We start from the raw sequence: 132,816 nt of genomic DNA, 5'->3' as shown, positions 1-132,816 counted from the left end.
ACTTTATAACCCATGACTGGACACTTCTTCTACGAGTTAAAAGAAAAATAGAAGTGGAAGTTAAAAATCTGTAAAGTCTATAATGATATCATAAAATAATGTATCACATTTTATTAAAAATGGTTAATAAGTTAATATGCTATTATTGCAGCAATATTTGTATCATGTTAGAAGTGTCAACATGAACTCATCATTTTTTTTCACAGATAACCTTTTATAACTCATTTCAGGTTGCATTTACTTAGCTGTCACAAGAAACAATCTGAAATACAATCTTAATGCAAGATTTCAGCCTCTAATTCTCTAATGCTATTCTTCACTAATAGGAATCAGGATTCTCAGTGGAACAACAGATTCCATGTTTAGGACAAACAAACTCAAGGTGAGCCTTGCCAGAAAAAGAGTATTTTTTTCATAAGTGTTGAAAGTTGTATTAAGTAGGATTGGATAGACCTTTCAACTTACAGAGAAGAAAACTAGTGGCCAAGAGGGAGAAATTGAAGATTAAAACAAAACAAAAATCTTGCTTTTGAGTTAGGTGTAGTTGGTAATGTCAGGACAATGCTTCCTCTGACAACTGCTAGAGAAACAGGATCAGTTGTGAAAATTGCATTTTAAAAAGCATACAAGAGCCATGGAAGTAATGAGGACTAACAGAACCTCCAGAGAACAGAGAACAGAGAACTGTTCAGAGGGAATATGACAATTGGCAGCTGTTATTTTTCCCTGTATGCATTTGCTGGTCCTGGGTGTGGCTGCAGATGTGGGCATACACCAGGCCATGAGCTCCTGCTGGGCCAAAAGCTAAATCACAGAACTTTTAGTGGTGGCAAAGGTTGCTAAAGTAACAAAATTGGAGATTTAGGGGCCTTGAATATGTGGCTTGTTTTCTGAATTCTGAATAAGTTAAGTGGCCCACAGCTCACAGTACTTAGAAACGGAGACCCATCCATCTAGGGTAAGGAAACAACAAAAGAGGCTGTATACGATGGCATTAAAGGAAGTGGTGAATTGACAGTGGGGATATACAGCTATTTTCTATTTTCTACATGTGAACACTTACTATTTACAAGTGACTAGAGTTAGTCAGAGCTTGAGAATTCAGGAATTGTGCCTAAAAAAACAAAACAAAACAAACAAAAAACGTACACTAATGAGGGACAGGAAACCATGAGGCATTTTGCTTCTCATGCGGGGCTAAGGTGACATATTGGAGTCTTTACAAACATTTCTATTCTTTACCTCAAGGCATTTGTCAAAATTTGAAGCAGTGTGCGGTTAAATACTAAAAAGTGAGCTAAAATCTTCTAACAGGCAGAATTCAATATATCCTGTAATCTTGCAGTGATGAGATGACAAAGATCCTTATTTAAAAGCACCAGAAAGAAGGCAACACCTTAGGAACAGCAGTAAGCCAGAAGCTTCCAGTCTTACCAAAATAGAACCCAGTCATAACTTATAACTAGATCTAAAGAGAGGAATTTCGTAATGATAAAGAGTTTAATTCAAAAGGAAGATATCAGAATGCTAAACCTGTTTGTTATGTGAATATTATGTTATCAATAAAGTGTCAGAAAACCATAAAGATATGAGATAGTCCCTAGTGGAGTATCCTAGGGCATAAAATATTTAAGTAGAATGAGTAGTTAGAATGAAATGTCATGTATTTCTAAGGGGATGTGCTAATGTGTTACAGTGTTTTAAATTTTGAGTCAGTTTTTGTTTTGGCAGCCAGAACAAAAACAAAAAAGTAGGTGGTGAAGATAATCTTAATCAATTTAGAAGATGATAGTAAGAAAACAATAATATAGGTGACCGTGTCTTTTATAAAATCAAATGTAAACACAATTACAAAATTAGTTTGGTTAATTAAGAAGTAAATGTTTATTGGTACTTCAGAGAAATAATAAGTTCAACTGTGGGAAGGGAAGATTAGAGAGTTTGAAAGTGTAAAACGAGTGGGAATTTCAGCTGTGGAGCTGTGGGTTGTTCTTGCTGGGAAGGCTAGTTGGAACTGAAAGCATGAACAAAGGAGCATCATAGTGTCAGTGAGAAAGCCAGAATTGGGAAGCTAAAACAATGTTTGGGAGCAAAATATGGGGGAAGGGTTGGGGTAGATGCTTGAAATACATACAAGCCTGAAATCAAGAAAGGAAATAGAGTGAAAAGCAAGAAGAGGTAGCCATGATTCTGGAGTTGAGGGGAAACAAAGAATGAAGCACATTTTTGTTACACCTTAATAAGCAGTTATTTGAGGCAAGGGTAAGGAACTATAAGCTCATGATCAAGGAGATTGGTAATTGTCGAAGCCATGGTGAAAGTTTTCTAAGGTGACTGCTCATTGAGAAAATCAGCATGCTTATATATTCAAAGAATTATTACACAGAGAATGTGAGTTGACATGGATACCTGAACACCTGAAGAGTTTTTATGGCCCCTCCTCTTAGAATGGAGCTATATGATCGCCATTCTAACTGGCATGAGATGATATCTCATTGTGGTTTTCATTTGCATTTCTCTAATGATTAGTGATGATGAGCTTTATTTCATATGTTTATTGGCTGCATAAATGTCTTCTTTTGAGAAATGTCTGTTCATATCCTCTCATTTTTGATGTTGTTGTTTGTCTTTTCTTGTAAATTTGTTTAAGTTCTTTGTAGATTCTGGATATTAGCCCTTTGTCAGATGGGTAGATTGCAAAAATTTTCTCCCATTCTGTAGGTTGCCTATTCACTCTGATGATAGTTTGTTTTGCTGTGCAGAAGCTCTTTAGTTTAATTAGATCCCATTTGTCAATTTTGGCTTTTGTTTCCATTGCTTTTGGTGTTTTGTCATGAAGTCTCTGCCCATGCCTATGTCCTGAATGGTATTCTTCTAGCGTCCGCAAACAAACACAGAGACAAAAAACCAAACACTGCATGTTCTCACTCATAAGTGGGAGTTGAACAATGATAACACATGGACACAGGGAGGGGAACATCACATAAGGGGGCCTGTTGGGGGTTGGGAGGCTAGGGGAGGGATAGCATTAGGAAAAATATCTAATGTAGATGACGGGTTGATGGGTGCAGCAAACCACCATGGCACATGTATACCTATGTAACAAACCTGCATGTTCTGCACATGTACCCCAGAACTCAAAGTATAATAATAATAAAAGAATGGAGCTATACAGAGAATGGAAGACAAATGGGCCAATTGAGTTCGTGAATGCCCAATATTTGCCAAAGTCCAGTGGGTCCAGTGATTCTCTGGGCCAATTTGGTGTATATTTACCAGTTCCTGAAAACATAATTGGGGTTGACATATTGGTGCATGTACACAGACACACACACACATATACACACATACATATATAATGGCCTGTGTCATAGTATATGTATATTTATATATAAACACACACATTAATCTAATTTTACCAAGAAAAGTAGTAAGACAAAGATAAGTTACAAAAATAAGTGACAGATCTGAGGTTTGAATTAAGTTGTCAGGCTTAGGTGTCGAGTGGTTACCTCTTATGACACTGCCTTTACTAAGAAATATAATGAAGTGCCTGCTTCGAGGTTCACCAAACTATGTAGCATGCATTGACCTTAAACCAGAAACACCCATTTCATCTTAATTCTAACATGTATTGTATAGTAAAATAAATAAATAATATCACAAAGCAAGTCATTCTGCTTTATAAAATTGCAACAATTTTTTTCGTCATTCAACATAGTCTGATTCTGGTAAGTTTATTGTGCTGCTGATTTGAGTGCTAACGGCCTCTTGAAGAAAATTGGCTTTTGCAAAATAGTAAGTTTTAAAATAGTCACATTGCAAATCCCTCCAGCAGAAAGGAGTAAAAGTGCTATTACATTTCTTTTGTAATTTTTCTTTGGATCTGTTCTTCTGGAAAAGATAAAATTAAGCCAAATAGTTTTGATTGCATTGGAGGTCACAGAAAAGATTCCTTTCCTTATGGGAAATGGTCCACAGAGACAGCACCCAATAGCATCCAATTAAATGGCTAGAAAGGTTGGACTGAGTTTGCATGGCTACCCCTGTACTTGCCACATTACACCCCTGATGAAGGGAAACAATTTTATGGCTCTTTCAACATTATGCTCAAAACTGAAATAAGTAATCACCAGTTTGCACCATCTAGTCTGTTTCTCTAAGGCGAAACATTTTAGCTGAAGCCACAAAAGGGAAAAAACCCTTTTCAAAGACTCCCACGTAACAGAAGGAATTGAAGATATCCCTTTGCTCCCTTGATTTCCTACTTAAAGTTGGAAAAAGAATTCAATTTTCTTTTTGGTTATCACTTTTCTGCAATAGATTTTGAACAATGTAAATCAATTACCTCATTCCTGTTCACATCATTCAATTTTATTCCAATAGTCCCCAACTGGTAAAGAGAAGAAGATAATGTTACCAAAGTCCTTCAGGGTTATGGGCTCATTTATTTATTTAATAAATATTAATTAACCAGTGATGATGTGTCAAGCATTACTAAACTCAGCATTAGAGATAAAAAATTGAACATAAATAGTACCAGCTCTAATAAACATCCAGGCCAGTAGGAGAGACAGAACTGTAAACAAATAAAAACACATTAAAATCATGTGTATGAGATCAGAGGCAGCACAGAGGAGGAAATGATTATTTCTCTTTGTACTTTTTCTGCCGTTTTCAAACTTGAGCAACTCCATTGATAGAAAGATAAAGCATTTCCAAAAATAAACGTTAAATATAAAATTAGTTTATTGGCAACCTCAAAAGTTTTGTACAAAGTAACTGGTAATATTATTGGCTAAATTTGAATATGAGTTGATCATTAGATTAAGTTTTTACTATTTCAGTCATTATCACAAGGCTTAGTTTCACATTTTTAGTTATGCAATAAATATGTTCCAACAAATACATTATATATTATTTTGTCATACATTTTTAAAGAATGTACTTTTTTCCACAACTTCCAGTGACTTCTCAGGATTATTGTTTAACAATTTTATTACTTCCTGAATAAAATGTTTGAAGTGTTAGAATTGTTCTATAAACTACTAAATTACCAAATGCTTAAGCAACATTTTCTGTAGATGCAATCTCCAGTTATGATGGCTAAGAGGCCATCTATAAAGTGACTTTTTAAATCACTTCTTATCCAAAACTTGAATTCACATAATTTTATTTTATTATTTTATTTTTTGAGATGGAGTTAACACACTGTTGCCAAGGTGGAGTGCAGTAGCGCAATCTCAGCTCACTGCAACCTCCGCCTCCCGGATTCAGGTGATTCTCCTGCCTCAGCCTCCCAGTAGCTGGGACTACAGGTGTGCACCACCACGCCCAGCTAATTTTTGTATTGTTTAGTAGAGATGAGGTTTCACCATGTTGACCAGCCTGGTATTGAACTCCTAACCTGAAGTGATCCACCCGCCTTGGCCTCCCAAAGTGCTGGGATTACAGGTGTAAGCCACCATGCCCAACCTGATTTCATGTAATTTTACAGCTAAGGTAGTTAAAAAATAAATAAATAAACAGAAGGAGAGGAAGTAGTAAACATCTATGTTGTCTTTACTCAATGTATTATTCCATTCTCATGTTGCTATGAAGAACTACCAGAAACTGGGTAATTTATGAAGAAAAGAAGCTTAACTGAGTCACAGTTCTGCAGGGAGCATGACTGAGAGGCCTCAGGAAACTTACAATCATGGCAGAAGGTGTAGGGGAAGCAAGCCCATCTTACCATGGCAGAGCAGGAGAGAGAGAAAGAAGGTGGAAGTGCCACACAGTTTTAAACCATCAAATCTTGTGAGAACTCACTCACTATCACAAGAACAGCAAGGGGGAAATCCACCAACATGATCCAGTCACCCCCACCAGTACCCTCCCCTGATACCTAAGGATTACAATTTGACATGAGATTTGAGTGGGGACACAGAGACACACCATAAATCTCAATATCTTGTCTTTAGGGATTACAAATTGGGAGATAGCCACACCCTTTCCTTTGAGGGAACTGCTTCTTCTTCACTACAATTTTGTATTTCAGATTCATCCTCTTTCAGTAAACCCTGACTGAACTGGCGTGGCCCATCGTAGTGCTTCTATTCTTCTGGCTATCTAAAAGCATCCTGCTTTCAACTCCATCTCTTCATGTCACACTATTTTGTATTAAATTCCTCACTGTACTTCCACTTAAATTTTCTTTTCTTTTCTCTTTGCTGGTTCTCTACTTCACACATTATAATTTAAAATAGGCAAAGAAAGACACTTTTCCTTGCTCACTTCTATATAGCTAGGCTGAAAAAATGACCTGGAAATTATTAGGTTTTTATACAATATTACTGAAGGAATGAATCAGTACAAGAATATAAATGTGATAAAGACAGTCAAATTCTTTCACCTAGAGTTTTACAAGCACAGTTCACAGGGAAATCCCCTCTCTCAGATCCTGGAGTTAGGACAATATAGTCTCAGAGACACCAGTTTCCATGCCTCTAAGGAAAAATCTGAATGAATGAAGGTGACCCACTGTAAGAAGCAGAGATGAGATGGAAAAAGACGGTGAGAGTTTTTGCCAGGTTAAAGGCCTGGTTTATACTCAGTGAGGCTCCCAGAGGGTCCCTGGTTCCTTCAGCATTTCCTTCAAATGTAAGTTACCTTGACACCCTTCCAATAAATGATGTTTCAGTAAAACCCACAGCTGAAAATCGAATTTCCATGCCAAACAATACAGGGTAAAAGAGGAAAACAGTTTGACTCATTGAGTGACTCTAGACAGAAATACAAACTGCTCTAATAAAACATAGTATTATTCACTTAAGTAGCACTTTAAATAAAATGTAACATTTTGCACTTAGGTAGCACTTTCCACTTACCAGCACTTTTATATAGAGCAGATCACCAGAAATTTGTAATAGCTTTGTGAGGATTTCAGTGTATTTATAGCCCTATTTTCCAGAAAAAATTAGTGACACTCAGACAATATGTATTAATATTTTAATGATAATAAGATGTAGGGTTTATTGAATGCTTGTAATATGCCAAAACTTGTACTGAGCACATCACATCAATTATCTCCTTAATAAATGTACGTTTTATCATCAACCTTATTTGAAATTCAATCAAGCTGTGGCATAGATGGACGTTACCTTTGCTGAAACAGCCTTCCACATGCATTTGGACCTCAGTCAGGCTTTTTCCTAATATAACTAGCATTTTATTTTTTGCTTTTTATTTTTTTACAGACAAGGTCTTACCCTGTTGCCAAGACTGGAATCAAGTGGCCTGATCAAAGTTCACTGTCACCTTGAACTGCTGGGCTCAAGTGATTCTTCCACCTCAGTATCCTAAGTAGCTAGGTCTACAGGTACATTCTACTGTGCCCAGCTAATTTGTAAATTTCTGGTAGAGGTGAAGTCTTGATATGTTTTCCAGGATGATTCTGAACTTCCGGGCCCAAGTGACCGTCCCTCCTTGGCCTCCCAGTGTTGGGATTACGGGTATGAACCACAGTGCCCAGCCTGACCAGCATTTTCTAATCTTGGTATTTCGTATACCTTTGGTGGTTTCCATCCACATTCCTCTACGGAAAAATACTCCCCATTTTATAATGTCCACTTAAAATTCGAATTTCTCTCTTTATGCGTATTCTCATCTTTCAGTGGAAATTAAATTCTTTAATACATTTATTTCTGATTTGATGAGCCACCGAATCTTGATCTTGTTGTGAGAGAATCGTTCTCTGCTCAAATTACTTGTAAAATGTTGGGTTAGAAAAACTTTAATATACGTTTCTTCCGACAAACCTTCCAGAGCCTTTTATATAACAATGTGAATGTCTCTGAGAAGAGAATCTGCTTTCCATTGTCGAAAATTATTTAACTTTTTCTTGTCACCTCTTAACATCTCCAAGGATCTCTTATCGCAGAATACTATTAGGGAGAAATAGCATTATTTGGCACTATAAAGTTTAATTATATTGCTATAATCCACAAACTTGTATTTCTTCCTTCACTTGATTGTTTATTCTTGAGGGCAGAAAGTTTATCTTGTGTAAAAGTGCTTACTTTTAAGAGCTTGGAAAAGTTTTATAGAATTCGGTAGTTTGGTTTTTTGTTTTTGTTTTTGGGAGGGTACAGGGTCTCACTTTGTCTCCCAGGCTGGAATGCAGTGGTGTGATCTTGGCTCACTGCAAGCTCCGCCTCCCGGGCTCAGTGATCCTTCCACTGTAGTAGTTTTTTTAAATGTTAGTTAAGCTTAATGTAATGTTTTCCATACACTTATGGTTTTGCAGAAGATAAAAAGACTATTTTTATTAGTCAATATCATATTAAATACTTTTTATATACATATCACATATCATAACAATCTTATATTGTACCAGAGAGATATTAAACATTGCACTTAGCTTACCATTGTTACTTACAATGTTAAATAATTAGTAGGATACCTGGGTTCTTTTTTAGAATGGTTTAAATACAGGAGATATTCTTTGTTTTCTGGTATGTCGATTAATGTGGGATGATAGGTAGCTCCTTAAAGTATCTTCATTTCTTGATATCCTTAACAATATTTTATGGTTTAGTCATTAAGAACATTTTCTCATTTACACAATACTATGCTTGTTTGAATACTAAAAGAGACTGAATTAGAGAATTTTTCTAAATCCATAAGTAGCATAGAGGGAGACATAAGGTGTATAAGCAAATGAACTGCTTTTTTAAGTTTTCAACTTTTTCTGTGTTCCAAATCAGTCATTCTAACAGGAGGTGTTTTTTTGTTGTTGTTTTTTACATTTGTCAGTGTTTGGAGACTTTCTTTTATTTCTTTAAACTGGGGAAGATGTGTATCTAGTAGTACTGGTACATGTATCAGTATCTAGTGGGTACAGGTCAGGGATACTTTGCTCAGGATAGTATTCCCTATTGTTTATGACCCTTTTATTGGCTGTCTTCCTTCTCCGTGTCACCTATTCCCTATTGTTTATGATCCTTTTATTGGCTGTCTTCCTTCTCCAAGTCACCACTTCCTGGCTTTGTTGTGCTTCTGGAAGCACTTCTCATATAAGCAAATTGTGCCCATATTCTCCTCCTGGAGTTTCCTTTTGGAAAACTCAAACTAAGGCATCTGTTTAATATTTGTAAACATCCTAAAATGCACAGGACAGCCCTCCTGTTTCTGACCAAAGGACTTTTTAGTTCAAAATGTCAGTAGTACCTGGGATAATAAACCAGGCTGTAAAAAATTATGGCTTATCAATTATCATAAGTATGTGCATATATTAAAATAAATGTTTTGAGTGATTTTTCCATTTTTCATTGTTGTTATTCTTGCTGTTGTTCAGAAATGCTTTGAAAAATGATATTCAACTTAATTTCAGAGCTACACATACATAGGATATTAGAGAAACTCAGTAATAGCAGCCATGGGAAATTTACCAAGAAGTTTTTTAAGCCCACGTTTGAGGGGCTCTCATACAGATCTCTTTTGAGACACTGAGAAAGACTGTAGCAGTGTGCTCATAAGGTATTATTATCATTATCTTTATTATTTTACTATTGCAACAATAAGATTCTTGGCAGCAGTCATTTAGGCCTGTTATCACACCTCTCCTGACTTCTCCTCTGTCATACCGACCTTCATGTTGGTGAGTATGAAATGACCACATTTGTCATCTTTTAATATTTGGGATTTGTTGTGATTTATTTAATTAAATATTCAATTTGATATCTAGTGGAGAAGCTGTCACATGTTTCTAGTATCCTTCTCTACCCTAAGCTTACACTGGAGCTCAACGGGGGCTTTGCTGGATGGCTCCTGTACACGTCTATGGCTTCCACCTAAGCCTTTCCCTTCCTTAGGGTTTTCTAAGGAATATACACTGCCCATGAACATATGCAAAGACAGAGAAGGCTGGAAATGCTGGGAAATTACTACCCCCAGGAACAATCCTCAGTCTGTTAGGAATAGGAGTAGTATACACTCCAGTGTTTGCCTCCTGGTTTGGCACCCTGAGGCGTGATCTAAAATGTCTACCAGAGGGCCCCACAGCAAGACTGAGCCCCAATTGATCAGAGTGGTATTCCTCATTGTTTACCACACTTTTATTGGCTTTCTTCTGTCTCCATGTCACCACTTCATGATTTCGTTGTGCTTCTGGAATCACTTCTCATATAAGCAAATTGTACCCATATTCTCCTCTTGGAATTTGCTTTGGAAAACTCAAACTAAGACATCTGTTTAGTATTTGCAAATTTGGATTTTTTTTTCATTAGAAGAGCCCTTATATTATCTAACTTCTCAGTCCCACACAACCTGTAATTTTCTTTCAACTTGACACACTTACTTTGGAAAAAGAAAACCCTTAGCTACTCCTGAAAGCTCCTACCCACTCCAGGACAACAGGGTAAACTGTGGAATCACTGTTATAGACTGACTTAACTTTCCTGAAAAAAAATAATGCTGGCTTTTAAAAATATCGCGAGACAATATGTCTAGAGAAAAACGTTTAGTTTTATATTAAGAAGAATACTTTAAAACTCTACCCCCATCTTTTCTCGATAACAGAGTTTAAGCTTTGAGAAAGTGAACTTTAATGTTATTTGGCCTGATTCATTCAAACGCTATGCCTGGAAAGCTGCTGTTAAATTAGAGAAGTTACATCAAGGAACCAAACAAAAGCAGTAAGTAAACGTCAATTTGGTTTACATGCCCGTAAAAAAGAGCAAGACTGCTGTAAAGGAAAGCAAGTCAGAATTGGATGGGGATGTCTTCAATGGCTGAAAGGGCTGCTAATGGGATGTGTGAAGCCTTTCTTTTCTGGGTCAGCAGTCTGAATCCAGGCCGGGTCAGTAGAACCCAAAAAAGTCATTATTATTTCACAGCTGATTTATACACTCTTTGGAATGAGACTGGTCTCACTCCAGGTTTTGGAAGACGTGTGTCTGCAGCCAAGCACTCCCCGTCACCGAGAGCAGTGATTGGCTCTGTTCTTAGCTGCCTTGACAGAAGGGCCAGGGATTCAATGAACATTGAAGCTGGACTGCACTCACTGTGGCCAGCTTAGGAGCCTCAGTGCACTGGCCATACAGGATTGATAGCAAAGTAGCGTTTTCTCTTTTCTGTTCTTGCTCTGTATAGATTTAAGGGGAATTCAGAATATCAGATGTCAGTTTGCTATTTGTCCAATTCATTTAAAACATTTGAAAAGAAAAGGATTTCAAAGAAGCTTATCAAAAATTGCGTTTGGCATGGAGCTCTGCATGACATGCTTCAACATAAGAGTAAAATGCCGTGGCCAAGTTATAACCCCTGTATGCGTAAGTTCATCATCGCAGCACTCACAAAGCCCACACTGCAACAGTTCTCTTTCAGGCACTTAGTTGAAAGGTGAGCAGTGTTTGATTTCCTTCTGGTTTCATGATAAGTAATAGAGTGGTCATTTTCTAACAGTTAGTAAATTAAGAAGTAACAAATGGATTTCAATTTTCATAATCTTACTCAGGGTATCTTTTGAAGTGTGTATTATTAGTTTGTACTAATGCAAAACTACCAGCTGAAACTAATCTCCCTAATGAGGTTCATTTGTCCTTTGACAAAGCAATAGTTTCCTCAAGAAAAACTTAACTGATAGTGTGGCCAGTACCTTATAATTAATTTTCTTCCCCAATCCTTGCAAGCATGAAAACAAACAGTAAATTTTTCATTTGTTCATCAGTTTCGAACAACTGTTTAGCAGAGATATGCTTGATTAATGGACTTAATTTGTTCCTTTCTTCTGTAGTCGGTTTTCATATTACATTGGTTATCAGAGGATAGGACAATAATGTGGGCATTCTCATCGCAGTCCACTCCATCAGTGTCAGTGCTGGCTTCTAGCTCCGGGTCTGCATCTTTAACCTTTGTCGTCCTGCAGAATCTTTCATCAATCTGTGTTACAGTCACCTTGGGAAGAAAAGGCAGAAGCACTCAGTCAGCACTTACAGGTAGTAAAGTGTGTCATTATTTCTAACAAAATGCTGGCAGCGGTGCACCTTTCATTTCCAACCGAAATATGATTTGTGAGATCAGCAACCCAACTATTAAAAGAGAAAAATGGAAGGTACCAGTCTGGTCACTACAAGGCCCTCTATAAAAACCAATACAAAATGCTTAATGCTTTCCTGCATGCTGGGCGCTTAAAATGACTAGGGCTAGTTTTGCAAATTGAATATTATTGTCAGATAATGAAAGTACCTATGTAGAGGTCAAATAGCATCATAAAATATAATGGCAGTTTTCATAATACTGACCGTTTCATAGTAGGGCACAAATCTCCATGGTTGAAATCTGTAGTTCATTGGAGTTTTCAGTGTGATATAAAAAGTCATAAAATCTGGCTTGAGGGGTTTTCATTCTTCTTTTTAACCTAAGTGTAACATAGACTTTGTAGAAAAATGGATATGCTTAAGAAATTTTAAAAGATGCCTTTCTTTAGGACATTTTTGACTCCCACATAAAATGTAAAACTAAAACATATATTTAGATATTTTTAGGCATAAAATGTATAATATTTGTGACAAGAGTTAGCTTTTTAGTATGGAAAGATAATGATCTAGAGTACAATGTTTAAAATACAGAAAACGTATTCTAAATATACATTGTTAGTTTAAAGAAAATTTCAATAATTTATTTTGGGTACTGAGTTCCATGACCTTTCTTTCTAAATAATAGAGAATCTTTTAAAAATAGTTAAAATAGATTTTATTATTTGTCTTAACATACTTGTCAGTATTATTCAAAATTTCTATTATAGTATTATGTGCAAAAACTTGAAATTAATACTTCATTGAATATCTCTGGAACAATACATTTAAAAATAATTTTTTGGCATTTATTCCAGATAATTTTTTTTAATCTTCTTTGGAAGATTAAAAATATCAATGAAAATAATATGCCTGATATTTAAGGAAACTTTTCCAATTTATATATAACCGGGATAGACTTGAACTGTTGTACTGGCAAGATTTAGGTTCTACTACCAGCTTTGTAATTTACTGTTTTTGAGTTATTGGACTAGTCATTCATTTTTGTGAGAATAATACCATATTCATAATCCTCTTATTTATGCAAATTTGAGGCTCTGTTACATCACTTCACAATGGACCAACAATTTTAGTGGCTCCCACTGTGGACTAATTTTATCAGTATTCCTTATTTTGGCATGCAATGTTCTCAGCAATCTAAGCATTCAGCCACCTATCCCACCCGTACATTTCATATGTGCAATATACATATGAAACCCTCCAGTCATCCTGAATTTCTTACTTGTCTCTCTACTCCTTGTGTATGGTTATGGCTCTGTCTCTGTGGTGTACTTCTTCCTAGCTAGTGCCTATTCACCCTCTCTCCCTACATCTCTGCTCAATAAACTTATACCTATCTTTACAGTTCAGATAATTTTCCCCTTACTTCCTAAAGTCTTTATAAGTTATCCTTGTTGGTATTAATTTCTTCCTTCTTTCTGGCCTCATAGTACACTGTTTTCCATTATTCTAATGTACAAACTACAGTAGAATTTGAAAAATAGTTGGGGCATATATGTCTGTCTCTACCATGAATGATGTCAGGAGTACATGTTTTCCTTTTATTTTTTTCTTTTTTTTTTTTTTTTTTGAGACAGTCTCACTCTGTCAATCAGGCTGAAGTGCAGTGGCGCAATCTCCACTCACTGCAGCCTTGACCTCCTGGGCTCAAGGGATCCTCCCATCTGTCAGCCTCCTGAGTAGCTGGGACTACAGGCAAATGCCACTGAACCTGGCTAATTTTTTGTATTTTTTGCAGAGGTGGGGTTTCACCATATTGCCCTGGCTGGTCTCGAACTCCTAGGGTCAAGCAATCCGCCTGCCTTGGCCTGCCAAAGTGCTGGGATTACATGTGTGAGCCACTTTGCTCGGCCTACACTACGTGCTTTTCTAATCCCACTTTTATCTTTGCCCTGTCCCATAGGCAGAACAAAAATGCTTGAACCAAACTAGAGCTCACTAAAAATACATTGAGTGGATAGATGAATAACTTGATCATAAATTGCAAATAATGTTTATTGCTTTCAAATCACAAAAGTCATTTTGCCAGGCATTAACATGAAAACTACTATGAAAGGTATTCCACATAAAACATGAGGCAGCTCACCTAAGAATTTAGTTCACAATATCTTACCCATTATATGCAATTTAATAAGTTTAATTATTGGAACTAAGATAAATCCTTCCTTAGGGCATCTACATTTAAATATAAAAATTCTTCCAAAATTACAATTTATTTAAGGAAAACACTATAGGTATAAAAGCTTTCTCTCATTTTATATTTTCACAGAAAATATTTAAAGAAATAGATTCATGAAGCAAAATATTACATAGCTTCATAAATTTGCATACAACCTTGAATTTCTTAAATTATTTTATTCCATGAGTGTTCTTATTCTTATCCCTCAGTTGAATGCTGCCAGGATCCATCAATACATATTTTCAAAATTGTAAAAATTTGTTCATGCTGCTCAAATATAAGAGAGAAATAGAAAGGAAAAAACTCAACAAAGCAATTTTTATATTAGTTTTAACTTCAGCTGCTGCTGCAGTTAGGAACTTTGATAATGGATAATAAAAAGAACTTTAGTGAAAGTTATTAGTTATTGGAGAAAGTTTTTAATAAAAACTATTTGATTTAAATCACAGGTCTAGCAAACTCTCCCACTGTGGGTCTGTGCACATATAACGGGAGACATCTCAGCTCTTTGTGATAATCTCAAGGATTGTCCTTTAGTCCTGAGCAGTTAATGGAAACAAAAGAGGTCACAAAAATAAAGTCCAAATATGCTTGGCTCAAGAAAACCTGAGGCTACCCTTTGAAATTTCCTCTCTCTCTGTTATATCTGCATAGGCATCAACAGTATTCTGACCAGGCTTCTATTCCCCATTAGTCAGAGGAGTGTCTCATGCAGCTTCAGCCACCCATATTTACTTTGTCCAGGAGTTACTGCTGACCACCTGTCAGCATTTTACCATTTTGTACAGTCCCCTTCCAATTTACAGAAAAGATGGCTACTTTTGTTATTATCATTATTTAAAGTTGTGTTTACTCAGCCTTAACGAAAACTATAAGAACAGTACAATATGCAGTTTATATTAGAATCTGCTAGGCCAATTTGACTTTAGATCAATCCACACTGCACAACATTCCTGGTGTCTTCTGACACTGACACTGACTGTTCATCCTTCTTGGACAAGTCCTCTCAACAAAAGCAGACACAGATCTACCAAAGCAATGAAGACTGTGAGAGCACAAACCAGGATAAAATGAAACTGGATGAAAGGATACTCCAAAGGCAAAATAAAGAAAAATGAAGTCTGTTTCCAATATAGACAATCACTTATGTTAAAATATACTTGATTCATTCAAGCCACAACTTCTTAAATGTAACTGGTTTGTAAGAATAACTTAGACTGTCTATAGTCACATGATCTGGCAAATAGTAACTTTTTCATATTAGTGGCTAAACATAATCTTTCTTAATTTTTATTTTATTCTTGACACACATAATTGTAGTAATTATTTAGTAAAAGTTGAGTTTATAAAATGTTAAAACCATTGTTCTCATACAAATATAAAATATGCATATGTCAATTTTGAACTCTGATTACTGAGGGAACCAGAAAGAGTTTAAAGTCAGTAAAATAAAGATTTGAATCACAGAGATTTACATCCTCTACCACAGGGGTCCCTAATCCCTGGGCCATGGACTGCACAGCAGGAGGTGAACAATGTGGGTGAGTGAGCGAAGCTTCGTCTGTATTTACAGCCACTCCCCATCACTCATATTACCACCTGAGCTCTGCTTCCTGTCAGATCAGCAGTGGCATTAGATTCTCATACCCTGTTGTGAACTGCACATGGGAGGGAGCTAGGTTGCACACAGCTTTTGAAAATCTAATGCCTGATGATCTGTCTCTGTCTCCCATCACCCCCAGATGGGACCTTCTGGTTATAGGAAAACAAGCTCAGGGCTCCCACTAATTCTACATTATGGTGAGTTGCATAATTATTTCATTATATATTACAATGTAATAACAATAGAAATAAAGTACACAATAAATGTAACGTGCTTGAATCATCCTGAAACCACCACCCCTGCCCCCTGTCTCTGGAAACATTGTCTTCTACAAAACTGGTGACTGGTGCCAAAAACACTGGGCACCACTGCTCTACCAGTTACAATTGATTTCCATCAACATTGAATTAGAGCCATTTCATCGCTATGACCATGAAGAATGTGCATTACTCTCAGTTTTCTGCGAGTTAAATTCTATTAATAGCTTAGTCAAGGACATTAAGTGGTACACACCCCAATAGCATCAGATGATTCCCAGTGTCTCTTAGGCAACAACTGGCATGCCACTGAAAGAAAACCCAGAAATCTCTTTTGCCCATGTCCAAGATTTTCTGCTTTTCCTGATTATTTTTATAGTCAAAAAATTTCCTCAATTGTTTTAACATATTAAATTGATCACAGTGTTGTATTCACATTTATATACAAATTTGAGATTGTCTCATATTCTTTTTCTTTCTCCAAGCATATTTTATCCTTGTAGCTTCCTTTTCTTGTTATTACATGCCAGAGTATTGCAATATCTTAGACATGCACATATTCCCTTAAGAAAATGTGAAGTTTTTTTTTTTAAAAAAACAAATGAAAATCACTCAATCTCAGAAATTTACCATATGTTGAGCCTTCCATGAAGAAGAACAAATTTGAAAAGAATGGCATTGTTTCATTCTCAAACTCTAGAGAGAGAGAGAGAAGCATAGTTGCAAACACAGAGATGAAGGCATGGTGTAGGGGAACAAAAATAATTTAAATCTCTGAATTCTCAAAGGATTTGTGCCCTCACTTTGAGAATCAGTTATATTATGGGTAGTTATCAAAGTCTTAATTGAAGACACATTAATGTGCAATTTACACTATGGAATCTAAACATTTATTTGGTGTCTAGGTTTTAATGGATGAGAATAAGAAATTTTTTTAAAATCTAATTTTTCATATCTTAGAGACTATCCGTGATTAATGCAATAGTCATTTGATTATTAAGCCTGGTATAAGAAAGGCACCACCTTTCAGAAGAAAAGAAAATTTTATTTTGTAGTGTGATTACTTGACTTTAAATTCAGGTATGTCCTTGAGGCCATATTAGCATGTGAATGTGTTTGCCGTATTACTGGTTGTCTGGAAATTGATGAAACAACAAAATCAGAGTAATAATAGGCCTTTGTAAAACAGCCTTGGAGATACAGCTAGACTCATTTGCAAAGATATATCAATCTGGGACAGAATGGGAAATTGTTATGAGATAAACCATGGGCTGTTAGGCTTTCAGTTGTCATGTAAAACTAGTGTGGATACTACTGACAATAAAGTGTACTTAAATCCTGCATATAAGTAAAATGGAATGGATTTAATGAGCTACAGAGAAGTCCAGTTCCTTTTCTGACTTTATTAAAAGTTTATAATTGTAAGCCTTAGCAAATAGCAGAAATAAAGCATACGTCTAATTGTAAGTAAATTACGATGGAACATTGGGGGCCCCTTATTGCAGATTCTGACCCCCTGGTGTAAACTGAGTATTAGTAGCTAGCTGTCTTATTTATTGGATCTACCAATTGCTGTATGTATTTAAAATTTTGGTCTTATCATCTTTCACAATCCAGTAACTGAAAGGGAGTAATGAGTGATAAGAAGCAAAAAGAAGAAAGGATGGTATAATAGATAGTCCAGAGATACTCTCCAAACCTTCTTATACATTATGGTCATTCAAAATGCTATTTATGTAAAATTTTCATTATCTTAGGGTATGTGTAGACTTAGATGTAGTACTTATCAGCACCATAATTAATAATCAATGACTATTTTCATATGGTATAAAACATCAACATCTTCTTTAAAATTGTGATAATTTTACCAGGTATCTATTAGTGACACTAGGGCATCTTTTGTTTAATTCCAGGATCTCTTTTGTAAACATTGATCATAATAAATAGGTACGTTATTCGAACATATATCATGGATTTTTTTACTACTGTGTTAAAATGTTGAACATAAGACATAACTCTCAAAGATATAAGACAAAAATTTTGTGATCTTGTAAATAGATAGTTTGCAACTATTCTAAAAGGAGTGATTAAACAGTAAACAAAGGGTTAAACAAATGACACTGGCTTTAAGGATAAAGTATAATTCACAAATTAGTAAACTCTTAAGTGAACTTAACAATTAATCTTGAGAGCATCAAAAATGTCCCTGTTATTTCTGGGGAAGAGGGGGAGTAACAGGCATCACCCATAAATTGCTCTGTCAAAAAGATTAGTTGAAAAAAATTTTGTTAATGTCAAAATTAATGGAAATTATTATTTGGCCCCCAAATTAACTCTCACAAATCTTGAGAAAGACTTTTAGTTTTAATTTCTGTATTTTTATTTTATGGGGACAATATCTCAATTACATTATTGTTGTTAATAAAGATGTATTGGGAATACACATTAGCAAAAAATGTCTTTGATCTATGCTAATTTTGAATCCTTACAAAGAAAATGCAAGACAGTGATTAGAAAAATTGTGAAGAGCAAAGAAATTGAATTAATGTAGATTGATTTATTTCTGACTCTGACTTCACAAATTCAAATGTTGCTGCTGCAAAGAAAATTTTTGTGGATTACTTAAGGTAATAAAGTAAATGGTTATGTTTTGGAGATCACAAATAAGAAGAGGGTCCTTCTGCTAAGGAACAACAAAAATAATAGATTCAAAATGCTTTGGATTGAAAACAAATGAGAAATAAAGATGATGTGATTGAAAGAAATGTGTTTTACACCCCACAACCTGCCCAAATAATCATAAAGACATTGATTGAAATAAAATTGTTCATATGAGATAAACTGCTTTATGAAATATTAGTGGAAAACTACAATTTGAAATTGGTATGTCAGAAAACATTGTCCAAAATTTGTAAATAAGAAAAGAAAGGTAGTCAGTACATTCTTCAATGTTATATGAATTGAAAAGCCACAAAAAATTTTCTAAGGAATGTATTTAAACTCACTATTTAATATTGATTAAGTGCTATAGAAATAGTGAGGTTAATTGTGAACTCGTAGACTTCTGTATGGTAGAATTGCAAAATAATTTCCATCCAGTGTAACAAATAAACCAGAGAATTGTGACATTTTTGGATATCAACCAGTTTTTATCTAATATGGCAATCTTATCCTAACTTTGACTGTAAATATCCTAGCTTCTGGGATGATCTTTGAACTGGTTGTAACATTTTACTACTTCTTTGACACGTGTTTATTTGTATTTTCGTATGTCATAATTTTCTTTTAAAAATTTTGTTAATTATAATTTTACATGTCAAATATATAACCAAATTAATAAATATCATAAGAAATATTAGCACCTCTCATGTTTACCTACATGGATTGACAAAAAATATTTTGGATATTTTCACTGGAAAATTTAAGAAATCACCTACTATTGAGCAACCTGAGGCACTTTAGCTTTAAAAAAAATAGAATAATTGATTAGCAACAGTGTTTTAGAAATAAAATTTTAAAAAATTATCTAAACTGGTTTTTATTTTATTAGAATTACATGAATTTTCACATAATGACTTCCATGGATGCCCTTAAGGGGAAAATAACAAATATAAAAAGTACCTTAAAAGTTGGACAAGACTGGCAAAATAACAAGCTCCATATGAAATATTTGACATGTGCAGAATGTGGAAAGAATGTTGTCCCTAGATTGAGGCCTACCATAAATATCAATATAACCTCGGGAAAGCAATTTGAAACTCTTAAAATAAATCTACGAAGTGAGGAGAATTGATTAAATTTGCCTTGAAGGAAATTTCTAGAAATTGAATTGTTTTCAAGTTTATGATTTAACTATTTTATTTTCCAACTAAAATATCTAAGGATAGCTCAACAGGAGACAAAATTTTATCATTATATTGAACACTAACACTAAAAAACTGCTCTATCACTAAAATCTGGGAGAGAAACTTTCACTTGTTAGTGAAAGTTTGTTAGGCCAACAAAACTTGTTAGGCCAAAATGTGTTCAAATGAATGCACCATGCTGATGCTCCAGATATGGCATAATTAAGTTTGCTGGCCCTCTCCTGTAAATTTGAGGTCTTTCCTGAGACTGTAAATTCAAATACCCACCAGAAGCCACAGACAACAGAAACCTGCAAATCAGACTTTATTCTCATTCATAAAGTTGGGATTATATAGCAAGTGAGTACATGGCTTGTCTAAGGTAACTCAAAATGTAAAAACAAACAAAAACAAAAACAAAAAATTAGCTTAAAGGACTATGTAAACCTGACCAAACATATCTGTGAAGGTAAGAAAGTCCTGGTCTACACCACCAAGAAATGTGCCACTTAACTGCTGAGAACCACCATCTATGACCCACTGTTTGTTCTTCCACCTTTTTACACAACCATAACATTTTTCCCCATCACTTTTAGATAGTAGTTCCCAGAAATACTATGCAGATCTGAGGCAGAAATGGATAGGTCTTGGAAGTTCACATAGGACATGTGGATTGAGAAGTACGGAGAATATATGTGGGGAAAATCGTGGGGAAGCTGTTCCCTGGGTATTCTTGCTTATTATTCATATTCAATCTCCTTCCCTCTCTCTTTAATAGGATAAATTCAGAGTGTTTAAGATATCCAGAAAGTGGAAACAACACATTCCTTAATCATCCAGCCACACAATACTGAATGATTGCTGCTATTTTGAAATTTGGTGATGAGTTATACATGTCTCCAAGTCTTCCAGGGTAATCACTTAAGGAGTACTTTCTGACATCAAAATACACAAAGAGGAGAAACAAGGAATTCCACCTTGTTTATAGACAAAAATATGACTAGAACTGATATTTCTGGTTGAAGTATTAGTATACTGAAAATAAATAAAAGTGAGAACTCTTACAAGATTATTTATTGGAAAAGGAGAAAATAATGATTCAAGTTGGAGAAGAATAATCTCTTGAAAGGATTGACTACAAGAAAAATTTGGAAAGCATTTACTTTGTGTTGTCAGATAGTATTAAGGCTTGGATTCACATAAGGGAGACAATAGAAGAGATGGAGGACAATTGAATTGGAGAAAGTGTTGGTAAAAAGAGATGGAAAGAAAAATGAAGATAGATGAAATAAGGAAGAATAAGAAAACTACAAATGAATAGCATAATTATTATTTACCCTAGAAAAATTAAAACATAGAAATGTCATTGAAAGTCAAAAAAGTAGAAAAATAAGAAGTAAAAATGATAATAAGGTGATAGAGATATAGGAAAGAGAACAGATACAAAGTTCAAAATATTGGTTTTCCTGAAGAAGGAAGTTGAGCAAACTCAATAATCAAATGTATAATAAAAAAGACAGTTTTTAATTGTTTTATTACTGTTGTGAAGAAATGACAAATTATGAAGATAGAAAGGGATTGCCAATACAACATAGAATTAAGTGATTCACATATAAAAACTATCTAATGAACATATGAATTTTGAGCATAAATAAAATATAAATATATTAAAATCAATATATTAAAAAAGAAGGAAATAAGATAAAAAATGATGAGGCTGGCTTCAGACCTAAACACGTATTAGAAGCCAAAAAACAGCAGAAATGTCAGAGGTTTGAATAGTATAACAGTGTATTCCCAAGTATTATATTCATCTGATGCATTGCTTATGATGAAAAAAGGCAAGTCTAGGTATCCAAAAACATATTCTACGTCAGTCAGAGTCTCAGCAGGATGGCATGTTTAGGAAGCCACACCTCTTAACTCCAATGGTTGCCCACTTGATGTAAGGATTTAGTTTTCCTTGGGAAATAATTATTTAGAATTATTGAAAGGATACATAATTATTTAGAAAGGATAATATAACTTATTTACTAGACTAGAACTTATAACAGTGCACTTCAAATAGCACAGAATATTCTGGGATTAAAATGGTCTTGGTTCATCAAGTATGATGTATTTTGCATCCTTTCATAACACACTTAAAAAAATTTCTCCTATCATCTGGCAGATAACAGCATAAATTCTCATTTTTTTCAAACACAAAAACTAAACAGAAAGTAAAATCTAAAACAATGACAAGAAAATAAATTATTTCATAATTTGTCATATCTGCATGATGGGGTTATTAATTGAGATTTTTATGAGAAATGAAAATCTTCCTTTTCCCTTCTTTTGCACACTGCACTTTTTAATGTACAAATACATGACTACTAAATGGAAAAATTTCCATGATGAGCTCATATTGATACAAGTAATAAATGTAGATCTCCTGGCAATAAATCAAACACAGTTTAAATGCCAAAAGATTTTGAAGGAAATCAACATAATCAGGAGACACGGCCGCATAATCAGAAACATGCCACAAAGAAAGTGCCAATTTCCTGGTCTCAAACAAGCATGACTATGAGATACACTCTTGTGGATAATAGGTCTGAGACATTAAGAACATTTGATGCTATATGGATGCTCCACTGCTACCATCCAGGTCCAAGCTGGCATAAATTAAGCTGACAAAATACAGCACAGAAATGGATCTGAGTGTTGTGCCAGAGACCACCTCAGCTCATCCAGCTATGCTTCATCCATCTCCAGGGATGGGCTCTACATTAAGATTACAGAGTACAATGGAGTACAGTGCAAACAGGCATGAAGTCAGTCAGTATTTGTCACTTTCAGATTCTACTGGCTAACAAGGAATCCAAAGATTTTCCTAACTTAGCATAAGGCACTAGACAAAAAGCTCTGTTATCCAGATATTTTGGAATCATCATACTAAAAGGCTCTCAGAACAGCCATAAGTCCTGTTCTGTAACTCCCTTCGGTTCAGCTAGAAAAAATAATTAAAAAAAAAAATAGGCCACAAACTTGTAAGACTGATTACTAAGGCACAGGAAATCCTGGTCTATTAGTTAAAATTTGTAATTAATAATAATATTATTAAAATAATTAATAATAACATTATTAAAAATAATAAAATTTCTATTTAATAATAGAAATATTTTCATGTTATAAAGTTGTTTGAAAAAATATGTAATCCTACAGTTGTATGTATTTTGTATTTTTTCTTCATGTGTGTCTAAACATTTTATTAATTGTCCACTTTACTGTTGAGGCATTTCTTGTAATAATTCATGCCTTTGTTTATTTTACACAATTTATAAACTAAGCATTTTTAGATTTTATCATCACATAACATAAAATATGTGGTAATGAAAATTTAGCTCTCAGAATACATATTAAATGTAGAGTCTACAATAGTATTAACCTATTTAATTAATTTAATGAATTAAACACAACTACACAATTCAGTTAAAAATGAAAAGGCAGTCCTCTAGCTGTTTGATCATTACATATTCATGCTAATTATTTCAGCCAACTTACATTAAATGATCTTTGTAAAAATAATCTGCTAAATACCTTCAAAATTATAGTTCTAAATAGTTTATTACTTGATCCATACTTCTTAATAACCAAATATGCACAAAAGCAAATAGAGGAAAGTAGATGAATTGCTTAGTTTTCCACATCTTCATGTGAATTAGTAAAGCTCCGTGTTTGGCGCAATTTGTGTGTAAATGATCTGTGGGTTTTAGTTGACCGCAGTTCAATATTGTTCAATTACACTTAAAATATAACACAGACTTTGACTGCACCAATAAGTATATTGTATCCTAGTCATGATTAGTAATGTGTTCATTATATGCTAATCTGGGTAGAAAACATTTTGCAAATTGCTTTCAATTTAGAAGAAGCACATCCAATACATTTTAGGAGAAAAATGACATAATGAAAACAGAGAGCACCCAGGAGAAGCAAGGAAAATGGCAGATACTCTGGATTTTATTTCAAAAGGAATAGTTGAGGAATATGAGCTGTTTAACTTAGAATTAAGAAGACAAAGAAGAAAAAATAGCTGTACTCAAACATACGATGAACTGTCAAATGTAAGAAAGAGTATGCTTGCTCAGTATTGTGTTAAGATTAGACATTACATGAATGTTGATTGTGTTCAAAAGATCTATTCTACAACATGGTGACTGTAGTTAATAAAAGTGTACTTTATTCATGAAAATTGCTAAGAAAGTAGATTTTAAGTGTAATAACCACAAAAAATAAGTATGTAAGGTAATGCATGTGTTAGCCATTCTTAGTGTGTATCTAAATAACAATGTATACATATTTCAAAACACCATGTTGTATATTATATAAATATATACAGTTTTTACCTGTCAATTAAAAATGAGTAACTTAGCAAAACCAGAATAAAACAAATGCAGATTTTAAATCAACATAGGCAAGAAGTTTATATGTTCTCTTCATCATTGTTGTAGTCTACACTGTGAAGCTGGAAGCTCAAACTTACTGGATACATGAAGTTTAAGTTAATAATCCGTCTCTCCAAAATATAATGTATGAAATTATTACACTTGTTCAAAGATTCATTTGGTTCTAGATTTTATGAGAATTTGTTGGTTATGTGAATAAGTACTACTTAATATATCTGAAGTGAATCCTGAGTTATGGATTTTCACAATTAACTACTATATTGTAGGATGTGAAGTCATATAAACTATTTCATAAGTTCTCAAAGAACCATGCTAATGGAAATAATTAAAAGGCAGTAGGATCAAGACCCTTACTGTCAAAGCCAGACAAAGTTCCATCCAGCTTAATCCCCCCAAAATTTATAAAATCACTTGCCAGCAAAGTCTTAGACTTGAGCTAGGTAGACTCAGGCATCACTACGCTCAAGTGATCGAATTGTATTTTTAGAAACCTTCATTTTTCGTACATTCGTCACCTCTCTCTTTCTCCATCTCTCACAGCGGTTATTTCATCTGTTGTGCTTCATTTTCTGAAAGTTCACGTCTGTGCTGAGAAATATGGCCACAAGCATATCCAGGCACACCTAATTGTTAAACTTCCTGATCTTGGAAAGTATAAAGATCTACTTTCTCTTGCATTTAGGGGGATTCTAAAATAAGTATTTCGATTGACCCTTTTATTTATTTATTATTATTATTATTATTATTATTATTGAGACAGAGTTTCATTCTTGTTGCCCAGGCTGGATGCAATGGCATGATCTTGGCTCACTGCAACCGCCACTTCCTGGGTTCAAGCGATTCTCCTGCCTCAGCCTCCAGAGTAAATGGGATTACAGGCAGGCGCCACCATGCTCAGCTAATTTCGTATTTTTAGTAAAGATGAGGTTTCTCCATGTTGGTCAGACTGGTCTTGAACTCCCGACTTCAGGTGATCCGCCCGCCTCCTCATCCCAAAGTGCTGGGATTACAGGCGTGAGCCACTGCGCCCAGCCAGCCTTTTATTATATTTACTTCTGAATGTATTTCAGGAAAAATCTCTCTGTTGTTCACAGAAGGAGCCTACAACAAATGCACGCTATTGTGGCACTTGAGGATTGGAAGAATTGAACAGAAAAATCACATGAAGTGAGAGATAGTTCTATATGTACTAGATAACAAATATCTAGTACATATACAATTAGTAATCTAAAGCGCATTTCAGCCGGCTTATCCACACAAACCACTGCCTCTCTTGTTTAATTTTTCAGTCAGTCTTTTCACCCCTAAACATATTACTAGACCCAAATCCTAGCCATGAAATGGTGGCAGCATCTTTGTATAAACAGAAAACAATTTAATGGAATCCTGAACTATTAACCAAGTATGAAATCTTTATGTACATTTGCTTTGTGGGGTTTGTAATGTGGATAGTTTGTCAACATATTTAGTAGGTGGTCATAAAGTAAGTTAATATTCAGTTATTTTCTCATATAAAAAACATTTTTTGAATACCAGCTACATGTCAGACAGTGTCACAGGAATAGATAAAGCATGATTTCTAACCTGGCAAAATTCAATTATAATGAAAACCAATAACCAAATATGTAATTAGAATAAAATATATATATACACACGTGTGGGTGTGTGTATGTGTGTGTGTGTACACTGATTTATTTTTAAAATGTTAATAAGGCTTTCAGGGAGCCCAGCAAAGGAAGCTGGCAGGACTGACTGGAGGGTTTGGGACACGTCTCCAAACTGGCCTTATCAGGTGTGGAGGAGTTATTCTGAGGGACAAATGTAAGAGGCTCCACATAAAGGAAGTAACATGAAGCACAGGGTGAAAGCTATGAGAAATGCCAAAGCTTTTGGCCAGACGGTAGAGCAATGTGGCAATGACATGGGCATGCGCACAAGAAGGCAGGAGGCAATCAATGCTTGTTAGTGTTTGGGGGAACTATGTAAACATTTTGGGCTTTATTGCTTTTTTGTGAATAAACAGTGTTTTAATTTCCATAATACCTCCAGAACAGAATGCCAAGACTTGCTTTTTCTGTGCCCTTTTCACATTTTGAGATTATTTGTTTTTCTTTCTCATCCCAACTGCTAATAAACTGCTAATTTCTGCTTGAAACTGGCCTTTGTTAGGTGTAAAGGAAAATAATCGAAATAATAAAATCTAAGGTTTCATTTGTTTTTTGTTTTTAATTAATGAAAAATTTTAATTCAACTATCTTTTTTTTTTTTTTTTTGAGACGAATTCTGGCTCTGTCGCCCAGGCTGGAGTGCAGTGGCGCGATCTCAGCTCACTGCAACCTCCGCCTGCCGGGTTCACGCCATTCTCCTGCCTCAGCCTCCCGAGTAGCTGGGACAACAGGCGCCCACCACCACGCCCAGCTAATTTTTTCTTTTTTTGTATTTTTTAGTAGAGACGGGTTTCACTGTGTTAGCCAGGATGGTCCCGATCTCCTGACCTCGTGATCCGCCCGCCTTGGCCTCCCAAAGTGCTGGGATTACAGGCGTGAGCCACTGCCCCCGGCATTCAACTATCTTTTTATCAGCTAGACTCCAGTAAAGAAATCTGAACCACTCCAGTTATTTTAACGGAGAACATTTAATAAACAATTCTGTATAAATAGCTATTGGTAGAGTGAAAGGCTAAATTAGACATTGTATATAAAAATTATTAAGTAGAATTATTTAGTAATTCTACTGTGAAATTATTATAAAAATAGAAAGAACACAGAGGTATTAACTACACAAAGTAGCCACCATTGTAAACGCTTGCAGACCAACAGGAATAGGTTAAGATGATCAGAATCTAGAAATATGGAGATGCCGCTCTCTGCAGCTGCAGCTCCGACTTTCAAAAAACATGCTGGGCGTGTATCTCTGAGGTTGTTTCATGAGGCTGGTTCTAAGAGTTTGGGACGCAAATGAGAAACTGTGGCCAACTGATATTAGTGGAATCCACTTCTGTTATCAGGGTGAATGATTTTGCTGAGGTGATGCTAACAGGAATGGGAAACAAAACTTGAAGAAGCAAGTAACTTTGCCCTTTATGGGCTGTCTGGTTTCCTTTAGTTTCTAATATTTGCAAAACATAACAAAGAATCCCCTAGCAAAGCAATGTGTGTTTGCAGAGTTCCAGCCGTGGTACCCCAGAGTTTGGAAGTGTGGGTTTGAAGCTGAGGGACACCTTAATGACTAGTTTACTTGCCGGCTGGTTGAATATCGATCACAGTTTGCAGATAAAAGAGAAATTTCAGTCCATACAGGAGAGGAACTTTTCCAGCTTATTATATATAAGATAAACTAGAGATGACACTAGATCTCCTATTAATTCTGTATTTTGTAGACTCTCCTATAGCTATGTATGTTTACCTCCCTACTCATTATTCTTTATAGTGGCATTCATTTTAGATGGATGATATCAAGCTTACTTCACGGAGCTTAGAGAATAGAGAAGATAAAACTATAAAGTGCTAAACATTTTACTAGAAAGACTTTCTCATTTAGTATGAATACTAAATTCATGATTTTAACACTAAAGTAATACTATAAATGAAAAAGAAAAAAATTCATCTATACTTGTGTATAAGTTTATAATCATTAGTTAAATATAAGCCTTAGAATCATTCTACTAGCAATATATGAAATTATTATTATATAGTTAATATATTTTTAATCCTTATTGTTTCACAGAGAAATTAAGTACAAGAGGAATAACAAATAGTTGTAATATTGTAAAAAACAAAATAAATTGAATGCATAACTAAAATTGTGGCAGATTAGAATAGTTTCACATTTTCAATTGGTCATCAGATTTCTAAAGTTATGCATAATGTAAAATACATAAACATATGTAATGAGGGATATAATAACCAAGTGTTAACTCCCATGAATAATCTATGGTCTAGAATTTTAGTAAAAATAATACATCCTTCAGAATCAGATTTTATTAACACATCTCTGTGTGCATATACTAATAACCCAACTTCCTGCTCCATTTCCCCCTTATTTGTGTAGTCATGGCATTTTGTGGCTCTGAGAGATAATAATAGTGTTTGAAATTATTTTGTGCATTTTTCTATTTTCTTTAATGTTGATCATATGACTTGCTTTGGTCAATAGAATGGTGAGCAGCCATAACCAATGCATCCTGATTAGAAGATTGTAGAGATATTGTGAGTTTTCAACAGTTCTCTTGCTCTTGTGCACTCTGTCATCAGAAAAAAAGTGCCTCAGTTCTGTTCAAAAATTAGGAGGAGGAGACTTACACCCTATCTATAGTTCAGAGTAGAGCTACAGCAGCATATCTGGACCTGCAGATGCTGACAGGTTCTGGAAGTGAGAGACTGAAAAACAAATGGATAACAGCCGGATCCCATATAAAAATAGAACTCTCCCCACAACCTGGATGTAGCAACCAGCCAAAGAAGCCAAGCTACAACCTTTGTAGCAATCAGCCCCAAACAGCAGGGCTTCATCAATAACTAACACTTTCTCTAATTTTTGCCCCCATTTCCAGCTTATGACCAACAAGAAGAAAGCAAATATTCTCCCATAACCAACCAAATATGATGCTCCATTTCTAGTTAGCCTGCCTCCAACTTCCCTTGCCAAGAGCCTCCAATCAAGGCATACCTGAGCTTCCCCCGACTACCGCCCCCCCACCCCGCCTTTTTTTTTTTTTTTGAGACGGAGTCTTGCTCTGTCGCCCAGGCTGGAGTGCAGTGGTGCTATCTCGGCTCACTGCAAGCTCTGCCTCCCGGGTTCACGCCATTCTCCTGCCTCAGCCTCCCGAGTAGCTGGGACTACAGGCGCCCGCCACCACGCCCGGCTAATTTTTTGTATTTTTAGTAGAGACGGGGTTTCACCGTGTTAGCCAAGATGGTCTCGATCTCCTGACCTCGTGATCCTCCTGCCTCGGCCTCCCAAAGTGCTGGGATTACAGACGTGAGCCACCGCACCCGGCCCAAGCTTTCCCTTTTTTATACCTTAAAGCTTTCCTGCTCCTTTGCCTGTAAATCTCTGTAAATGCAGATGATAGTGGGTGACTCTCTTGCTATAGCAAGCTCTGAATAAGTAGCATTTGTTTGTTCTCATCTCGTTGTTTGTTTGTCTTTGTTTATATCCACATAAATGGGAAATAAACATACACCAGTAAGTTTTTGAGATTGTTCCTTTCAGCATATATTAGGGAATGCTGACTATTATAGTAACAGCTGACTACAAAAGAGATTACCTAAAGGAGAGCAGGGAACATTTGGCCTAAGAATTTTAGATGATTTCACTGGACACATAGTATTCATAAATCAGGTAATATTATATTCCACGTCCCATTCAAGAGAAAGAAATTTTCAGAAAGATTTTATAAGCCAAAATACTGCCATATCTTGCCAGACTTCTTCTAGTGTCATCCCCTCCACCTGTCTTCCATCTAACCATGAAACAAAAAGTCAAGGAGAAAATATCTAGGTGTCATTCCTTGATTTTGTATTTGTTTTTGCTTCCTCCCTCCACCGACTATAGCAATGGTATTCAGCATTATATATAAACTTGTTAGACATGCAAGTTCTCCATTCTACCTTGGACAGGCTACTGAATCAGAAACCCTAGGATGGAGTCCAGCAATACATACTTTTACAAGACCACCTGGTGATTAAGAAGCAGGCTAAAAGTTTGAGAGCTACTGAGTTATGTATACTATCAACCAAAAACCATTGTGCTTTAAGGTAGTAATTGCTAACTTCTTCAGAGAAATGCAGCTGGCTTCTATAAGAAAGATGAGGGAATAACAGCATACACTAATTTCCAGGTGATTCCTCATCTCCCAAAGCCTGCCTATGTATTTCTAATTAAAAACACTTTCTCTCAGTTGTTTTCAACTGGGGCACTATCGACGTTTGACGTGTAGCATTTCTCTGTTGTATGTGACTACTTTTTGCAATGTGGTGGGATTAGAATATTTGGCTCCCATTTGTTAAATATCAGCAGCATTCTCTAGTCATTGGGCCATGTAAAAATCTTCCCCAGATATTTTCAGTACTCTGCACTTGCGTAGAGCTGTAAAAGCACTGGTTGAGCTGAGACACAGGTCTTCTCCTGAGCTTGGATGAAAATTTATAGCATCAGATCTCCTTGTGTTTAGGACTTAGGTCTTCAACTAGAACTAATTAACTGGCTTTTCTGGGTTTAACACACTATTGCCAATTTCATCATCTCAACACTTCTGTTTGGATGTCATGCACAATTATGAACTGCCATTTCTATTCTTCACAAATTGAAATCAATCATTTTTCTACACAAAATTCTACTTTACTCTGGCAGATTACTCTCTGTCTGAATATACTCATCCTACTGTCTCTGCTCATATCCTACTCTGTCTATGCTTATATTCTCAGTGCCAAGGGTGCCCTTTTCTGATCCTTCCCTGGTATTTAAATATTATGCATCCTTAAATATCTAACTTAACCTCCATGTTTACAATGGTAACTTGTCTAATTTTTCTTGCTCTCTCTGGTATCCTGGTATTTGAACTTTGATAAAATTATTGTGTGTATGACATAATGTTCAACTTTCTTACATATAATACCATCAGGACACATATTTCAATAGATCATTGTCACAGAAGCTTTCTATTTTAAATAAATTTGTATTTGTACAGCCGCTATTCTGTTTAGAATATCTAGTTGGAGCACTATTACCATAATCATGGAATATTTAATGGAAGATACAAATGAGAGGGCTTGACAAACTCATTTGTGAGAGAGAGGAATAAGAATATAATGGAAGATAAATCCAAAATATGGGTGACTCTGAGAATAGTGGTGCCTCTGTTAGGGTTCTCCAGAGAAAGAAAACCAATAGGAGATTATATATATATATAAACATATCTATACACACACACACACACACACACATATAATATATATATTACATATATATGTATGTATATGATATGGCTAATGTGTGCGTATGTGTGTGTGTGTGTATACATATATATAGAGAGAGAGAGAGAAAGAGAGAGAGAGAGATTTCATATAAGAAATTGGGACCAAGTGTGGTGGCTCACACCGGTAATCCTAGAACTTTGGGAAGTCAAGGCAAGAGGATCAGCTGTACCCAAGAATTTAAGACCAGCCTAGGCAACATATTGAGACCCCATAACTACAAAAAAAGTTGAAAAAAAATATTAACCACATATAGTGGTGCATGCCTGTGGTCCCAGCTACTCTGGAGGCTGATGTGGGAGGATTGCTTGAACCTGGGAGGTCGAAGCTAGAGTGAGCCATGATTGCATCACTGCACTCCAGCCTGGGTGACATAGCAAGACCCCGTCTTGAAAGAAAGAAAATAAATAAATAAATAAATAAATAAATAAATAAATAAATAAGCTCATATTATTAAGGAGGTTGAGAAATCCCAAGAAGATACGCAGTAAGCAAGCTGGAGACCCAAGAGTAATAGAAGTGGTGTAGTTCTAGTCTGAGTCTGAATTCCTGATAACAAGGAGGGATGATGGTATAAGTTGCAGTCTGAGGGCAGGTGTCTGAAGTCCCAGCTCAGGCAATAAGTCAGGTGACATTCCTTCCTACTCTATTAAGTTTTTCAATTGACTGGATGAGTCTCATGCACATTAGGGAGGATAATCTGTATTACTCATTCTAATTTAAATGTTAAGCTCATGTAGAAACGCCCTCATGCACACACATGGAATAATGTTTGACCAAATACCTGGGCACTTTGTGACCCACACATGTAGACACATAAAATTAATCTTCACAGTGCCATTAACCAAAATAGTATACTTAGGAGAAATTGCAACCCTCCAAAAGAAAATAGCCAGCGTCTTAATAGGAAATCCATGTAAAATTCCATGGTACACAGTAAGAAATGTAGCATTGACTCAGGGATTTCAAATGGTGAAATGGAGCACAGATGAGAGATGTGGTAGTGGGCAGGCAAGACAGTTGACAAAACTTAGAGGGAGAAAGTAGAAGAGTGATGAAAGAAACCATCACAGAATATGAAAACTAAAAGGAAAATGATTCATTAAAAAGTCATAATACAGTAGATTCTCATTCATGTATTCCGTATTTGCAAATTCACATGCTCCCTACAATTTATCTGTAATCCCAGAATTAATAGTTGTGACACTTTCATGATCATTCATGGACATGTGAAAGCAGCAAAAAATTTGAGCTGCCCAATGTGCATATTTCCAGCTTAGGTTGAAAGTGACCCTCACCTTCTTGTTTCAGTTCCCACACTGTAAACAAGCGTCCTTATGCAGTCTACTTAGTGACACATTCTTCATGTTTTTGTGCTTTTTTGGGGGTGATTTCAAGATTAATAATGGTCCTCAAGGTTAGTGCTTAAGTGTTGTGTAGTGTTCAGTGCATGGTGACTAGGATATGCCTTATGGAGAACATATGGTTAGACAAGCTTATTTAGGCCTGAGTAGTAGTGCTGTTGGCCCTGAATTAAATTTTAATGAATCATCAATGTATATTAAATAAAGACCTAATTAAAGAGGAACACAGGAAACCAGGTTATATATTGGTCAATTGATGAAAATGTTATGACCAGAGACTTGCAGGAACCTAACTCTGCATTTCCCTTAAGAACACTGGTTCAGTATTTGCTAATTTGGTATTTATGGTACCTTTATAGAACATAAGTACCATGAATAAGGAGAACTGACTATATATGATATATTTGTTCACACAGGAATTTAGTAGTTTTAATGTAAAGAGGGACGACAACAGTTATTTTCAAGTAGAATATTATTCAAATTATATTTTGTACTGGATTAAAATTGATTAATTGATGAATTCTTTTAAATACTAATAAATTATATTATAAAATTTCTCAAAATTTTTTATGATAAAGTCATAGGGAATATATTTTAACATGCACATTTACCTTGAACTTAAATGTTGCCACTGTTGGTCCATACCAACCCTATTATAGTTGCTCAACAATGATATAACCATTGTCCCAAACCCTGCTTGCTTCTAGGAATGAAGGATGATGCTCATGGAAATCCTGAATATTTGAAGATATTAACTTTAGCTTTAAATATTACTTTTCAGCTGGTTAGAGTTGAAGGGTAGCATATAAATATATTCATTCATTCATTGCTTTATTTAGCAATCTGTTACTGGGCTTCTAGTAGGTGTCCAGAAACTTATTTTGCCAAAAGTAAATGAAGGTTTTGTGGGATTCTCTTTGATTAAATAAATAAATAAATAATTTTTTAAAAGGAATATCTGGTACAGAGCCTTGGAAGAGCCTCTTGCATTGCAGAGACTGAAATTTAAACTTCGTTAGGTTTTCTCCTGTGCCTTTAGTAAGATAAGCAAAAGGGATCATAAAGTTTACACAAGTTTGGAGATTAATAGTGTTAAATACAAGAAGATATGTTAAACTACAAATGAAATAAGCCTAGTGTATTATTTTCCTGGGGCTACCCTATTAAATTACCACAAACTGCGTGACTTAAAACAAAAGAAATTTATTCTCTCACGTCTCAGGAAGCCAGAGTCTGTAATTCAGGTACAGGCAGGGCTGGCTCCTTCTGGAGGCTCTGAGAGACCCTCTTCCATTCCTCACTTGTGATTGATAATTGCCTGCAATCCTTGGCATTCTTCAGCTTGTAGAAGCATCACTCCAATCTCTGCCTTCATTGTCACATGGCCTTCATGTGACACATACCTCTATGTGTCTTTTCCTTTTCTTATAAGGACACAAGTCATAGGATTTGTGACCCACCCTAATCAAGTATCATCTCACATTAACTAATTACATCTGCAAAGACTCTGATATGGTTTGACTGTATCTCCACCTAAATGTCATCTTGAATTGTAGCTTTCATAATTCCCACGCGTCATGGGAGGAACCCTGTGGGAGGTAATTGAATCATGGGGGCAGGTCTATCCCATGCTGTTCTTGTGATGGTGAATAAGTCTTACAAGATCTGACGGTTTTTATAAAGGGGAGTTCCCCTGCACACACTCTCTTGCCTGCCGCCATGTAAGGTGAGCTTTCTCCTCCTTTGCCTTCAGCTGTGATTGTGAGGCCTTCCCAGCCATGTGGAATCGTGAGACCATTAAACCTTTTTCTTTATAAATTACCCAGTCTTGGGTATGTCTTTATTAGCGATATGAGATCTGACTAATACAGGCCGTATTTCCAAATAAGGTCACATCCTGAGGTTCTGAATAGACCTGAATTTGGTGGGAAACTATTCAACTCGTTATATTTAGTCACTAATGGAACTCTGGCAAAGCATGAAGGGATGACACTCCTGACCTGGTGCAAGGCAAAAATGTGAAGATTAAGGATATGTTGTATTAGTAACTATTGATTCTATGCTGAGGCACCAGCTGTATATAATAAAGCTCGCCCTTATCTGTCCTCTTTGTAGGGTAGGAGGGGAGAATTGATTAGAAGAATTTGGACTCAAGTACATCTAGCTTTCTACATTATATCATATATAACAAGCCTTTTAAAATTCCATGAGTAAGTTAGATATTACTTTGAAACTTAATATACAATTTATCATATAAACTGATCCTGGATTAGTTTAAGGGGAATAGGAATTTTGACACATACTTTAGAGAATTTGAAGAAACTGTGGAAAATGGGTGCTACATTACTGAGTCCCATTAAATATACATCAGGGTTTGAATTTATTTGAGTCTGAAAGTTCCAGCACTCTTGAAAAAATTTTGAAAATATGTATCTCCATTAGAAAAAGAAAAGCATTACTTTGAAAATTTTTTTTGATATTCAGAAATATTTAGCTGAACTTAGGTTCTGCTTTCACAAGTGACACACACAATATAGTGAAGCTACTTCAAATTTAAAATTGAGATGAATTGAACTTAACACAGTAATATGTAGATCTTCCACATGGCAGGTGATCACCTGTTAATACCAAAAAGAACAGGGCAAGATAATGACTGTTTCTGTGGAAGAAAATAACAGAGTGAGGTAATCACAGCCAGCTTCAGTCAGCTTGTGGGTGTATGTGTGTGCTCTGTGTTTGACATTTGACTATCTTTAAGGTCACATATATTTCCCAGAATTGTTTTTGAGAAGAACAATAATATCCGCATTACTTAGACACGCTAGTTAAAATATGTAAATGCTTTTACATTAATTAAGACTTTATTTTAAATTGTTCTGAGAGCTGTTGCAATGAAATCAGAGCAAGAATCTTATGTAAGATTTTGGAGATTTGCATTTCATTTTGGTGTAAACACACACAAAATTCGCTTTAGTGAATAATGAGCTGCATGCTGTATTTTCTTTTGACTTTTCTGTTATTTTCTCTTGTTCCTGTTGTGGCAAATGGTTTTCATAGCCAACTCCTAGACTGGGCTACTTAAACTACTGTAATGTGTTAAGTGGTTTTATTGAGTAGAATGTGATTCCATTAACATGTTTCAGCATGAAAACACTGGCAGTTCAGGACAAATGCTTCTGTTTGTAAACTATAATAAAACGTATCTTAGAGGCTATATAGCCTGACAAAGATTGCTACCTTTTATTCTGAACCTCTCCCGTCTTTATCAGGAAATGTGTCATTCTTTTCCCTCATAGCAATCCAAAACCTCTGGCATTTATAAATCAAAGAGGTAAAAATGCCAGTGAAATGTATATAGTATTTGCATGTTTGAGCCCAGGTGTTTTTATGAAAGTTTGCTGACTTGATAATATCTAGCTATTTGTAGATTTAAAAAAAATCTGAATGTCACCTTCTAAAGGCAGAACTCATTATGTACAACGAACATAAGGAGAGACCACCATATACTTTTCTCCCTTTCCCTACCTCTTTAAATTAAAGCTTTGCTTTAAGGGATGCATACTTTTACTGCAGTAAACCTGAATGATTCTACTTCTTTAATGTAAAACTAATACTTCCCAGTTTTAAATCATGTTTAGATTTCTGGTTACAATTTGAAAAATGAAAGCCTAAATAAAAGTAGGTGACAGATTCATGGCTATTCAGATACATACACACACACAAACACAAGTTAGGGGAGCAAGTTTGAGTAGTATTCTTGATACTTTTTAAAAAGAGTGATTTGAGTAATAAAACAGGTTTTAAAAGGAATTCACAACAAATATTAGATTAATCTGAGATTTAGGAGCTATGGGAAATTTGAAAATAATTGCGGTGTCTGACAGCTGTAAACAGCATTGTTTTTCCTACCAATTTGCCAGAAAACCATTTGCTTGATGGGATGGTGGTCACCAGGTTGCTGGGCTATATGTAAGGTAGACTTCCTGCTACAAGAGAACGTAAAAAAAATTATGTGAGACCTTGTTCTACTTTAATTAATTACTAAGCATGATGAATGTGCAGACTAACATGGAAGTTATTGTAAGAGTTAAAGCAAGAGGAAAGAAACACGAAAAGTGGGTCAACAGTCAAACACGGGTTCATTTTGGAGAATAAACCTGAGAGGGCTTCTGGCATATTTTGCTCAGGAGAGCTTTCTCTTAAAGACTAAGAGTATTTAAGGGTTCAGGGCGAGAGACCTTAACAAAGGAGTACTTGGAATGTTTCTGTGTGGAGGAGAAGTTGATTGTGGGGCTGGAATGTCTCTGGTTGGAGGAGAGGTTATCTTGGGGCTGACATCTCTCCTGCCGGAGGGGAGGTTATCTTGGGGCTGGCATGTTTCTGAATGGGGAGGGGTTTATCTTAGGGTTGGAATGTTTCTGGTTGGAGATGTCATTTGTGGCTTATGGTCATGCTGACCTTAGCCATTATGCGGATGCCCTTTACATTTAGGTGGTTTTGGATCAAGGAGAACTTTAAAATGGCAGTGCTTGTCCAAGATGGCAATGCTCCTGCTCTGTCAATCTAGACCCTATAGTTATAAAAACAGATGAAGGATGGCGTGTTCTTTCTGGCTACTTCCTGGTGATGAAGGGACAGAGAGTTTTCTGGTCTCAGATTGACTGTAAAAGTAATGCCATCTATATATGTTTTTGGGTAGTTATCTGTGAAATGGCCATGACCTTGTCAGTTAAAAATATTTGAAAAGTATTAATTAGGCAGGTGAGAACATTACTCCTAGGCATATTGTTAGGAGAGGACCCAGGAATGGGATGACCCATGCTATGGTTTTGGTATTCCAAAACTATTTGGGGTTCCCGGCCTGTCAGAAAGTGATATTCTTTACTTACCACAGGTCAGAAACCCTGTACAGAGACTGTGTACAAAAAATACGAGGCCAGTTTCCTAAGGGCCTTCTTGGCTTCATAAGTTAAATTTAATTCCTTAAAGGAAAGCACACCATTCCAGTCAAAGCCTTGGTAAAAATAACCAGGTTTTCCAATTGTGCCCTGTTACAAAATAAAACAGATTCTTATTGCACTTATGCAAACAACTATATTGCCGTAATTTAAGAATACTCACAGATAGTTTCCAGAATTTGGAAAATTTACAGAAAAACAGGATGATACCCCTTCAACTTTAGCCAATATGTTTACACACAGAATTTCCTTTACAATTAACCTTCCAAAACTTGCCTAAACCTTCATTTTTATTTTATTCAACTTAAAACATTTCTTTAACCTTTTAATCTAGGTAAAAATCCAAATTCTCATGCCTCCTTATAATCTTTTTACCAAAAGTATATGTAAACTATTTTTTCAATAGTCTTAAATACATATTATGTTAACTTTTAGCAACCTTTACTTTTGTTGGTAAGTTTGGGATTTTGATTATGTACTAGGTGTAGAGCCTAGGACCTAGACAGAAGTGCAAATAAGGTCTGACTTATTCCAGCATTTAACTCCATGTGTCTTAGGTCTTACCTAGCTGCAAAGCGGGCAAGTTGTACAGCTAAGAGTTATAGTGGCATTTTATAAAGCATTCAGGAGGCCTAGTCACTTTTAAACTGCACAACATTTCTTGCATAAATTACCTTTTATAAAATTTTTCATGACTTACACAGACAATCTCTGACATGCCTTGACTTTCTGACTTATTGTAAACATCCCTCTCTTTAAGTAATCAGTTAATTTACTTTAGTACAAGAATTTACCATATAAGATTCCTTTTTATATAAATTATCTTTACTTTAATATCAAAGATGATAACAATCCTTTCCCAAAACAATCTTCCTTCATGTCTGTGGGCTAGACTGCCTAAGGCCACAGGATTAGAAGTTAGGGTATTTCACTAAATAGTTCAAAATGTAGCTATCTTTATTACACCAATATTAATATTTCATTTATTAAAAAATTACACAAGCAAAGATTATAAATGTATGCTGGCAACTCTTAAGACATTTGTAATCTTACTGTACTAGTAAGTTTTAAAGATTAAAGTCATGTGAGCTGGAAGGTCACACAGCTTTTACTTTTCCCTTAAAAATATTTGGTTTAAGCACTTATTTTTCTTAGGCCTATTAGAGTTTTTTAATAGACATTGCACGCATAACACATATGCAGTCCCACAGAAAACCAGAAGATCCAGTAGTTATACTTTTTTCTTTTTTGCTAATTTCCCAGTTGGATTATTGGCCTTTGGGCGAGGCCCTTTAAGAACAGGGCTAGGAAAACAGATTCCAGGTCCTAATAAACAAGTAGAGCTGGAAGATAAAGACAGATTTTGAGAGGTACTTATTCACCTCTAATTCCATTGGTTCCATAAGGAAAACAGACATTTTTCCCAAAACGGGATTTGTGGTTCCTTTTCTCTATTCCCAAGGAGTCTGAGGCCACTAGAAGTCATTTTAGGGTTTTTCATACACCAAGAGTGGCAAGACAGAAAAGTAATTCAGTCAACTGGGAAAAAATCTTTTCCAGGCAAACAAGATTTATGAAAAGAAAAACATAAAGGCCTTTTGAATATACTCAAAGTTCGGAATATTTATTTTAATTAAGCTGAGCGCTCTTTTTCATCGGGGTGAAGGTGGAGGTTAGAATTACATAAATATCATGCCAAGTTAAATGAAAGGATTAGGTTATGTGCAGGAATTCCCAGCGATAATGAGAGGGATTTACAGAGAAAGATCCCAGGCGCTGTTTGATCTGCAACAAATCAGACTTGGAGAAAGTGCATGAACACAAGCAATGCCTTCAACCCCAGCCACTTTCCAGAGAAGGAGAATGGCAGAGTATTTTGACTAGCTGGAGTAATTTTTCTTTTTGAGACGGAGTTTCACTCTTGTTGCCCAGGCTGGAGTGCAATGTCATGATCTAGGTGTGGCTCATGCCTGTAATCCCAGCACTTTGGGAGGCCAAGGCGATCGCATCTCCTGTGGTCAGTTGGAGTAGTTTCTGAACAGATAACAGGTGGAGAAGGAGGAGGAGTGGGATTTGGGGCCGAAGGCTTGCAGGCATGAAGGACCACCGTGGCGGAGGGTTCTGGCAGGTAAGGAGCGGATGCAAGGGTATTAGAATATGGAGGGGGTTCGTGCATAGGGTCAAAGGGGTTTTGGAGGAAGGGATTTCGAAGGAAGGCATTTTGGAGCAAGGAGAGACGAGGGGAGGGTTTTCATTAAGAAGAAGGATTTCATGAGGGGTGCAAGCTTGACCCAGGGAGGGTTGGGATCTAAGGTAGAAGAAAGCCTGAATATAGAGAACCTCTTGCCATTTGACATTTCTGGTTATAAAGTTCTCAAGGTCTCTGAGAATTTGAAAGTCAAAGAACCCCATTTTCAGGCCATTGGCTGTCATTATCTAATTTATATCGGGGCCAGGCCACGTTGCAATAAAAAACCAAACACTTTGGCTTTATGCTTCCTGTAAGCCAAGTTAAGCGAGGCTGTGAAGAGTGGTGAGGACTAGGAATGTGGGATTGTTTGGCACACATGTGACTGGTGAGAAGAGGCTGAGTGTGTCTGTTTTTGTTCTCGGCATCCTCAGACAAATGACAGAGACTCGCAATCCTCTTTCTAAAGAGGACATTTAAGCTGAGAAAAAACTGGGTGTCCCCAGTATTTTTTCTAGCTTAGTCCCACTGGTCCTCTGAAGACTGGGATGGTAGACCTGACTTTCCTGGGTAGCAGGAGAAAGCCAGGGGAGGGCAGATCTTAACAGTCAGTGAGATTAGTGTCCCATGTTGGATGTTCTTGTTGGAATTGGTAAAGGGTCCCTTGGACAGGAGCCACACGAGGAAGAGAGAGAGAGAGAGGAGGAGGAGGAGGAGGGAGGAGGAGAGGACAAGGGTTACAGAGCAAAATACCCATTGGGGGTGGTCGGAGGTGGATTCCTGATATCTGAGGGTTTTGTAGTCCACTGGGGAGTGCCCTATCCTGAGCCTTGCAGTCCCCTTCATGTTAGTTATCTTCCTCATGCAAATCACTCAAAAAGTGAAGTGAGAGACAAGATGGGGTGGATGGCCAGAGACTCTCAGGATCCAGTGGGATGAGCTGCCACTGCCCACTGCTTCCTGGGTTGCAAGAGAGCTTCTACCCCTGAAACCCATCCCGGGTCTTGGTACCAAATATAAGAGTTAAAGAAAGAGGAAAGAAACACAGAAAGTGGTTCAACAGTCAAAGACAGATTTATTTTGGAGAATAAACCTGAGAGGGGCTTCCGGCCTATTTTGGTCAGGAGCATTCTCTCTTACAGACTAAGAGTATTTAAGGGTTCAGGATGAGAGAACTTAACAAAGGAGTACTTGAAAAGTTTCTCCGTGGAGGAGAAGTTGATTGTGGGGCTGGAATGTCTCTGGTTGGAGGGGAGGTTATCTTGAGGCTGACATCTCTCCTGCTGGAGGGGAGGTTATCTTGGGGCTGGCATGTTTCTGGTTGGGGAGGGGTTTATCTTAAGGTTGGAAAGTTTCTGGTTGGAGATGTCATTTGTGGTTTATGGTCATGTTGTCCTTAGCCATTATGCTGATGCCCTTTGGATTTAGGTGGTTTTACATCAAGGGGTACTTTAAAATGGTGGTGCTTGTCTAAGATGGTGATGCTCCTGCTCTGTCAGTTATGACTCAAAAAGAGAAAAAAATATAATATTTGACCAGTAATTCTCAGGTAGATGAAAGATGGCCAGGATGGACAAGTTCCCTCATATTTATAAAAGGCTTCAAATGTGGAGTTTGATGTTTTCTTCAACCTGTTACACATTCACTTGTATTTGAATGAGGAGATATTAAAATATGTGGTAAAACAAATGTCTATGGCATACCTTAGTTTTTAATGTTGGCTTGTCATTTACAAACCCCTCTCATTATTCTGGAAGTCTAAAAAATGTAGCTCATATATTGCTTTCAATGTAGGAGAGGCACCAATTTTGAGAAGAGAGAGGAGAGTCTGCAGACAGTGGATATGGGTCAAATAGAAAAATACAACAAGGTAATACAGCAGGTAGCACTGTCTTCTCACAAAAAATGAATGTAGAATTTAGGAAAAGATGGCATTTTATTTTCCATAAATATAAAAAGAGGCACTAACAAGACAAGGAAAGTTTCAGAAAAGACACAGCTAAAAATGTGTGCATTGAGAAAAGGTTTATAAAATCACTGAACATGGACTTTAAAGGTCAAAATAGAAAAGAAAATGGAGAGATGGCCTATTAATTTAGATAAATTGTATAATATTAAAGAATGATAGAGAAATGAAAACAGCATATCCAATGTTTTGTTGTGTCACTCTTGTCATGTAGAATAATTCAGATGCAAAGAATAGACCAAAATTAAAGGGTAATATAAGACAATCATTAGTGGTTTCTAGCCATTTTAAATAATTTCAACTCTTCATAGTCAAAAATACAACTTATAGAAATTAAAAATGCTGATTTAATTAAAGCAGTCAAATATTGATTAACTATCAGATTCATGAAGTTTAAAGGTCAAAATTTACTTTTTTAAAATTCTCTTTTTATATATGAGAGAACTGAGGCATTGGCATGTTAGGTCCATGGACATAGACCAACATGCTGAGTAAGCCCAAATCACAACCAGAATCCACATCTCCTGACCATCAGCTCACTATGATTGACATCATAAACCCTGACCACCTTTGTCCGAGGTTTTCCTTCCAAATTTTTCTGTTTTACAATATTATGAGAAACCATAGACTTAACTTAGCATCTATGATATCTCAGTCTTGTACCAGGTGTTTTATGTACATTGGAACTAAGTCTCATGAAATCTCTGAAATGTTAAGTATTCTTAACTTCATTTTACAAGACAAGAAAATGAGGCTCATAGAGACTAAATTACTGGCCTAATATCACATAGTCAATAGAGAGAAGAGTGGGATTTATAGATAAAAATGCTATTCTCTTCATACTTCCTAATATTATGCCACCACTACTTTATTTGAAAAAGATAATTCCTCTATCAGCATGTCAGCCAGCAGTGCATGTGTAAATTTGTCTATCAGCTTGTTTTCTTTTTAAGGTGCATGATAATCACTGATTTTCAAACTTTACTGTGGAAGTGAGTTTCTTGGGTGATCTTCTTAAAAATTCAGATTTGACTCAGATGGGGCCTAAAATTCTGCAATTCTAACACACTTCCAAGTAATCCTGCTACTGTTGGTCTACAGATTATGCTTTAAGAAGCTAAATATTGGTAGTGCTATATAACACTGTGGCCCTGTGGACCCATAGCAACCTGGAAACTATTACTCTTCTGCAATGAGATAAGAAACTTGTGCAAGAATGTAAATCAACACCAGTCTTCCTTCATGGAAAAAGTGGTTAAGAAAAGAATGACAGGTGAACCAAACAGTATTCTTTAGATTTGCATTCTGACACAAGCTCTTTTTCTCATATGAGACATTAGATAGGTAACAACCAATTCCCTCACAAGCTACTTGAGAAGCACATACATTGTGTGTTGAGAGGGGATGAGAACTTTGAATATGGAAGAGGAAGAATAAAACAAGTTTTGCTGAAAAAATGTGTTACGTGGAAATGGAAAAGCTCCGCAGTGCAGAGCTCACTAAGGTGTGAAGATATTCTCAGGGCATAGAGAAAAAAAAAAAGACTATGTTTGGATGTAAGATAGACTTTTCCTATTTAATAAATTTACCTTAGGCATAGAAGAGTGTTCTTCTCACACTGTCTTAGCAATGCTGCTTTTAGAATCTTAGAAATGGTGGTGTCCACAGTTCTCCAGTCTGACTATTCATTAGAACCAATCTTGTGTTCTTTAAAAATGATTTCTGTGGAGACTATGATTCAATTAATTTGCATTTAATTGCTTGATCACTAGAACATTTTAAGCTCCTCAGGGATTTGTAATATGTAGCCAAGGTAAACATATCTACATTATGGATAATTAGGCACCTGAAGACTTACTTGTGAACCTAAGCATTAAGTATTACATATTTCTAAGGAAATAATATTATCATCCAGTATGTGGTATCATCAAATCTCTACAGAATACAGGAGGAACTAGACAGATGGCATAGGAGGAGCTAGAGAGGAGTAATTGCTAGTATACAACATGAATTCAGTGACTACTACTTGGGGCAAATTAGGCTTATTTTTTTTTGGTAGTTGTTTCATTTACGATAAATGAAATCTGCATCATAATAATACCACTTTATCTTTCTCTTAGCTGTTGATAAAAATACTGTTTCATGTATATTATTATATGGTGCATCCACAATTCTGAATATTAAGCATCAATAGTTACTAATCTTATTAAAATTGAATTTCTGAGATTGTAAAGACTTATTTGCTTTTACTTAGTTATGTCTATTGACATTATATTAAATCTACAAATCTTGGTTGCAGAAAATGACTGATTAAGTCTTCCCTTACAAATTTTTGGGCAAGGTAAAAAGATGTGGGCTGGAATATAAGGCCAATAGGTGGATCTGTAGATTATTAAATATATTTATTCAAAGTATGTTGATAGATGTCAACCTTGATAGAATTCTTTAAAGAGAAGATCAGGATCTGCTCTGGATCTACACTTTCAAATATTTATTATCCATGATGTGATAAGATATAGAAGTTATGGTTATCAAATACACCAAGCTGAGATTGACAGCTAGAATTCCACGCACCGGAATCCGTAGTTTAAAATCCTGACAGACTGGAATAGGAGGTCAAATATAGCAAGATAAAATTTGCATGCAGATAAAATTCTGCTTAGGTTCAAATATAGCAGGTGCATGTAAAGAAAACGTATCAACTATCCTCAAGTATTCGAAGTGTTTTTGTAGAAGAGCATTTTGACATTGTTTGCATGAATCTCCATGACAGAACTAGCAGAATGAACAAAAATCAAGGCAGTTTGTAGCAGAATCTGAGAAGATTTTCTAACAGCACAAGAACTAACATTTTCAGAAGCTTCATCCATAGAGAAGCTTGCTGCTCTGCCACATTCTTCTACTTAGTCCTTTTCACACTGCTGGGCAGAAGGGACAGTTAACTGAGATTATGGAAGTTAGGCCTCTGCAAAAAGTCACATATGGAACACGAAGCAGACTAAAGATTGGAAGTCATAGCTGCCTGCCTGCATTTTGCAAGAAATAGTGATCAAAATAATACATTCTTAACAATGAGAATTATTTAAACACAAAGAGGGGATCAATCGTCAAGAATGTTCCAGAGAAAAGTTTCTTAAATGGGCAACTGAAAAACAAAATAATTTTAATACTCCATTGTTTTTTAATTGTTGGAATTTTCTGAAACTCTACTCCTTTTCTAGCAACTACCTCCTTCACAATCACATAATTATCATGGGGATTACAAGTTAGTATCATAGCTTCTCCTTGCCTCATCAAAGGTACAGTTAGTAGGGTGGCCACAGAATGGCTAGGATTAGTCCTAGACTGGGCAATGAATCCTTTGCATAAGGTTTTTAAACTAGAAGCTAGAGCACGTTATTATTCTTACAGGCGATTCAAACTACAAAATCTAAATCTCAGGAACTGGTAAAAGCCATGTTTTTTTTTTTTTTTTTTTTTTTTTTTTTTGCTAGATAGAGGAATTTTGGCTGGAGCTAGAGACACAGAGAGATTCAGATGAGAAAGGAAGATCCTCATGGCTTTCAATAACCTGATTCTATATTTTTTGAGTCTGAACTACATTCTAGTCATTGGTTCACAACCAACATGAATTCAGCCAGTTTAAATGGGTTTTTCACTATTACAACTCAGTCCGAAGAGTCATTTTCTGCCAAGAATTCTAATAAATAAAAATTAAGATACAGCAAGGTAGTAAAATATATTTAAAGATTAAGTCATTGCATATAGGAGCCACAATTTCTATGCAAATAATGTAAATAACAAACAGAGGTTCTCTAACAGAAAATGGCATTTATTTGGGAATAGAGAAATGCAGTGGGAAAATGTGTGCCATAGTAAACTATGTGTGTAGTCAGAGAGGTAAAGGAAGATAATGATATTTAAAGGAAAAAATGAGAAATGAGGAAGACTATATTATTGTTTTGAAATAATTATCCTTGGCTAAAAAGATCAATAACAAAGATAACTCCAGTTTGACATTGGTCTGGCAGTTCTCGGGCAGATGTTTTTGCAGAGATATTTTTTGTGTAAGGTTGCAAATAGCCTTTGTGGAAGGTTGTGGTTTTTGCAGTCTTTTGTGATAGTTTTTTGTCGTCAGGCCTGTAAGCATATAAACCCTCTCTTCAAGGCTTTTGGTGGCTCTATTTATCAAGATTTTCTTTAAAAAAAAATGGGCTCCATCTTGATTCTGACAACTTTCAGATATAATTTAGTTCTATCAAGAAAATTGTTACTTCATAATATAAAGCTTGATATTCATGCTACTCTAAATTTTTAATGTAAAAATGATTTTTGTGTTAACATTAGTATTTAATTTTCTTAATAAAGTTACCTTAGTAATAATGGCATAGAAATATTGGAAACCCATTACTAATACAACGTACATGCTTAACTCTGTGTGAATGTGCGTGTGTGTGTGTGTGTGTGTATAAAATAAGAACGCTAATTTTAGTCCCTATACTACTCTATAAAATTAAATTTTCTATTAAAGATATAATTGCAATTGAAAGTGTTTTTAATTAGAACATTTAATGCTGCATTTCCAATGTTTTACACTGGGGCCTCAACATTAACCCTGCAGTTAGCATACTTAATTAGTTGTTTTATATAAAGCTTATTAAAAATGTAAGCTTTAAATCTAATCTCTGCTCCATTTTACTCTCAGCATCTCATACCATACTCAGAATAGTTAATTAAATGGCAATAAAATCTTTTGCTTTGTGTCTATAACCATTAACCTTTCAACAATGATTTCTAAACAGAACCATGCATCTGAGTGGTCAATTATTTTATAAGAAGGCACTCTGATGGTTTCTGTTCAATAATCTTCTTGTAGCCAACACTCTTTAATATATGTCTATAATGATAGTTGGAATGCATATATTATGCCAATAAATTTACACTTTCCTATCACCTTTTTCTTTCTAAAAACAAATGTTATTGCACCTTATTGGCTATTGATGCTTTTTTGCATATTGGTAAAAATGACTTTTACGTGGATATTACATTAAAAACATAATAAAAGGTAATATATTATTGTAATTTTTATATATAAAGGAGAAACATTTTCCTGAATACAGAGAAAATTTGGGGAAATTTATCTTATGATTGTCTTTCACATACCTGAAAAATGTGAAAGAGATTTCCTCCAAGGCAAAGTTTGAAATGTATCTTTATTATTCCTTACTTTCAGTAAAGTCGTGCAACAACTGGTATTTTGAGAAAAGAAACAAAATGATGATCATAGATGTCTTAAATATAAGTCTACATATGAATATATATAGACATATAGAAATAAAATTATGAATAAAATATTTTCTATTTTAAAAGGCTTTCTGAAAATAGGCCTTTAACAATTATTAGCAACAATTTTATTTTGGTAGTAGCACATTTTTGGAGGGGTAGTTATACTTTTTTCTGGTTCTTGCATTTCTGGCTGGCATTGGGGACATGTGAGTGAGAACTGTCATGTCAATAACTGTAATACAATCTACACCAATCTGACTTTTTTTTTATAGAAAAAGTGAATAGAATGATAATCAAATTTAAAGAATTTTAAAATGGGCACTTATAAAATATAAAAGAGAAAATTATTGAGAACACTCTTGATACTTCCAATTTTCAAGGTCTGGTTATATTCAATTTTGTTACAATTATACTAACTATTCAGTGACTCTGAAAATAATCTTTTTACATTCCTGTTTATTTATATCTATTTCTATATCTATGTATAAGTAAGCATGAATCTATTTTTATGTCTTATCAACAATTTTTTACTAGATAAAAATATTTGAAAAATATACTTTAAGTCCTGAAAGTAGATAGTTTAGTGGTATTTTAATTGTAGGTTACATATATTTTTGGATATTTTCATACTGCATGTCAGTATGTGTGAATGATTTTACAATCACACATTCCTTTTAATATTAAAAACTCGTGAATTTTCATGAAACTTTCTGGTGGTATGGAAAATATAAAAACAATTTGTAGCATTTAAAATATTTCTGTGGTATCTTTTTACATTGGGAACTTGGAAGAATATTTTAATTATAATAATATTAACTATGTTTTAAAATATTAAGATGGGGATTTATAACAAAAGGAACATAGACATTTATGCCAATCTCTGATATGTAAATTTCTATATCTGGGGCTGTATTATATTTGATGCAAACCAGTAGATTCAGACTAGTAAAAGTAAAATTATTGGTAAATCTACCAGTATTTTTAAAATCTAAATTAATACATTATATGATTATGAACAGAATTCAATTAAGATATCAGGAGAAAATAGGTTCACTATCATAATATCAAGCCATTTGGCAAAATTTAAATCATGTGAAATTTTAGAATTCCAGTTAGAACCATGGACAAGTCTATGACACTAAATACTCAGTGCTACAATTCTGTGAATGCTCCAGAATTATTAATGTTTAAAACTTGAAAAAAACATGTTTTTTTATGTTAAAATATCTGCTAACTGGTCAGCTGGAAATCATTCAACTTTTATATACATTACATTTTGTATCTTTGTATTATAAAATTTAAATAATATGTAAAATCCGGCCAGGCATGGTGGCTTATGTCTGTAATCGCAGCATTTTGGGAGGCCGAGGCTGGTGGATCACTAGGGCCAGGAGTTTGAGACAGGCCTGGGCAGCATGGCAAAACCCTTCTCTACTAAAAGTACAACAACAGCAACAAAATTAGCTCGTGTGGTTGTGCATGCCCAGCTACTCAGGAGGCTGAGGCGCAATAATCACTTGAACTGGGAGGTAGTTGCAATGAGCTGAGATAGCACCACTGCACTCCAGCCTGGGTGACAGAGCAAGACGCTGTCACACACACACACACAAATTAGATCTAACATTGGATAAACATTATATATACATATATACATATAATAGCGAAATAAAATAAACTATATATAATACTATACAAATTATATCTATAAACCGTGCTGTGGCTAACTGTAAGCATTTTATATAAAGTGGGAGGAGTTGCCTAATATATCCTTAAACACAATTATTGTAATCATATTTAAGACTTATTCCAATAAATATTTTCTAAGGCTTTGTTTTGTGTATTAAAAATTGTTATTCTTTATGAAGGAAAAAGTAAGATTGTAATATGTTGTTATCAACCTCAAAGATGCTTAAGATATAATTGGACAGAACTATAAAATAATATTTAAATAACAATGTATCCCATTTCAAAATCTTTTTTGTTCTTTTTTTATTCCTGTTCTATAACACAAGACAAAAGTATCTTTTTGAAATAATTCAATTTAAAATGCTAGGCTTAAAATTTGAATTAACTCCAACATGAGTTTATAAATTCAACATGGTTTCATTAGTAATAACAGAGAGAATATTTGTTTTGTTTCCTTGTTTTTAATTTTCTTTGGTTTTTGTAATGTTTGGAGCTAAACCTGTTAATTTTAGATTTATGTGAACCAATAAGGACTAATCAGGAAGACTCTGAAAGGGAAGAAATGAAGACAAACTGTACCAAAAAATCAAGGAAAAATCCCATTTTAAATAGCAACAAAAATTAGGAATAAATTTAAGTAATATAGTGAAAGATTTGTATTCTGAAAACTATACATATTGATATATGACATGAAACTATAATATCGATGAAAGAAATTGAAAAAGACACAAATGAGTGGATAGATACCCCATGTTCATGGATTGGAAAAATTATTATTTTTTAAATGTTCATACTTCCAAAACAATATGTAGATTCAATGCAATCCTATCAAAATTCTAAGCTTCTTTCACAGAAATAAAAATAAAAATTCTAACATATTTATTGAACAAAAAGACTCTAACTAACCAAAGCAATTCTGAGCAAGAACATGGTGGAAGGCATCATATTTCCTAAATTGTATTACAAAGCTAATCAAAAATACATAGTAATCAAAACAGTTTAGTACTGCCATACACTCACATAGAGCAACAGAAGAGAATAGAGAGCCCAGACATAAACCATGCTTATCAATTAATCAACTAGTCTTTGCCAAGAGCACAAAGAATATATAATAGGGAAATAATAGTCTCTTCAATAAATGGCATTAGAAGAACTGAGTATTGACATGCAAAAAAATAAAACTAGACCTTCATCATATATCATACTCAAAAGTAAAATCAAAATGAATTATAGACTTAAATGTAAGCCTTAAAAGTCCTAGAAGGAAATATAGGAAAAAGTTTTGACATTGGTTTTGGCAATTGCCTTTTGGCTATGACTGCAAAAGTACAGGCAAAAAATGCAAAAATCAATTAACTGGGAGTATACCAAACTAAAAGGCTTCTGCACAGAAAAATAAAAAAACATGATGAAATGGCAACCTACAGATTGACAGAAAATATTTGCAAGCCAGATATCTCATAAGAGGTTAATATTAAAAATATATAAGTAACACGTACACTCTCAGAGGCAAAAACAAAACAAATAACCTGGGTTTAAAATAGACATGAATAGACATTTTCTCAAAGAAGAAATACAAATGGCCAAGAGGTATATGAAAAATGGTCAACATTACTAATTGTCAGTAGTTTTCATTAAATAAAAACTACAATGAGGTATCACTTTACACCTGTTAGGATGGCCATTATAAAAATGCAAAAGATAATGAGTTTTGGTAAGAATGTGGAGAAAAGGGAACTCTAGTATACCGATTTGGGGAATGCCAATTAATATAGCCGTTATGGAAGACAGTGTCGAGTTCCCTCACTGTTAAAAATAGAACTAGCCTACTATCCAGGAATCTCACTTCTGGCTTTATATGCAGAGAATTTGAAATCAGTGTGCCAAGGAGATAGATGCACTCCCATGTTCATGGCTGCATATTTACAATAGCCAATGTATGGCAACAATCTAAGTACCTGGTAAATTGATGCATAAAGAAATAATGAAATATTACTCAGCCTTTATAAAGAAGGTAACTCTGCCATCTGAAACATGAGTGAAACTGGAGGACATGATGCCAAGTGAAATAAGCCAGACAGAGAAAGAAAAATACTGTCTAATCTCACTTATATCTGGAATCTAAAAAAGCCAAATTTATAGAAGCATAAAGTAGAATGGTAGTTAACAATGGTGTGGGGATGGAGAGATGTTAGTCAAAGTGTAAAAAGTTTCAATTAGGTAGAATGAGTAAGTTCTAGAGATTTAATGTACAGCATAATGACTATAGTTAATAATGTTATATTATGTACTTGAAATTTACTAAAAGAGTAGATCTTAAGTGTTTTCCCCACAAGCACAAGAGTCAATATGTAAGAGGATGGATATGTTAATTAGCTTGGCTATAGTAATAATATCACTATATATAATAAAACATGTCACCAATTCTGTACACCTTAAATATATACACATTTTAATAAAAAATAGTAGAAATTAATATTATAAAGCCAAATGAATGAAAGAGAATGCCAAAAATTGAGGGAAAACTGAATAATAATCTTGAAAAAAATAAAATTAGATTTATAAGTCAAAAAGGCACTTTTTAAATGAAGAAAAAAATAAAAATAAAAATAAAAACGAAGGGAGAATGTCTTCATAGTATTGAAATAGAAAGACTTTTCTAATATTATTAAAATTCTGAAGATATATATGATAATCATGACTTCATAAAAGTCAAAAACTTCTACATATTACTTCACACCATGCACCTATTCAGATGAGCAAACATGAAACTTGAAATAAAAAGGTGTTTGTATCTCATACTTTATTAAAGGGATAATATCCTAATTACATGAAGAGTTTCTAGAAGTCAATGAGAAAAGGTTCAAAACTCTTATTACAAATGAGCAAAACTATCTAATATTCAGTCACAGAATAAGTATAGCTGTTTTTTAAACAGATGAAGAAATGCTCAACTTCACTTCTAATAAGATAAAATTACATTTGAAATTACACCAAGCCACTCTCTTCCCAAATACATAATATATTGACTCAAAGCCCATAGTGAGATTACATAATACATTGGTGAGGCTGTGAGGAAACAGGCAGTTTTATATATTTCCATTTGCATATTAAATTTCTACAATCTCTATGTAGAAAACATGACAATATCTTTTACAATTATAAATGTGTATAACCTTTTAATCCATGTGTCTACTTGTGCTTGCTCTCCTGGGAAATGACTTGTGTAGGTTTCCATTAAAGTAGTCTTTAAATATTAAATTATTTGTAATATGCTACTAAGAAGGCACTGGTTAAATAATTATGGATTCTCATAAAGTGGAAAATATGTTTCTGTACAAAATAATGAGAAATGTATATATTAGTATTAGCACACTAACTACTATTAAATGAAGAAAGTGAGGTACAGAAGTGTGTGGTTGTATGCTACTTTATATGTAATAAGGGGGACTAGATTTTACATCCTTTGTCACATGTAAATATAGACAAAATCAAAAAAATAAAGACAGGAAAACAATTTTCTTTTTATATGTTTAGGTAGATGTGGGGATCAGGATAGATTTTTTTCACTAAGTATAATGATAATTTAATATAAATATATGTCATATGTAATATGTACATGTACATGTTATATGTGCATATAGAGAGAGATATGACACACACACATATACACACCACAAAACCCCACATATATATGATGTTTAAATGTAGAAACCCGTGAAAGATAAGATTTGAAATTTTTCCTCGTCATATGAAAATGATTCATTCACTCTTTGTTGGAATAATTATCTCTAACGCAAAGGTAATATCTATGTAGCCAATCTAGCATTCTCTGTCATAGTAACTGATAATTTAGCTTTGTTGTCTCCATGTTCTTGATATGATGCCAATGTTTTGACAGTGGGTTTGATAATGAAAAGATTGCCGTGGGCTTGAGCCCTGGATGTGTGTATATGGCAGGATATTATGGACTCATTCCAGGCCCACTGGGGAGAATTCCATCTGCACAACAGGAAGCACAGACTGAGATATCTGTATTTGCACATGCTGAACCGCCCCAGATTTTTCCCAATATTTCAGTATGTTTTGTATATTTCATCAGCCATTAAGGAACATATTTGAACTAGGCTTTTAAAGCTTGTTGAAACAAAGGGCACAGAGCCCTTGATAAGAATTTATTTCTACAATAAACTATAATCTTTTTCAGTCATAAGAAACCAGCACTCTCTATTTTTGCTTCAATATGAAAAATTGTGTATATTCGTTATATGAGAAATTTGTGAAAGATGCCCCAAATTATGGTGTTATAGAATGCAGCCACAATGATGTATTTGACACTGAGAGAATAGCAATGCCAAGTTCTTACAGAAATGCCCCTTGAGCAATATACAATACTTGATAGCATGCTCAGCACATTATATAATTTTTTTCCTTTATGACATATTTTACATAAAGAAAATTTTCTATTATAGTAGGTGCTCTTCAGTGATTGCTGTCATAACAATAATACCTCATATAATGGACTATTTTATAATCCATGAAACTATTTTATTCATATTATCTCATTTGTTCCTTGCTGAGGTTAACATCATTTTCAAGAAGACAAAATTAACTTAAGGAATGTCTGTGGCTTGTCCAAAGCCAAATATCAAATAAATGTAGATATAGACACTTGAACCTAGATTTTCAGATATCTTATTCTGCACCCTTTTATATTTTCACCATAAGCACAGTCTAAGGAAAAAATTGACTGAGAAATTGTTTACAAGATATGTATTAGAGACTATTACTCCTAATAGGCAACTAATTCAAATAGAATAGGCAAGTAGCCCCTATGTGGGAGGTTGGGCATCCTTCTTTGGGAAAGTGCTTGCCTAATAGACGGATTTCAATTTGCCATAGTCCAGTGAAATAGGTTGGTGCCTGGACCATCACACCAAGATGAGGCCGATCTATCTGTACTTCCCATACAGTTCTCAGAGCTTTACATAGCTTATTAGTGCCTCAATACTAAAGAAAAAATGGTGGTCAATTCAACAGACATTCCAATAAATTGTTCTACATAAATGATAGATAACAAGAGAGACAATTTAAGAAAATTCAGGATTAGTGCAGAATTGTAACAGAACTATTAGATTCAATGTCTGCAAAATCTAAGAGAAGATATTGCATTTATAAAAAATGCTGTAAAACAAAAACTTTTTTAAAAAATGCACAATTTTGTAAATTAAAAAGCTGACTAAAAACGCTGAAAGGCTAGAAGATAAAAAACGAAAGTAATAGTTTAGAATATAGAACTAAAATGTAGACAAATTGAAAACAAGAGAAAAAATAGACCCTACTACAATAAATCAAATATCCAATTAATAGGAGCTTCTGAGAATGCTACAGAAAAATGCTGTTGGGAGATTATCAAAGAAAAATATATAATAGTTCCTCCCTTAACCACGAGAAATACATTCTAAGATTCCCTATAGTTGCCTAAATCCATGAACATTACAGAACACAATTGCTGTCAAACAGAACTCATTTCTATTTATGTCTTTCACCTAAAAATTTAATGTCTTTTTCATCATAACTAAACACTTAACCATGCACTGTGGCCATAACTTTTGCAGTTTGAGGTGTGACAGTAACCCTAGGATGAATTCTTTTTTCCTTCTTCATAATTTCACAAATTTGTTCTTTTCACTTAACAACCTATGATTATTTGAATATAAGCCAGGTACTAATTATCTAAGAGATATTCACTAAGTGATTATTTTTCATCGCTTAACAATCTATGATCTTTTTTCCTTTAGTCAAGAACTTTTATCTTTTCACTTAAAGAAAGCACTTTAAGCCTTCTCTTTGGCATATGTGAATGGTCAGCATCATTACTCTCACGTTTTGGGGTCATGATTAAGTAAAATCAAGGCTTCTTGAACATAAACATTGAGATACTGTGATGGTTGATCTGATAATCTAGAGAGCTAAGCAAGTGACTAACAGTTTGGTATGTATACAGTGTGGCTACACTGGCCCAGGGATGACTGACATCCTGAATTGGAAATTTGAAACTTACAAATCATTTATTTTTGGAATTTTTCAGTTAGTATTTTCAGACTTCAGTTGACCTCAGGAAACTGAAACCATCAAAAGGGGACTACTGCATAAGAAAATGTATTAAAACTGAAAAGCATGAATTTCCAGATTGCAAAACTCATTTGTTTCTAACTCAGTAAATTAAAATAAACAAAACAAATAAAAACATCAACCTCAAAGTTTACCCTTATTAAATTTCAACAACTAGGAGATTGACAGAATATCCTAAAAAACAGCAAAAGTGAGAAAGAGAAATCTTTCCAACATAAATCTTACCCTGTTAATTTTTATCATTTGTTGGGTAAATAAATTTACAGTTACATAAAGTCTCAGATTTTTATATTTATTTGTTGCATTGTCTGTTATTTAACATTATCCCTTTCGCTTCACATTCTCCTATACATCTTGTGGGATAAAACTGTGAATGAGATTTTCTAGACCCTCTTGCCAGTAAAATTTCAGTTAGATGCTGCCATTGATGTACTATTACGGGAGCAGTGGGCAGATGCGAGGACAGAGAGAACCAAGTTTGCAGTGGATTCTGTGCTAATTGCTCCAAATCACTCATTTTGGTTATTTAAGCAACAAACTCCTTACACCTCAGTTCTCCTGGAAGCCACAAACTGATTTTACCTTGAACTTTGCTCTTCCAGCTTTAGCATGCTTGGAATCTAGATTGCTTTCAGTTTTCCTGATGACGCCCTATGTAACACATATCCCATGCAAACATTCCTAGGAAGATTAAATGAAGAAGAGAGGAAGAGGAGGAGGAAGGAAGGAAAGAAGGAAGGAAGGAAGGAAAGAAGGAAGGAAGGAAGGAAGAAAGGGAGGGAGGGAGGGAGGGAAAAAATAAGGTAATTTTATTATTTTATTTATTTATTTATTGGAGACCGAGTCTCGCTCTGTCACCCAGGCTGGAGTGCAGTGGCAGGATCTCGGCTCACTGCAACCTCCGCCTCCAGGGTTCAAGCAATTCTCCTGCCTCGACATCCTGAGTAGCTGGGATTACAGGCACACATTGCATGCCCGGCTAATTTTTTGTATTTTTAGTAGAGACGGAATTTCATCGTGTTGCCCAGGCTAGTCTTGAACTCTTGAGCTCAAGTAATCTGCCCGCCTTGGCCTTCCAAAGTGCTAGGATTACAGGCAGGAGCCACCACACCCGGCAAAAATAAGGTAATTTTAAATATCAAAAGTAGAGAGGTTGCTCAATAAAGGAAATACAATCATAAAAATATTTAAAATTTTCTGTGAATAATATTATGTAATCATAAGGATGAACCATAGATATTGTTTTAACCTAAAATTGTATGTGTGCATGTGTGTGTATATATATATATACACATATATGTGTGTGTGTGTGTGTGTGTAAGAAAGGGGAAGGGAATGTAAATTAGATCATTTGTCATCTTGCAAAATCGGAAGACAATAAACAGTGTTCAGTATTGGAAAACCAAGAAATAGTAGTAAAAACATTTTAATGCAGAAGTAAATATTTGAAGAAATATCTAAAATAAATAACAACTCTAAATACTTCCTTGTCATTTTCCATCACCTAATCACCATTCACATATAATTTATTAATTAGTTGAAGCTTTTTTGTTTCATTTTTGGTAGAGTTCCCTCCCTTGAATGCTTTGTTTCTGAAAGCAGAAAAGCTAGCTGTTTTATTCTTTGCCGTGTTTCATATCCATGTACTAAGAATAGCACCTGGCATTCCATAAGTACTTGGTGAATAAATGAATGCCGGAAGAGCTAAAAGTCAGGTTGCCTATGGGAAATGTGAGTCAAAGTGTGGCTTAGGCAGAATACTGCTTCTTTGAATTATAAGGCAAGTAATATATTTGAAATTTAAAATTAGTATATGATTATAATAAAATTATAAATACATTTTGAAAAGATTCTTTACCTTTGAAATGTCCAGCTAACTGAAAAAAACAGGTTATGAGGCAATGTGTAATTTATGAGAAAATAAACATATTAGCCTCAAAATCTCTGCATGTATACATAAAGGACATAGGAAAAGTGTAGCAGAGTGCACACTCAGCAGTTAATATTGATCGCTCCCAAGAGATGGAACTGGACTGTGGTAAAGATAACTTAACAATTTTTGTGTTTGTATACATATCTCTACTGCTTAATTTTTTCCAAATGTCATGAGTCACTCTTTTAATTATATAAATGCATAATTCAATTGTGTTTCTAAAAATATTTTTCTTTATGATCCCTGGAATGATGACATAACTTTTGTTACTTCATGTCTTTTTAAAAGTCTTTAATTAATTCCAGACTTCTCCCTGATTTCAGAATTAAATAGAGCATACGATCAAATAATTAGCACATAGAGGTGTTTCTGATGACCGTTCTCTAAGAGAGTGATAAGCTTTGAATAAAAATAACGTCCGGGGATACATATTTGGGGAGCTGGTGATGGCAGTAGCAGGAAGCAGATGCAAGTTATTCAATATACTTGAATTAACCTATCTAATGCAACTGCTTGAGAGACTTTCGTGATTGTATGAGTTTCAAAACAACAAAACACTTCAGGAATGTTCATTTCATCACACCTGCAACGTTTCATGGAGACAGAAACAAAGACAGCACAGAAGCCGGTGTCTTGTTTATGTGTGTTGAAAAATGTTGCCGTGATGTGCTTCACTGCCATGTAGATCAGCTTGTAAGATTTGGAGTGTTTTAAATGTTACATTAAAATAGGAAATGTTAGTTGTTCTGATAAGGTTTAATCAAATTATTTCCTTGAAGGTGCATTTTTCTATTATTAAGGATGAACATGTTGACGTAAGGTGTGGTTGGAGCAGTGTTTCTGCTTATGCTGGCAGTGCATTATGTTCCCATCATGTTTTCAAATTTCATTTACAGATAAGCACTGTGAGTAATTGTAACGTGAAGTGGTAATCTACTGATGATATATGAGAATAGAGAAACAAATTAAAAACATCATTCAATTGAAATTTTAAAGTGTATAGTGGTAGAGGGCTGTATTTCCAAATGCACAAAGAATTCCCACTTGAAAAATTATTGCACTCAAGTCATTGTGTGAAATTTTATCTTTAATAAATGTTAAGTATTTCTACTGGTAATAGATTAACATATCATTAAAGATAACATATTTTAAATTTTTATACAAAAGCTTTATTAGCCTTTATAAAAGATGGTTTATGTTTCCAATTTACATGATACCTTAGAATATTATATTTTATATAATATTTGGCTAAAAATCAAATATGATAGTTATAGTATATTTTAGTGCTCTTCTTACTCACATAGTATAAGGCAAAAACTCATAAAAAATTTAATTGGATGTACAAATTCAATTGATTTTGCATGCAAAGGAATTTTAAAATATTCACATTAGGTAAGTAGAGAGATTTTTAAAAAGAATGTAATAACTACAGGTTATATAGTTCAGTGATACCTAAACCTGGTTCATCATTGTACAGTTTTAGAAAATTCCCCAGGCTCATAATAGCCTATATATTCTGGTTCTTTACATTTGGGCTGAGACACCTGATTTTTTAAAAATAGCTTCTAGGGTGACTTTAATGATGATTTTTTTTTCATTTTGGGTAGAGGTTAGCTTTCCTTATGTATAGATGAGAAACCAAAGACCTAGAGAATTAAGACAAATGTTTGATAGGAGATGAGAGCCCTGTCTGATAGTTTGCCGTGTGCATTGCATCTTGGTCACTGTGTTTTCCGGTGGTGAAGAGTAGTCACACAGTTTGAGGAAGTATAATTTGAAAACAATAAAAATGAACATATACATCACAGAATATTGACCTGGAGAGAAAACTCAATATATTTATTTTAGGAACAAGGGGAAACTTTCACCCTTAATATAAAGGAAGTTCTCAAGCATATGAGCTCTTCCTTTACCTAATGAATTGCCAATATTACCTTGATATAAAAGGGAAGATGAAAAATCAATAAAAAAGGAAGTAAATTTTAATTTCTCTGAGTTTCTTTAGGATTTTTATTTGCTATTTCATACAGCTTCTAATGATATCACTAACTTTGTACTTCCCCAATTCCTTGTTGCTTAGTGCAATTTCTACTGAGAGGAAGTCTAAAAACATATCGCATGGAAGCTGAATATTCTCTAAACATTTACACCTAGAATGGTAGAATTACCTGATAATTTTATCATTAGTTACTTAATTAACAAATCACATGTAGATTTGTGAGATTTTGTCAAAAAACATAGAAAACAATCACTCCACAAACAAAGAAAATTTATTTAGCTTGATTGAACAATAAGATATGGTCTCGGGCAATTTATTTAATCTCTAATTCTCCATTTTCTCGTATGTAAAATGGAATTATAGTAAAAAAATAACTTACAGGTTTGCTGTGAGGAATGGTAGACATGGAATTCCAGGCCTCAGATTTCTTTTATTAAAACTTCCTGTAAGGAACAGCAGACATGATGATATCTCTAGCCGTCACCTTCTGAACGTATCACTGCATTTGTAATGAACTATGCTTGTACTGGAATGCTTCCAGCTAATGACTTACCATGATGAAAGGTCTAGTGCCCTGCCATCCCTGCAATATTCAGGACTTCACTTACTGACAACTTTGGCTCATGGACTCCCTATTTGCCTCACTGAATCTTTCTTAGAACTGTACTTCAATCTGCAACTCTTTCTGTCCAACTATTCTTCCTTTCCTCTCTCTTTTCACAGATGTCATATTTACTTTGCAGTCTCTAGGCTCTCCTTGCATACTTCTGCTTCTTCACCTTTATCCTACACAGGTATGAAAATAATTTAACATTCATAAGTATATTCAGAATATTGCCTGCACATAGTAAGCACTATATAACTGTTTCTTTTTAAAAAAATAAGGAAAGGTTTTGAATTATACCATGAAAAATTATGTTATATGTATTTGCAATAGATAAACTCAACAGAGAAATAAAAACTGTTCTTGAACATGACAAAAATGTCATTACTGGCCATTTTACTAGCAATATTATTTTGACAATTGAGTTTCTAAGTTCTTGGCATAAAGAGTAAGTGGTAAATGTATTTATTCTAACAAGCAATTATATTATGGCTACTTTAACTTTGAACAAAACCCTTTGCCTAGTGTTGAGAAAAGCAACCTGTAGAGCAAATGAAACATTCTAACCTGAGAGCTTCCCAAGTACTGTATTTCATGGCTCTGGTTTATTTAACTTGTTAGAGCATTAATTCAGAATTTAACAGTTCATATTAGGCATCATGCTGTGGTGTGCAACAATCAATGAGACAAAACTGTGAACTTTGAAAAATTTTCTTTCAATTTGGGTAGGGGAAAGGAGGGAAAGATGCGTAGAGCTAAACAGATACAGAGAAGAATAAGTAACTATACAAATCAGAACATACAACTGTAATCATAGGAATGCAACATGATTTATAAAAGAACATTTGTCCATATAATTGTATTAAGAATAATATGATATCTTCCAAATGATTTTCAGCAATTTACATAATTTTTAAAATTTCATAAACACTTGCTCTGTGAATTCTATAAAATATTTATATTTATTGAATCTTGTTATGCAAAGCTTGTATACAAAAAACCCAGTTTCTCTCTAATTCATTTCAAATGTTTTCTTATTGCTCATTTAGAATCTGATCAACATAGGTAAGTGGGTGAATCACAAGACACTTCATTCTCTGGTGGTGAAGTGGTAAAATTGGATTTGAGTCCTGAAACTTCCATTTAATAAACTTGGTGGTCACATGACTTTTTCAAGCCTAGTCTTTTTATTGTTAAATAATGATATATATTTTAAGTGTTAATAATTAAAAACTTTTAAAAATTACCAAGAAATGTTACCCATGTTAGTTTTCCTTTATGTACATTGCTTTCTACTCATTTTGTCCTCCTCTACGTCACCTGTGATAAAATTGGTGCTTAATCCATCTAAATCTGCTTCTAGCCTAAAACACACTTGGGTTACAGTAATTAATCTTGTGTTAGTTTTTAGGCTCATTACTCAAACTGATGAGGCCTTCAGCAAAGTTGAAAATAGAGAATTGTGCTGAATAGGAAGAAAATGAAGGATTTGGACCAATTTCTTGTTTTGCAGGTCTTTATAGTCTCATTGGTCTTTAATACTCTCCTCATTGCTCTCTGAGGCCTTACCTGCCCACGGGGAGTGGGGAACCCAATCCAGTCATTGCGAGGTGACTCCAGCTGGAGTGTCTTTCTACTATGTCACTATCTCTAGTGATCTACCGAGAGCTAGAGCTTGAGGAAGCAAGTGAAAACAGTATGTGTTTACTAGATATACACACACAGCCACTTCACTGATCTTCTGGAAGGAGCAAAAGCATACAGAAAATTCAACAGAAGAAGAAAAAGGAAAAACAATGGCAAGTTGTTTCACATTGAGCAGGTACACACAAACCTAACACCAAAAGCCAGGAGAGCTGAGAGCCCCACAGAAGAGGCTGAAAAATCTGGTTTTTTAGAAAGAAAATATTTAATAGGGACTTTATAAACAGAAGCAATAGCTGTGGCAGCTGCAAGACACTAGCTCCTCACACTTGTCCTCCAGAAAGTATCCTGTATACAACACAGTTTTAGAATAAAATATGTGCAGCTGGTCATGTCTCAGACTTTCTTTCTGAAACTCGTGACCACTGGGAGGTTAGATAGGCACCTTTTTGAGGGGTTAGTTGTGTTTCCAATTCTTTAAGATAGCTGCAGAACACCTTGGTATGCAGGGGTCAACATGGTGGTTTTGCTTCAAAATGGTGTCACTCTTGCCACGCAACGGGCTTTTTCCCTACACAAGTATACCTCATTTTCTTGTGATTTGCTTTATTGGGCTTCACAGATATAGCGTTTTATACAAATTGAAGGTGTGTTGCAACTCTGCATTGAGCAAGTCTCTGGATGCCATTTTTCTAACAGCTTGTTCTCACTTCTTATCATTTTGTCTTATTTTGATAATTATTATAAGATATCAAACTTTTTCATTATTATCATATCTGTTATGGTAATCCATGTTCAGTGATCTCTGTTGTTAATATTGTAATTGGTTTGGACACCACAAACCACACCCATCTTAGACTGCAATCTTTGTCAATAAATGTTGTATGTGTTCTGACTGTTTCACCAACTGGCTTTTCCTCATCTCCTATTTTCTCTTCAGGCCTACCTATTCTCTGAGACATAAGAATATTGAAATTAGGCCAGTTAATAAGCTGACAATGGCCTCTAAGTAGTCAAATGAAAGGACGTTTAGCACGGCTGTCACCTTAAATTAAAAACTAGAAAAGATTAAGCTTAGTGAGGATGGCATGTTGAGATGTTGAAAGCCAAGACAAGCTAAAAGCTAGGCCCCTTGTGCCAAGCAGTTAATCAAGTTGTAAATGCAAAGAAAAAATTCTTAAAAATATTTAAAAGTGTTACTCCTATGAACACAAATAATAAGAATGCTAATCAGACTTATTGCTGATATGGATAAGTTTTCAGTAATCTGGATGGAAGATCAAACCAGTCACAACATTCCCTTAAGCCAAGCCTAACCCAGAGCAAAGCCCTAACTCTCTTCAATTCTATGAACACTGAGAGGTAAAGAAGCTGAAGAATAAAGGTTGGAAACTAACAGATGTTGGTTCATGAGATTTAAGGAACGAAGTTATCTTCATAACATTAAGGTACAAAGTAAAGCAGCAAGTGATTCTGTAGAAGCTGTAGCAGGTTAGCTAAAAGGTAGAGCTAAGATAATTGAACGTGACTACACTAAATAACTAATAAATATTATATATGATCATGTGGGGAAAAGATGCCATCTAGGACTTTTATAGCTGGAGAGGAGAAGTCAGTGCCTGGCTTCACAGCTTCAAAAGATAATCTGTATGATTCTCTTGTCAGGGGCTAATATAGCTGGTGACTTTAAGTTAAAGCCAATGCTCATTACCAATCTGAAAATCTTGGGGCCCCTGACAATTATGCCATAAATCCATTCTGCTTGTGCTCTATCAATGAAAAAAAACAAAACCTAGATGTCAGCACATACTTTTACACCATGGTTTACTGAATATTTTAGCCATATTTTGAGACTTAATGCTCAGGAAAAAAAATTCCTTTCAAAATACTACATTGACAATGCATCTGTTCACCCAAGAGCTCTGATGAAGACGTGCCAAGAGATTAATGTTATATTTATGCTTGCTATCGCAACATCCATTCTGCAGCCCATAGATCAAGGAGTCATTTTTATTTTCAAGTCTTATTAAGAAGTACATTTCATAAGGTCATAGCTGCCATAGATAGAAATCCTCTGATGTATCTGTGCAAAATAAATTAAAAACCTTCTGGAAAGGATTTACCATCCCAGATGTCATTAAGAACATTTGTGATTCATGGGAGAAAAAAACAAAACATCAACAACAGGAGTTTGGAAGAAGTTTATTTCAACTCTCATGGATGACTTTGGGGGGTTCAAGACTTTATTGGGGGAAGTAACTGCAGATGTAGTGGAAATAGCAAGAGAACTGTAATTAGAAATGAAGCCTAAAGATGTGACTGAATTGCTATAACCTCATGATAAAACTTTGATGAATGAGGACTAGCTACTTATGGAGGAGGAAAGAACATGGTTTTTTTGAGATAGGATCTACTCCTGGTGAAGATACTATGAACATTGTTGAAATGATAAAGGATTTAGAATATTATATAAACTTAGTTTATTAAGCAAGGGAAAGGTTTGAGAGGATTGGTTTCAATTTTGGAAAAAAACTTCCACTGTGGGTATAATGCTGTCAAACAGCATTGCACACTACAAAGAAAACTTTCATGAAAGGAAGATTAAATTGATGCAGTAAATTTCATTGTTGTCTTATTTTAAAAGTTGTCATAGCAATCCTGACCTTCTGCAACCATGACCCCAATCTATACAAACTCCTGTAATAGATTATCTTTACCACTTCAGCTAACAGCATTATTCCATGGCACTCTTGCCATGTGACCCACGCAAGTTGGATTTGGCTCCTTGTGTTCCTTAGGACAATGGACAGTGAATGAATATAATATACACCTAGTGCAACCCAATACCTGCAAATCATGTGCTTGCATGGATACTCTTGACCTCTTGGAATTTTGGCCTCCATTACGAGAAAAGTTGCTCTAGAAAGCTGCTGCTTTAAGTATGAATATAAAGCCAAACTGAACGTGACCTGCAATCTGGAGATAAGTGTAGTAAGTACAGGAGATAGCAATTGAACAACTGCCATGAATCTGCTAGTCGCATCAATTTTTTATGAGTAAAATACAACTAGTTATATTCCACTAAGATACTGAGTTGTTTAAGACCTAATTTCATTGCAGCAAAAATTCGTATTACAGCTAATCTCAGCCCACCTCTCCTGATTTCATATGCTCAAACAAAAACCGCTTACTTTCTGTGTCCCTAAAAAACTAAGATCCATTCTATCGGTTTGTAATCTTTGTTCTTTGATCATTAATGAGCACTTCTTTATCGATATCAAATAATATGTTCACATAAAGACTTGTAAACAAATGTTTATAATAGCCTTAGTAGCAATGACCAGATGCTGGAAAGCCTCAAGAGTCCGTAAATAGATGAATGAATAAGAAAATTCTTAGGTACACATATAATGAAATACTACTTAATAAAGATATTGATTTATACAACATGGCTAAATTTCAAAATAATAACAATGAATGAAAATGTGTACAATCTCTATGATTTCATTTATATGAAATAGTATAAATGAGAACTATAGTTACAGAAAGCAGGTCAGTTATTGCCTAAGGTGGTGTGGAGAGAATGAGATTGATTGCAAGCGGACAAAAAGAAACTTTTTAGGTTAATTGAAATGTTGATTCTCGTGATTTTGATCAGAGTTTCACGGATATATCCATGTGTCTTAACACATGAAATACATTTTAAATATTTGCAGTTTGTTTATATCAATAAAAATGTAAAATCTAATGCAGATTTTATGTTCTATCCCATAGAGAGATATCTGTTCATTCCAAAATAAAATAATATTTTAAATTACATAGTAAAATTATTTAACTTACCCATCTAAAAATTATTTAACTTATCCTCCAACCAAATGTTTAATGTATTCCTTGCATTTAAATAAATGAAGATAATTGTATTCTCTTTTTGCCTGTAAATCTATTATAAATATGGTTCAAGAAAGCAAATGTTCAATTGCACAAAAGTGAATAAAATAAAGAATAAGTGTCTTACATTGTAGTCCCTTTTCATACCCACTGCTCACAAGTAAATACTTTGTAGAATTTCTATTTGTTAATATTAGCATGGATTACCTTCAAAACTTTTAATATATTGCATTATTACATATTCTACATTATAGATATTATTTCTTAATTATAATGATATAGCGTATCATATGGTATTATATGTAATCATATATAATTATATTATTATAATCTCTAACCTGATATTTAATTTATTTAAATCTTATTTGTTATATCCCCAAAGTGTAGTTGAGAGTTTTCCTTACCAAGTCAGTTAGCTATGACTACATAGCAAATCACCCCAATTGCTTGCTCCTGTGTCTGTAATCAGTTGGCAGATCAGCAGGGGTGAAGGGGAATGGATGGATGAGGGGTGAGGAGGTGTTGACCATCTCCAGGTGATCTTAATCTAGTGTCTGGCATTTAGCTAGCTTTGCGCTAGGGCAGCAGTGGTACTAGGCTGCTGGGTAGTTAGTCCACAGTGGTACTCGGCTGTTGGGTAGCGAGTTTAGCAGACTACCTTGGGATTATCCGTGTTATCAGGGTTTTGGAGTAGCAAGAAAGTAAGTTCCAATGAGCATGGCTTTTTCAAGCCTTATCTTGTTATGAATTTACTATTTTCTTATAGATCAAATGGCACAGGTCAAAGCCCAGAGCCAGTGGGGAGGATACTACCCAAAAGGTGGATGCAGATAGGTGGGAACAAATCAGGAGGCATAACTACAACAATCCGTTTCTCTCTACCCTCTGACTCCAGTTATGTACTTTTAATCTGATTTAGAGAGGCACAGCTTAGATTCCCTCTCAGGAAAATGTTTCTTGTTTAGCTGGGAGGAGTCTGATTAATTTCTTATATCTAGTGATTAATTCCTTCAGTTCCCATGCTTTTTAGTTGAGGTCACATTCTTTTTGGAGCAGCCCAAACCACTGACTAAGACTAGGGTAAGAAGCCTAATTATTTCTGTCTACCACTGGACTTTATCAGTGGGCAGTCTGCTCAGGAGCTCACTGTTGAACTGGCTTGTTCATACCTCATGATTCTAAAGAGTAGATTTTCTAGTATAAACTGGTCCAGATGATTAGCTCACATATCTGTAAGCAGTTTCCGAGTCAGCTTGGGCCAATTGGTCCTGGATGGCCCCACTCCAGTATCTTGCAGTCGATAACCTGTCACCTGGAGCCACAGCAATTCCTGGGACCAGGAGTGTCTCTCTCATCACCAAAAAGTAGAATATTACCAACACCTAGAAGTCCCCTCAACTGTCCTCTATTCAATATCTCCCAAGGGAAAACACCTTCTTGACTTCTAACACAATAGATTAACAAAGTAGTACAATATTAACTTTGAGAGATAAGTTTATGAGATGTTTAGGGAGATAATAATATAAACCAGTTAGGTGTTCAATAACTTGACAAAAAAGAATGTGAAAGGAAAACTCACATAAAGGGCAAGTTAAACTTGAAAAGGGAAAAAAAACCATGCATATTTCCATTTATTCTCACCGGGAGGAATACAATGTCAAATGACCAAATTGCTTTTGAAAAAGTGGTCCATAGGTTAGGTTATAATAAGTGTGGTTTCATTTTCACAATGCCATTTATTTCCTCAGGGTAGCAAAAAAACAAGGACAATTTTTAGCAAAACTAATAATGTTTAAGGAACAAATCCTTCCTGTTCAAGCAGTTAGTGGATACAGATGGCGTGGTGCAGATAAACACAATTTTAACCTTGCATTTTTCAAGGTTTTATCAGCTATTATACTCATCTATGCTTTGGGGGAGTTCATTCTCTGGGAGCATAATAGCAAAGATTTGCCTCCGTAATATTCTGGTCCATCTAATAGAGAAATTAGAGCCACCATTAGTCTGGAAAAAGCTTTGCGAGTGAGTCATTTAATGTCTAAAAGCTGATAAAGCCTTTTACCCAGATGGATGATGGGTATGCTTGTTGGCTGGCTTTCTAAAGTATGACTGATTAAACTGAGACACTTACTGAGTGCTTTTCTTTCTATTTTAAATCTCAGCAGAAAGGTCTTGCTCATGGATCGGGTATAAACTTAGTGATTCGGCTACACATAGAGAATGGGCCAGGCTCAGGGTGTCTTTCTGTGTGATGTTGGTTCACCATCTAACTGGTTCCATGCAGCACTGGGCTACTTCCCTGAAACTACCTTCATTTGTTAAGATATTTTAGCAAGATATATTAATCGAATTTAATTGATCATACTGAGATATTCTTCTCTGCCATTGTTCTTGCTACTAAGAGACAATTAGACATGTGTTCTTCAATGGAGACTGTTTAGCTGCCTTTGGTCAGGATAAGACTTTCTAATGTTGGAAGGGATAGGAACAGGGCTCACAAAGTGACCTGTCCAAACTGAAGTTCCCATTGTGCAATTTGGAAATAGTACTGGCTGCTGCCTCACTCCTTTCGCATTCAGTATTTACCTACTCATCCCCAAACACCCTATGTTAATGCTCCTTTATTATTTTGTACTTTGTGCCTCTTCCATTAGATTATACTTTTCCTTGAAGGTAGAGGCTCATTTTTGGGGTTTTTGGGTGAATGTAAAAGCATGAGTAAAACGACTTATAGTAGGTGTTAAAAAAATCATTGTCTCCGTTGTATTACATTTCCAAAATACAAATATTTACTGGTTATCCCCTGGATGAACAGCATATATTTTTTCTCTTTTTATTTCAAATATTTGATTTCCAGAATTATTCCTGTGATTCATCAAGCAAGAGGAGCCCTAGACAAAATTAGTATGATTAAATCAACAGCATTTTATATGTAAAGCATTGTTCTAAATGGTATGAATACAGACATATTTTCTTTGGTAAACTTGTTCTCCGAAAAACTGTTTCCCTTTGATTTCCCAACCAAAGACACACAATTACCAATTTCTCAGATACCTCATAACATTATGGAAGGCTGGTTAGGAAGTGTTAATAGTTAAAAATAGGCGAGCTGAAGATGGTTAAAAATAGGCAATCTGAAGTTAGACTGAGCTTGAATCCCTGTACCAATATGGATTAGGTTCAGACCTTGGACAATAATATCCTTGTCCATAAACAAATATTATTATGATTATTAAATGATCGGCATATCATACAAATTAAATGAGTTAATTTATAACTTAGAATTGTGCTTGACATATATTAAACCCTAAAAGGGTAATTTTTTGAATACTTCCTAATGTTATATAGGGTTACATGATTGCATTAATTTCTTTCTGGCCAGAGACTGGGTCATAACTTTTCTGATCCTTTCATTCTTCTTATCGAATATACTTATTCTACCCTTTTCTTGGCAAAAAAACTGCTAATGTTTCCTCCACTCCAAAAAGTAAGTTCAGTTAATATACACATATGTTTAAATAGGCCTTTTGTGAATAAATCTATCATGAGAATTTACACAAAAAGACACGTCAATGTAAAATTGACTTTAGTTTATGTGGGAATTTTTTTTTTTTTTTTTTTTTTTTTTGAGACGGAGTCTCGCTGTGGCCCAGGCTGGAGTGCAGTGGCGCGATCTCGGCTCACTGCAGGCTCCGCCTCCCGCGTTCACGCAGTTCTCCTGCCTCAGCCACCCGAGTAGCTGGGACTGCAGGCGCCCGCCACCACACTCGGCTAATTTTTTGTATTTTTACTAGAGACAGGTTTTCATAGTGTTAGCCAGGATGGTCTCGATCTCCTGACCTCGTGATTCACCCGCCTCGGCCTCCCAAAGTGCTGAGATTACAGGCGTGAGCCCCCGCGCCCGGCCGGGAATTTTAATAGCATGTGTTTCATCATGTGTTTTTTTCTTAGCAATTGGCAGGGAAGAAACCAAATTCGGTATTTATATACAAGCTCTCCTTTACCCAGTTTAAATTCCATGTTCTTTAAATGATTTGATTGGATTCCATTACTAGTAAGTGTGAATGTTTATCACAGGTTTGAAAACTAGTCTTTACCTGCCACACTATAAAAAATTACAATCACAGAAGGAATACTTGATTGCCATCCATAACTTGCTTTCAGACCACTACCATTTTCAGCTAAAAAGAAAGGGGAGAAAAAGCAAGCCCAGGGCTAGGGGGCAATGGGCTTTGTCACTGAGGAGACAGTGAGGAAGTCACACACAACACTGTCACTCATTCTTCTTGAGATGCAACAGAGTTATAAAACTGCATTTCACGGTTACTGAGTCTGGGAATGGAGTTGCCATCTTGGTAACTACATCCCAGACTTAACCTGGGTTGAAATGATAGTAGAATCTATTATTTTTTAAGAAAAGAAAGAAAACTATTTAAAAGAGGAAGAGAAGTAGCTAGAGATAACATTTCTTTATCATAAATATTTAGATTTACTTACTTGTAATGAGATTAAATTGTATTTGCTATTAATTAAGATCTAAAACATATCCTGTTCTTGGTGATACACACAGGTTGACACCTAGTGAGCTTTACGTGCCTTTAGAGAAAGGCATGTTACTAGTACTTCCTCACTTGCCAATCAGATGACCTAGGTTTTGATTCCTTTTTGGCCTCTGTGAAGCAACAGGCATGTCACTTAATCTTGGTGCACTTCAGTTTCCACCTTAATAAAAAGAGGCTGTGACAGACTATATTCATATCGACTGAATTTTAAAACTTTTCTACTAGCAATTTCATTGAAAATGTAGATCAAACTATTAGGCCCAAGAAATAAAAAGCATGTTCTTTCAGGGTAGCATTATCATTGTCATTATTATTTCATGTTTTTTTTGGCCTCGTACTCTATAGACCATTTACCATATTAAAGTAGAAATCATAAATATGAGTATTTCAAATATTATTTCTTATAGTTATCTTCCTTTGTATTTCCCTTATTGCCCTACTGGGTTAGACTTATGCTGACTTGGAAATATTTCTGTTCAAATAGTTGAAATATATTAATGAGTTATGGTATATGTTTTAGTTTTCAATGGTTTTTAATTTCAGATGAGAGTTTAACATATAAACAATAACCATAAGCAAGTCTATTAATTTATAAATGCATATTTATATATAAATATATATATCAATTTATATTTATATATTATTATATTTATATATAAATATTTCATTATATTTTACAATAATCTATAAAATTATATTTTTTCTCTAAAATATTAATAAAACAAACTGAATTATCAGCATTTGATTTTCTCAAGGAATATTTGTCATTTTAACAGAAATATAACTCACAATTCTGGGTTGTTTAGTACTTTTGTGGAATGTGTTAGATTTTTCATAAATATATAGTATTTATATATATGAGCATTAATAAAATGTGTTTCATTTTTCAAACGCACCTTGAGTATGTGTTGTTAACTTTTTTAATGTGAGGCATCAAATCATGAAATTTCAGTTATCATCTAATCATAATACTCATCTTAGAGAAAATGTGTAGTCAATGCTCAATTTAACATGGCTTAACAACTGATCTCTCATAAGAGTATATAGCATACTTCTAATTGTTTCTAAATCTAATATTTATTTTCAAAAATTATTCATTAAGAGCTCTAGAGAACATAGCCTTTCTTTAGCAAAATGTCATGACTGAAATAATATTACAAATAAAAGTTTTCTAGCATGTGTATTGATTTTCCTTTCCGCCACTTACCTTACACTTTAGCACATGAAATCATTAAAGCATCATTTACATTTCCCAATTGAAATGCAAATTGTATGCTGGACATATGGTATGATAGCAAATTTGGCAGTCAGTACAGAAAAGGAGTGTTAATGGATTTCAACTTAAGTGCCTGAAATTTATGGAGAAGGTCAAATGATACATACAGTTTCTCAAGATGAGTGGATGGTTCTGATTAGTAAAATCTAATCAAGGATGCTTCTAGAGGAGAAAAAACCTAAAGGTTGTATAAACGTTGTCTTCTCTCTTCATAAAACTGGAAACCATTTCCTCATATTTAAAAATGTAAATAGTTGTACATTTTTACTGCCATTGTTAAATTTAAAACTGCATTTAGCAAACTGAAAGAAGTTTTATAAATTTTTGTTCAAGAAATATATTTCTTATGTTAACAAATTGAAGGGTAGGTAGATATTTGTAATAATTTTGAATAAATTAGCTTTAAGGTAAATAATGACCAAATGTTCCCTTTTACTTACTAAATAATATTGTGTTTTTTGAGCTGAAAAATTAGAGTCAAACTGAATATTTTGTAAATAACAATTTTGTATAATCTTTTTCATTTCATATAAGATAATACATCATAGCTCTTTAAACTATTTTAAAACTCTGTCTAGAAATTTAACATTATCCTATAAAATATAATTTTAAAATTTAAAAGCTAAATAAATATTTTAATGGTTTCAAAGTTTATTAATTTAAAATAGCAACTATAGTATTAAGAGATAAGCAGTTACGTAGACACAATTTCTCATGATCTAGAAAAAGCGAACTTTTCTATCAGTCTTTATGGGTCATATCCTTCTGTGGTCTGTGCTGATATAAACATTTGTGACAAACATGTTTAAATAGATGAGCTGGTTAAATAACACTTTATATACTTTCAACTTTGTAGAAATGAGTACACAGGTAATTCACGTCTGTGTCTGACAAAGAAGATTTGTTGTAATAGAGCCCCCAAATTCTACCTTTTTCCTAGCACACTGCTGCTCCCCTCCTTTCTTACAGTTCACTTATTGAATTGCCCCCTATTAGAGGTTGAATTCTTTTATCCCAAAATTCATGTATTTAAATTCTACTCCCCAGCACATCAGGATGTGAACTTGCCTAGAAATACATGCAGATGCAATTAGCTAAGTTAAGATGAGATCACTAAGGTTGGACCCTAATTCAGGGTGACTGATATCCTCGTAAAAGGGGAAATTGGGACACAGAGATAGTCACGTATACAAGGAAGATGATATGAAGAGATAAAGGGAGAAAATGGCCATCTACAAACCAAGGAGAAAGACCTGGAAAAGTTCCTTCCCTTACACCCTTAAAAGAAAACAATCCTGCTGACACCTCCACAACTATGAGACAATGGATTTCTGTCTTTTAAGCTACCCAATCTGTGGTATTTTATTACTGGAGCCCTAGCAAACTAATATACCACCTGTGTTTATGTAACTTTCAGATCAGGAAAGCTCAATTTGCTATTTAAATTGTTTCTGCCATTTAGTATATGTATTTTCCTCAATGGAACCTTATCAGTTTCAACTCTATCCTCTATTTCTACTTACTGTGCTAATCCATTTGCCTTTTCTGTAATCCTCTTCAGCCTAATTTCTTAGTGTTTGAAACAGATTCTTAATAACTCGGATTTTTATGTAAATTATTTTGTGGAAATTTCATTGCGCCTTTAGAGCCATCTGTGTCTATTTAAATGACAGAATTTAAAGTCAAATAAAAATTATTCATTATTACTGGCCAAATAGTTACTTGCTAGAAGGGAGAACACCCATCCTAGTTTGTCCAAAACTATGTAGTTTCTGAGGACATAGGACTTTCAGTGGTAGTACCAGGAAAGTCTCCAGGAACCAGGGAAATTCGGTACCCCACATCTTGATAAGTTAAAAAGACAGAGAGAGAAACTTGAGAAGATTAATGTTTCTGAAATTGTGGTCTCATTGAGATGGTGAGACAAAGTCAGAGCCTCAAGTGGACAATACCTCTGGGAGAATGTGAGGAGCAATGGTATGAAGATTGAATTTCATGGACGCTAGCATTCCTCTCAAGAAACGTAATTAGCCGGGCATGGTGGCAGGCGCCTGTAGTCCCAGCTACTCGGGAGGCTGAGGCAGGAGAAAGGCGTGAACCTGGGAGGCGGAGCTTGCAGTGAGCCGAGATCGCGCCACTGCACTCCAGCCTGGGCGACAGAGCGAGACTCCGTCTCAGAAAAAAAAAAAAAAAAGCTATGTTACATGGGAAAATATCACACACCGGGGCCTGTCGAGGGGTCGGGGGCGCTGAAGGAGGGATAGCATCAGGAGAAATACCTAATGTAGATGACGGGTTGATGGGTGCAGCAAACCACCATGGAACCTGTATACCTATGTAACAAACCTGCACGTTCTGCACATGTACCCCAGAACTTAAAGTATAATAATAATAATAATAATAAAGCTAAACAAAAAGTGTTCTGAAAATTAGAGTGAGATTTTTGCTTTCTTTCTGGTGAGCAGACAAAAATTAGAGTTCAGGTCCTATCAGTGCAATAGACCCAAGAGAGTGTGCTGGGTAGTCATCTGGAAACACTGCAGTAATGCACCTTGTGGGAGGAATAAAGTAAACACATTACCAAGACTGCAAACTAAGTGATCAGCCCCCTCTTTAACTGGTAAAAAGGTGAAAGCTCCTGGGAAAACATGATACCACCTACAAATGTTTTGAACACAACATATGCCATCTGATTTACAGTTCGTAGGCATGTCAAGAGACAGAATTTTTAAAAAGTTATTTGATTAATCTGCTGGAAGACAAAATAAGATAGGGAAAAAGAAACATAAAAAAGAAAACTTAAATATATAAAACATACAGTAAAAGAGAATGTAAGTTTTAATATAATTAATACAAATACACTGCCACCTAAAAAGGGAACTTTCAGATTACACACACACACGCGCGCGCGCGCACACACACATGCACAAATCATGCATATGCTGCTTTAAGAAGACACACTTTAAAAATGGCACAGAAGTAATGACAGTCATGGGTAGAAACAGTAATAACATGAAAATATAAATTAAACAAAATTTGATGTCACTATCCAGATGTTAGGAATAGTTCAAGGCAAGAAGCATTGCCACAGATGTAAATAAAATAAACATTTTTTAAAGCATACCTTAGGTTATTGAGAGATATCTCCCTGGTTTTGGAATTATATAAAGATGCCCACTGTCACCATTTCTGTTCAACATGGTACTAGAAGTTCTGGCTAATGAACTAAATCAGAAAAGTAAAATATATAAGGCTTAAAAATGAAGGAATATAATTGTCATAATCAGAAGGTAATTATTAAGTATCAATTTTAGTATTTTATTTATTTTTTAATTAACAAAAGTTGTATATATATGTATTTCCTGCACAACAGATTGTTTTAAAATATGTATACATTATTAAATGGCTAATTTGAGTGAATTAACATATGTATTATCTCATATATTTATCATTTTTTGTAGTGAGAATGCTTAAAATCTACCTTTTTGTTTTTGATTTTTTTTTGAGATGGAGTCTTGCTCTGTCGCCCAGGCCAGAGTGCAGTGGTGTAATCTCAGCTCACTGCAAGCTCCCTCTCCCGGGTTCACGCCATTCTCCTGCCTCAGCCTCCCTAGTAGCTGGGACTACAGGCACCTGCCACCACACCCGGCTAATTTTATTTTTTGTATATTTTTTAGTAGAGACGGGGTTTCACTGTGTTAGCCAGGATGGTCTCGATCTCCTGACCTCGTGATCCACCTGCCTCAGCCTCCCAAAGTGCTGGGATTACAGGCATGAGCCACCGTGCCCAGCCTTAAAATCTACTTTCTTTCTTTTTTTTTTTTTTTTTTTTACTGTTTGATGAATTTCTTTTATTTATTTATTTATTTATTCATTATTATACTTTAAGTTTTAGGGTACATGTGCACAAGCAGGGGGGAGGGATAGCAATGGGAGATATACCTAATGCTAGATGACGAGTTAGTGGGTGCAGCACACCAGCATGGCACATGTATACGTATGTAACTAAAATCTACTTTCTTAGCAATTTTCAAGAATACATTGTTATTGACACAGTCACCATATCGTACAATACATCTCTTGAACTTACTCCTCTTTATCTAACTGAAATTGCATATCCTTGGGCCAACATCTCCCCAACACCTCCTGTCTTTCCAGGCCCTGGAAACTACAATTCTACTCTGCTTCTATGAGTTCAGCTGTTAGATTCCACATACAATTAGTTGAGTTCAACTCTTAGATGCCACATTCAAAGGTAATGCAGTAGTTGTCTTCCTGTGCCTGGCTTATTTCACTTAATGTAATGTACTCCAGGTTCATCCTTATCATAAAAAATGATAAGATTTCCTTATTTTTAAAGGTGAAATAGTATTTCATTACGTATATATACCACGTTTGCTTTATCCGTTCATCCATGCATGGACATGTAGGTTGCATCTATATATTGGCTATTGTGAATAGTGCTGCAATAAAAATGGTATGTAGATATGTTTTTCATACTGACTTCATTTCCTTTGGATATGTACTTAGTAATGGAATTGCTAGATCATAAGATTATTCTATTTTTAATTTCATGAAAGAACCTCCATACTGTTTTTCATAATGACTGTACTAATTTACATTTTCACCAACAATGCACAAGGGTTTCCTTTTTCTCACCAACATTTATCTTTTTTATATTTGATAATAGCTATTCTAACAGGTGGTGATGTGATAAACTGTGGTTTTAATTTGCATTTACCTGAAAATTAGTGCTATTGAGCATTTTTTCATATACCCTTTGGCCATTTGACTGTCTTTTGTTGAGAAATATCTGTTCAGATTCTTTGACTACTTTCAAGTTCTTTGTTTTCTTTCTATTGAGTTGTTGGAGTACCTTATATATTTTGGGTGTGAACCCCTTAGAAGATAAAAATTTTGCTAATATTTTCTCCTATTCCATAGGCTATTTCTTTATTTTGTTGTTGATTGTTTCTTTGGCTGGGCAGAAGCTTTTAGTCTGATGTAATTCCATTAATCTCTTTAAGCTTTTGTTACTAAGTCCTCGTTTATTAGAAGGAATTCAAACAAAAAGTCGGTATCAAGTAAATTTCCTTGGAATTCCCATGAAAGTTATTTGGCTCAATCTCATAGGAAAGCTCTGGAGTGTATGGAAGACACATCAGAGATAATGAGTCAAAGATAACTGGAGTATTTTTATGCCCAATCCAATCAGCCTTTGGGAGGAGCTGCCCCAATGGATTTGATTTCACACACTGTGGTTCTCCTTATACCCATTTACATTGAGCTCTGGCAGCCGGAGGGCCATCCTCTAAGAAGGAGTTGCGGGAAGTGACGTCATTTTAAGAATTAATGTGCATTAAAAAGTTAAAGAAAAGCGGTTGCATAGGGAGTGAAGCTGACAAAAATGACTTTTCTTCAATTTATTTAGGTTTGTTCAAATTTCTTTAATAATGCTTTTATTTGTGTAAAGTTCACGTATTTTGGGGGCATTAGAATTGTTATTTTGTATTCGACATTTTCTGGGGGATTTAGTATAATATATAATTTTACAACTTTACTATTTTACCCTAAAATATACATAGCTAATTTATGTTTATATGTTTGCCTTCTTTCTACCAAATCTGATAAATTTCTTATTCAAATAGATTACCTATGCATGATTTTGGATTTATAAACAACTTATCTGCATTCTGTAACAAATCTGTGATAGGAAAAAAAGTTTCAGATAACTGTGATAGGAAAATGCTATCCCAAATTGCTATGACTTTATAAATAAGTGCCCCTGCTTTCATCCTCTATTTGCTCTTTATTTTTCACTCCCTCTTAGATGGCCAGACTGTCCATAAACAACCCCACCTGCTCTCTTCTCTCAGACATCTAACATTCCTTTCATGTCTTAGGCTTTCTGTACCCCACCTTACAGTCAGCATTAAAATATAGCTTTCACGGGTGTATTATCTGAGAAAAAATTTCAGGCGGATTCATGGGTTACCCTTTTAGAAATTTCCTGTAAAGTCACCATCTTAATCCTAGGGAATAATACAAATGGTGGAAATTTCTGTTTCCTGTGCAGGATATGGGGGAAAAAATTAGGCTGAGGAGACACTTTTTTTTTTTTTGTACTTCTCCTTAACCATCCATTGCTATTCCTTTGCTCCCAGCCGTATAATATAAAACCTGTAGGTTCTTGTCTAATGATGTGTACGTTATATCAAATAGAGCATTTTTATGACTAAAATTTGGCGTAGAAGTTGCTATCAGTCACTTTATTGGAGAGTTTTGAACATTTTTCACTGTTGCCAAGATTTTAGAACAACTTGAAAAAAAAAATCTGAAACCTCACAAGCTTACACATATAGGATTTGAAAAATAACTATTTTCAGTTGGTACCTATGAGTGAGCATCATGCACCACATGACAATAAGAGGCTCTGTTGAAATCCTAAGAATGTTAACACAAAAGTGAATGCTGGTGAGGCTGAAGTCTGCTGTCATTACATTATATGGTATCCTCATTCATCTTTGTACTTTCTCACTCGATCTTAAATATCTTAACTCTACCTTGACATTTCCCAACAAGGAAACGTGTAAGATGTAAACAGTTTACAAAGTTTCACTGTTCCTTAGATGTACTTTTACACTAAAATGGAAGACTGACTTTTTTTTTTTTTTTTTTTTTGAGGCAGAGTCTGGCTCTGTCGCCCAGGCTGAAGTGCAGTGCTGCGATCTCGGCTCACTGCAAGCTCCAAGCTCCGCCTCCCGGGTTCACGCCATTCTCCTGCCTCAGCCTCCCGAGTAGCTGGGACTACAGGCGCCCGCTACTTCGCCCGGATAATTTTTGTTTGTTTGTTTGTTTTTGTTTTTTAGTAGAGACGGGGTTTCACTGTGTTAGCCAGGATGGTCTCGATCTCCAGACCTCGTGATCCGCCCGCCTCAGCCTCCCAAAGTGCTGGGATTACAGGCGTGAGCCACCGTGCCCGGCCGAAAGACTGACTTTTTAAATAAATTATTTAAACTATTGCCACTTACAGGCAAATCTCCATGTCTTCAAAAAAAATTTGTTACGGTTTTTTAAGTCTAACCTCAAGAAGTGAAGAATAAAAACTTAAATAGTGCATTTAGTATGCAATTATGTGTTTCATTAGTATTCAACAGAAAGAGTAAACAGAAAATTTTAAAATAGTGTGCTATTTCAATGTGTGCAACTGGAAAGGCAGATAACTTTTTGTAACTGTAACATTTAATAATATAAATTAATTACTTTTAGCATTACAAATAATTTTTCCTGCAAGAAAAAAGTGTCTTGCTTATGAAGAGAGTTTAATACTCTATGAGTATATATATATATATAAAAAGAGAAAACAACAAAGGAAAGTCTAAATTTCTTTAGAATCAAAAGGAATACAGAGAAAAAGAGAAGAATAAAAGAAGACTCGAGATGAAGAGAGGATGAGGCTATCTTTGGCATAAGAACAAGGCAGTAAAAATTCTCAGTGTCAGGATGGCAGAGTTTGCTTAACAGATAGATATGCTTATTATTTAAATTTGAGTTGCTAGTTTTTGTATGATGTCATTATTTTACTAAACCTTCTGTGAAGTCAGCCATATTCAGAGAAACCTTGAGTGATAATGTGTATGTATGCATGTGGATGTGTGTAAGAGGCTTCAGCCAGTTTTATTACTTTAATGAAAATAATGACCTTAGTTGACACACGAGTGTTTGACCAAATCCTTCACCAATTTACTTGCTTTTTTCAAGTCCATTCATGCCTTATGGATGCTAATTCCCTTAAAATTATCAAAGCAAATTTAAACATGCAAACAAATGAGACTTTTCATATAAATATAAATTTCATATATGCGATTAAATTTGTTTATTAGACCAATTTCCTCTGAATATACTTTGAAGTGGCATCTAGGCCTTTGTAGGTGTGAGAGTATGGATTTCATTATTATATCAATTAAAGTATCTCTAGAGACTATAACAAATAAACCTTGAAGTCTCAGTCATTTAAGCAATGGAAGTTTACTTCTTGCTCACATCGGTGCAATCACTGAGTGTGATTGGTGTGGTGGTGGTGGTCCTGACACTGTATTGTTTCATATAGTCAGCCAGAACCCCAGGCTGATGAAGGATCTGGTATCCTCAATATTTAATTCCAAAGGTGATCAATAACCATCCGACACAAGTAGAAAAAAGAAAATCATCTGTGTAAGTTTCTTATAGGTTAGGCCTAAAAAAGTATTACATTGCCTTCACTCATTTTTATTGATTAGAACACAGTCAAAGTCTACATCTAACTGTGAGAAGGGAAACAAATTTAGCCTAGTCTGTGTTAAGAAGAAAGAGAAAATATAGTATCAAGATAGCCCTTTTCAGCTGTAGTCTGCCTTGTGATCTCCAAACCACTGCTTGGCTTCTTTCAAATGGAAACATATGTCCTTTCCCTAAAATAGAAGGTTCAATGCTCCAAAAGCTCACTTATTTGTGGTAGGAGGAGAGCTAGGATAATTTTATATAATGTTCACATTATAAAGCTTTTTTAAAAAGGTATAACCAAGGCAACTCATCAAAGAATACATACAGATGGCAAATAAGCATATGAAAAAATATGGTCAACCTCATTTGTCCTTAGGGAATTACAAATCAAAAAACAACAGGAAAACATCACTACACACATAATAGAAAAGCTAAAGTACACAATGTTGACAATGCTGGTGAGGATACGGAGCAACAGGAACTCTCAATGATTGCTGGTTGGGAGTCAAAATAGTACAGCCACTTTGCACGGCAGTTTGCAGTTTCTTATAAAGGTAAACAGAGGATTACCATATGATTCACCAATGGTACTCGTGGGTATTTCCCCAAGGAATCCAAAGCTTAGACTCACACAAAAACCTGCACAGGAATGTTTATAGGAGCTTTCTTTTTAATTGCTAAAATTGGAAGTGAGCAGTTTTTCAGTAGGTGAGTGGGTAAACAAACTGTGGTGCATCCATGAAACTGGATATTGTTTTGCAATATATATATATATATATATATATATATATATATATATATATATATAGATCTATCAAGCCAACAAAAAACATGAAGAACTTGAAAAGTATTCTGCCTAATACTTTAATGGTGGATACATGACATGGATTTGCCAAAACCCACAGAACTGTACAACAAAGCATGAACCCTAATGTAAACTATGGACTTATATTAATAATAACTGTATCAATATTGTTTCAACAACTGTAACAAACATATCACACTAATGCAAAATGTTAATAGGAGAAACTGTGTGGTGAGAGATGGGGTATATAGGAACTAGTTGTACTATCAGTGCAATTTTTCTGCAAAACTATAACTGCTTTAAAATAATGATAAAATATTATGTTATGTGAAAATAATAAAATCTATTAAAATTTACAAGTACCCAAGGCTACCAGACTTCCTGATCATTTACTCAAAGACATTTCAAAACCTCCTTGAGAAGAAGGAGGCAATAACTAAGGTAGGATAACTAACGTAGGAGCCAACTACAGAGAACTCTTAGTGGAGTTTGAAACAAGAAGCCTTCCAGTTATGCCATATGGAAAAAAACTTTCTGGAAAATAAATAAAAACATGGAAAATCCATTCACAATGGCTTCAACAGACATCCCCTTATTCTTCCATAAGTCACCTGCTGTCCTAAATAGTTCCTGTAAAAAGTGAGGTGACAAAGCCCACACTTTAAATAAAACTTCCAACATGCTCAAACCCCGTACCGTCTTATCTGTCACTCATCTTTGACAATAAAAATCACAAAGGATATATATAAGCAAAACACCATTAAACAAACCAAACTATTACCAAGTCAAATTGACATCCTCTGAATTTCCAATTCAGGGATATTTCTGTGGGAATAAAAATCACTTGTTAACCTCATAGGAAATCAGCTTGGCATAAACAGGTGACATTCTTTAGAGTCTTAGAATTTTATAGGAAATGGGACTATTGATTAAATAAACCTAGATAGTTACCCTCAATTATTTTCAGTGAGCTTCTAATACAAAGACTTAGTTCTAGTTTTGTGGAAATTTGTATTTGAGCAATAGAAAACGAATCCACCAAACAAATACTTGGCACATGGATGGAATTATGTGTTTATGAAGTAAATACCACAGTTGCTTAGGTAAAGCATCATAGTGTACTTTTATTTTACAGAGATAACTAAAATACACCTGAAAAACAGAGACACTGTTGAATTTATCCTGTCACATATGTTTGGTTCCACACACTCATGACTTGGGAAGTTAATGTTGAGAAAGCTCAAAGACAAAAGAAAACATAAGACGTATAACACCGACAATATAAAATGCACATTGATTCACATTTTTTCATCTAATCTTTATTTTTTCTAAATAATCTGAAAGATTTGACTTTCAGAGATGTATGTACCAAGGAGATTCATATATACAATGAATAAATTATAAAGGTAGATCATTAAGAAATAAATAATAAAAATATGAATTTATGTATTGTGTGATATTTGTTCATTTTATACTTTCTAAAGTAAGTGCTAATCTATCTGTGGGTCAGAGTGTGTCACAAATTTGTCTTATATGTGCATTCTCAAAATATACATAATTAGTAGATTTATGATGAATTAGATGAGGACCAACAGTAAGTATTGATTGTAGAGCACATACTTAAAATAAATGACTAAGATATTTAAAATTTCAGAAACCAGTATTTCCAGGATGTTAGTAGTTGAGAATACTTAAGAAAAGAAGAAACTGTGGATATACAATTAAAATTGAGATTTTACAAAAGAAAGAAATCAAGTTCATCTTTTATAATCGTTGTTATCAATATTATTGTCTGAGAACAATATTAGGAGAGATCCTGCTTGATTTTCTCATTATTGTCTTGTTGAAAAATTGAAAGAGCCTTATATCTAGAGGTCAGTGGAGGATTCAGAGTATATCTATACACTTATCTTTTAACAAACATTCCAAATTTCAAATATTCGAATGAGTGTTTCTTCTAAAAATGCATTCAAATGATGTTGCTATTTCCAGAGATGTATATTTTGAATTGCCTTCCGAATCTCTTACTCATTCTTTTGAACATTTTACATGGTGGCAAATAATTATGCCTTAAGAGTAGATTTTCAATTAGGTAAAAACCAGATGTTGTTTTAAACATAAAGAATAAGACGGGTTATCAAATTGGATAGCACAATTTATGGTCAAGAAATAAAATGTGAATATATAGTTATGAGACTTTTTTTCTTCATTACCTTTTTAAATTGATTCGGAAAGCAGATTTTTTTTTATTCCAAATATGGCAGCATAACTAGGTAAAAAACTTGGTCACCCAAGGCAGTCATATCAAAGGAAAAGACTCATTTGTGGTGTTTTTCTTTTAAATTAAAAAGTTATCATCTAGAGCCAGAATAGATATTTACACATGTGAGAATGTTAATTTCCATTCTTAAAGAACATGTTCATTGTAGATTTACCTAAGGATGAATTTGGTTTAGAAGATGTAAAAAACATAAAATAATAAATGAGTGGGACATAACCTTATAATGCTCATTTAAATACCCATTAATTCAGTAAATGGATAATTATTAAATGCCTCATTATTGGGTAATATCTTATGTGCATGGTACATATTTAAAAAGAAAAATATGCTGATAATATTTATGGCCTTAATGGTGTTTACATTCCAGTGAAGAAAAGCCAAAAGATGTATATTCTATAATAAAGGAATAAAAAAAGGAACAGTTTAAAAAAAAAACAAGATAGAGGTGGCAAAAGGTAGATGCAAATTTTAAGTAAATGGTCAGTGTAGACTTCAGTGACAAGAAGACATGACAAGAAGACAAGAAGACTTGGAGGAGGTAAGAGCCCACAAAAATATCTTTTGGAAGCACATTGAAAGCAGAAGAGACAGTCAAACTCAAATAGGCTCCTCTGACCTGCTCCCAGAGCTGGAGCATGTCTTTCTTGTCAAAGAACATAGCAAGGAGGTTGCTATAGCTATAGATGAGTGCATAACTGGGGAAGAATATACTGTGAAGATAATTGGCTTCTAACTTATCTGAAGCCAATGGAGAAAAGCCAAGTAATACAGGGACAAGAGTCTATGGTATATGCAAGAAAAATGGTGACAATGACTATGAAATTTAAGCAGGAAAAGGAGAGGAGAGAGGTATTGAAGAGAAGAGTGACAAATTCAAAATCAGAGATCTCAGTGGAGTGTAAAGATGGTTGGAACCAGGTGTGATATGGTTTGGCTGTGTCCCCACCCAAATCTCATCACAAATTATAACTCCCACAATTCCCATGTGTCATTGGAGGAACCCTGTGGGAGGTGATTGAATTATGGGAAAGGTCTTTCCTGCACTGTTCTCATGACAGTGAATAAGTCTCACAAGATCTGATGGTTTTAAAAATGGGAGTTTCCCTGCACAGGCTCTCTCTTTGGCTGCTGCCATCCATGTACAATGTGACTTGTTCCTCCTTGCCTTCCGCCATGATTATAAGGCCTCCCCAGACATTTGGAAATGTAAGTCCATTAATCCTCTTTCTTTTGTAAATTGCCCAGTCCCCAGTATATCTTTATCAGCAGCATGAAAACGGACTAATACAAGGTGCTAAAGAGTTGGTTTGAAAGATAAAATTTGGTGGTTGTTGAGATGCATGGAATTAAAATTTTGAAGAACTGTAGTTATAGGTAATGAGAAGTTCTATAGTATGAACATAGGGAGGAATAGCCGAGAAAGGGTGCAGGGTAAGATAAGATAAAAAAAGGAATTGAGGAGGTAAGGTGTGGAAGGGGTGATCTGTGGGTTTATTTTAATCACAAAGAAATAAGAGAGTGTCAGGAGCTTAAGTAATTGAGAAATGACAGTAGGTTCACAGTTCTTGGCCACTATGTGGGAAAGTTGGAACATAAGATTTGGAGCTGAGAATTTTTAGGGAGATGGAAAGGAAACTAAATAAAGAACAAGTTGTATGGAGGATGTAGAAGGAAAAACAAAAGCCTCCATGGCTCAAGAGAAAAGCGGAAAAAGCAGTGTCTGGGGAGGAGCAAATTTCTATTTCAGCAAAAAGGTGAAAGGAAGAATGGTAATGAGTTAGACCAAATGTACTGGTTCCACCTACACAACCAAAACAAAATATTTTTTAAAGTATTTGTATAATCAGAAATCTCTTCCCTATAAGCTTATAAGGAGAATTTAAGAATATGTTTAATATCATTTTCTTTTATTGAGACAGAGTCTCACTCTAGTGCCCAGGCTGGAGTGCAGTGGTGCAATCATGGCTCACTGCAGCCTCAACCTCCCAAGCTCAAGCAATCCTCCCACCTCAGCCTCCAGAGTAGCTGGGACCACAGGCATGCACCACATAGCTAATAATTTTTCAATTTTTTTGTATATATGGGGTCTCAATATGTTACTCAGGCTGGTCTCAAACTCCTGGGGTCGAGAGATCCCCCTGCCTCAGCCTCCCAAAGTGTTGGGATTGCAAACTTGAGCCACCACACCAGGCCTAAGTGTAAGATTCTTGAACAATTATCACATACTGTCTTGAAGTCAATTTTGCAGTAGAATTATATTGCAAATCCACATAAGGTCTTAATTGTTAATCCAATTACTTTTGCCTTACCATGAATATCAAATTAATCAGGCAATTTATAAAATATTGATTCAATTTTTGAGACCACATTTTAAGATGAAATTTGACAAAAAAGAGTACTTAAGAGCCAGAGAGACTCATTTGGTTAGCTACAGTCTGTGCTACATATATGGATGGTTGAAGAAATCTAATTTATTTAGAAGGACAAAGAAAATGTAAAGACATCAAAGTTATCAAAATATTTTTAAAATAACCATGTAAAATCGGAGCCAACTCCTTTCGTGTTTTTCAGGGATGTAGGAATAGAATCAATGATTGAAAATTATAAGACAAGGGTTATTATCTCATAATATTTGGTAAAATTATAATAGTTACAACTATTCAACAAAGGTAGGGACTGCTTCCGGAGATATTAAGTGAAATCTTTGTCATATGAGACATTTACTCAAAGTTTATTTGTAAATGATATAAACAAGGAATTTCTGTAATTCACAAATGTTTGAATAAATGAGGGATTTTAAATATTCAGATTATTAGTGTTATTTATCCAATACCCTATATGTAACTATTTTTATAGCTTCTTCTGGGTGTATATTATTAGAAAAGGAAGGTAAGTTTATGGATTATTCTTGAGCCATGCAACATTTGTATATTTGTTGCCATTATTCAAAGGCATATATTTGGGCAAATATATTTTAATCCAGTATTTTTCCTCTCAGGAGATTTACCTTTGATAGTTCTCTTGATAGTTCTGGCTTCTTTATTCTTGCACATTAATTGTCCATGACAAAAAAAGTCAAATTTAAAAGTTAATGTTAAAACTTGTATCTGGGGCTACAGACTGAATTTCTCTCTGCTTTTATTTGTTGAACCTGCGATAGATATTTACTATTGTCCAGAGCACTGATATATTCTATCAGCATATTCTGCCATGATTATGAAGCCTCCCCATCAGTATCTAGAGCACTGATATATTCTATCAGCATATTCTGCCATGATTATGAAGCCTCCCCATCAGTATCTAGAGCATTGATATATTCTATCAGTCTATTCTGCCATGATTATGAAGCCTCCCCATCAGTATCTAGGGCATTGATATATTCTATCAGTCTATTCTGCCATGATTATGAAGCCTCCCCATCAGTATCTAGGGCATTGATATATTCTATCAGTCTATTCTGCCATGATTATGAAGCCTCCCCATCAGTATCTAGAGCATTGATATACTCTATCAGTATATTCTGCTATGAATATGAAGCCTCCCCATCAGTATCTAGCGCACTGATATAGTCTATCAGCATATTCTGCCATGATTATGAAGCCTCCCCATCAGTATCTAGAGCACCGATATATTCTATCAGCACATTCTGCCATGATTATGAAGCCTCCCCCATCAGTGTCTAGAGCATTGATATATTCTATCAGTCTATTCTGCCATGATTATGAAGCCTCCCCATCAGTATCTAGGGCATTGATATATTCTATCAGTCTATTCTGCCATGATTATGAAGCCTCCCCATCAGTATCTAGAGCACTGATATATTCTATCAGCATATTCTGCCATGATTATGAAGCCTCCCCATCAGTGTCTAGAGCATTGATATATTCTATCAGTCTATTCTGCCATGATTATGAAGCCTCCCCCTCAGTATCTAGAGCATTCATATATTCTATCAGTCTATTCTGCCATGATTATGAAGCCTCCCCCCAGTATCTAGAGCATTGATATATTCTATCAGTCTATTCTGCCATGATTATGAAGCCTCCCCCTCAGTATCTAGAGCATTGATATGTTCTATCAATGTCCTAGAACATAGAGCATTGATAGTTCATAGGGTTAGGAATTTTATTCTGCGTCAAATCAGAGAATCAAATCTAGTCTCAACCAGAATTAAATCATTAAAGTGTGCCAAATAGTGTTGAAAGCAAAAAATGAAAGCAACAATGAGAAAATACATTATAAAAGACATTTTGAATTTTGCTACAAACTTCAGAACTTAAAATTCTTCTATGACTTGAGATTTTTTTAAAACAACAAACATATTAATGTCATGTCATCATGGGACTCTGAGAGATAATCAGTATTTGCAGGGCAGTAGAAGTGCTAAAGCAGAAAGAAGAGGCTCTCAATGAGGAAATACAACTTATGGATTAAGTAGATGATGAGATTAAGTCAGGCTTGAAAGAAATGTAGTGGTTAATATGCTCCCAAATTGAAAGGGTTTCGAAAGTATAAGTTTTACTGCTAAGCCTGGAAAACCAAAAGTAGCTTTGCTTCCTCTAATTGCACAGATATTAACAGAATGAATCATAAGCCATTTCAGGTTAAGCTCATTCACTTTGAGAAAGGCACACATCTGTGTTCTGTGGGTGTTGTGGCCTAAACTATTATAGGAAAGCCTATTGCACACATAGAAACGTAGAAATAAATGACATAGTGGTGTAGTGAATTCAGAAATTTGCATATCCTGGGAAACTTTAGTCCCCCAGATTAGCGTAATTTTGTAAATGAGAAAAGTTCAAACTTTAAGGGAAGGTCTAAGACTTATGTCTTTTGTGAAGCTGCTTAATAATTTGTTTCATGTCATAAATAATGTAATCTCATTAGCATACCCAGAAACAATATTGGAAGCTTCTTCTCTTTACAACTTAAAAATTTAAAACATTTTAATAATTGATATGCACAACTTTTGAATCCAAAAAAATGTGTGGCCACACCTATAAGAATGATGATATTTGTCTGATATTAGCAGATGACATAGATGCAGATCAAAACTTCCAACTCAAAGTTGAAACTTGCCTTTGAAAAAGGGGAAATATCAGTTTGTAAGAAGTTTATTTATTTTTAAAGATGTTTCTAGAAAATTGTTAATTTTATGATCTTCTTAGATACCAGCTATAAGATGTATCAATGTAAATTCCTGAAATTTCAGTAGATACCTGATCTTGTTTTCAGCAATTATAAACATGCTCTGTCATAAGTTTGACCTCGTCTTTTCTTGATGGTTCCCAAAATGGATAAATGTTAGGGAACATTTTATTTTAATGTGAGATAGTAAGATAGGTAACAAGTATTCATGGAATGCAAATAACACAGCAAATTGCTGCACCGCTGTAGAGCAGAAACCCTCTTTCCTGTGCTTTGATCCTTCATAAAAATTTCAGTTTCCTGATTAGTTTAGTCCAATGCCTATGTGTGATGTTATAGTCATTTGTTCTTTTTTTTCACTTTATCTCTTTATTCTTGTCTGTTTTTTATTGGCATAGCATTTCATTTGGTTTCCATAAACGATTTGCTGTCTCCTGCAATATAGTTCATTAATATTTATTTTATAATCTCATATTGTTTCCATATGATTCAGTTTTACACTTAATGAATCTGCGAACACTTCTTTAAGTAAATGACATCTCACAAATACATATTGTGTCCCTTCTGACATATTGCCTGTTAATGTCAAACAACACTCAAGGTATACCACATTCTGGGCCATAAAGCACACCTGAGTTAATTTTTAAAAATAGAAATCTTACAATGTCTATTCTCAGACCACAGTGGAATTAAAATAGAAATCAATAACAGAAAGATAACTGGAAAATCTTCAAGTGCATGAAGATAAAACAATGCGCTTCTATATAGCATGAGTCAAAGAAACTAAAAGATAAAGTAAAAAAGAGAATCTCTGCTGGGCGCGGTGGCTCACGCCTATAATCCCAGCACTATGGGAGGCCAAGGTGGGTGAATCACGAGGTCAGGAGATGGAGACCATCCTGGCCAACATGGTGAAACCCCATCTCTACTAAAATACAAAATATTAGCCGTGTGTGGTAGCACGTGTCTGTAGTCCCAGCTACTCAGGAGGTTGAGGTAGGGGAATCGTTTGAACCCGGGAGGCAGAGGTTGGAGTGAGCCGAGATCGCACCACTGCACTCCAGTCTGGGCAACAGAGTGAGACTACATCAAAAAAAAAAAAAAAAAAGAGAAAAGAAAATTTCAAGAGAAACTAAAAGTGTATTTTTTAATTAAAGGAAAATGAAAACACAACATAACAAATCTGTGGTGTGCAGCAAAAGCAGTGCTTAGAGAGAAATTTATAGTATTGAATGCATTTATAGAGAAAGAAGAGAGATCTAAAATCAGTAACCTATGTTTCCATTTAGGAAAGTAGAAAAAAGAAGAGTCAGTTATTGGTGAACTGCAAATGCTGCTCCCTGATCGTTCCTCTGGAAGTTTTGTCTCAGAGGAGTACCCAACCATGTGAGGTGTCAATCTGCCCCTACTGGGGGGTGCCTCCCAGTTAGGCTACTTGGGGGTCAGGGACCCACTTGAGGAGGCAGCCTGCCAGTTCTCAGGTCTCAAGCTGCATGCTGGGAGAACCACTGCTCTCTTCAAAACTGTCACACAGGGAAATTTAAGTCTGCAGATGTTACTGCTGCCTTTTGTTTGTCTGTGCCCTGCCCCTAGAGGTGCAGCCTACTGAGGTAGACAGGCCTCCTTGAGCTGTGGTGGGCTCCACCAAGTTTGAGCTTCCTGCTGCTTTGTTTACCTACTCAAGCCTTGGCAATGGTGGGTGCCCCTCCCCCAGCTTTGCTGCTGCCTTGCAGTTTGAACTCAGACTGCTGTGCTAGCAATGAGCGAGGCTCCATGGGCATAGGAACCTCCGAGCCAGGTGCGGGATATAATCTCCTAGTGTGCCGTTTGTTAAGCCCGTTGGAAAAGCACAGTATTAGGGTGGGACTGACCCAATTTTCCAGGTGCCGTCTGTCACCCCTTTCTTTGATTAGGAAAGGGAATTCCCTGACCCCTTGCACTTCCCCGGTGAGGCGATGCCTCGCCCTGCTTTGGCTCATGCACAGTGCGCTGCACCCACTGTCTGGCACTCCCCAGTGAGATGAACCCGGTAACTCAGTTGGAAATGCAGAAATCACCCATCTTCTGCGTCACTCATGCTGGGAGCTGTAGACTGCAGCTGTTCCTATTCAGCCATCTTGGCTCCACATTACAGGAATGGCTAACTAGAATAAGCAATGCAGAGAAGTCCTTAAAGGACCGGATGGAGCTGAAAACCACGGCATGAGAACTACGTGACAAATGCACAAGCCTCAGTAGCCAATGCAATCAACTGGAAGAAAAGGTATCAGCGATGGAAGATGAAATGAATGAAATGAAGTGAGAAGAGAAGTTTAGAGAAAAAAGAATAAAAAGAAAGGAACAAAGCCTCCAAGAAATATGGGACTATGTGAAAAGACCAAATCTACGTCTGATTGGTGTACCTGAAAGTGACAGGGAGAATGGAACCAAGTTGGAAAACACTCTGCAGGATATTATCCAGGAGAAATTCCCCAATCTAGCAAGGCAGGCCAACATTCAAATTCAGGAAATACAGAGAACACCACAAAGATACTCCTCGAGAAGAGTAACTCCAAGATACATAATTGTCAGATTCACCAAAGTTGAAATGAAGGAAAAAATGTTAAGGGCAGCCAGAGAGAAAGGTTGGGTTACCCACAAAGAGAAGCCCATCAGACTAACAGCTAATCTCTCGGCAGAAACTCTACAAGCCAGAAGAGAGTGGGGGCCAATATTCAACATTCTTAAAGAAAATAATTTTCAACCCAGAATTTCATATCCAGTCAAACTAAGCTTCATAAGTGAAGGAGAAATAAAATACTTTACAGACAAGCAGACGCTGAGAGATTTTGTCACCACCAGGCCTGCCCTAAAAGAGCTCCTGAAGGAAGCACTAAACATGGAAAGGAACAACTGGTACCAGCCACTGCAAAAACAAGCCAAATTGTAAAGACCATCAAGGTTAGGAAGAAACTGCATCAACTAATGAGCAAAATAACCAGCTAACATCATAATGACAGGATCAAATTCACACATAACAATATTAACCTCAAATGTAAATGGGCTAAATGCTCCAATTAAAAGACACAGACTGGCAAATTGGATAAAGAGTCAAGACCCATCAGTGTGCTGTAATCAGGAAACCCAACTCATGTGCAGAGACACACATAGGCTCAAAATAAAGGGATGGAGGAAGATCTACCAAGCAAATGGAAAACAAAAAAAGGCATGGGTTGCAATCCTAGTCTCTGATAAAACAGACTTTAAACCAACAAAGATCAAAAGAGACAAAGAAGGCCATTACATAATGGTCAAGGGATCAATTCAACAAGAAGAGCTAACTATCCTAAATATATATGCACCCAATACAGGAGCACCCAGATTCATAAAGCAAGTCCTTAGTGACCTACTTGATGGTATTGCAAGAGGGTGATCCCCCTGTACTATGGCAGTGGCTGCCACTTGTACACGTACCCAGGAAGCTGAGAGTTCACAATGGGCCAAGATTTGACAATTCAGGTCTCCCACCAAGTGACAAGTAAGTGTATTGGAAGCCAAGGGGGCATCACTGGTTAACAAGAAGCAGAATGCTGCAGTATTGGGCCCTGCTGGTGTACACCCCCAACTTCTGCTGCATATATGCCAAATCCGAAACCCTGTTAACCTAATGCCCATTACCAAGGATACCCTAATCCATGGCTGCTCCACCACCATAGAGGAAATATATATCAGTAGAAAAGATTTGCAGAGCAACCCTCTTCCTAGTTCGGAAGACATATGGCTTGTAGATGGCAGTCAGTTCAAGGAAGGATGCCAAAGAAGGGCAGAATGCACAGTTGTGTCCCTACAAGAAACTGCCAAGCCTAAGGGCCTCCCTGAAGGGACTTCAGCCCAACAGGCTGAGATAATAGTCTTAACCACAGCCCTAGCACTAGGAAAGGACAAGTCCTTGACTTGTTCACATAGACACAAAATACACTTTCTTTGTGGTCCATGCCTATGGTGCATTCTGGAAGACAAGGGGACTTCTCAATGCCACTAATCTAGAAATCAAATATGCAATAGAAATATTGGCAATGCTGCAGGTGATGGAAATGCCTAGACAGATTACTGTAGTCCATTGCTGGGGTCATGAGATGGGGACTCTGAAATACTAATGGGGAACAACCTGGCAGATTCTGTGACTAAAAGAGTTGTAAGAAGAGAGGAGGTCCTCCAAATGTCCTTGCTTTCTTCAGTACATCTTTACAAATATAAGCTGAAGTGTCCCCTGGGGAATTGTAGGAGGTCACACAAGAGGATATCATCAGTTCCCTCTCAGTGCAGTAGGCCCTAAGCAAGAGTGGTGGGATATGAGTGCCCAAAAATCTGAGGTGGGCTATTGTAAAACATTCACCTGACTCCTCAGGCTATGCATGGTTTCTCATAATGAGAACCCCAAAGAAATAATGGCAAAGTGATGGACTAATATTTATATAGTCAGAAAAACAATGCCCAAACCAGACCTCCCATACCTCCTTTTGCTAAAGTGATACAATTCAGGGGGAACTGCCCAAGGAAGACTGGCATGTTGACTTCACTCTTAGGCCTATGGTTACTGGAGGATTTAAATAGTCCTTGGTACTTGTTAATATCCTTACCGTTTGGATAGAGGCTTTTCTATGCTGGACCAAAAAGGCAGGAAAAGTCATAAAGGCTTTACTTACAAACACTATCCCTCCATTCAGTCTTCCTAGGTACATCCAGAAGGATAATGGGTCCTTATTTACTTCTAACTTAGTGGCAAAAACTTCCCATGTCTTGGGCAAACAATGGAAGTTGTATGCTGCCTGGAGACCACAATTCTCAGGGAAGACTTAAAGGGCTAATAGAATTCTCAAGGGTACTTTAGCCAGGTTATGTCAGGAAGCCAAAGAAAATTGGTTGAAGCTATTATACATAACTTTGGTCCACATACAAGCAGCACCTAGAGGCAAAGTGGGACTTAGCGCTTTGAAATGTTATGTGAAAGGCCTTATCTGGGCCTGACCAGCTGCCTTTCTTGCCCAGACAAGGATATAGAAAGAGACACAAAAGCACATCATTCATTTGGGTTTCATGGTAGCTGCTCTTAACCCTTTTGGCAATCTAAGCCTCACAGTCCCCTCCAAGGGAAAACTTCACTCATACAACCCAGGGGACTGGGTACAGCTCAAGACCTGGAAGAGAATGTTCCCCCAGGATCAACTCAGCCCCATAAGGATAGGGCCCTACCTAATTCTTCTAACTACAAATTATTCCCTTAAACTCCAGGGAATAACTCCCTGGATCCATCACTCCAGAGTGAACAAAGCCCAGGAGCTCCCAGAGAACACCTCTGCAGCATACACTTGTGAACCTGTCATAGACCTCAAATTGGTTTTCAGAATAAAAAGCTCAGATAAGTAAAATGTTTCCTTGTCATTCTTTTGACATAGTAGACATCTTTCTTATCCTTGTAGGAATCTTCATGCTTATTGCCCTTTTATATTCTGTTGAGATTCTTAGTTGGTGATGAATCTCTCCATATAATATTTTAGAATGAACCCTCTCTTTCCCTTATGCTGGTTGGCCACTTTAGACCATTGGCTTCTCAGCCAGTGGTCTCTGGGAAGCCAATGCATAGTAAACTTCTCCCATGTTATACCCAGTGGGAATAACCTGTCCAATGTTGAATATGCCATAGGCATCTCCAGACTCCTATGAGGTGGCTTGTTACTTATCTTTGAGGGGAGACATTAACCTCAGGGTGGCAAAGTGAAAATCCCACATCCCACCTGTGCCCATTGTGATCTGAATAGGTCCTTCCTGGCCTATAGATTGTGTGGAATTCACCCCTAAGGGCCGTGTCACCAGGAGAATAGGCCTTGTTCATTTAAATAGTTCAGGAAAAGGGGGAAAGTATCAAATATGTTATGGAGAGGAATCTGTTATGTACTTTTCAACTTTAACCTTACTAGCCATTGCACTCTAAACACCAACCATTAGTGTTTTCTCACAGAGGTCTTTGGGGACATAATAGACGATAACACTGGTTATCATAATCAATGTAAACTTTGGCAAGAGATAAATAAATTCCTTGATATTGGAAACTATTATTTCTCACCCTCAAAGCTGATGGAAGAGCTTCAACAGGACAAGTAAATCTTAGCCTGACTTATGGAGGATCCTTATTCCTCTAATGTGATGGGACTACCTGTGCCCCTTGGGGCCTCCAATTGCTTGGTTGTTAAACTTCATCACTCCCACGAGGGTGTGTGCACCTCCAGGATATGTTTTCATCTGTGGCTCACCCCACCACAAGCTCCTTAGCTATAAATTCTCTATGGTTCTTTCCTCTCTGCTACTTGCAGTGGCTCACCCCTGTGTTGACAATGTAATACAGCTAGGACAATGTACTGTGGGCCTTCTGGGGCCCATTAGATAACGTTTCATAGTATGACCACCCATTATAATAGACCACAAAGGGTTATTGCACTAATTGTGGCTGCCTCTTGTTGGAATTTTGACTAAGGTCGCCCTAAGAAATTTAACCTGAACACTTGAGAATCTGGAAGCTAAAATGATGGAGAATCTCTGAAATATGCATCTTTCTTTAAATTCACTAGCTAATGTAGTATTGAATAACTGATTGGACTTAGACTATTTACTAACAGAACAAGGAGGGATACATGCAGTCACCAATATCTTCTATTGCACCTGGGTAAATGCCTTTGGGGAAATAGAGGTTAATATAAAGGAAATGTTTAAACAAGCAGAATAGCTGTGTTCCTTCAACAAAAAGTGTAGCTCAACCAACCAAGTTTAGAATGCACTCTCACTTCACCTGGTTGCTTTCTCTGCTGGGGCCCCTAGTGGCCATTGTTCTCAGGTTACTTTTCGGTCCCTGTACATTTAAATTGATAGAAAACTTTGTGTCCTCCAAACTCTAGCAGTTCCATCTTGAGCTTTTATTATTAATACAATACTTGCCCCTTCAAGCAATTTTAGAGGACCCAAAAACTTATGTGAACTCAGCAGCTGGAGAGTTTCACTCCTCTAACTTTAGAAGACACAACATGAAGTAGATACAGAAGAATGAGCTCCATCTCTAACCCCTCAAGAATCAGGAGTGGAATGTTTTGGGGAGATTTGCAATCCAGGGTCCCCATATTTTCAGATGCACAGTGTGAAAAAGTACCCATTAGTAACTGTTGGACCTTGAGGTTTTGTTGCATCCAAAAGTTACAGGAAGAAGCCCAGCCCTGGCAAACAAAAACATGTTGGATCCAGAGATGCCTAAATTGGAGGAAAACTTTGGTGAACTCTCAGCATTACCATTTTCTGTATTAGTCTGTTTTCACATTCATATAAAGAACTATCTGAGACTCGGTAGTTTATAAAGAAAGGAGGTTTAACTGACTCACAGTTCCACAGGCTATATAGGAGGCATGGCTGTTGAGTCCTAAGGAAACTTACAATCATGGTGGAAGGCAAAGGGGAAGCAAGCACTTCTTCACATGGCAGCAGGAAAGAGAGGGAGAGAGAAAGAGAGAGAGAGAGAGAGAGAGAACCAAGGGAGAAGTGCTACACACTTTCACACAACCAGATCTCATGAGAACTCACCCACAATCATAACTAAGGGGAAAATCCGCCCTGATGATCCAACCACCTCCCACTATGCCCCTCCTCCAACACGGAATCACAATTTGACACAAGATTTGGGTGGGGCACAGAGCCAAACCATATTACACACTAATATCCATCCCCAGGGAGGAGCTTATTCACCATTTACTATATATGTGATGTGTGAAGAAGCATGATCCATGATGGTGCCTGTGCTGCCTTTACCTTTCCTTTACGTACAATGACTCAGCTGAACAACACAATAAATACCTCACTTTCATCTTCGTTCGAAGAGGCATTGCTTTGGGAACTGTCCCCGGTTTTCTTACTTTTGATAAATAATAAAATCCTCTTATTTAAACCTCTTTGGTTGTAGTCATTGAGCTGTCACCTGCCAAGCAATGGAACCCACTCATATGTGAGTAACAGTTTAGACTTGGTAAAATAATATGGTTACAACTTATGGAGCATCCACTCTATGCTAAACAATTTATGTCATTATTTATTGTTTCAGAATGGATTTAAGGCAGGTGTAAATATGATATTTAATCTTAGTGCCATAGCTTAAAATAAGTCTTACCCTTTTTATAGTTATGCAGAAAAACATTCCATGAACAAAATTATATAAAAAGTATATATTGTAACCAGCAATTGAATCCAAGCCTCTTGGCTCAGAAATCCACATAATTTCCACCACATTCCATTACTTCATTGAAAAAAATCATATAGTACATTTCTTTAGCTTTATTTAATGCTAACGTATGCTATTCTAGTGATTAAAAATGTAATGTGATATTCAGTTGAAGATACTTTTAAAGATATACAGATACACAAATGCAGTCAAGCATACAATTTACATACTATCATACACACACATTATTTAATATTATTTAACATTTCCCAAAGTAAAATATTTGTCATGTCATTGCATTTGGATTTTCTCATTTCTTCACTGATCTGGTTTAATAATATCCAACTATTGCTAATTTCATTAATCAATGTGGTAAATTTAATAATTTGAAAATTTCCAAAAAGACAGGTTGATGATTAAGGGTTGTTGAAATTCTCCAAAGTGATGTTTTTCTTTAATTATGTCACTGGATTCTGGAAATGTTGAGCTATTTTCTGAGGACACTAAAGTGGATCTGATTTGGGTTTAGAAATGGAGTACTCATGTTTGATTAGACAACAGTGCCACTCAGATAACTAGAAGGTTTTGCGGATTCAGCCTTCTTATGAAAGAAAACTGATTTTCATAACTTTTTATTTCTGATTAGAGCCGACTAGAAATCCCTGAGGACTTCCATCAGAAATGTGCAAACAAATTCCATGAAGACTCTATGGTTACAGTATTCTCAATGCAATTATATTTCTTGTATGTAACCCACTTCTCTTTCACTAAAAGCGATGACATCATTTTGACTGAGTGTGTACTAGAAAAGCTCATTTAAGGTCAAGGAGTCTTTACTGGTTTATGGCTAGCATAAGAGTTTAATACTGGGCTTTCAATATGGAGTCTCTGGTATTAAAGCAACCTTACCCCAAATAAATACCATTAAATATATTTTGTTGCATTCTAATTTTACGGCTCCATGATTTTCAAATATACAGATTACATTTTAAAAAATGAGTTCAGGATTCTATATTAACTAAACTTTGTGGCAGACAGAACTGCTTTCTTAAACTGTAGACATGGAAGAACTGATTAGGTATGCGCAGACTAGAATTTGTTCTAATGGTTTATCTTTGTTGCTAACAATTTTTGCTTGTGTATATTTCCACCTGTTAAATTACTCTATAATTTACTGTTTCCTGCTATTTGACAAGAAAACATTACAATCACAATAAAAAGTAATTTAAGGCTATTACCAATCAATGAAATATGTCCCAGTCTAAAATGAGATTGAAATAATTTATGGGGGATTTTACAGTCAAATTAGAATGAAGATTATTCCACAGGGGGAAATCAACTTCTGCAAAACTGCAAGCATCATATATTTCCTAATATGTTCTCACAGCTGAAACAATGTCATTATTGGAAGACAGCAGAGGAAACTCAGTGCAATCAGAAGAATCTTACAAATAAATGCTGGCAAAAAGAGGGTATTTTTGGATGCAAAACTCAGTAATGGATTTGAAGTTAATGCAAGATGAAGTTAATGCAACATTAAACCTAGGAGGCACATCAGGTTTAATACTGTTGAATGATTCACCACAAGTATGGTTTGTTGACTGACATTTTTATACCCTTAACCTTAGGAAAACTTCCTAATAACATTTAGCAATTTAGCAATAGCATATCAGCCCTCCCCACTGCCCATCAATACACAAAACTGAAATGTCCTAGAACACAAGCATTTCATTTCAGTGTTGAAAAGAAATTACATTCAGTTTCTCTTTTCCTGGCAAATGAAACCTTGGATTTGAAGGCTTTATGAACAATGACAAGATTTCATTGTATTTACTCCTATTTTATACTGAGAGTTCATGCAATGCATTTTACTTATTTATAAACCAATTCACATTCATCAAAAATGTGACATTTGGAAAATACAAAAATTTAAAGAAAACAACTACTTAGGAGCTACTGAACTCAACACAAATGGTTGGAAAATGAATAAATCCAGTATAGCATTCTTTTGTTTCCTTAATAAACAAACATAAAATGCTCAGTTATTCTCTACTCGGCTTCTCCTTTACCTGTCCCTCTGCTCTCAACTCTCAAAATTTAACTGCCTGATAGTCAATCATCCTATTGATAATAAAGAGATGAATTCTCCAAATAATATAGACAAATGGAAATCTAACTGTCATGGGTGCGGTAAGAAAGATGTTAACTAATTTTTCCTTTAATATAGATTGACTAAATTCATTAACTTATTCAACTTAAAGCCAGACTCTGCTTTCGATGAGGTCTGTTAAAAAACAAAAAAGGGACATAAGAAGAGTGCTAGAATGTATTTACTGTATTTAATGACAAAAGCAGCAATAGGGCTTCTGATGAGATTAGACATTATATCAAGTATAAAATTATTTAGGCAGTTATTTTTAAACTAATTTTAATTCCCTGGAGGAAATAATGTAACTTGATTTTTTCCATTTAAGCTTTAATGAAATAAAACTATGTCTCCAAAATATTAGAATTAGAATTAAATCCAAATCCATATAAAGTATGCTGCTTTATATTCTTTTAAGTTATCCAGGATCCCTCTCTTATTTAAAATTAAAAAAATTTCCAAATCCCCTGGAAAAGTAAACGTTACTTTTATACATTTAATTTGTTCTTTAAAACAGAAGACATGTGTTATGCAGATAAAGTGTAGTAGACAGAAATACAAATAAACCATAGCTTGTTTAGTATATAATTAATATTTCTAAGAGTATTCAAAATTTATGTGTTAAATTAATACCTGTAATTGCCACATTCACCCATTTCTTACTGTTTTGTTTTTAAAACACCAGCATATTTATCCTGATAAAAACATGCAAAAATATGAGCTTTTCTCTATTTAAAAAAGTGGCCTATTTGATAGTAATAATAACATAATTTGTGATTCATCATATATGTAAAAAGTAAAATATATGACAATAATAGCTCTTAGGAATGGAAGGATTTAAGTAGGTACATACTTTTGTAGGGTTCTTTAAAACTGAAGTTGTATAATATTATTTCAAAATACGCTGAATATAAAAATACATACAACAATCCCTAGAGTAAGCATTAAATAAATAAAGCAAGTATTTATGCAAAAATATTATAAAATAAAATGAAATGTTAAAAAATGTTTGATTAATGTGGAATACTGCCGGAAAGATAGAACAAGAACACAGAAAACAAATGACAAATGGTAAGATGGTTGATTCAAACCCATCTTAATAGTAACATAAAATATAAATACATTAAACATTTTAAATAAAAGCTGAGATGGTATGGCTAGATAAAAAGCAAGGCCAATCTAAGTGATTATTACAAGGGAAAGACTTTAAATATAAAGCTGCAGGTAGAATAAAATGAAAAATAATCCATGCAAACAGTATTCACAAGAATGTTTCTTTGTAGATGTCAGATAAAGTAGATTACAAGACAAAGAGTATTAATAGAGAAAAAGAAAATCATTTCACAATAATAAGAGAGTCAATTAATCAACAAATATAGTCATCCTTAATATCTACCCATTTGTAACAGAGCTTCAGGTCCACAGAAAATGGACAAAACTAAAGGGAGAAATACAAATAAAATTTAGGATTTAAATGCATCTCCTAACAATTAGGATAAGAAAACAAAATGTGATAAGAACATAGAAATTCTGACATTCACCACCAACCTGACTTAATTGGCACTTATACAATACTATACCCAACCAATGTAGAATATTCCTTATTTTTCTAACATACATGAAAGGTTAATAAGATGACAATATGTGAGAACCGAAAATGGTATACATCTCCAAGGATTTGAATAATATGGAATATGTTCTCTGAGCACAACTGAATTAAATTCCATGATGTGCTTATTTCACATTGCATGCCTGTCAAAATATCTCATGCACCTCATAAACATATGCACCTACCGTGTACCCACACAAATTTTTAAAAACAGTAACGAAATTAAAAAATAAATAATAAACAAATTAGAAGTCAGTGTGAAAAGGTACCTAAAGTGTCCCAAATATGTGAGCATAAAGCTAAACAATTCTAAATAAATTTTAGAACAATGAAAAAGAACAAGGCACATTAGAAAATAAGTAAAATTGAATGATAATGAAAACACAGTGTAGCAAAACTTGTGAGATGTATACACACACAGTATTTATCAAAAAATGTACATTTCAACTTTAAGTGTTATAAGTTAAAATGCTCATAATGGAAAATAAACACCTAAGATTTTACCTTAAAATACTGGGAAAGGAAGAGCAAATTAAACTAAATAAGTATAAGGGAGAAAATAATAAAATATGAATGGAAATCAATAATTTGTACAAATAATATACAAAAATCATAAAGCTAAAACTAAGTCCTTTGAAAATTAATAAAATTAATATATCTCTAGCAAGCCTTATTGAAAAAAGAGAAAGGCTAGAGCTCATTTACTGGATATTAGAAGGAGCTCACCATGACCTCTTTGTCTAGGACAGGCTGCCTACCTAGTGCAGATCCCAGATCAACGAATGGAGGATACTTCACTTTAAGTTCATGATTTAATTAATGTCTTGGACCAGTATTTTAACTGCTAAGTCTGTGTTCATATTTAAATTTGATGCTAGAACTTTGAATTAACCCAAAATTACTAAAGAAAACATGGAATTTTTCCAAGCTATCACCATGAATAAAGATTAACTACTGTATGAGCAGATTGAATGAGGCAATGAGGAAGACAAAAGATGATTATTTTGCAGTGTAACCCATGAGTCCTGCAAATATCAGCCTTATGAAAGAGTTTCAAGTAATAGCATTATTTAGAATGAATGCCATGTACAACAGGAATATTGACTTTTCTATTCAGAAAACTTTTTGATTGAAAACAGAGCTCTGGTATAATATAGCTAAGCCTTGGGAAGTTTTGAGTTGCCAACAATTGCCTTGTGAACAGTCCAAAACCAGAAATACAGAATTTCTTGGGAAAGTATGATTTTTATTAAGAAAAACTGGTTGCAAAAATGTGGTTCAAAGACCAGCATAAGATTGGAGGAATTATTCTCAATTGGAATTCAGTTAGTCATTCAGAGCTCCCTTCCCGTGATATCCCATTGGTTTATGCCTGAGTCTTTAAGACCTGTAATTAACAAGTGAGTAAAAGCTCAAACATCTCCATAGGACTTGGGGAGCACAAAGCAGCCATGGTGTTGGTGCCAGCAGCCTCTGCAGCGATGGAAGGCATTGCCAGCTGCTTTGGCAGCAAGGTGAATCAATGCCTCAAAGTAGACATCTTCACCCTCCACATTAAGCATTGTCAATCTCAGAGTTTGGCAGGTGCTCACAAATTGCCCAGAAGAAGAGATTAACTGAACCTACAAGAGATATATGGGGAAGGGGTTTAAGTGGTAAGCATGCCACCTGGATGTCAGTAGAAGTCATCCAATGGGCATGTGTTTTGAAAAATCTCAGACTTCTTTGGGAGACATTTGAGACTAAGCTAAAATTACTACTTAACAGAACAGCTTGAGCCAGATGAATGTTTCTTATTAATACTATTGAATCTTTGTTTTTACTTTCTTGATGTTTTTGTTTTTGCTCCCTTAGTGACTAGCCAATGACTACAGCCATGGAATCTTCTCTTTTCTAGTCCCGAGGATGTAACTGCCCAGTTATCTTTGAAGAACTCTCCCCATCAATAATCTAGCTCCTTACTAATTAATGTTTTCAGGGCACTGGAGATACTTTTCTAAGAAATAAGTGTTACCCTAGAGTGTTATTCATTTTAATTAGCATTTAATGCACCTTACTGTAGGTCTAGCATTGCTAACATAATTCTAACAACTCGTATGTTATTTTTTAAAGTTTTTTCCAATAAAAATAAAACTTTACTAGAGACAATCTGAAGTATTTGAATAAAAAAACTTAGAATGTTTTCAATAGTTTCATCACTGCTAAAAACCTCATTCATATAAAATTCGAGTCTGAGTGACCTCACACTGAAGACTTATATCTAACACATGAGGAAAAACAGGGTGAGGATTTAGAGGTAGAGCGATTTAATGCAGGTCCTAAGCCAGCGCATCATCCTTACTCATAAATTGCTACATTATAATTATGGTCCATATTTTCCATTTAGGTCATCATACACATGTTGGATATGTTTGCTACATAGTTTGAGGACATTTAAGACATACTTTAATAATTTTAATAATTTTGTATATTAAAGTTTTCAGACTGGCAATTTGTCAAGGAAATAGAGTGAATGCAAATATACTTGAAATATGCTCAACAGAGTGGATTATTAAATTATTTTATGACATATGTTAATGTCTGTCCCCTCCACACCCCAATTTAAAAGGAGTATAATAGAGTAGCTTAGAATAAAATTGTTTCTGATATTTTAAAGTCACCTTATATGAGTTATGCAGAAATTAAGTAGCATATTTATTTCAAACATTAGGCCCTTCTAAGAATACAGGAGTGAGGTACTAGACTAACATGTTTCACAAAGCGACATACGGACAATGCCTCAGCAGTTATGGAAGAAAAAGATGATGTGTTCACATAAAGTCTAAAGGTCCTTGTTTCTGGACTTTGTATTATCTTTCAAGCATAAAGTTTTGAAATAAGTGCCTCCTTTAAACTAAAAATAAAGAGAGCTGGATGTGTGAAATTCATATGGCTACAAGAGAGGCTTTGCTGTGTGTGAGTTCTGAATACTTTTCAACATATATGTATCTCACTCTTTCACCTTTCTTTTTGTCTTACACAAAATGTCTGTTTGGAGTACCCCTTTAATTTTATGCGTCGTTTCTAGGGCAGTTCCAAAGCAAATGTTTCTGCTTTACCATTGTCCTCAGAAGTATTTCCGTCCTTAGGAAATGGTGCTTATTTGATTCCTGAGATTTGTTATCTCCCTCAGTGATTGCTAGAGTCATCTAATATAGGTCAGGTATTTCTGTCTCCCCTTAGGCTAACTCAACTCTAGAAGTATGGATTCTTCATACTTTTCTGATCATAGCACTGATTCCTGAACAAAAGCCTTTATTAATATTTATGTCTTATGCAGAGAAACATCTTTTTTTAAAAAAGGATAAGTTGTAGTGAATAATCATTATCCACCTTGGCAATAATTCACATTCCTCACCTCTGAAGTTTGAGTAAAGACAAAGTTTGCCTAGTAGATGCAATGTTAGCCTGGAGGAGTATATTGACTTTAGGCATTCTGTCAGCTTCTGTGTAAAACTGAAGCAATCCCTCCTCAAGTAAATCCTATTTAAACACTGAACTGTAATTACATATGACTTACTAATTTAAACTTGAGGTTAATATCAAGAGGATTAGTTTTGTTTGCAGTTCAAAAATGTACAAGCATGCTGTAGGCTGCGTGCTGGATATTTTTCCTAATAGGAAATTGTAGATGTTTTCATCTATGAATTATTCCTGTAAATTTAACATTTTTAGGAAATACATCATTAGTTTGCTAGTTTTGCAAACACCCTAATCAATTGGTAACTATGGTATTATAGATCAAAAAAATGTGTAATTGAATGACAAGGGACATGACTTCTAGACACTGCTCCCTTAATAATTAGCCATCTACTATGGAATAGGTCACTTCCTCTCCTTGGGCTTTGTTTTTCTCATCTGTAAATTGAACATTAAGTTTGGATGCTATTTTTTTTTTCTGATCTAAAACTCTTTGACGAATAGGTATCCAGAGCAACTAATTTATTAACAGAAGTTAAATCTTCATCCTCAATGTTACATGCAATCCTACACATATAACCTCTGTGTCTGTATGAATATGAGCGTTGATCTAAGGCATAACCCAAATAATTATGAATACATATATAAGCCAATTCAAACTAGTAAGGAGAAAAAAGAGAGTGGGTGACTTGCAAAATGCTAGTTGGATCCATAAAGATATTACACATATAGTCAAAGATTGGCTTCCTCTTCCGTGTTTTAACCACACAACCATTCTGTCAACTAAGCATATTATATTTTGGTGGGAGAAGCATTTATGTGAAACTTTAAAATGGTGATGAGTTCAACTCTACGAATTCATTTTTTTAATTCTAGATCTGCTAAACCATGAAATATGATAGAAAATTTTTATGGCAGCTGCAGAGGAAGGCTAGCATAAGACACAGGGAAGAGCTTAGGATGGCAGAAGTCTTTAGAGGTAAGGAATTTGTGGATTTCTGGAGAAGAAAAGAAGACCTGGGATGAAAGAGTTCACCCTGAATTCCCTAAGGTGAATGGAGGTTAGTGTCTCTGCTGTTTGGACTCTTATCTTTAGAGAAGTCATTTCAAATGTCAATTTAAAATACTAATGGAAAACCAGTGACAAGGAATATAAATGTTAAAATCAAGGGAAAAATATTATTGAGGAAAGTTGATCTTTTTAACAAATACATTTTTCAATAAACTTTATTGTAAAAGTTGAAGACATGTGTGTATGTGGAAATGAATTACATCTCAACTGTGACTCATGATGTGGCATCTCGCACATCATGGTGATATATCCAGGTTGCAGGTTTTCTGAAAGTGCATCAGTTGAAATCATGACATAAAAGCAATCTCTAACAAAAGTCACAGTAAGTCTGTCTCTATTTCTAAAATAGTAACTTGTAAAGTTTAAACAGTTTGTCCTTTCCCATAATTCTTTGTGAAGTAATATAAAAAGATTGGCAATCTAAAGAAAAAAGTTAATAAAAATGCATAAGCATTAAATACCTACAGAGAACACATATTCTTAACCCTAAAGCTGTGAGTGAAATTTTAAGGAATCTCTGGGCTGTGTGAAAGAAAATCCAAGTCACACATCATGCTTACCCAAATATTTACATATAATTAAAAGATTGAATAAAAGTGAATGTTGAGTCTAATCTGAAAATATGTATTTTTTAACCTATTACTATGCTTATGTACATTTATATATATAATCCAAATTCTACAGTTACTAATTATATAGAGAAACAAAATATATTTGTCTGATTAATCCCTTTGACCCATGGCCAAAAAAATTGAGAGTTAAAATAGACTTTTGAGCCCATCCTTCCTAATCTCCCTTCTAATTAGGTCGATCTCTTTAAAAATGTGTACATAAGAGTGTGTGTGTGTGTGTGTGTGTATGCAAATGTATATCCAGAATTTGGCCACTTCTCCTCACCATCTTTCTTTGTACTAACCTAGTCTAAACCATGATCATCTCTCTCTAAGACTATTACAGGCTGGGCGTGGTGGCTCACGCCTGTAATCCCAGCACTTTGGGAGGCTGAGGTGGGAGGAACACGAGCTCAGGAGATCCAGACAATCCGGGCTAACATGGTGAAACCCTGTCTCTACTAAAAATATAAAAAATTAGCCGGGCATGGTGGCGGGCGCCTGTAGTCCCAGCTACTCAGGAGGCTGAGGCATGAGAATGGCGTGAACCTGGGAGCTGGAGCTTGCAGTGAGCCGAGATCGTGCCACTGCACTCCAGCCTGGGTGACAGAGTGAGCTTCCATCTCAAAAAACAAAACAAAACAAAACAAAACAAAAAGACTATTACAGTAACTTCCTGCATCTGGTATTATTATTATTCCATGGGCAAAATGCACCTCACAGAGAGATTCTCTTAAGTTATCATTTAGGTCATATGGCTCCTCTTCTCAAATTCTCCAATGGCTTCTCACTTCACTCATAATAATACCCATGAACTTAGACTTTTGCAGTCTTATAATCATCCCTCCAAATGTACTGTGGACTTCATATAGTTATATTCTCTTTTTCAGTTACACGAGCTACACTGGCATACTGGCTGTTATTTCATCACACAAGGCCTACTTCCGCCCCGGAGACTTTGAACTTAAATTTCAACCTTCCTGAAATATCCTTTCTCCAAATATCCATATCCCTTGTTCCTTCTTTTCTTTTAGGTCTCTGCTCCAGTCTCCTCTTATTCAAAAATTCTGTTCATCCATTTCAAAAAGACATCCACCTCTCTGTCATACTGATTAATTTTGCTTTGTAATATTGGACTCCACCTACCATATCATTATATACTTTGTATTTATTTATTTATATCAAAAGCAAGTACCATATCCATTGTTCTGTGCTGATGACTGTTTGTACATTCAGCATTATCAGTAGTGAAGTTAGCTTTGGTTAAGGGGAGCTCAAGCTCTTGAACCAATGTACAGATTTTATCCCTTTTACAATTTAGATTCTTTTTAAGGAATCATCATACAAGTAACAGGAAGTATGAGAAGTAATGATCCCTTCAAGTAAAGATACACTAGTCTACCTGGCTTATTGTTAAGTGCTTCCTGTATAGTGAGTAATGTTTGCTGGGCATTAATATAAAACACAAAAAATACACATATTTTGCTCACTCCTGTAAATCCATCCATATTCCTATTCTCTGATCTCATTTTGTCAAACCTTCCAAGAACCCTGACCAAACATTGAGTCATTTGTCCCTTCCAAGGCATTTATACATATATATATTTTTTTTACCTCAGGTGACTCCTCCCTGTACGTAAGACAAAACAACCAAGCATACCACTTATAACTCAGAATATCCTGAGTAGGGTTGTAGTCCCACAGCAATCCATTTTCAGGTCCATCAGTGAGCTGGTGTGTCCCAGCCTACCCAAGATCACTGTGACATGGATCTTTTTAAACACTGGCATTTAGAACTTCTGACTCTCACAGCATTCCTTGAATTAACACCTCATTAAACTGAATGTGCACTTTTTTCTTTTTTATAAGTTCTAAAATAAGAGAAGTTAACAAATTAGCAATAGTTAACAAAGTTATCAAAACGGTAAAGTAAGGCAAACACAAAATTGTTCAAAAGCACAATCCAAAGATATCCTTTTACCTGTGCTTTGTTCCAATTCACTATAGATGAGGGTCTTAATGGTTGTGCCAGGAGTTATCACAATTTCACTCCGTACTGGTAGGGGAATCTTTATTACTTTTTAATCAGTGAGTAAACAGTTCTAGAATCCTCAGGGTCAGCTTTCTAGAGTTACTCCTGTTAATGATTATTCTGTGGTAAGCAGGTCTATGCAAACTTACCCCCAAAGGCCAAAAATTCTGAGGTGAAGAAAGAGGGTCAAAAATCCAGTTTCTCAGAAAGAAACATTCAAGAGACTTAGCAACAGAAGTCATGTCTTGTGGTGAGATGAGATGATAGATCCCCAGCCATTATCCCCTGGACCCAGGATTTACATACTATAGAGAAATTGCCTAGGGTAGGGCTTATGGCAAGTGAGTATTTATAATAATATCAAGATTGTTTTGACCTAAGGCAGCATTTGCAGTAAGTTAGTGAAAGTGAAAATCTTAGAAACATTTCCTGAACTGGAGTTAATCATAAGTCAACATAGCAGGTTGGCATCAAAGATAGAGTTGCTTTAGCCTCCACAATAGTCCCTTAGCTTATGTTCTCTGAATGCACAGTTTGAAACAAGGCCTTATGTTAAATTAGTTTATTAGATTATTCCAAAAAATAGGAGTTGGGGAAGAGAGAACATGAGATGAGGAAGAAGAAAAAGCCTGTACAAGGGATAATTATTGCGATCCTCACTATGAGAGGGTTGTTTCAGCAGGGATCTTCGGCAAAGCCCACAGAATACCTCCAACAGCTATTTGCTTTCCAATCAGCTCTTATTTGTTTCATTACTGAGGAAGGCCCCTGAATGATCACTTCCCTATCTTTTTGAGGCACTCTTGCCATTTCAAGTGGCCACTGTATAGGAAGAGTCCCAGGGCTAAAAATGAAGTGACGATATACACATGAAGCAATTCCCTGTCACCTTAAAGTAAATTCTGGCCTGAGAAGTCTGTATGGTACCACCCACTTAAGGTTTGAATGGAGTAATAAATAAGACTAAGTTGACATGAATTAGGCCTCTGATATTTCTGTGACCCTGGGGTTTACAAATCAACTGTTAAGCAATTTGGTCAAAAATTTTGTTAGGTGTTAAAATTAGGCATATAGGTGTAGTCATCAAAATTTAATTACACCCTTTCTTTAAGAAAACATTTCCAGAAAGCACATCCTGTCTCTAAATGTTTTATAATTCATTTTATATAATTGCAATAAGATTTTAATGGAGATAATAGAAAACACAAAGGAGAAGATTTAAACAAAAAATCTTCAAATTGAAGAAAAAGAAGACTTTCAGGTGTTAGCTTGATCGTGAATAGCAATTTCCAGATACTAAATTCCATAGATAGATGCTATGGCTGCAATATGTCCACCCAAAATTATGCTTTGGAAATTTAATCCTCAATGCAACAGTATTGGGAGGTGGGGCTTGACATGAGGTCTTTACGTCATGAGGGTTTCACCCTCCTGAATGGATTAATGCTGGTTACAAAAGGGCTTAAGGCCAGGCATGGTGGTTCACACCTGTAATCCCAGCACTTTGGAAGGCCGAGGCAGGCAGATCACCTGAGGTGGGGAGTTCGAGACCAGCCTGACCAGCATGGAGAAACTCCATCTCTACTAAAAAAATACAAAATTAGCCAGATGTGGTGCATGCCTGTAATCCCAGGTACTCAGGAGGCTGAGGCAGGAGAATCGCTTGAACCCAGGAGAGGGAGGTTGAGGTAAGCTGAGATTGCTCCACTGCACACTCCAGCCTGGGCAACAAGAGCAAAACCTCTCTCTTAAAAAAAACAAAAAAACAAAAAGAAAGGGCTTGAACCCCAGTTCAATCTCTTGCTCTTTCCTTGCTTTCTATCATGAGATGACACAGAAAAAGACATTCACCAGGTATCTAATCCTTCATCTTGGACTTCCCAGCCTCCAGTACCAGCAGCCAATAAATTATGTTCATTATAAATTACCCAGTCTCAGGTATTTTGTTATAGCAGCACGAAATGGACTAAGGCAGTAGAATTTTCTGAAATTGACAAGACTGAATATCAATATATTAGCCCTTGATTTCCATCTCTCCTTTCACAGTTGTATTTCTCCCATTTTTCAGACAAAAGATGTGTTGTTTCAGGTATGAGACTCTCTAAGGAAGAAAACAAAAGCACAGTTAGGGAATGCACTGCCCCTAAAGCTAAGAACCACTGAAGTAAAACATGAGAGATTTAACAAGATATTCGAAGGGAAATGTCACTTTGTATTGATTTATCTATTTTTCTGTTTTAAAATTAAAATACGGAAGTGAGAACATTTTCATATGGATGCTTATTAACCAGTTTATTTAAATTTAAAAATAAAGTTAGGTTGTTCTCAAAGGAATTATTTCTAATTTGTTTGATGAGTTTCATGATATGGATGGGTATTTCCAACTCAGGTATATAGCAAATACTTTCCAGAAATGAAGTGAAATAAATCTTTATCTTCGAGGTTTAACAAATTTTTTTTAATAAAATGTATTTCTCATATAATACATTGGGATACTTATTAGTCAGCATTCTCCAGAGGGAAAGAACCAATAGGATATATGTATATATAAAGAGGAGTTTATTACAGAGAATTGGCTTACGTGATTACAAGGCAAAATACCATGATAGGCCATCTACAAGTTGGGGAAGGAAAGAAGCCAGTAAACAGGCAGTGTAACCTACATTCTACTGTCTGAAGGCCCAAGAGGCCCCGGGAAGCTGCTGCTGCCAGTTCTAGGGTACAAAAGCTGAAGAACCTTGATATGGTTTGGCTTCTTGTTCCCACCCAAATCTCATCTCAAATTGTAATCCCCATGTATCAGAGGAGGGTCCTGGTGGGAGGTGATTGGATCATGGGAATGGTTTCCCCCACGCCATTCTTTTAACAGTGGGTGATTTCTCATGAGATCTGATGGTTTAGAAGTGTGCAGCTGTTCCCCCCCTCACTCTCTTTCTCTCCTGCCACCATGTAAGACACGTCTTGCTTCCCCTTCGCCTTCCACCATGATTGTAAGTTTTCTGAGGCCACCCCAGCCATGTGGAACTGTGAGTCAGTTAAACCTCTTTTCTCTATAAATTACCCAGTCTCTGGTAGTTCTTTATAGCAGTGTGAAAATGGACTAATAAAAACCTGGTGTCTGATGTCCAAGAGTGGGAGGAGCAGAAGCAAGCACTGGCCACAGAGAAAAAGAAAGATATCCAGAAGAGTCAGCAAGCAAAGCTTTTCCCACCTTCTTCTGCCTGCTTTGTTCTAGCCACGCTGGCAGCCAGTTGGATGGTTCCCACCCACTTCGAGGGTGGGTGTTCTTCTCCCAGTCCACCAACTCAAATGTCAATCTTTTCTGGCAACAGCCTCACAAACACACCCAGAAACAATATTTTACCATCCATTCAGGCAACCCTCAATCCAGTCAGGTTGACACCTAATATTAACCATCCCTGTGTATAAGCCTTGAAACTATCCAAAATTATGTTAAAATTGTATATTTTAATATTTAAAAGTGTTAAGGCTAGATCATTCTATAAAGGTAGTAAGAGAATAAAAATGTTCAGTATAATTAAAGTTAGAAGAGGATTGTTGATTTTTGCATTTGCATTTATTAGAATAGTAATAGTAAATATTTTAGTAATACTGATGGGAGTATCTTCCAAATTACTAGGCATAGGCTGAAATAAAATATATTCAAGTATTAAATACTTAAACAGGTAGTCAATTTATGGTAAAGGGTTGCTTGATTTCTGCAATAACTCAGGAAAAATGGCCATGGACCAAAGCAATTTATCGACTGTAAATGTTACCATTCTTCCATTAGGGAGCAGATGGTTTCAGCTAGGTGTGTATCCTCATCAGTGGCTTTGCTGATGCGTTACACCACTGTTAACAATTTTAATTGAATGCTTAAGTGGCAATTGAAGCCTGGCTTAATTTCTTTGTTTTATTGTATCGTGTCCATAGGAAACCACCACCACAACAAAAACTCTCTTCTTTCACTTTTGCTCTTTTTCCAATACCTTTCATGGTTATGGAACTCTAAAGTTTTCTGGGTGGTATCTTAAATGTCAAATCCAAAACTCTAAAAACCCTAAAATAAAATCCCTGTGTTTGAAAATGAAGTTGCTGAAGCAATATGGTCTATATAATCATTTTAACTTTATTAAGATTTTAATATACAGATCTCTCCTTCTCTCTTGCTAAGATATAAAAAAGGATAAAGTAATACGATTTTTAAAGTTATTGATCCAGATTTTAAATGAAAACATGTGTAATTTTTTCTTTTTGTGAAATTATGAAAAAAAAAAACCTTGCCAAATAGCACAGTCCTTGCCACATGGTAAGAGTTATATTAAAGGAAGTCATTCCAAATATTATTGTTTATATTCCACTAAACATTTCCCTCCATCTCTTTAAAGATTTTAGAAGTACAAAGGAGTATGTAATATGTTTTCTGAAAAAAATATGTTTAATAATAATTTATTAGCTCTTTGAGGAATTGCCATACTGCTTTCCGCAATGATTGAACTAATTTATATTCCAACCAACAGTGCATAAGTGTTCCATTTTCTCCACAACCTCTCCAGCAACTGTCATTTTTTGACTTTTTAATAATAGCTATTCTAACTGGTGTGAGGTATTATCTCATTGTGGTTTTGATTTGCATTTCTCTAATGATCAGTGAGAATGAGCTTTTTTGTCATATGCTTGTTGGCCACATGGATGTGTTCTCTGGAGAAGTGTCTGTTCATGTCCTTTGCCCACTTTTTTTATGGGGTTGTTTGTTTTTCACCTATCAACTTGTTTAAATTCCTTATAGATGTTGGATATTAGAACTTTGTCAGTTGCATAGTTTGCAAATATATTCTCCCATTCTGTAGGCAGTCTGTTTACTATGTTAATAGTTTCTTTTGCTGTACAGAAATTCTTAAGTTTAATTAGTTCCTAGTTGTCAATTTTTGCTTTTGTTGTGATTGCTTTTGGTGTTTTGTCATGGAATATTTGCCCATTACTATCTCCAGGATGGTAGTATTGCCAAGGTTGTCTTCCAGGGTTTTTAGAGTTTTGGATTTGACATTTAAGACTTTAATGCATCTTGAGTTGATTTTTTTTTTTTTTTTTTGGTGTATGGTATAGGGAAGGGATCTAGGTTTAATCCTCTGCCTATGGCTGGCCAGTTATCCCAGTACCATTTATTGACTAGGAAGTCTTATCTCCATTGCTTATTTTTGTCAGCTTTGTTGAAGATCAGGTAGTCATAAATGTGTGGCCTTATTTCTGGACTCTCTATTCTTTTCCATTCATCCATATGCCTGTTTTTATAACAGCGCAATACTGTTTTGGTTACTGTAGCCTTGAAGTATAGTTTGAAGTTGTGTAGCATGGTGCTTTCATCCCTGTTCTTTTTGCTTTGGATTGTCTTGGCTATTCCAGCTCTTTTTTTGGTTCCATATGCATTTTAAAATAGTTTTTTTTCCTAGTTCTTTGAAGAAAGTTGTTGGTAGTTTAACAGTAATAGCACTGAATCTGTACACTGCTTTGGGTAGAATAGTCATTTTAATAATATTGATTATTTCTATCCATGAGCCTGGAATGTTTTTCCATTTGTTTGTGTCTTCTTTGATTTCTTTGAGCAGTGTTTTGTAATTCTCATGGTAAAGATCTTTCACCTCCCTGGTTAGCTGTATTCCTAGTTATTTTATTCTTACCATGGCAACTGTAAATGCAGTTCATTTGTGATTTGGCTGTTGGTGTATAGAGGTGCTTGTGATCTTTTTACATTAATTTTGTATCCTGCGACTTTGCTGAAGTTCTTTATCAGCTGGAGGAGCATTTGGGCTGAGACTATGGAGTTTCCTAGATAAGGAATCATGTCATCTGCAAACAGAGAGAGTTCGACTTCCTCTGTTCCTGTTTGGATGGCCTTTATTTCTTTCTCTTGCCTGATTGCCCTGACTAGGACTTCCAATACTATGTTGAACAGAAGTGGTGAGAGAGGGCATCCTTGTCTGGTGCAAGTTTTCAAGGGGAAAGCTCCCAACTTTTGCCCATTCAGTATAATATTGTGGATGTGTCATAGATAACTCTTATTATTTTGAGGTATGTTCCTTCAAAACCTAGTCTGTTGAGAGTTTTTAACATGAAGCAATGTTTACTTTTATCAAAAGACTTTTCTGCATCTATTGAAATAATCATGAGGTTTTTGTCTTTATTTCTGTTTATGTGATGAATTACATTTATTGATTTTCATATGTTAAACCAACGTGACATCCTGGGGTTGAAGCCTACTTGATCATGGTGGATTAGCTTTCTGATGTGTGGCTGAACTCAGTTTGCAAGTATTTTATTGAGGATTTTTGCATTGATGTTCATCAAAGATATTGACCTGAAGTTTTCTTTTTTATGTGTCTTTGCCAGGTTTTGTTATCAAAATGATGTTGGCCTAATTGAATAAGTTGGGGAGAACTTAAAATGTGGGCCTCCTCCTCACATTTTTGGAATAGTTTCTGTAGGAATGGTACCAGCTTTTTTTTGTGCACCTGGTAGAGTTTTACCGTGAGTCCGTCAGGTCCCAGGCTTTTTCTGGTTGGTAGACTATTTATTACTGATTCAGTTTTGAAGCTCATTAGTTGTCTTTTCAGGGAATCAATTTCTTCCTGGCTCAGTCTTGGAAGTGTGTATGTGTCCGGGAATTTATCCATCTCTTCTAGGTTTTCTAGTTTGTGTGTCAAGGCGTTTGTAGTAGTTTCTGATGGTTGTTTTTATTTCAGTGTGATCAGTAGTAACATTCCCTGCAATCATTTTTCATTGTGTGTATTTGGACCTCCTCTCTTTTCTTCTTTATTAGTCTAGCTAGTGGCCTATCCATTTTATAATTTTTTTTTCAAAAAACTATCTCCTGGATTCTTTGATCTTTTAAATGGATTTTCATGTCTTGATTTCCTACCACTCAACTCAGCAATTCCATTCCTTGGTGTATATCCAGAGGAATATAAATTATTCTACCATAAAGGCACATGCACGTGAATGTTCATTGCAGCGTTATTCATGATAGAAAAGACAAGGAATAAACTTAAATGACCATCAATGACAGATTTGATAAAACAATGTGGTGTATATACACGACGGAATACTATGCAGCCATAAAAAGAACAAGATCATGTCTTTTGTGGGAACATGGATGGAGCTGGAAGCTGTTATCCTTAGCAAACTAATGCAGGAACCAAAAACCAAATACCACATGTTCTCACTTAGAAGTGTGAGTTAGACAATAAGAACTTATGAACACAAAGAAGGAAACAACAGACACTGGGGTCTACTTGAGAGGGGATGGTGGGAGGGTAGAGAGGAGCAAGAATGGTAACTATTGGGTACTAGGTTTAATATTGGGGTGATGAAATAATATGTACAACAAACCCCTGTTATATGTGCTTATCTATGTAACAAACTTTCATATGCACCCCCAAACCTAAAATAAAAATAAAAAAAAATAACCTATATCCTAGGCTGGGTGCAGTGGCTCACAACTGTAGTCCCAGCACTTTGGGAGGGTGAGGTGGGCAGATCACTTAAGCCCAGGAGTTTGAGACCAGCCTGGACAACATAGTAAAACCCTGTCTCTAAAAAAAATACAAAAATTAGCCAGGGGTGGTAGTGCTTGTCTGTAATCCCAGCTACTCGGAAGGCTGAGGTGGTAGGATTCCTTGAGCCCGGAGGTTGAGTTTGCAATGAGCTGTAATGATGCCACTACACTCCAGTCTGGGTGACAAAGGAAGACCCTGGTTCAAAAAAAAAGAAAAAGAAAAAAGAGAAAACTTAAATTAAATTTAAAAATACTGTATATTACAATGAACAATGGTTACCCATGGGGAACACAAGAAATAATTTTATTTAGTAAAAAAATTAATAACTTAATTGTTAAATTTAATTTAGTAAAAAATCACTAAATTAAAATATAATTTATTGATATATATGTAGCATAGTTTACTATGCTATATATGGTAAATATATATATTTTACTATATATATGACATGTGTACCGACATATACATCTCAATAAACTGTATTTTAATAAAATCATAATAATTTACCTAAGGAATGTACCCAGAGATATACATAAATATATATTATCTTACAAAATCAAATACTTATGGAAGAATAATGAAAATAATTAGAAGCACCTGTTGATGGTTATTTTCATGATGATCCAGTCTTTTTTTATTTGTTTTGCAAATATGTGCTGAGCACTCTGAAGTTATTATTTTATTTATTCTACAATGACCTAATGAGGCAAGTTGTGCAATACTATGCACATGTAGAAACTGAGGATAATAAATTAAATCGTTTCCCCATATTTTATAATAAATGAGAGAAACAAAGTTTGAATGCTGCCTATAATGCAACCAAATGCAATTAAATGTAAAAAAATAATAAATCAGGATAAAGGGATGCATTGTGATAGAAGTTGATGGTGAATAGTTGAGGCAGGAATGATATGATGGCTAAATTTATGAATCAACTTGACTGATCATGGAGTGTTCCAGTATTTTGTTAAATAGTATTTCTCAGTATGAATGTGAGATGCTTGTGGATGAGATCAGCATTTGAATCAATAGAGTGAGTAAAGCAGATTGTCCTTGCCAATGCAAGTGGGTGTCATCCAACCCACCGAGAATTTAGAATCAAACTAAAAGGTTGAGGATGAAAGAATTTGCTCTCTCTGACTGCTTAAGCTGGGATGTTTGTCTCCTCCCACCCTTGGACTGAGACTTATGCTATCATCATTCATGGTTCGCAGGAGTAAAGACTCAGTCTGGAACTACACTAAAAGCTCCCCTGGGTGTTCAGTTTGCAGACAGCAAACCATGGTACATCTAGGCCTCTATAATTGTGCAAACTAATTCCTTAAAATCTCTCTCACTCTCCCCACCCTCTACATATGTATATATCTATATAGAGAGATATATACATACAAGTATATATCTACATATGCATATATAGATATGCATATGTAGATATATACTTGTATGTATATATCTCTCTATATAGATATATACATATATATTACACACACACACACACAGACACACGCATACTTACACACATGTCTTCTACTGGTTCTGTTTCTTTGAAGAACTCTGATTAATACAGGTAATTGAGGAAGTCTTTCTGATCAAGCCTATGTAAAGGTCCAGAAAGAGAATATATTTAATGCACTGAGGAGCAGTAAGACCAGTGTGGCTGAAGTAGTTTAAGTAGATTAAGGGGAAGGTAGAAAGGTAAAAAGTTGGAGAAGATGAGATCAGATTAGGATATGGCTTAGCTCATGTAGATGTTAATCATTAGATTTTATTCTAAATGCGTTGAAAGGCCAACAGATGGTATTTAGCCATAAATACTAGGATATCACTTATCTTTTAAAAATATTGCTGTAGTGGTTGTGTGGAAATTAATTCTTGAGCGGTAAAAATAGAACGGTTGTGATAAATGACTTACAAGTTATGATAATGGCTTAGACTAGTGAGACCGTGAAAAGGGGAAAGACTGGGTATATAAATTTGAAAGTATAAATCACAGGTGCAGATGAAGGATTTATAAGGTGTGTGTGGAAAAAACAAATTAAGAGTAACTTGCAAGATTATTGTAGTAAACCCCCAAAACAAAAGAGATCTCCCCTGAAATTTTGTTTGAATGTCCAGACTGATGATGCCACACACACTAAGAGATTATGAAAAGTTTCCTTTTATATATAAATGGAGGCCTTTGGAGAAAATAAGGCAACCCTCTCAAACAAGTCAAAAATGACTTGCGAAAACAGGAAAAGAGACTGCCTCAGGGTTTTATTGAGGCTAAGTGTGGGACTGAGGTAAAAGTTCCCATTCATGGTGTGAATCTTCCACCTGCATCAAAGGAGGCAGCACCAGGGGTTTTGGGGCGCAAGGGAAAAACAAAGAGTAGTGTCATAAAACTGTTATCAATCAATCATCAGAAGTGGAGTCAGACTCTTTATTACAAAGTTCTAGATCTGAACAACTTAGTAAATAGCTGTGCCATATAAGAGGAAGCAAATTAGAGGGAGGAGCAGTACTGGTCAGGGCTGTGGAGTACAGCATTCTCCTGTGTGCTTGTTATAATTGAGATGTCTATTAGTTTTATTAGCTACTCTTTCTCATTTCTTGCCTCTTTTTCCTTCTCTTTGTCATAATTAAAGGCAGTATTAATTATAATTAAAGATGTCCTGTAGAATATGTTATATAATTAATGACCTCACGATTCAGTATGGGAACCAAGTAACTTAACAATCACAACATATGTGAAAAATGCTATTGAAATGCCACTTGTATACCAAAGGATCCCAGAAAATTGGCACCTGATGTTACTTGGATAAATAGAAATGTTTTGTGGGGGGAAGTTACATTTAGCTGAATCCTGAAGGAGTCAGAAACCTGGAGAAGATAGAGGCTGGGTGTATTAGGCTGTTTTCACACTGCTACAAAGAACTACCTGAGCCTGGGTAACTTATGAACAGAAGAGGTTTAATTGATTCACAGTTCCACAGGCTTAACAGAAAGCATGATGAGGGGACCTCAGGAAACTTACAATCATGGCAGAAGGTGAAAGGGAAGCAAGGACCTTCTTCACATGGTGGAAGGAAAGAGAGAGAGCAAAGAGGGAAGTGCCACTCATTTTCAAACAACCAGATGTCATGAAAACTCACTCACATTTATGAAAACAGCAAGGGGCAAATCTGCCTCCATGATCTAATCACCTTCTACCATGTCCCACTCCCAACACTGAGGATTGTAATTCAACATGAGATTTGGATGGGAAAACAGCCAAACCATATTATTCCACCCCTGACTGCTCCCAAATTTCATTTCCTTCTCACATTTCAAAACCAATCACACCTTTCCAACAATCTCCCGAAGTCTTAACTCATCCCAGCATTAACTCAAAAGTCCAAGTCCAAAGTCTCATCTGAGACAAGGCCTATGAGCCTGTAAAGTAAAAAACAAGTTAGTTACTTCCAAGATACAATGGGGGTATAGGCATTGGGTAAATGCTCCCATTCCCAAAGGGAGAAACTGGGAAAACAAAGGGGCTACATACCCCCATGCAAGTCTGAAACACAGCAGGGCAGTCATTAAGTTTCAAAGCTCCAAAATAATTTCCTTTGACTCCATGTCTCACATCTAGGGCACATTGATGTGAGAAGTGGGCACCAAGGCCTTGGGCAGCTTTGCCCCTGTGGCTCTGGAGAGTACAGCTCCTATGGCTGCTCTCAAGGGCTAATGTTGAATACCTGTGGATGCCTGTGACTTTTCCCGGTGTATAGTACAAGCTGTCAGTGGATATAGCATTCTGGGGTCTGGAGGACAGTGGTCCTCTTCTCACAGCTCCAACAGGCAGTGCCCCACTGGGGACTTTGTGTGGGGTCTCCACTCCCACATTTCCCCTTTGCACTATCCTAGTAGAGGTTCTTCATGAGGGTCTGTCCCTGCAGCAGATTTCTGCCTGGACATTCAGGTGTTTCTGTACATCATCTGAAATCTAGGCAGAAGCTCCAAACCTCAACTCTTGTCTTCTGTACACCTGCAGGCCCAACAGCTTCCCAAGCTTGGAAGTTGCCAAGGCTTAGGGCTTACACCTTCTGAAGCCATGGCATGAACTGTACCTTGGCCCCTTTTAGCCACGGCTGGAGCTCAAGGCTCCACAGAGCAGTGGGGCCCTGGGCCTGACCCTCAAAACCACTTTTCTTGCCCCTAGGCCTCCAGGCCTTTGATGGGAGGGGCTGCTGTGAAGGTCTCTGACATGCCCTGGAGACATTTTCTCCATTGTCTTGGCTATTAAATTTCAGTTTATCTTCACTCATGCAAATTTCTATGGCTGGCTTGAATTTTTCCCCAGAAAATGGGCATGGTCATGCTGCAAATTTTCCAAACTTTTGTGTTCTGCTTTCCTTTTATACATAAGTTCCAATTTCAGACTATCTCTTTGTGAACACATATTACTATATGCTGTTAAGAGCAGCCAGGCCAAATCTTGAACACTTAGCTACTTAGAAGTTTCATCCACCAGATACCTAAATCATCTCTCTCAAGTTCAAAGTTCCAGAGATCCCTAGAGTAGAGACACAATACTGTCAGTCTCTTTGCTAAAGCATAGCAAGAGTAACCTTTGTTTCAGTTCCCAATAAATTCTTTATCTCCCTCTGTTACCACCTCAGCCTAGAACTTATCACTGTCCATATTACTATCAGCATTTTGGTCAAAATCATTCAACAAGTCTCTAAGAAGTTCCAAACTTCTCCACATCTTCCTGACTTCTGAGCCCTCCAAACTGTTTAAACTGCTGCCGTTACCCAGTTCTAAAGTTGCTTTCACATTTTCAGGTATCTTTATAGCAATGCCGCACTCCCAGTACCAATTTTCTGTATTAGTTTGCTTTCACACTGCTATAAAGAATGACCTGAGACTGAGTAATTTATGAAGAAAAGAGGTTTGATTGGCTCACAGTTCCATAGGCTTAACAGGAAGCATGACTGAGAGGCCTCAGGAAACTTCCAATCATGGCACAAGGTGAAGGGACAGCAAGGACCTTCTTCACACAGTGGCAGGAGAGAGAGAGAGAGAGACAGAGAGAGAGAGATAGACAGAGAGAGAGAGAGAGAAAGGGAAAGTGCCACTTATTTCCAAACAACCAGATCTTGTGAGAATTCATTCACTATCATAAGAACAGCAAGGGGCAAATCCACTGTATGATCCAATCACCTCCTACTGGGTCCCTCCCCCAAAACTGGGGATGACAATTCACCATGAGATTTGGGTGGGGACACAAAGCCAAACTATATTACTGGGTAAAACATTTATGGGAAGAACAATCAGCATCTGCAAATATGTAGGGGCATTTATGACTTGTTAAATATAAGACTTCGATTCTACTAGTGATAATAAGAAATCCTTAAGTTCTCATACATATAGTTTTCTTTCTGTTTGAAAGAACAAGTTGGTTTTTATTCAGTTGTTGATAATAGATCTTTTAAATATTTGCCCAATATTAATTTGGAGATCAGTGAGTGAAAGGACAAAATATTTTTAAAATCATAGGGTCCAGGCTAAGGGGAAACTTCTAGCATGTGTTACATATAAAAGAAAAAATAATAACTTCCGGTTAAACCTCAGGATATCTGAGCATACCTGTGCACTCTGCGCCACACACAATGCTCGGTATTTATAAAAGTCTCTATTATTCTGATAGCTCTGTCCTATTCCATCTTATTTCTGGTCTGATAATATGTGGGAATGCTGTACTATTAATTTAAGCCTCTTTTTTTTCTTGTTAACTGGATAAGGCTAGGGCAATTCAATAAGTTTCAACTAATTTTAAACTCTTTTCATCAAAAGTGGCTCAATAATTTTGGATTGAGGAGTATCTTAGCTTGATGGGAAAGAAGGCTTTGATCAACTAGCGGCACCTGGCACAGTGGAAGGTTGGGGTTGCAGTGTTATTTGAGTTCAATTTGTGTTCAATATTTAGCATAGAATATTTAGAAAGAAATCATCATTTCACTTTGTTATCCTGTTTAAATGCCTCTAGTCGCTTCTCCCCACGTCAGGTTTCCATTACAATTCTACATCCAATGTTGTTATGAGTTGAGTGTCAAATAATTATAAAAATCTCAAGATTTTAAAACTCCAAGATACCACCACCCAGAGAGTGTTTTGTCCTTATAATCAAGTCCTATAATTTTAGAAGTAACTTTATATGTTGTCTGAAAAATGGGATTTTAAAATATCTCCATTGTTTTTTGGAGTAGTGACCTTTTCATATGCTCTGCAATCAATAGATAGTGCCTACTACTTTTCTCAAAAGGCTATCTCTGTCTCCTTGGACTTATTTTAAAAGTCAGAGTTGTATGATTTCTGGCTAGATTACTCGCAATTCCTGAAATTTTATTTTACTAGATTCTAGTTTCTATATTTCTTTTCCAACCTTCACAACTCTATTAATAATTTTTTCTATTAACACCATATAGTAATTAGTTTAGTCCCTGGACCCATATGGATGCATAGTCAGTATTTGTTATTAAAGCAATGAGAGCTAATACTTTGAATAGTGTAGGGGAGTTCAAATTACTATGCAAATCCGACTGCCCAAACAGAATCACACCATTTGACGTCTGTTGCTAAATACTTGGTATAATTAGTGTTCATTGCAATGCATCAAATATATTCCTTAGCAATCACTAATAGAAATGGCTCTAATCTGTAGTACAATCTGTTTCTATGGTTACTATGGAACTAACTTCCTTTGTCATCAAAGCAAATGTCAAAAGCACAATCTTACATAATGAGTGCATGGTGCCATTATGTTAGCTTTTATCCTTCACATGGTCTTCATTTCATTTTAAAGTAAAACTTCAAACTAAGTGAATTGACTGGAAGAAAGTACTTATTGGGAAGATAATTGGTTAATCTAAAAATCTCTTTTAAAATATCATCCTTTGTTAATGAAATCTACAAAAATATCATAGCCAAGTAAGAGACCACCATGTTGTTGATTGAATGAAAGAGAAGATGCAATGAGGCAGGACAGATTAAATGCAGATGTAAGAGAAGTAATTCTAAATGAAAGAAGAATGTATAGAAAGATGAGATCAAAATCACAGACAGACTCAGAATCTAACTTACTTTACATTTATTATGAAATGTATTTGTGTTACTATTGGATTGAATCATCAGTCTCCTAAAAGCAGATTAAAAACAATTAGTGCCCTTCTATATACCAACATTACTATAAACTAAAAGCTTAATGTATTATTGTTAAAATATGGTAGATATTTAGAATAGTAAGATTACTTCTTAGCCTCATGCTAAATTAGGAATTCTATTTCTATTGAGTAATGTTGTCTGGGGGAATAGAAGAACTTTTTAGTTTTAACTTAAAAATCTTTTCCTTGAGCACATTTTTGTATTAACTTTTGATTGGCCCCTCAGAACCTTTCCCAAGGTTACATTCTTAGAGTTGCAAATTTGTGAAAATCTCGTTTCAAGAAACATCCAAGGATATATTGGTTTTATGATCTGGTAATAGAATGTCTGGTTTACATGCTCAATTTTAATGAAAATGTGGTGAATGTAAAAAGCCTTTCAAACTGTCACCATGTATGTCAAACACATGCAGTCACTGTTTGTGTATTAAAATTCCTTCTGGCCTGACAGCAGGCCTACACGTTTTATTTTTTTAATTAGTGCATCCACATCTCTCACTCTTTTTCTTTCTATATCAGGGAGGGAAAAACACTCTTCGTTACCATGAGCTCTAAGCAGTGTGGACACAACTAGTTCTTTTGAATTATCCAATTATCAGCAAGATACTTTCATAGATATTTTCTTTGCTCTCATTCAGACTTAGTTGCATGTTCCACAAAGAGGTAATAGGAAGGGCATTATCATCTTTGTCCAGTATAATTCTGGAACTGTGAGGCAGTCAATGGAAGCAGCTGCTGCTTTCCTTATTACTACAGGTGCAGAGAAAATAAAGAGAAGGGTAGTGAGGGAAAGCTTTTAAGGGTCCTATTTTGCACATCAGGCACAGAGCATCTGGGCTGAGATTACTTTGCAAGCAATTTGTGAGTTCCAATAGCAACATTAAGGACCAAAAAAAAAATCTATATAATAACCTCAGGAAGAAATTGGTGTGTAAATTTTGCTGTTTTAAGGTTTAAGCAAATGAGGATCATTCAGTATGTTTTGGGAAGATGTTACAATTGGCTATTATTTAGAGACAATTACATGTTTCTCAGTATCAAATCTGTATTACTTGGTGGCTCCTTTAACTCTCAAGAATAAGAAAATGATTGAAATTTTTAAAATAGTCATATTGGCACATTGCAAAAATTGGATCTATTACAGAAAAATGAGTGGATATCTTTTGGTTGCAAACCACAGGAATCAATTCAGCTAGCTTATGCCCTAAGGAGAATTTTTTTAAATCTAATAATTTGATGATTTAAACACTGAAAATCTGAAGATTGTATTCATGTGCTTTTCTTCTTGAGTACTGTTGATGAGCTTCCTAGAAGCTAGATAAGCATTTTACATGAAAATTTTAAGATTAAAAATAATACATATAGACTTCAAAGAGTACAGGAAGTTGTTGAAGTATGCCATGGAAAGTTAGATGAATTAAATTTGGACATATCAAATGAGCATAAGTATAACATGAATTTAAAATAAAGTACAAAACCCAAAGTAAGGCTACTCTAAGGAGTAGGATGAAATGAGTTAGGACTGAGTAATTCTGAAAGCACCTCTTCAGTCAGAGTTCACAAGCCTATAGAATTTAGAGTATACCATAAATTCAGGTACTAAGCCGTGACCAGGTGGGTTTTGGAAACAGGATGCATGCTGCTTTCTCAGAACTTTCCTAAACCTACAGAATCACAATACAGTTTAAATTTGTTGTGAAATGTAGCTAATGAGAAGGAAAGTATGCTACGCTGAAGAAGAGAAGGAAGTAAGAAAAGCTAGCATACATGGAGGGGTGACTTCATCAGAGAGAGTATTCTTCTTGCTCTACTGATAAGACGGGAGGATAACAGGCTCCTAAAATCCAGGAAGGAGCACCGAGGGAGGAATGAGCTACCTATCTCAACTGGAGAATGTTCCAAAATAGGTTTTGATTAATACAGCCAACCTGGGTCCTCAAGGCTGTCATCAGGGAAAAGAATTCTAACTCTTGATGCCAAAGCATGAGAGAGGATCTGAGTGAATTGAATTCATACTGATACATCATATATTTTCATTTCTTTTTATATATAAAAGAAGTGTCTTTATTTTTGGTTTATATATTTTTTAGTGTTGCCAATGTAAACCATATGACCAAGTAAACAAACAACAAAACCTTATGAAGTTATTCAGAATTATGAGCACCATACTACATGACCAAGAGTAAAGCATTTTCTAGAGGAATGTAACTACATCAGGTAACTTGTCATTAAAAAACCCTAATAAAGGGGAGCCTGAGGCAGGAGAATGGCGTGAACCCGGGAGGCAGAGCTTGCAGTGAGCTGAGATTGCATCACTGCACTCCAGCCTGGGCGACAGAGCGAGACTCCATCTCAAAAAGAAAAGAGAAAGAAGAAAAAACCCTAATAAAGACAAAAGATCATATTCATTTCAAAATATATTTTATAATAGTTTATAATGGTTAAACATCTTGCCTGTATTTTTATTTTAACACATTACAAAAAAATGCTAGTTAACAAATTTGTTTTTTGTGGCAGTGTCTGGCTTACTATCACCTCGACCTCCCAGGCTCAATCAATCCTCCCACTTCAGCCACCTGAGGATGTGAGACCACAGGCATGTTTCGCCACACCCAGCTAATTTTTAAATATTTTTGTAAAAATGGGATCTCATTTTGTTGCCCAGGCTGGTCTCGACCTTCTGGGCTCCAGCGATCCTCCTGCCTCAGCCTCTCAAAATGCTGGGATTACAGGCATGAGCCACTGTGCCAGGCCCTAGTTAATATTTTTGAGTCAATACTATAAAGCAGGTGCTATATTAAATACTAAAGTCAATCATTTTACTCACTCCTTACAACTCTTTGAGGCCAAGATTATTGAAGCGTGGTTATAATCCATTTTACAAGTGATAAAACTAAGGAGTAGAGGAGTAAGTCACTTGTTAAAGAGTACCATGCATCTAGGTTTTTTGTCTATCTATCTATCTATCTATCTATCTATCTATCTATCTATCTATCATCTATCTATCTATCATCTATCTATCTATCATATCTATCTATCTATCTATCTATCATCTATCTATCATATCTATCTATCTATCTATCTATCTATCTATCTATCTATTCTACTTTCATCTGGTTATAAATCCTTATTATTCTTAAGAAAATAGCCTCTACTGCTACATGCAATGTAGATAAGACATGTAACTCAGGAGTAGATACTCAAAAGATTCCTTCCCTTTAGTTACAGTGAATGGTTTAGGAACAGATTTATGAAACAATTAAGGACAATGAAACCCCGATGAGATATTTATTAGAATTATTGGAAAAGTAAACCTTTTTCTGTATAGTTGCTAAGGGGATATGATAAATCCATTTGGCCATTGGCAGCCACCTTATCACAATAAGGAAATATCCTGCAGTATTATGGAATTATTAAAGGAGAAAGCACAACTGAGGACTAGAATAATGATTTTGATGAATTGATCTAGACCACCAGGATGCAGTCATACCTAAAACTAGTGTATGTCTAGAGTTTTCAGTTTTATAAGTCCATGATTTTTGCCAAAACCAGTCAAGTTCAATTTGTATATTCTTCAACTTAACAAAAGATGATGCCTAACATGTTCACACAACTAATAAATGGCAAAATTGGGATATAAAGTTAGGTATAGCACCAGAATTTATGCTTTTTTTGTGGTGGTGACATCTTTTTTGAGATATAATTTACACACCATAAAATTTACCATTTAAAATATACAATTCAATGGCACTAGTACATTCACAGCGCTGCACAACTATCACCAGACTCTAATTTAGAGCATTTCCATCACTCCTTGAAGAAATCTCCTGCCTCTGAGCAGTCATTCTGCTCCCCTTGCCTTCCCCCATTACTGGACTAACCCTACATAAACACTACTCTGCTTCCCATCTCTATGGATTTTTCTTTTCTGGACTTTTCATATGAGTGTAATCAGATATTATGTGATTTGGGGGAATGGGTATTTTCAGTTAATACAATGATTACAAAGTTAATCCAGTACTTCATTCCTTTGTATCAGTACTTCATTCCTTTTTACTGTTGAACAATATCAAACAATATTATTGAACAATATTGCTGAATTTGCTCCTGTTTTTCCAGTCTCTTAGGTGAAGTTTAGATTACTGGTTTAAGATCTTTTGTCTCTGTTCATGTAGGTACTTACAACTATAAATTTTCCTTTTGCATGAATGCACCATTTTTAATTGAATTATCAGCTGAAGATTTGGTCTATTTCCACATTTTGGCCCTTATGATACTCATATGAATATTTGTATACAAATTTTTGTGGATATGAAGTGTTTTATTTCTCTTGGGTATCTAATTTGGAGCTAAATGAAAATACAAAATCTCCAAACTAATGAAGCAGCTGAAACAGTGCTCAAGTTAAAATTTATTATTATAAATGCCTATATTAAGAAAGATGAAAGATTTCAAATCAGTAAACTATCTTTAACCCTAAGAAAAATATGAGTAAGTTAAACCCAAAGCAAGGGAAAAAAACTAAATAATAAAGATTAAAATAAGAATAACTGGAGAGTGAAAAAACAACAGAGGGAATGAATGAAACTCAAAGTTGGTTCTTCTAAAAGATTAACAGGTATGGAATGTTTTCATAATTTTATTTTTGGATTATTTCAAGTACACAAATACGGTGGCTTTTTTGTACTTTTTTGTATGGTGCAACTCATTTGTAAGGTTTAATTTTAATTGGTGTTTAGAACTGTTTATGTAAATTATTGCATCATCTAGGATAGAGATAATGTTACTTCTTTATTTCCATCTAGATGGCTTTATTTATTTATTTTTCCTTGCCTAATTCTCTGGCTAGAACTTCCACTATACTGTTAAATAGAAGTGGTTAGAAAGGGCATCTTGTTTCTGATCACAGGCGAAAGCACTCTTTCATTATGAAGTGTATTGTTATTTGAGGGTTTTTTCTAAATATGTTTTAGTTGGTTGAGAAGGAAATTCATTTTATTTCCAGTTTGTTTTTGTGTTTTGTTTTGTCTTATAAAAGAGTAAGGGATTACAGCAAATGCACTTTCTGTTTCTATTGAGACAACTGTGTTTTATTCACTTATTAATATAATTAATTGAATATTGATAATTAATAGAATAATTGATAACATTGACTTATTTTCATGTGTTAAACCAAACTTGTGTTACTTATATAAATACCACATATGACGCTGTATAATCTTTTGTATGTGTTGCTAAATTTGATTTGCTAGCATTTTGGTAAGGAATTTTGCATATATATGAGAGAAATAATGAATATATAGTTTTCTTGTGATGTCTTTGCCTGGTTTTGTATCAGTGCAATTCCAGCCTCACGAAATTAGTTAAGTGTTTCCTCCTATTCTATTTCTTGGTACACTTTGTGAGGGATTGGTATTAATTCTTTACGTGTTTCGTAGAATTTGTCAGTGAAGCTATCTGGGCTTGTGCTTTTCGTTGTGGATACATTTTTTGATTATGAAATAAATCTGCTTGTTATACGCCTATTTAAATTGTCTATTTATTCTTGAGTCAGTTTTGGTAGTTTGTGTTTTCCTAGGAAATTAAACACTTATCTAAGTTATCTAATTTTTTAGTATATAATTGTTCATATTATTTATTTAGTGTTCTTTTTAATACATAAGTTCAGTAGTGGTATGCTTTTTTTCATTTCTGAGTTTGATAATTTGAGTTTTCTCTCTTTTTTTTCTTGGACTAACTAAAGGTTTGTCAATTATTAATATGCTAATATTTTTGAAGAACTAACTTTTGATTTTAATTTTTGCTGTTGTTTTTCCACTTTCTATTTTATTTACTTTCACTTTAAATTTTACTTTTTCCTTTATTTCCTTGGATTTAATTTGCTCCTATTTTTCCAGTATCTTAGGTGAAGTTTAGACTACTGATTTAAGATCATTACTCTTTGTTAATGTAGAGACTTACAACTATACATTTTCCTCTGAGAACTGCCCTAGCTGCTTTACATAGATTTGGGGATTTTGTGTTTTAGTTTTACTCTTCTCTAGATAATTTATAATTTACCTTGATCCATTGGTTTATTTACCTATTTATTTAACTTAATTATATATTTCATTATTTATTATTATATTTTTAAACTTTTATTTAAGTTCAGGGGTACTATCCAGTTTTGGATTAAACAAGTTTCATGGGGATTTGTTATGTAGATTATTTCAACACTCAGGTATTAAGCCTAGTACCCATTAGTTATTTTTCCTTATCCTCTCCTTCCTCCCACCCTTCGTCCTCCGACAGGCCCCAGTATGTGTTGTTCCCCTCTATGTGTCTGTGTGTTCTCATCATTTAGCTCCCACTTAAAAGTGAAAACATGTGGTATTTGGTTTTCTGTTCCTGGATTAGTTTGCTAAGGGTAATGGCCTCCAGCTCCATCCATATCTCTGCAAAGGACATAATCTCATTCTCTTTTAGAGACTTTTTTTTTAAGTGTGTGGTTTAATCTGCATGTATTTGAGAACACTTTAATTGATCTTCTGTTGTTGATTTCTAATTCAATTCCATTGTAGTTAGAAAACATAATTTGCAATATTTCAATCCCTGTCAATATAGTGAGGCCTGTTTTATATACTAGTGTGTTGTCTATTCTGGTGAATGTTACATGGCATTGAGAAGGAGTGCTGTGTGTTTATTTGTTAGGTCTCCTTGATGTTTACTGCCATTAAGTGTTCTATTTCCTTGATGATCTTCTGCCTGTTGGTTCTCTACATTATTGAAAATGTAGCCTTTTGAGTAAATTGTTTAATCCACTTACACTTAGGGTTAATATTGATGTAGTTGAATTTAATCTGACATTTTACATTTTTTTCCCTAGATTTATCAGGTCTTTTTGTCCCTTTATTTCTCTTTCATGGCTTTCCTTGGAATTAAGTGAATATTTTATAATATAACATTTTAATACTTTCAATAATTTTACAATGATATTTTTGGGGTTATTTCCTTAATTTTTGATCTAGGGCTTATGTGTATCTAATTTATTAAAATCTGTTTTATATTTAAACTATTTTAATACCCATCAAATAAAGTTTATGTCTATGTAGCTTTAAGCACTTTTTGTACTATTATTGTTGTTGCTCAAATTATATGTTACAGGCACAATAAAACATTAATATCATTATTACTTTGTGTAAACATACATTTTAAAGCAATTTAGAGAAAAAAAGAGCAAGTTTATATTTATATTGTTTGTTATGTTAACCATTTTATTTAACATTTCTGCTTCTGGAACGACACTGCTGGTTTACAAAGGGTGCTGGGGTACATGGTGGCCCCTGGTCTTCTTGCCTTACTCTTCTCTCCTACATAAAGCCTTAGTCTTGTAAACAAGTTGAGATGGGATCAATTAGCACTGAATATTCTCTGTCTGCTGCACCTGTGGCAGAGCTTCCACTCTACAAGTTGGGGTAAGGTGAAAGAAAAGAGTTCTTGACCTTTTTTGACTGCATCTGCTGAGAACAGAGCTTCTGTCACATGAGTCTGAACAAGATAAGAAATGCCTTCATCCTGCCACTCGTGGGATAAAACCATAGCTCCAGACTTGGAGCATGGTGGACAGGGAGTCCTGTGTTCTTGACCACATAACCTATTCTCCTTCTCCTACTTCTCAACAACTCTCTCCTTTAGCCCTCAGGGAGTACATTTTGTAAAAGCCTTAAGGAATGAAGAACTGATGAGACTTAAAGATATAAACCTATTAGTCTAGAAGCTTGTTATAGAGCCAAACTCATAGTCAATTCATTAGTTACTTTTTTTTTCATAAACATTTAAAAATACTTAATTCTGGTTATCTGACAACAGGAAGATATACCTATTTACAGAAGAAAATGATTACCAATTTTGAGAAATTAAATCAAAATAACATTATGAATATTTTTTGTCAGAATTATAAAAGTTAGTTATGGTTATAAAATCTCTTTTTCATGTGCTGTACCATAAAATGAACCTAAATAGTTTAAGAAAGAGTACTTGATTGAGATGAGATATTTGTTTTAAAGTTAGAATAAGTTTTGCCTCTTTCTTAATGATATCCCAGGAGACCACCTAGAAGATAATTGAATCAATACTTATTTTACTTATTACTAATTCAAAGTTAGGAATATTTCTATAAAACTAAAAGAAATGGGAGTTGGAATGGAGTCAACAAACAGGCCAGCTCCAGGGACATGACTTATATCTCTAATTTATGCTCCAGTGTATGTCTGTTTATGAAAGGATTTAGAAAATGTAATAATACCAAGTGTAATAGCAGTTTTGTCTACTGTATCAAAGTCAAATTAGACAGAATAGATTCATTTTAAATCATATACAGAACTACTAGAACATAGTAGCATAAAGATCTTTTATGCTATATTTATTATGTAAATTATAATTTTTTACCTGTATTTAAAATTCCTTTGGACAGTGTCTCACATGTTAAGGCATATGGGATATGATTTGATATATACTAAATCAAGAATGAATTTACTGTAAGTATTATGATTAATGTTTAATTTTGTTTTATTGTATTACTTTTTTGATTTTCCTGCTGCAGTACAGTTACATAAGAATAATAAACATTTCTTTATTGATATATTAATAAATATATAATAAGTATATTTATTAATGTAATAAAAAATAATAATAAGTAATACAATGTTTATTTAACCTTGTGTATCTGTAGCTTTGGAAACTTTATCACTGATGAGATCTTCATGATCACTTTTGGAAAACGTAGTGATAATGTCTGCATATATAAACACACTTCAATGACCATTACTATGTTTACATGGTGATATATCTGATGCATCAGAGCCCTTAATTTGCATGCACACATAGTGAAAGAGATGCTTTACAGTGTCACCTGCTTTAAAGATTAACTTTGTAATACAATACTAGTAATTTCCCTTCTAGAAATTATTCTAAGAAAATAATCAGAGCCAGGAAAAGACCACGATATGAGGATGTTCATCACAATTTTATTGAAAGAACAAGGAGAGAAAGACAGAGAACTTAAAATTCTGAAAGCAAATGGTTAAATATATTTTGATGGCACCTTACAAAAAGGAACATTTGGGGAATCTTTCAAGATGGCTGAATAGATATATAGGACATTGAACTCTTCCACAAAGTACAAACAAAATAGCACACTTAAAATAAAACATCTAAGAGGGAATGCTGGAATTCAGCATAGAAGTGGCAGGAAACACACAAGGCACCAAAGCAGAGGGAGGCAAGGTAGACAGCCCAGCTGGGATTGGAGAGGAGTTTGAGAGGCTCTCTGGTATTGGTAAAGTAAGTGAGAGATCCCAAGTGGTCCATACTTCCACTGCAGATTCCTATAAACCTAGCCATGAAAGAGTCCCTTGACTTCCAAGGGGCCTGAGACTGGTTGGCATAGGGAGCTCACTGGAGTCCACTCCATGGCATTGCTCCAGAGCGAGAGGTCAGGCTTGGTCCCATGCATTCCCCACGTCCTATGCAGCTGCAGCATGGAGCCATATTGAGAACTCAGCCCCCATGAGACTGCATCTTGCCCCAGGGCCCAGCAGCCTCTGCAACTCTACATCCCTGGAGCCCCACTAACATCCCCTGGCATCCACCCAGAAATCCGCATTTTCTGTTTTGCTCCAGCAGAATGGAAGTGTTCCCAGCACTCAAATCAATACAGTGTCGAATATCTTGGGATAAATATAGAATCAAGCTATCAGTGAAAATGTGTTATGATGTTTCTTCTCACACGGGAGAATCTATGAAGGGACATTTGTGAGCCCAGTGTAGCCTATAGTTAAGAACTGAATATCCCAGGATAAAAACTAGAAACAAGCTCTCTGTGAAAAGGCTTTGTCATGTATGCATTCATCTCACAAAATGGCAACTCTGTTTTGTTTCAAGAGTTTGGAAACAATCTTTTTGTAGAATCCATGAAGGGAAATCTCTAAGCCTGTTGATACCGTTAGTGAAAAACAGAATATCTTAATATAAAAACTACAAACAAGCTATCGGTGAAACTGCTTTGTGATGTGTGAATTCATCTCACAGAATGGAACCTGCATTTTGATTCACCAGTTTGGAAATGCTTTTTTTTCTGTAGAATCTATGAAGGGACATTTCAATGCCCATTGAAGCCGATAGTGAAAAATGGAATATCCCACAATAAAAACTAGAAAAAATTTATCTGTGAAAATCAAATATCCCAAGATAAGAACTGGAAACAAGCTATCTATGAAAATGCTTTGTGATGTGTGGATTCATCTCACAGAATGAAACCTGTGTTTTGATTCACCAGGTTGGAAACACCCTTTTTGTAGAATCTACGAAGACACATATGTGAGCCTACTGAGGCCCGTAAGATAACACCAAATACCTCATGGTAAAATCTAGAAACAAGTTATTGGTGAAAATGCTTTGTGATGTGTGGATTCATGTCATAGAATGGAACCTGTGTTTTGATTTACCAGGTTGGAAACACTCATTTTGTAGAATCTACAAAGCAACATTTCTGAACCTGTTGAGGCCAACATTGAAAAACCGAATATCTCACGATAAAAACTAAAAATAAACAATCTGTGATAATGCTTTGTGATTTGTGGATTCATCTCACAGAGCGAAACCTGTGTTTGATTCACCAGGTTGTAAACACAATGTTTGTAGAATATACGAAAAGATATTTCTGATCCCATTGAAACCTATAGTGAAAATCTGAATATCCTGCGATGAAAACTAGAAACAAGCTGTCTGTGAAAATGCTTTGTGATGTGTGGATTCATCTCACAAAATTGAACCCTGGTTTGATTCACCAGATTAGAAACACTCTTTTGGTAGAATCTACAAAGGGACATTTCTGAGCCCACTGAAGCCCATAAGAAAAATCGAATACACAGCAAAAAAAAAGAAAAATATATCTGCAAAAATGCTTTGTGATGTGTGGATTCATCTCACAAAATGGCAGCTGTGTTTTGATTCCTGAGTCAGAAACTCTCTTTTTGTAGAATCTATGAAGGGACGAATGTTAGCCTTTTGTGATCCTTAAGGAAAAATTAAATAATCTGTTATATAAACTAGAAACAAGCTATTAGTAAAAATGCTTTGTGAAACAAGCTATTAGTAAAAATGCTTTGTAATGTGTGGATTCATCTCACAGAATGAAACCTGCATTTTGAATCACAACATTGTAAACACTATTTTTGTAGAATCTACAAAGTGACATTTCTGAGACCATTGAGGAGTTTGATGAAAAACCAAATATCCCGTGGTAAAAACTAGATACAAGCTATCTGTGAAAATGCTTTGTGATGTGTGGATTCTTCTCACAGAATGGAGCCTGTGGTTTGATTCACCAGGTTTCAAACACTCTTTTTGTGGAATCTATGAGGACACATACGTGAGCCTATTGAGGCCCATAAGAAGACACCAAATACCTTATTATATAATATAGAAACAAGTTATTAGTGGAAATTCTTTGTGATGTTTGGATTCATTTCACAGAATGGAACATGTGTGTTGATTCACCA

General features: G+C 35.3%; 1 long non-coding RNA gene across 1 annotated transcript; it reads right to left on the bottom strand.

Moving 5' to 3' along the window:
- Positions 1–11,635: 11,635 nt before the first annotated feature.
- LOC134809576 (uncharacterized) lies at positions 11,636–106,569 on the bottom strand. Its single transcript, XR_010155652.1, has 3 exons — positions 106,483–106,569; positions 59,281–59,344; positions 11,636–11,937 (listed from the first exon to the last, which is right to left on the bottom strand). It is a non-coding gene; the product is annotated as an uncharacterized LOC134809576 (long non-coding RNA).
- Positions 106,570–132,816: the final 26,247 nt, after the last annotated feature.

The sequence above is a fragment of the Pan troglodytes genome, chromosome 2, assembly GCF_028858775.2.
Source record: "Pan troglodytes isolate AG18354 chromosome 2, NHGRI_mPanTro3-v2.0_pri, whole genome shotgun sequence".
NCBI classification, from domain to species: domain Eukaryota; kingdom Metazoa; phylum Chordata; class Mammalia; order Primates; family Hominidae; genus Pan; species Pan troglodytes.
The sequence above is the reverse complement of the archived record's forward strand: the minus strand, read 5'-3'. Positions and strand labels throughout refer to the sequence as shown.